The 133,132-nt window shown below is 43.4% G+C and overlaps 5 protein-coding genes across 8 annotated transcripts in view; 3 read left to right on the forward strand and 2 right to left on the reverse strand.

The window, feature by feature from the left end:
* The window catches only part of klf5l (Kruppel-like factor 5 like), a 23,427-nt gene extending 20,465 nt beyond the window's left edge, over positions 1-2,962 (forward strand). Inside the window, exon 4 of the mRNA XM_041952952.1 lies at positions 2-2,962. Within this exon, the coding sequence (XP_041808886.1) occupies positions 2-180 (179 nt within the window). The 3' untranslated portion in view covers positions 181-2,962. The remainder of the gene's footprint in view (position 1) is intronic.
* A 6,861-nt stretch (positions 2,963-9,823) lies between these two features.
* On the reverse strand, positions 9,824-74,791 carry klf8 (Kruppel-like factor 8). Of its 2 annotated transcripts, none has more exons than XM_041952401.1 (7): positions 74,487-74,791; positions 41,877-42,185; positions 24,704-24,973; positions 24,375-24,609; positions 19,920-20,031; positions 16,965-17,104; positions 9,824-16,220 (listed from the first exon to the last, which is right to left on the reverse strand). In XM_041952401.1, the coding sequence occupies exons 1-7, from the start codon at positions 74,511-74,513 to the stop codon at positions 16,039-16,041; spliced, it is 1,275 nt and encodes a 424-aa protein (XP_041808335.1). In that variant the 5' UTR covers positions 74,514-74,791; the 3' UTR covers positions 9,824-16,038. The 2 variants fall into 2 exon arrangements, with proteins under 2 accessions (XP_041808335.1, XP_041808334.1); XM_041952400.1 differs by having other exon boundaries at positions 24,704-24,976.
* An 888-nt stretch (positions 74,792-75,679) lies between these two features.
* Positions 75,680-81,440, forward strand: rbm41 (RNA binding motif protein 41). Its single transcript, XM_041952418.1, has 7 exons — positions 75,680-75,698; positions 77,053-77,169; positions 78,159-78,360; positions 79,043-79,247; positions 79,895-80,409; positions 80,850-80,997; positions 81,156-81,440. Exons 1-7 carry the CDS (start codon positions 75,691-75,693, stop codon positions 81,293-81,295), a joined length of 1,335 nt encoding a protein of 444 aa, XP_041808352.1. The 5' UTR covers positions 75,680-75,690; the 3' UTR covers positions 81,296-81,440.
* A 3,822-nt stretch (positions 81,441-85,262) lies between these two features.
* cldn2 (claudin 2) lies at positions 85,263-86,120 on the reverse strand. The gene has a single exon (XM_041952874.1). The coding sequence runs from the start codon at positions 86,082-86,084 to the stop codon at positions 85,263-85,265; it is 822 nt and encodes a 273-aa protein (XP_041808808.1). The 5' UTR covers positions 86,085-86,120.
* Positions 86,121-95,744: 9,624 nt separating this feature from the next.
* On the forward strand, positions 95,745-132,471 carry clip2 (CAP-GLY domain containing linker protein 2). 3 transcript variants are annotated; one of them, XM_041951964.1, is made up of 18 exons: positions 95,745-96,177; positions 97,920-98,144; positions 106,248-106,750; positions 110,222-110,346; positions 112,007-112,220; positions 114,521-114,718; positions 114,833-114,936; positions 115,982-116,042; positions 119,108-119,158; positions 121,233-121,592; positions 121,956-122,531; positions 122,635-122,692; positions 122,810-122,893; positions 124,889-125,045; positions 128,275-128,434; positions 128,812-129,000; positions 129,179-129,242; positions 129,333-132,471. In XM_041951964.1, exons 2-18 carry the CDS (start codon positions 98,030-98,032, stop codon positions 129,347-129,349), a joined length of 3,036 nt encoding a protein of 1,011 aa, XP_041807898.1. In that variant the 5' UTR covers positions 95,745-96,177; positions 97,920-98,029; the 3' UTR covers positions 129,350-132,471. The 3 variants fall into 3 exon arrangements, with proteins under 3 accessions (XP_041807898.1, XP_041807899.1, XP_041807900.1); XM_041951965.1 differs by having other exon boundaries at positions 129,179-129,238; XM_041951966.1 differs by lacking the exon at positions 119,108-119,158.
* Positions 132,472-133,132: the final 661 nt, after the last annotated feature.

Raw genomic sequence — 133,132 nt, forward strand, 5'->3', positions numbered from 1 at the left:
GGTGAGAAGCCGTACCGCTGCACATGGGAGAGCTGCGACTGGCGCTTCGCCCGGTCGGACGAGCTCACCAGACACTACCGGAAACACACCGGAGCCAAACCCTTCAAGTGCGTCGCCTGCAGCCGCTGCTTCTCGCGCTCCGACCACCTGGCCCTGCACATGAAGCGTCACCAGAACTAACGCACACGTATCTGTATATACTGTACAAACACACACGCAGTCGCACACAAACAGAGCGGTACGCATACCCGAACCATTAAAGGACTCACGAGCAGACTCAGAACCACCATCGTCCCTGTGCACCCCTGTTGATTCTGATGCTAATTCATGCTAATGTGTTGAGTGATAGCAGGCATGCACCATACAGACTCACAGGCACAGGTAGTGGTGTAAGCAGAAGGGAATCCAGTGAGGGATGGTCAGGGTTCCTGTTCAGCCCCCATTACACTGTCTGAAACACGCCTCTGGCAGGTGCAGAGAGGCTGGTGTGTCAGGGGAGTCACCTGGTGGGTCACACCTTCCACAGGCCAGCATGGGATGCAGACAGCAGTGGGAATTACGAGAAAATGAATGCAAGAAAAAGATATCTGTTGCAGATATTCAGGCTTTGTGTTAATTAGCTGCTCTGTCAGTTTCACTCTTAATGGAAACAGGGAAAGTAGTCCCTGTCATGAGGCCTGTCATGGCCTCTGTAACATGCAAAATGTGTCTCCGGTTAGCCGTAGAGCCGCTGCAGGTCCTCACGTCTCCTTTCTGAGATAATACTGGCCGTCTGCTATCAGTCAACGCAGTGTTTGCTGAGGTCAGAACACCAGAGCTAATGATCTACCAGGGACTCAGAGATGGTTTTGGTGTCTGTTCTCGTCACTGTTGTATGTTGATTTCGGTCCGACTCATGTACACACACATTCACACACACATGCATCACTTACTGCCAGTGTTGCAGTCATCAGAACTGTGGTGTCAGGCTCCTGCGAAACAATTGGGACTCCTTCTGATTGCATCCTGGAAACACTCCCTTCTCCTGCCAACTTCATCATCACCATCATCACTTTTATCATTCTGAGGTACAGACTTTCAACGAGAGGTGGAAGCGTATCTCCCTCCATCCTGCCTTTGTAAATACTTGTATATTTATGTGTGCGTATGTGTGTCTGAGAATACGACGAATGTATTGAGATTTATACTTGACTTTTTTTTTTTTCTTACATCAGATGTTTAAATGAGTAATACTCCATGTGGACACTTCCTTGAGATATAAAAAAGCAAGCAAACAATCAACAGACACAATCAAAGAACTCCATGGAAAAGTTAATGATCGCCCAGGTATGTTTCAGCACAGGTACTACCTGTCGAGCTCAGCGAGCGGAGCGATTTGCCAATGTTTGTATCCATGACATTGCCCGTTGCCGCGGTGACCAAGCTCCGCTGACGACTGTTTGCGGTTTGCTTGCAGTTTCTACTCAGAGTTTTTTTCCCCCACGTTTTTTCCTCTTGCGTTTGTTCGACACTTAAAGAATGACAGAGCTGGGCGGATAGACCTGTTATATAATCATTCCTGATTGTTTTAATGTACACTGCGGCTGATCGCAGAGTCAGCCATGTTAAGTGGATGAACGGCAGGTTTACGCTCGCTTGACTGCTTGGAAGTCATTTTACTGCCTGATTACCTTCTTTTAGAGAGAAAAACATTAAAAGTTCAAATTAAATCAAAACATCAGCCCAGACAGACTGGATCTAAACCCTCCAAGTTAATTCAGATTCAGCCTTTTGAATCAGCTAAACCGCCTAGAAGAAAAAAACAAACAGCAAAGCAATGCAAACATGACACTTTACAAGTTTGTCAGAATAACAACTGAAATTTAAATGTCTTCCAGTGGAGCTATTGATCAATAACCATGTAGTCTACAGAAATCCTGAACCTCAGAGGCTCAGATCCACACGAATCACGGTTTAATACTCGACTGTGAACCAATCAGCTGAGACAGTCCAGCGTTAACCACCAGCTCAGTAGAATCAGTGCAGGTAAAGCCGCAGCACTTTGTGCTGTGAGTAAAAATATTGAAATAGCACATGTTGTGTTGCCCCAGTGACACAAAACGATTAATAAAAATACAAGAAAACTGTGCGTTAGTCGTGTTGCAGGTCATTTTTACATTTTTGAGTAATTCTTAAAAAGCAAAAAAACTAGCCTGCAGCTCACTAATTCGCTCGTTAAAGTTAACTCCACAAGGGGGAGCTCTTTATTCATTGTCAGACCAGCTCCACCTGCGCCACCCACAGGAAGGGAATGTAACCGCGGCGGCACTTTGCTGCTCTGCAGCCAGGTTGTTTTTCCGTGTCTGTCTTTGCCCTTTTAAAACCACAAACTTTCCGAGCTTTCGAGTTGACATTCATTTATCTGTACCGGGCTGGAGACGACAGGACCTTCAGACAGACACAGGGACATTTTTCTGGTTGAGTTTATTGTCATTGCAACCTGACCCTGTCTGTATTGTGCTCGGGCGGTAGGCTGAGCCGATGCCGGTGCTCCATGGAAGCTAAAACAAGCGTGAAGCATTGATTGACCCAGGTCTGTCCCACGTGTGTTCATTCAGAGGAGACACATCCTGTTATTTCAACGCTACCATTTTTATTTTTTAAAAGTTTCTTCCCAAGGAAACAAGTTCTCCTGTCTCTCTCACGGAGGGAGCGCCGACCACCCACTGTGTACATAACCGTAGTTTTAACACTTTAACAGACTGTAAATATTTGCCTGGTTTTATTTCCTGTTATATTATTATTTTTGCCTTCTTTTTTTTTTAAACTAATGGGATTTTAGATCAGTTGTATATGAATGCTTGTTTAATTTTGTTTTGATACTTCGTGTGTAAGACAGTTTATGCGTTTATGTACAAATTGAGAAGAACAACAATATTTTTTGTTTGTGCAAGATTCTGCATTGAAATAAAAAAAGAATTCATAAAATAATCGTGGATTGTTCGCGTTTCTTTGGTCGTGCAGCACTGTCTGCACAGTCGAAGTGGGAAAGTAAACCGTGAGAGAAAATTCTGTAATTGTTCACTTAATGGTCGATGAGGTCAAATACAAGATAATTTTCTCACATAATTTAGTCTTTATTTCCATCACAAACTAGGAGGGACGTTCCAAAGTTTTGACCAATGACTGGGCTCGCTGTCCGCCCATGTGACTTCCGTTTGGAGGCCTGTTTGTGTTTAGAGGTTGTGAATTAAAACAAACACAAAAATGCATTAAAGGTTTGATTGATTGGTACATTTCAGACCAAAGAAGACAAACTGAACTACTGCTCAGTGTCAGCTGTTTGCTACAGTTTCGGCTTTTCTTGACATCGCAGTTCGGCTGTCAGTTGTGTGATGTGAATCATAAATGTCGACTTTAAAAAAACATTTGTCTTCCAAAGACTTGATTTTCTTGTGGACACGTGATGTTTGCACGATAACATCCCGTCTGCGAGGAGATAACAGATTGGGTCGAACATTAAAAAGAGGTTATTCACAGCTTTTGACAAAAACGGAGAAGGAGGGAAGTTAATAATTCCCCTGCATCGACTCCTCTGCGGTCGGAGATACCTGATTGTCTTTGCGTGACGTGTCAGGTGAAAGGTGACCCCTCCAGCAGGCAGCTCTGCGTGACACAAAAGAACCTGCTGGTCTGACGGCGGAAAAAGTCAACAGTTAAGCAAGAAGAATAAGTCAGAGTATAAAGGTATAAAGGCGGGGAGGGTGGGGTCCACCGCTCTATTCTGCTGGCAGGGAAAGTAATCATTATGTTTGTGCCAAGATGCTTTCAGCAGGGAGCCTCAGAGATTTGCCTCATCATCTGGGCCGACGCCCTTAATGCTAACACGTAATGTACTCTGCATGTGTACACAAGGGTGTTTAATGTGAATGCCTGTGAATCTACAGAACAGCCTGTGAAACTGAGCCCACTCTTCTCTACACTTTTCCACGTACAATACTTCATACGTAAGTGTGCATTCACAACATCCACCGCCTCATAGTGGCTGTTTGCGGTCCCATCGCTGTCTTTTGTCACTGTTTTACGTCTTTAACTTTATCTAAATTTAAATCCAGTGATTACTACAATATGTTTTAAGCTAATAAATTCCACTCAGCATTTCCCAAACAGGCAGAATACTGTTTGTCTGGCATGACTGTGAGGGAAACGTGCATAAAGAGATCCTCTAGATGTTATTGTGCTGCCATCAAAACATGCGCCTTTTTGTCGGTAAAAGCTAATATGACTTTGGTCCAGACCTAAATATCTTAAATATGTTTTTTTTTTGTTTGTTTGGTTCAGTCATTGATGGTTCCCAGAGGATGAATCCCACAAGGTGATCCTCTGACGTTTCATCTAGCGCCACCAGCAGGTCAAACTTCGCTCACGCTGTCAAATATCACAACATCTACAGGGAGGATTGGCACAAAAACTTAGTACAGACATTCATGCTTAGAATGATAGTAATTATTATGTATAATTATTTTATATAATTCGCTGACTTTTCCTGTAGTGCCACAGGGAGGCGCTACAGGAAGATTTGTGATTTTGGTTGGAATGTCCGAACACGCATCGGACTGCCGTGAAATTCTGCGCAGACAGTCGACATTCAGCGTTTCCCGTCCTGATGCTGCCGCATGTAAACAGACGCTGTGGCTGGCAACAGCAGCGCTGCAGCCTGTTCACTGCAGGTAACCAGATGACTCACCTGTTTATCTACAACCGCTTGCTTTTCCATTTGCTGTTCAGGTACATTTGCTTTGGCCTCGGCCTCCCGAACGCTCACCTGGGGCCTGGCGAAGCTGGCTGCTCTGCTCGCAGCTCATTCCACAGCCGCGGCAGTAAAACTCCTGTTAAAACTTGCCCCGCTGATACTGCGGCACTGCCTGCAAGCCGCTCTGAGGAGTTAAATATCCCTCTGGTGAACATAGAGACTCTGGACTGAGTGAATTGTTGACATGAAGGTCTGAATTCTGCAGTTTTGAGCATATTAATGACGTTTTGGCCAAATATAATGTGAATCAGTCCATCAACTCTCTTTTAAGTGATTATATTCTAGAGGCAAGAGTACAAACACCTGGAGTCCACACAGGTGTTTCCACTTATTCAGCCTGATTAGCCTCCTCTTTAACTTCCCTTGATTAACCTCTCCCTTATTGTCCTGTTAATTTAGCTGCACCTGTATGGAAAGACAACATCACCATCTTCATCAGCACATGGAGCACAGTGAGCTCCTGTAATTCCCACCACAGCTCCACCCAGGTATAATCTGAGCAGAGGTCCAATCAGTGAGTGAATGAGTAAAAACTGATGATTCCTCAGTTTTATCAGCTGTCTGGTGACATGCTGTGGAGCTGATGATGGGAGGAAAATTCAAAGATAACGTGGTCTTGCAGAGCCTTTGTGCAGAGTGAAGGAGATGTCAGATCACCCGGTCCGACGGCAGCGTCGCATACGAGCTTGTGTCAGCCTCCTCGTCTCTCCTCTGGCCTCCACCCGTTTGGTTTCAAGTTATATTTGGTTTGTTCGCCATATTTGTACACCTTAATCTTATTTTCGTTTTAGAATTTCAGTTAATCCTCTTTTAAATTCCAACTCATGTGTGGTCCCCGCCCCCCCTTCGCTCGCCATTGAGAGGGGTTGTGACATGACTGAACTTATTTTAACATGCGTGAATTATGTCAAACTCTGTCGGTTTGTTGTTTCTCACGCTGTTCTTTTCTCTGCTCTTTATGTGCTCTATTGGAAAGCTTGGGATTTTTGGTAACTCTTTATTTTCCACAAAGAACATCATTTGGTGCTAATTAAAGGGAAAGAGGGTTCAATTTAATTCATTTTGAGTGTAATGCAAAGAGTCTGTATCTCAGTGTACAGCAGCAGGTTGTTTGTCACAGTCAGCTGATATCAGAAAGATCTGTTGTGCATCGTCAAACTGGTACCAGTATCAGCCTTACATATTCAGGAAGTACAGTAATGAATGACTTGTTTGAGCTAAAGCCAGAGAACATCGCTTGACTTGTACAAGCTGAAATTCCTCGGATTGTTTCATCGGTTATCTGCACGAAAGGAAAGATTCTTGGAACACTTGTGTGACGATGTGTTGACAACTTTCAAAGTTGCGGAGGATCTGGAACTGGGACGAGGTTTCTCAGTTGTCTCAGTCAAAGTGCGTTCCAGGCGAGGATCCGTTCGATCACATGAACCACTTCCAGGTGTTTTGTCTGTTTTTTTTTTTGTTTGTTTTTTTTAGCCTGACTGGGCTGCTATTGCTGCGTTTAGGCGTTGTTTTAACCGCTTCCATTTTTACATTTATGCCACAGCGTTGCAGACAAAAGCGGCCTGCACATCGTGCCATGCCCAGGTGACATTTTATGAGACGAAACATGGAAACCGGCCAGCGTAGCTGTCAAAACAACCCACGGCTCCTGCAGATTGTGACTTGTCACTAAGACACGCAGGGATCAGCTGTATTGTTCAGCTGGCTTTACGGTTTGGCAAAGCGCTGCTTGGACAAGACTTACCAGACACACAAAGTATATATTGCGTTATGATGTCAAAACAACCCGTCTATAGCGGTTTGCATTGCACAATGCAGAGGCAGCATGAAAGCATCTGCTTACTTACTGCAGTCCTCTGTCTGTATGCTGGCTGTGCTTTATTCAGACATGTTCCTGCTCTAAGAAGGCCTGTCAGCCATGATCGCAGCTTTGTGCGAGTTAATTGGCCTGTGAGCAAATGCCGAATTAAAATGTGTCTTGGGGGAGATCAGCCAGAGATCCAGGTGGAAAGTGAGTCTCTACACAAACACGATGAGATCGTGTGTCCAGCCCGGTTAGAGGCAACCATGTGAGAAAATGAATTATTCTGGATAATCCTGGAAGAATGGGCTGACATGTCTGCTGGGCTGTTTGATGTGAGGCATGTGTTAAAGTTGTGGAATGCCTTTTTTTAAAGGGTCTTTAAACTGAGATTCTACTCGCATAAGTGGATCCTTAGTCTTGGATCCTCAGTCTGCATCCATGTGGGATCTGATCAGCCCCCATGCTGCTGTGTGCATCGACACCAAAAGTACCAATCCTGCAGTTTCTAAGTCTCCTGGAGTGGATTTCACCTGTCTCGTGGATCGTGGATCATGTTTTAGGTCTCTGAAACTCTTCTGAACATGCATGCAGCGATCTCCTCGTTAGTTCAGAGAATTCGCATGAGATAAATTACCTGATTACCGTTAGCAGCTCTCTTGTGTTTAGCATGCATGTGAAGAGGTAATTAACAGAACAGTCATGCAGAAGTAATGAAAATGTTTCCAGAAGCAGCCTATGGAGGCATCCTCCTCATTAGCCCTCTGTCTTCTCAGAGTCGTAACTCTCAATACGGACATAATACTAATATTTTCACACTCAGAGTGACCCACATTTTCCAGGAATGTTAATATTTACATGTATAACATGCATAAACAGCCATTAATTTGCTTCAATGTAGAAAAAAGACACTTGTCTGTACAGATCTTGCAACAATCATGATGCTTGGAAGTTTTTGAAGTGGCAAACCGATGCTGCTAATAGCTGATTCGACATATTTTTCATGGTCCAAATTCACCAAAATTGAAATAACTATAAGCTACAAAGAAGTCTGACATCTCTGAGGTGACTTTCAGTGACGGTCAAACCGCCGTGTCGTTCTCAAACTGCAGAACTCAGTTTGAATTTACTGACATGTGAACGTGTGGGAGGTTTGAAACTGGTCTGAACCACCGTGGGGCACTAATTTGTTATAAGGTTCATGAGTCACAGTCGGGGGGGTTTTCATTAGCGGCTGCACAAACACAGTTCTTGCCATAAACCTAGATTTGGCTGATAGACGACACAACACACACGTTAACTCTATCTGTCCAGCAAATCATATGAATCCAGCTAGAGATCAAATGAAGTCTCAGCTTTCTTGCCAACCAGTGATCCTCTGTGTGGGAGGCGAAAACTTTCTCCACTGAGCTTTCTGGACGTGTTTTAAAGGTCGAGCGGTTACTGTAGGAGGGCGGCAAACCGCTCTGATTCATTATAGAGGTCTGACGCTGCCGTGCAGGCCGCCAGATCACCAAGGAACAAAGTTTTGTCTTTTATTGCGTTTATATGGTGTGTGTGTGTCTCTGACTCCATCTGCATGAATCCAACGACTGACGCTGTGTGTGTTAATGATTGGCCCGATCATGACTGCATGAGGCCAATAAACCCATTTAGACTAAACGGCAAAGAGAGGTTCATTCAGAGCCAACACACACACACACACACACACACACACACACACACATTAAGAAGTTTTTATGAGGTTGTTCATGCACTTTATTCTGTAAGTTTTTCATTTATTAACCTCTTTTCATCTCAAGGATCCTGTGTAAACTTTGCTAGCTGTTACATAAGGTCAGCAGCTTTAAAAGGGAGTAATTCAGATTTTACGTGAGCTGGTTATGATGTTTAAGTTGTCCATTTTCGGCTCTTACAGTCCTCACTGATGAGATTCCTTTAGTTGTCCTCTCATAATTTGTTCCAGTGCGCCCTCTTCTGGAGGACACCTCAAATTGCAAGTGTATCTAAGTGTGGACATCGACAGCGACTTTACTGTCACAGTCTGAGCGAGTGCCCTCAGGTTTTATCGGCAATGTAATAAATAGTAAAATATTAACGTGTCAGCATATGACAGTCATCCTCATAATAAACACAAACATCAACTTGGCCTGTAGTGCTTTTACCATCTTTTAAAATTAATTTTTATAGTCACAGAGTTAAAGCTTTTTTTTTTTGTTTAATTGATAATATCAGATTTCTTTTCTGCTTCTTTAAATATATGATGCTCACATTCAGTTAGATATTCATTTTCACATGTTTAATGGCTGCACCATTAAATCAAAGAAAAAAAACAATAAGGGAGTTTATTGCATATAATTTCTTTACACAGCCAAACGTGTCTTACATTCTGTGAGACATTCTTACTTCCTTTCTATTTTTATTACTGTTGGAGCAACTGCAACCGACCCAATTTCCCCTCAGGGATCAATAAAGGATTCTGATAAGATTATCATTACATCATTGTTATCTACATGTTCGCATTTCTAATGTTATTGTGGCACAAACACGTCGTACATTTGTTACTTCTTGGGGGGGAAATCTTCTCTGTTTGGTCTCACTCTGAGGATCGTAGCGTTGGTTTGTCCACAACTTTAGTCCATTCCTAAATATATCACCAACATCTTGCCATTCAGTATATTCATGGTCCCTTGAGGATGAATTATTATAACCTTGGTGACCTCCTGACTTCTCATCTAGCGCCATCACCTTAATTTTTTTAAATTTGTCGCATAAATATGTTTTATGGCCAAATGTCTGCAAAACGGCCTACATGCTCATCAGCATTGCACTTTATGTTCAGTGTTAATTAGTAAATGTTAGCATGCTAACACACTGAACTATAATGGTGAACGTGGTAAATATTACAGATGCATGTTAGCATGCTGTTAGCATTTAGCTCAAAGCAATGCTGTGCTCAGTACAGCCTCAGAGAGCCGTTAGCATGGCCAAGGATTTTAATAAATCTGCAATAATTCACAGGTATAAAATTTTGCCATCCTGGTTTTTCTTTGTGTCCTACAGAAGTTAACATTAAAAACATATTTTAAAAATGTTTCTATTTAATTTCCTGGGACTTTATTTAATTATCATTTGGCTTTTTGACCTCTTCCGTAACACTGATGAACCACTGGATCTTGGACAGGAGCATCACCTCAATATAACAAACAACGCAGAGACACCACAAATTAAATTGCACCAAAAACATTTTTTATTCTATAAAAGAAGAAGGGAGGGAGGGGGAAATAATCACAACTGTACAGGGAGAAACTGACTTTTAAACACCATGAGTCACAGTATCAAAAAGCTCACGTTTTCCTCACTGATCTTTACACATTTGTTCTGTACAAATACAAAAAAGAAAAAATATTATTAATAATTGTATTATTATAATGATAACTGCATTGCACTGGGTAAATATAGTACTGGCCCATAAGTTACTGCATTCAATAGAAAATACCTAAAATTTCTGATTTGCGGAGGAAGTGATTCGTGGTGAGTCGAGGCACACAGACGGACACAGTCAGTGACGTCACCCTCAGACATGACCTCTATCCTGTCAAGGTCTCAGTGGGGATAAAACCCTTGTTGTCTCACTGCCTGTTCACAGATGAACATTCCTGCTTTATACACGAACAGAAGATTTAGAAGAATACCGAGGGGAAAACAAGCTTGCACAAACCGCGAAAAAACCAACAGGAAGCGGGAAAAACACGAACACATGCATCAGTCTCCCTGCAACTAGTCCAACACCAGCGATAAGACTTTGTCCGGGTCATCGTCAACAGGCTCATAAGCGACTGTCCTCAGCGTGACGCCGCAGGTTTTAGTGTGTGTTTGTCTCTGCAATCATGGTCACCAGAGCAGATCAGTGTGCTTGTAAAGCGATGGGCCAGTATCATTTCCATAATGACACACACATGTGCTACGTGGGGTTAAAGTTCCTTGAAATAAAGGGGACTTGGGTTCCATATAAATAATGCAACCAATCCGAGCCAAATTCAAAAGCAAAACATTTGCGGTGTCTCGCAACGCAGACAGATTTGGTTTTATTTTATGTCCTTCTCAGATTTCTGCCTCTATCACAACACAGTGGAGGTGAATGGAGTTTCCTTTGTGGTATTTTGAGGGCTGAAAAACTGCTTTAAATCCTCAGAGGACTGGTGTCATTGGCTCTCTGCTGAAGATATATCCCTGTGAAACCGAGCAGGAAAGTTCAGTCTTGGCCTTAGTAGCAGTAGTTTGACAAACTAATCTTTACTAACAGTCCATAATTTAGCTTCTGGGTCAGATTTCAAGCAAAACATCAGATCAAAACTGGAAAAACATCAAGGCGGCCAAAGAGGTTATAACCCACTTCTTCATAAAACCAGCTGTTATCACATGACAAGTGAGCAAACTCCATCCAGTGTAAACGCGAGTACCTGCACCTCGACTTTGACCAGTCATTTCTGTCATTGCTGTGAGCACGACAATATAAATCCCGTTCACCTTCATTGCACTGTGTCAGAGGCTGAAATCTCACATTTCACTAAAAAACACAAAACTACCGCCGCGGCTAGACGCCATCTTTTTTTGTATTTTCTTCATAATGATAGGAATACGGGACCTGAGCGTTTCCACAGTTTATCAGATCAACCCTGTGCCTTTGCTGAAAGGAATATGTGGAGTCTAAGGAGAGCTGAGGTCCTGCCTGCTGAGCCGGTTTCTGCTCTGTTAGCTTCTGGAGCACGAAGGGTTTCCTCAGAGAGGGATTCTTCAGTCGGTCTGGCAAAAACGCTCGACTGCTTTGGGCTAAACGGGCTAAATCTGCTACTGCACTGGATGGAAAAATCTCTCAGTTTCAACCAAGAGAAATTAACGTTATTCTGTCAGCATTCAACAACAACATATCCCATGAGCCTTTGCAGCTGCCATGCAACAAGTTCTTGTTGGAAGCTAACAAAAAATGTCGCTTACACTTGAATGATTTTGGTCTCGGTGTTAAAATTTTACTCCTTCGATGTCTGAACTTCAAATGGGAGAAAAAGCATTTTCGAATTGTTTTGCACATGTGAAGCTTTGCTGCAATAAAATGGCAAACTGATTTTCTGTTAGGGACTACAGCAACAGGACGAGGTGTTGGACAGGTTGGACATGTTTGTCTCCACCGCTGTGAGTCTGAAGACTGTAAAACCAGAAACCAAATTCATGCCTGTGCAGCCAAAATAACCAAAAACACTGATTTTTATTTTAGTTTCTGAACACACCTGGAGCTCGTGTGTAAAAATGACCCAAACCAGCCAAATCTCACTTTTCACAAAGTTTGATTTTAAATGAGGTCCAGTGCAGAAATATTAAGCTCAGTTCTAATAAATGTAGCCCTAATTAATCATTTTCTTTTTCCTCAGGTTATCAATGTTAAAGGAAACCCACCGTCTCACACACACACGCACACACACACACAGACACACGCATCCAAGCACACATACACACACTCACACGCACACACACGGACATGCTCACCAACGTCACTATAAGAAAACAAGAAGGCTACTCTCCATGCAACAAGTGTGCACAACACAAGTGGGACCATTTTTTAAGAAACTACGAAACAAACGTATTATTAGATTGAAAAAAAGAACACGTGATGAAACACATTTCATCAAACCAACAGAGGAAGAAGAAAAAAAAAGATTTTTTTCACATTATCTAGTCAGTGTTAAAAATAGAAATTCACCCGTTACATTTACTCTGCACTTTTTGATTATATACATTTATGTACATGGATTTATCTTAATTATTTGTCATTGTCCTTAATGTCTTTATCAACAGTTTACAAAAGAAAGAAAATTGCAATCAAATGCATATACTCTTCTAGAAAGATGTGCTTAGTTACTATGTTTTTTTTTTTTAGTTGAAGCAGAGGGGATGTTAAGAGGAATGGGAACATTGTATTGTTCTGCTCTGCACTGCAAAAACAACAAAATCCCTCCAAACAAGTGACTGAATTTAGTTCAGGTTCTTAAGAAGTGATCGTTTTTCCTTATTTTGCACTCGGTTAAACCTGTTTCCAGACTTTTCTTGATACCAATGATAGCATCTTCAAAATCCACAACCAGATTCAGTGACATGGCTCAGACAGGGTTTTGCTTTTTTTGTTTTTTTGCAGTGTGCAGACCAAACAACAATCTGCCCTGTTCATGGCATGCACTCAGCTCGCAGGAAGCCTGCACGTCCATCTCAGCTATCATACCACGAAAAGTCAGGTGCACAACGTTTCGCTCTCGTTTACTAGCTTTTGAAATGACAACAACAGTAACCCCGAATGGCAAACGAGAGCAGCGTCGCAAAAGCAAAGTGTGTCTCGCCTTTTTGTTTTGTGAAAGGGACACGTCAGGATTGTGGAGCGCGAGCTCCGCCGATCACGCCCTCGGCTCGCTGTTTATTCTGAGAGCAGGTTCAGAGCACAGCTGGGTTCAGTGATCAACAGCGCGGGCCTCCACGCGTCCTGACCTCCCTTTAAGGTTCTTGTTACAACCTATGTGAGCTGCATATCAGCAGTGCAACTACCGGCTAGTGCTCTACTACTCAGTTCAGAACAGCGCTTGGAGCGAGGTCTGCGTTATGTTGCATAATCAAGTTCAGTCCAGAATGGGAGCTGAAGAACAGCCCACTTAAGACATGGACACCGTGGGTTAGAGGGCAGGGTCAGGGGATCAGTTCTGTTTCAACTGCCTGAAGGTAGCATGAAGAAGGTGCTGATTTGAGTTCAGCGCGGGCTACAGATCAGGGGCGCTATGTCGAGAAACTAGGGAAAGAGCATAAATATGAGATTCTCTGTTAGAATTTATTGGAGTTAGTTTTTATTTAAGACATTAAGTTCTGTCACAATTAAAAAATCAGTTGAAAGAGAATTGACCCCCCCGCCCCCGAGAGAAATGCTAGTGAGGAGAGCGTTTAGTTTCCCCGTGGTTTAAACCGCAGGCACCCCGGACCCTGACAGCCCGACACAGTGCCTGGTTTCTCCCAGAACCACTGACAGACAGACGGCCTGGACACTGTGACGTCCGCTGGAGCCCTGATGGCTCCACAGGTGTCGTAACGTCAGTGCAAATGCCGTTTTCACTGTCGCTGCTGCAGCTTCTCAAAGCTAACACCACATTTTCAGCAATCGCTCAAATGTGATTCTTCTAAAAGGCTTAAACCTGCGCGCTCTGGAGCGGCCTCTTCATGTTTTGTGCAAAAATTTTAAAAAAAGCAATCCAGCAGCTGTAAAATACAAAAGCCTGCAAAGACTGACAGGCTTCCCTCAACAGTATGGCGTGTTTACGAGGAAATTTAGTCTCCAAATTAAAATGGGAATCTTAAAAAGTTGACAGCTTTAGCTTCTTGGTTTCTAAACACCAGAACAGAAGCTCAACTCTCGCTGCTGTACGAGCCGCGAAACAGGAAGCAATGCGAAAACAAGCCAAGGCTGCAAAGATCAGGCAGTCACGGACAAACCGTGTCTTAATAAGTGGAGGCTCACAGTTGATCTCCGGCCAAACGCCCTCTGTCAGTGGTTCTGGTTTCGCCCTTACAGATTGACTTCAGTTATTAAGGCTCAACGGGCAAGAGGTAAAAGAACAAGTGCCCGGAACACACACTCGTAAAAATCTTAAATTCTGATTATGTGTTTGTCTCAAAACATGCACACACTCGCCCACAGACACACACACACACACATGAACAACGCGCGCAAAAAACACGCACTCAGAAAAGCTCCCCTATTCCCTGCGCGAGAGTTTTACTTGTAATCTCAAACTATTTGTGTCTCCTCAGTCTTTTTCACAGCCTCAGAACACAACAAAAGGATCTGAAATCATTTTCTTTTTTTAAAAGAAAAAAAAAACGGATGCCATTCTGTTAAGAGCGCCAAACCTGGCAAAGAAGAAAGAAAAGCAACAGAACTGAAGGCCTTAATTGATAAAACGACAGCAACACGACGCATAAAAAGCAAATACTGTTATCGAAGAAGAAGAAGAAGGAGAAGAATCAGAAAGGTGTGTGCGGGGGGAGAACACACAAATGACAATAATGTGATTGATACAATGAAAACAAATGAATCTTTATAAAGTTCACAGTCTTGTAGCTCCCTGTACCAGGGGAGGGGGTGGGGTTGGGGCTGCAGATGGGGGGTCGGGATGAATAAACGACTTTTAGATCTAAACCTCAGATGGATGCTTGCCAAAGAGGAAATATACGTTTGACGTCACTGCGGCTGCTGCGAAAAGGCTCGTGCACATACACAAACACTGATATGCACACAGCTGGGAAGCCTTCGCCTTCAAGATCTGGTGAATAATTTATGCAAACGTTCTGGTCACAAATTGATCAAATCCAGCAGAGTTTTGGTTGTTTTGGACCCCTTTCCAAACAGAACCAGGAACTGAGAATCCCTTTCGCACGTTTCCACAACATCTGGAGGGCTGAGCACAGAAAATCATGTTTCTCTGACACAATTTTGCATGTGAAGAAACAGCAGAATCACTGTGTGGATCGTTGTTCAGTATTTAGTTCTGCAGTTCCTGGTCCGTTAGGAACCTTGGATCAGAGCTGGGAATTGAATTTGAACACTTTTTTAGCACCAACTAAAAATGTTTCCAAACTTCTGTTGTGTCATTGCTCCTCAAGTCAAAATGGAAAGGTTTTAAAAAGACAAATTAAAGTTCCTATAAAGGTTCCTGGAAAGTTCCTGTTGTGAAAGGGGGCTATTTGAGACATTTGGAACCGCTTCTTCCAAACATCCACGAAGTTGCAGTCACATGACTTCCCAACTCTGGACTCTAAACAGTTGATATTATTGGAAAGAAGAAAGCAGCTGAAGTGACATCTCGCTTAAGATTCCACTTCTGCTTCGAGTTCAAAGACAATACACACACACACACACACATCTCTCCTCCTCTTCCTCCTCTCCTTTGGATGGATGGATGGATGCATGTGATGGATGGATGAACGTCCCTGCTGATGGATGTCCTTCATCCTTGTCTTGACGTCTTGTGTGACGGGTGGGGCAGAGTTGGAGGATGAGAGGGGGGACTGTTTTGGGGCGGGAGGGTCATTGGGTGGACGGTGATGATGATGATGGTTATGTGTTGAAACACACACAGTAAAAACCTCCTAACCGCCACGGCGCACGCACACAAGCGCAGACACATTCCTGATATTCCCGTGATTTCAACATGAAGAGGAGGAGGAGGAGGAAGGAGGTCTTTTTATCTGCTGATGGGGCTTTAAATCCTGATGTGGGGGACACAGGAAGTAGCAGAGGTTCATGATGGGTGGGGGGCACTGGTACAAGATGTGCTGTGAGGGACTTTGAGATGTCGAGGGGTCGGTTTGTCGGGGAGGTTGATTGGGTGTTGGGGGGGGTGTTGAGAGTTCACATCATGACGTGGCGGCGGCGGTGCAGGGAGAGGTGGTCAGACCGGGAGAAGGAGCGGTCGCACTCGGTGCAGCGGAAAGGTTTGATCCCCGTGTGCTTGCGGAAGTGTCGAGTCAGCTCGTCGGAGCGGGCAAAGCGCCAGGTGCAGCCCTCCCAGGTACAGTGGTAGGGTTTCTCTCCTGGAGGAAGCAGGAGACAAGGAGAAGAGTTAGGGGAGAGGAAAGGATGGGAGGACGCACGAAGAGGAAGCGGAAGGAAGAAGAGGGTCAGGATATTGGTGGAAACAAAAATGCATGAATGATTGACGGGAAAAACTTCCCACGTCTCATGTTGGCTAGTTATTATCCTACATTTCCCAGAATTCCCAACTCAGCTCAATACAACTGGTCTCTGCCTAATTTTTCACAGTATGATTACAGAGTGTTAGTAGAAAATCAGGAATATATGGAGATATAATTTTAGACAAAAGCATTTAGTCAGTTTTTGCTCCACAAACAACAAGATGAGGTTAATTTTATGGCTTTAAAGGACCAAACTCTGGATTTCTTCACCTTTTCCAGATATTCAGCAAATTTCTCTCTAACACAGTGACAAAAAACGTAGCTTTTCACAGCCTTTCCTGCTTTTGTGTTGCAGTAAAATACGCCTCATTACCATGAAATGATGCCATCTTCTTATGGCTCATTTATTCTCAGTTGCTAAAGTGACCTTTTTTTGTGGATGTTTTCAGGAAAAGAAGCTACAGTTTTTGAATGAGAGGACTTGGAAGGCGTAAATTGATAGAAAGAAACCTGAAAAATAATCCACCTGCGACGATTCACACTCACACTGTTTGGTGGTGAGTGAGTCATGACGGAGTTTTTGGAGGTTAACCTGGACTGATTCAGTCGTGTTGTTGCCGTTTTGTTTTGCTCAGGTCTCACCTGTGTGTATCCTCCTGTGGGCTTTGAGGTGGGAGCTCTTGGTGTAAACTTTTTTACAGCCTTCATAGTCACACATGTGGATCCGCCTCCTCTTGATGTCCGGTGAATCTGGATCGACGGGCTCCAAGTCCATAACCGACCTGAGACAGGAGGAAGAGTGAGTGATGCTGATCACTAACACTAACTTTCCTTGAGATCAGCCCAAAAAACAACCCTGTCATTCATATACCAAAGTGATATAAGCCCCAATTTAATATTTATTGCATGGAAATAAATGACAGCATCTTTTGCATGAGAATTGCAAATTAAGATGGAAGATGAGGTTTGAATGTGAGCGTTAAAGCCTGAATATTGTCACTTTTAGCTCATCACAAATGTACTGTTATTGCCGTATATGTCAGCCTATAAGTGCCAAGAAATGGCGGCACAGAGGTAAGTTACTGGTGTTGTTATGACTTCACAAAATGCTCCAGTAAGAATATGTGTGTAGTGAAAAAACAGGAAATCATGTCTACAAGTTAATATTTAAACTGTCAATCTATGTTTAATTTTGCTTTAATGTACGTTGCACTTCCTTCCTGCTGTGGGTCGTCACTGTGCCACTGTCCTCCAGACTAAGTTAATGTGTCTTTACATTAACAAACTGAACCGGATTATCATTTTATGGCCTGTTGTACGACATTCATGTGATGCATCGTTGCACAACAGAGCAACACTTCTGTCATCAGGTTCAGGTTAATACGACAGTGATATTAGGGCCACCGGGGGGCGGCAGAGAGTCAGACTGTGTTAAACACAGCTGCACAACAGCTTCCACTTCAGCATTACTGAATGTCTCTCTCTTGTTCACTCCTTCATGTCCTTCCATTTTTTATTCCTCCAACATAAGAGAGAATGTGACTCAAGCCATCCACTCTTTTCCCTGCAGCTGCCTCTCTCCCTGCTCCCTTTATAATAAACGTATATCATTACACATCTATATTATGTTATTTATACTGCAATGTCAGCGATCGAGTGTCTGTACTGTGACAGTCTGATTCAACAACATTTGTTGAAATTGTTAATCATGATGTGAATGATGTTAATAAAGTTGATTTAAAAACAAAAAATAAAAACTCCCTCTGTCTCTCTCTAGCCATTTTACAGGGAGGTGTGACGGAAAACTGCATTACGAAACCGTGTTTACACCCCAGGTCTGGGACTGCCCTGCCCACCAGCAACACACACACACACATGCACACACACACACACACACACACACACACACACACACACACACACACACACACACACTTCCTCACAAAAAATAAACACCAATACCCACAACACACTTCACTTTGTTTCTATTAAACATTCTTTCTTTATGACTGCTCTTCTCTTTCTCACACACACATCCACACATAAACACACACGCACACACACAAACACAGAGAGAGAGAGAGCAGATTACAGCACTAAGCTAACCGTCAACGCCCACACCCTGAATTTCAGTTACAGTCAGGCGGCCTCGCCCACTGGGTGTGGCAGAAGCTCTGTCCTGATTTACTAATAAACACACTGGACATACACACAGTCACACAAATACACACCCACATATAAGTACGCACACAGTGTGTGTGTGTGTGTGTGTACTTGTAAGAACCTTCACTGGCACACTAACCTTCACTCTGCAGCAAGTAACAACCTGTCAAATGTCCACACCTTCCTTGAGAGGACCAAATGGCCTCAGTTATGAAGTGTGTACTAAACACACATACACACACATGCACACACATGCATAGACGGACACACACATTTGTCCCGCTGTGATGCAGCCAGGGCGTCTCCAGTGTGTTCTGCTGTACAGAGGGTTATATAAGGTTATATAAGTGTCCAGTCAAGGCAGAGCTGCAGTAATGTAATTAGTCAGGAGGCTGCAGGGGAGGGAGGTGATCCACACAAAGACCGCATTTCCCAGAAACCCTGCTGCGCATTAATGCCTCTCTCGCTGGCCCTGCTGACTCCTAACGTGAACTTTATGCTGAGATTACATCACACATAGTTTCTGCTATTTATATCCTGTCAACAGCTTTACAGAAGTCTGATTTATAATGGAGGCTACACACGAAATACTTGCCGGACCATCGCTGTGCCACGATTGGCCGCTGGGACAGCGAGGCCGAATGTCCACATCATACCAAGCTCTAACTCTGGAGTTTTCTTACAAACATGCACCACTGTTGGAATAGTTCAACATTTTTGGAAATACATGCTTATCCGCGTCCTTTCCGAGAGTGAAGATGAGAGAATTTAGCCACTCTCATATCTGGTTGTCATGTACTGAGCTAAAAACAGGCTGTGGTTAGCTTAGCATAAAAGGCTGGACACATGTGGAGGCAGCTAACCTAACAGCACCTCTAAAGCTCATTATGTAACATGTTGTTATACCTGTAGAGGAGCAGAAGTGCAACAATAGCAATGTATGGCTTTAAAGGAAGCTGTGTGGTGACTGATGGCAGCTAGCTGAACAGACGGATGAACCGTTCCACATGAAGAAATCAGTCCAACACGTAACTTAATCTAATTCTTGGAATGATTTAGAATTAAATTTAAGGTCTCACAGATAAGATGAATATCTCATAAAACATCAACAATGCTGCTTTAAACTGGCACTCTTCTTCTTCTGTTCTGTTCCTGATCTGCTGCTAATGTTTGCGTCACATTACTGCCACCCGATGCCCATGTGTGGAACTGCATAAATTGAGAGCTAGAGCTGTCGTCTGTTGTTTGGTAGATACAGACTTTGAGCTTAAAAAAAAATCCACTTAAAACGACTCACATCCAGGCCAACAACTGATGAAATGTTTCAAGCCAGGTTTTAAACACTTTCCAGTCTAATAATAAATTATACGTATTTGTAGAACGGATATAAAGTGGATTGAAGAACTGAGTGTTTTGAGATCAAATCATACTCACCCGGCGTCGAGGCTCTGGGCGCTGAGGGAGGCTGATCCAGACTCTGTCCCGCTCTCTGCATCGCTGTCACTCTGATACTCCACCGGAGACGTTGAACCTGGCTTAATACGAACTGCAGAGAGGACAGGATGGCGGCAGAAGGATGGAGGGAGATGGAGGGAGGGTGACGGACAGCATGAGCGGCCCAGAGAAAGAGATAAATCAGTGAATGAAATTAGGAAATGGAGGAAGCAGAACAGAGGGTGGGAGCAGACAGGAGGGGTGGGGACAGACAGAAGAGAACAGCAGGGGGTTAATAACTTCTTAATCGTGATGCCTGGATTCCAGCAACTTAGCAAGACAAAGGCTCGCTCAGAGTGTGTGTGCACAGTTAGGTGTGGTCTGCAAGGCTGCATTGACGGATGGATCAAATCTGAGGCCAAACCCCCTACGCTGGATTTCTCTGCACGTCTCCTCGTTTCCACTTCTGGAAAATTCGAAACATGTCTTAAGTGTTCTTGTCCGACGAGTCTGTTTCTCTCTTTCCCATTTCAACAACCTTTTCGCAATGTCACAGCAGGAGGAAGGAAATGTGAACAGATGTTAATGAAAAAATATTCTGCAGAACTCAAAGACAATGCTAATTAGCAATTAACTGAAAGACAAATCTCTGGGGGCTATCAGAAGCCCCTGCTGCTTGTCCTCAAGTTTCAGCAAGCTGTTAGAAGCACATTCTGGGGTTTTCACCGCGGAGGATACGGCCTTCAACTTCTTGTTTTTAAATTCTTGATATCTGTAATTGCCCGCGAGGTATTTCCTGTTGAATGCTGGGGACTTAGACATTTAAATTCATCTCACTTCAGCTAATGCACAGAGGGAAGATGACCTGTTGTTGATATTTAAAGCGGCTATAATCAACAGTTTTACCCAAACAGTTGCTCCGATGACTGAATGTATGTGAAAGATGTCACACTGGATCATTTTCTGTTCTCCTCAGTCAGATAATCTGTGTGCGGGTCAGACAGCAGCACTAATTTATTTAGTCTATCGGTACATTACCCCCTCGCTCTCTCCCCACCTCCCTCCCTCATCACTCCTTCTTTTCTTTTCCCCTAAATTCACAATTTGACAATTTCATAGGCCGCTGCTCACCAGAAACAATATCACCAAAGCGGAAAACACGACATGAGCAAACAAAGAACAACTTGTGCATCAAAATAAAAACATAATGAATGAAAACAGAAGTGCAAATTGCTGCCCGACCCCCCTCCTCCCCTCCCCTCCTGCAGGAATGTGGCAGCCATGCTGGTCAAAGTCCACCCAGCCTGCAGAGAGCATGGAGGGGAGGGGCGGATGGAAGGGTGACGCAAGGAATTTGGGTGGAGTATCTGCGTGTGAAGAGGGTCACACACCAAAAGAAGTGCTCTTTGTCTCTGGAGACAATTAAGCCACCCCCTCCATCCATCTCCTCTCGACCCTGCAGCACACTCGACCCCACCCCCACCCCCACCCCACCCAGACCTCCTCCATCTGCGCCTACCTATCCTCCCACACAACAACGGCACATGCACACGACCAGCGAGTGCCAGCTGCCTCCTGCTTGTTCGCTCTGCAGGTACATGAAGAAACGGAGGGTATCAAAGTTAGCATCTTCCTCTCCCCCCCTGCCTGGCTCACATCTTCGCTCTTTGTTTGTGCGCCTCCTCTCAGCACTCCTGGGCGATGAAATGCAGCATAAAAACAAAATTTCAATGTGGCCTATGAGAGCTGCCGGTTCAGGATCCACCTGGCCCCACTCACAAGATTAGATGATATTAGATTACAATAGTTGAGGGAACACTTGAATGATCCCTCTGAGGAAGCAGAGTAAAAGATAACTGTTCTAACTGTAAGCTACTGTATATGTGAGATCATGTTCTTGACCATCTGTTTGGCTTTCTTCGCTGTAAAGGATACAGACCGGCCAGGGTTGCAAATATGATACTGGGAATGTGGGAAAACATTACTTAAAAGAAGTCAGGCGGGGCAGGAAATACAATAAGACGGGTTTAAAACAGGCAGTTAGCTAACCAGAAACCCAAACTGTACTTTTTTTAACATTCATCACTGTTTACAGACCAACTTCTTTACCCTGTTCCCTCGAACTCCATCTGTAGCAATACGGTCATCATATCTGATAGAAAAATGATAATTAGATCTACAAAAATAAGGCCCAACGTGTAATCCAGCATCATCCTTTAAAGAGCAAGTTGAAAATCTTATTTTTGTTGACCTCAAGTGTTGACGTGGAAGTCCCGGGTGTGTCAGGACCGCGTGGCCTCACTGTTAGGTGTGGTTCCAGGTGTGAAACAAGCTGCTGTTCAGCCTGGTATTAAGTCGCTCTTCGGTTCAATGCTGCTGCCACCATTTACTGCTACCACTGGCTGACATTTACAGCCGCTCAAATGAGCAAAGTTGCCAAACAGAGTTATAAAAGCCCAGTGAAATGGTATTAATATACTTCATTGATGTGATATTGTCGTTTTTTTGTGAAACACTGTGATGTGTTAGACATTCTGTAGACTAGATTCTTGTATAAGTCCACACTGCATGGTGTGCATGATATTCCATCCTCCCATAGATCTAGAAAGGAATGTCCCAATGAAAAAAGTACATAGCACTCTTACGCCGTTGGAGATTTCTGAAATGCATGCTGGGAAATTAAGTTAAGTCAAAAGAGCAGTTTGAGAGAGTGAGCAAAAAATGCTAATTACAACACTCCGTGACACAAGAACTCCTGTCACATGAGGTCAGACAGTCTGAGCATCTTCAGGCAAGTTTGAGCGTTGGAGAGTTTCTAGCAGTCAGCGGCTCCCTCGTTCACATTCCTTTAACCACGGCGAACTGAACTGACTGCACTGACGGACTCCGCTGCAGTTTGTCAAATGGGTGGAGGCCTGTTTTGCCAGCTTGCCCGAGCAAATGTCGAGCTTCCCCTCGTGTTTACTCAGGGATGGATTACGGCTCCTTTAACCTCTCCGTTCGCCGTTGCTTAACGCGAATTGACCGGATCGCTCGGGGTGTTTAAGACGTTGCTGACTAATGGCTGCCATGACAACAGCAGGATGAACTCTGACATTAAGATGAATCAGAGGTAAGATATCTGTATCGAACCGCTCTCAAAAGTCAGAGAAGGTCAGGACATTTCAGCAGCCTGCTCAGGTACAAGTTAAAAAATGACGGATTATCAGGTACTCTGCAACCTCGTGTTACTCCACCTACTCGGAAGAAGAACACTATGAGCATTTGATTTACGAGACAGCCAGAGACTTTCCCTGACAAAACATTAGAGGCTGGAATCAGCTGTTGAAACGCTGACAGATGCATTTCAGTCAGGAACATTCTTCCACAACATATGTCACAGTTCTTTCCACCAGTTTCCTCATTTGAGCGGGAATATTAATCATCTGGAACATGGAGAGCTTCTACGATGACAAAGATAGAGAGGCAGGCAGGCGGCAAGCCTAACATACCGCTTAACCACGAACACACACCGTGTCCCTTGAGGGACGCGCCGTGCTCCTCTGAGGCCGAGAGCTCCTCATAAATGACGGCGTGGGCAAGAGTGACACGGAGGAACAACGGCAGGTGTGACAGTCACAAACACAAAGCTAGAAAGGGAAGAGAGGTCTGGCAATATAACAACTAACTAACCATGCCTTTCTTTTCTAACTGATATTGCTTTGCAAAACTTTAAACCCACTCTCTGTGCTAGGCTGGTGACCTGAAACCAGTCCTACCTTGTTGGTAGCTACACAGAACAGCGTCCAATCCATGCTGTGCTGGTTCTAAAGGCCTCAGCGGTACTGAATTAGCAGCACTGGTAGTAGTTCTAATAGCGTGGGAGCAGCACACCAAGGACAAAATTTATGAGACATAACATATAAAGTGAGGCTGAAGTTGTGTCCTGGATCAACTCTCTGCAGAGGAGGATGTGTCATCACTTGTCAGGAGGAGAAATAAAGGTAAAGTCGACAATTATGGGAGCAAATTTGAAAAAAGCAAGGAGGTCCACTCCTTCGCATTACGTGAGTCACTGCTGGTGTTTGGATTCATACAGAAAGTAAAGGAGAAGGTTGCTTGGACTTAGCAGCAGTAACAGGGGGGTAGCAATGTAAGCATGCAATGTTTAGCATGGTTGCATGCTAATGGGCAAATAAGCCAGCCTGGTTGAAGACCTCTGGGTTAACATCTCAGCTAATTCATCATTGGCTGTTTTCACAGTTGGCAAAAAAACGAGCCAATCAGAGCTTTTAAGGCGGGATTAAGAACTGGCTCATCTTCCTGCGCAAGATTGAGAAAAATGCCGACAAGCATGAATGAGATGGATGCTCATGTTTTGTTGTTAGCATATTAGCATGCAATGCTAACATTCACCTCAAGCTATGGCTGAAGCTGACGGGAATAATATTATTTGAAGCCATCGTCACCACTCACCGGATCCTTCTGAGCGCCCATCACTGCCTATGAGCGGCACTGTGATGGCTGCTGTGGCCACGCCGTCAGTGGGCATGGTGGTGTAGACGACAGGCAGCGACTGCACCACCACAGGGATGGTCTGGAGCTGGCCCACCTTGCTGGGCATGCTGACAGAGGGGATTGTGTGGATGACGTGGAGGATCTGCTGGCCCCCGGCACCCTGAGTGGCCAAGATGGAGCCTGGAGAGAGGACCTAGAGGGGCAAGAGGAGTGGAAAATGATCAGTCTAACCCTCCTGAGAAGACAGCTTCCATGTGACACTGGAGGAGGTAGGAGTTCGTAGTTACCATGGAGCCTATCGATTGTACCGCAGAGGGGACCGGTGTGGCAGACAGGCTGGGTTGGGTCACGGCACCGCTGGGCGCAGGGTTGACTGTGGTGCTCGTCGTCGAAGTGGGAAGCGAAGAGGAGCGGGGCTTGTTGAGCGACAGGTCAACGGGTTCGGTCTGGTCCTCGGCGGGGCATGGCTCGGGCGAGGACGGCTCTGTCTTGCACACTGGCGGCTCCGTCTTCACCTTCAGGTCTGTTGGCTGCGAGCAGTCGTCACCTACATCTGCCTGCTGCAGAGGAAGGAAATAAGAGACGAAAAGAAAAGAAGATTACGGATTCAGGATGCATCAGGATAGAAAAGCCCCTAAAAGAGCATTTACATCATGATACCCCTGCTGATGAAATCCTTCAGCTGGTTGGTGACATCAGGACATCCAGCTTTCATAAACTGACTCCTGAACTTCGCAGAGTCAACTCATGTCCTCCACTCAATCAAATATTCTATTCTTAAACGACAGCAAAAACCAAAATCTCACTGGCAGACCGATGTTTTAATTAGACTGATGTAATCACAGTGAAGTAGAGCATGCCAAAAAATACCAGCACATGCTGCGTTATTGTTTGAAAAGCCAGCAGGAGCCACACAATCCAGCAAAGGTGAAATAATTTCATCATTCTCCTCCTGTTGAGATTGATCTGAAGACACACCGCCACAGCAGCAAAGGCCTGTAAACAAATACTCATATGTGCTATGGCGGTGCAAAGGAGGAGGAAGTCCCACTCATTTTCTGCACAGACAGTGTCATGTGAAGTGAAACTCCACCGTCAGTCTTTAGGAAATGTGTAGTTCTTTAGATAAAAAAAAAAAAAAAGAAAGCCTGTGCACATGAAAAAGTTAACCACAACTTTTTGTACAAAACATTAGTTCATGGAGTTCAGTTCTGCTGCAGCTAACTGCCGGCGAAACATAAAGATGGCGCTTTGTCTGATGAAACATTCAGCGGTTCATATTCACATTCTGGGTCATGGTGGATGAATTCATCAACTGCAGCTCAGACTTTTTTAAGAAATGCAAAAACAAAGAACTCCAACTCTCAAAAGCTGGTTTTTGTCCATAACTGCTGCAAAGCCTCATGGGTATTGTAGTATTTAGGGAGCCTTGTACACTGATTGTTTTACACCCTGATTGTTGCAGGTTTTAGAGTCATCAGCTGCAACAAAGTGTTGAAAAATGTCTCAGAAACACAGGAGGAACAATTAAAACTGATGTATAAAACTGATCATAGTGTTAAATTATTTATCTCTGTTGAGGAATATTAAAGATATCTATTAAAATAAAGCTTCCAGTGGAGAAATCCACATCTGAAACCAGATCAACCCTGTGCAGACTGCATATCTGGCGTGAACACATTTTTCAAACCAGTAAGATTGACTATGTTTGCTGGCAAAGTTTCCTTTGAGGAACGGCTTCATCCAGCGTCCGTGCTTTCATATATCTTGCATCAGGCTTTTTCATGTTACGCCCTAGTTTTCTCAACCTCCTCAGGGGATCGGAGCACCCCGCTCGCCTCTACAGCCACCCAGGGCTCAGCTGCCATGTAGCTGGAAAGCACAGGGAACAATGGCTGCTGTGTGGGACACTGGGGGGAGGTGGAGGAGAATGTGAGGGACGGAGAGAGAGAAGGGCTGGACGGGTATAGAGCGAGGCTGGTACTGACTATGAGAGAGAGAGTAAAAAAAAAAAAAAAGCAGAAATGGACTGAGAAAGGGAGCAGCAGCGAGCTTCCAGTCTAGGACATGGCCTCCTTCCAGTTCAGCTGAGCGTAGCTTGGCTCTGGGTGAGGAGGAGAGGGTGGAGACTCCGCTACGCCCTTTTATCGGGTCACACAGTTCAGCTGGAGGTTGGGCTGTGTGACGGCGGACGAAGGCGCAGATATAAAGGTTGGAAAACATCCTCCCGCAGTCAGCTATCATTACATATGCAAATAACAACTTTTAGAGGAGTGTACTGGCGTATTTGCATATCTTAGCGCATTACAGGTCGCTACACGTCACATGTAGCGCACGTTGAGTGATTTCTGGCATTCCAGGCAGCCACTTCTTTTTCTTCACTCTAAGAAAATTTGCTTTTGCAAACATCTGACATCTTTTTTTAGTTCATTGTTCTGACATGTAATGCAGCTACGAGGAGGAATCACTTTCAAACCTGTCCTCGATGGTTTGTCCAAGAACACCCTGAACTGTGATTCCAGTGTGATGCTCATCCTCTCTGTTCTCACTGAACTCGTGACAAAAACAGATAGAACATGCACAGAAACTGGCTGAGGAAAGGAGGAATGAAAGGAGAGAAGAGGAGAGGAAAGGAAAGGAGAGAAGAGGAACAGAAAGGAAAGGAAAGGAAAGGAAAGGAAAGGAAAGGAAAGGAAAGGAAAGGAAAGGACAGGAAAGGAAAGGAAAGGAAAGGAAAGGAAAGCAGAGGCGAGGAAAGGAAAGGAAAGGAAAGCAAAGCAAAGCAAAGCAAAGCAAAGCAAAGGAAAGGAAAGGAAAGGAAAGAAAAGAAAAAGAGAGGAGAGGAGAGGAGAGGAGAGAAGAGGAGAGGAGAGGAGAGGAGAGGAAAGCCAGTGAGAGGAGATGAGAGAGGAAAGAGGAATGGGGAGATCAGCAAGCAAAAGGAAGCAGGGCCCTAACGTGATTATAGACAGACTCAAAAAAAAAAAGAAAACGAAAACCTGAAAAGAAAATGAAGTGTGGAAGAAGTGAGGGAGTGGATGAGGCAGAGGAGAGAGAAAGAGACAGAGAGAGAAACAGAGTGGGTGGGAAAGGCCTAGCGTTGCCATGGAAACTGGGAGCTATCAGCTGACTCCATGTTTTCCACTCGTTCCCCCACCCACCACCCGACTCCCTTTCCCTTCCCCTCCCGGTCCGTTCATCTTTCCATCACTTCACCCCCACCTCTTCCTCCCTTTATTTTCTTTCTCTCGCTCTCTCCGTCACGACCACACCCCCCTTTCACCTTTTCTCTCCCACACCCCCGCCTCTCCCTCCAACATCTCTCCCCCCTTCACATCAACCACACCCTTGTGTCTTCCCACCTCACCCTCTCATCCCTCGCTGGCTTCGTTTCCACCCACTCACTCTCGTATTTCTCCATTCTCTCCTGCTTTTTTTCCTCCCCCCCCTCCCCTCCCCTCCTCTTTTTCCCGGTTGCTCAGATTAAACCCACAACTCTTTACAAAATCCCCAAAAGAAGAGGCTGAGAACTCCGCCAGAAAAAAAGAAAAAGACAAACCTCGCCGGACTCCTGCGAGCTCTGTGATCTGAGATACGGAGTGAGGAGGAAAAAATGAGCCTGAAAGAGCAACTTTCTGATATGAAGACAGAGCGATTAGCTTAAAAATGAGGATGTAAGGCAGCTCGTTACCCAGCGGAAGGAAGCAAACTCATCTTGACACTATACTCAGATGATTATACTGTCATTTTACACTTTCTCGCAGATTGTGCTTCATATTTTGATTTGTTTGCCCACCAGAACACCTGAATTTGATACAGGTCATTTAGCCTGTCATGTAAAAGCCTGTGTTTTTATAGTATTCATAGCTCAAATTCCACCTTATCAAAAATGTACTGTTTGCTGCACAGAACACGCACATGACATGCTACTATTGCCTAATTTACCCGTCGGGGGTCTAATGAAGTTATATCTTATCTTATCTTGTGGTAATTGAAATGGCCAAACAATTAAAAAACACTTAAATCTTCTCTGCTAGACACAGATCACTTCAGCCAGCAGCCACATCCACAGCTGAAAACAGGCCTTCATCCACTCAGCATCCGGTTTTTACTGCGAATATTAGTTCATAAACAAAAAAGTAAAATTTGGCGAATAAGAAATAGGTTAAAACTGTGAGACAAGAAGAAATCTTCAGCATTTAAAGTGATGCAACCTCAGAAATGTGTTGTTTTTAGGAACTAAATGACTATTTACAGGCATTTCACCACGATACACAAACACCAATCCTGATCTGAATATGAACCCACAGACCCTCTGTGTTGTCTCGGCTTCCACACAAAAAAACTGAGCTCCGCTTGAAATCCTAAACTTTCACTCGGCCTGAAGTCAAATTTATTTGCATTGTTTGGAAGTCAGACAGCAGCCGTGAAATAACCGTCTCTGCCAGGGCTGGAACGCAAGTCGCCTTAAAACAATAAGCCCAACGTGTCTGAATGCTGCATGAAGAAGCCCTCGCTCAGCTCGACGTGTTGCAGTGGAGCTCGCCAGACCGCTCCGCTCTCTCCCCGTGCGCCTCTCAGTTCAACTGCTCCACCATAAAATGGGTCACCCAGTCTTCGCCTTGCAGTTAATTCATGTGATCTCTAACTTGAATGGAAGCGGGGAGCAGCTGTGACTGCGAGAAATTCGGGCAGAGAGAAAGACATAATCTGTCCACAGGACTTTAATCGCGTTGCTCACACCGGGTCTCATACAGATGCAGTAATGAGCGATAATACAGCTCTGCTATCAGTGCCCTTATGTGCCCACAGAAGGCTATTTACATGAAACAGTATGTATGATTATGGCACAATATCCAGAGCATGCCAGAGGAGCTGGAGCATTCATAATCTGATCAGAGAGAGGAGCTGCTTTTTTATTTTTTTTTTTTCATGGTCGTATGAGAAGCACCCACGTCTCTGTGTCACCAGGTGTGGTGGTTTATCTGTCATGTGACTGTGCCGGTTTAACAAAGGGTTAACAGGTAATACGGCAGAGCTGAAGGGCCAATCAACACACCTTCGTCAGCAGCCACATAACTTATTTATGACGGGTTACACAAGTGGGGTCAACGGCTCTTATACCAAACTCCCATTAAGAAATTACATTTTAATGATACAAGTTCTCCAGGCAGTGTTACAGTCTGCTCCCTGACAGACTGCTAGTGAGTGTCATAACCTCACTTTTTTTTCTATGGTGGCGTATATCCAACACATACAAGCCTCAGTAAGTGGAGCAAACGATTGACCAATCTTTACACAGAGTTGCACACAATTCAGTGCCCTCCCTGCAAATGAAACAGGTGGTAATAAATGTGTCAGGACTCTCAGAGACAGATAAGTCTCCATTTAACAAAGCAGGTCCTGCTTGTCACATATGTCTCTTATCGATCCCAGGAACTTTTCCACAAACTGTAACCGATAAAATAGATTACTTATTACTTCAGCTGTACAAACCACAGCAGCCAAGTTCAGTTTCTGCTAAAAGGCCGCTGTTCTGCCCACCAAAAGTCCCTCCTCCTGACGTAGCACTTTCTAATGGCCCAGGAACTATTAGTCAGTTATGGGTCAAACACAAACTTTGATTACTGCTACACGTCTACAGCATCTTAAGTATCAAGATTTTCTGACGAGTCAAGTGAGCAATTAAAATCTTTATTTGCTTAAAAAATCTGGTTATGCACAAAAGCTGTGATATAACTCGACACAAATCACTGAGCAGATTCACTCGACGACCAACATTCATTCAGACATCACAGAGTCAGGCTAATGTTCCTAATGGTCACAATTTTTCAGCTACCATGGAAATGCAAACAGCTACTTGCCAAAACTGGCTGCTAGTTGCTGGGTGTTTGGTGGAAAAGGGCCAAAAGTTACTGGCCAGATGGTTCCACAGCCTCTGTAACACTACACTGCTGCACCTACTGGCCTTTGGTGGAGAACACGATCTAGAGTGGTAAAAAGTAAAAAAAAAAAAAAATTAAAAAAAGCACACGCAGGAACAAGATGGCGCATATAGTAAAATATAAAATAGCTTTCAGGCTATGTCGCTATTACTGGAAGAGATCAATAGGTCCCAAGGTAGACAAGCAATACTGTGACTGTAAGTTAAAGGTGAAGGGAGCATGGACAGAGAGGGAGGGGCACAGTGGGAGGTAAAGAGAGGAGGAAGATGAGAGGATGGAAGTGAGGTGAAAGACATTGAGTGTTTGCATCAATATCTGTGATCAACTGTAATGTTTGGGGGGCATTTACAGTAAGTGTGCACGTACCGCATGCGAGAATACTGTGTGTGCCTGAGGAGGTGGAGCATGACAGCAGATCTGGACCATACCAGGAAAACACAAAAACAACAGCTGGGGGAGATATAAACCACACAGCCCCACCCTGCACACACACACACACACACACACACACAGAGAGAGAGAGAGCTCCACCCCTTACAGCCTGACCCACCCAGTGAAACACCAACTGCACCCACCCTGCAGTCTATCCCTCTCTATCTCTCTCTGCTTCACCCACCTGTTAGCAGGCTGATCCCAGCGCAGCCCACAGCGTCTGCTAGCCAGCGCCAACACTGACACAGACTCTCCGCCTAATGTTACCTAATAGGAGTTGCCAGTGTTGATTTCCTGGGTGCTTGGTAAGTTGCTGGTCCCAAACGCCCACACAGGACTTCACGACTCCAAGCTCAAAGCAAACTCTACTTGCGTTTTAATGACAGCCGTGCAGCTCATTGCACGTGAATCTACACTGCAGCTTCCAATTAAAAAGAAAAATCAAATACTTCTGGTGGAGCACTTGTGGTAAATACCAAAAAATGAGGCAACCTGAGCAGGAAATAAATGGAGAGGAACGGAGGATTCAGACTAAGTGCCCGGATGTCTAATTATGCATCTGTAGCAAACAACATTGTGTTATTCACCTTGGAATTAATGCAACTGCTCTACCCGATTTTAACATACTGTATGTAGGCGTAATTAGCAGACCTTCACCGAACAGCTGTTTTTAATAAAGATGCAATTAAGAGTGCCATTCGCATCTAACAAGCTTGTCAATGAATAGGTGTTTTATGCCGTCATATTGTAAGAAAATGTAAAATATTTTTCCTGTGGACTGTCAGAACACATGACAGAATTAGCGTGTTGTAGAGCACGTCAACTCAGAGCCACAGCTCATTAAGAGTAAAGTAAATGTCGCATAAATCACCTGTCCTCACTTACGTTTCCTCATTGTCATCTATGCACAGTGCAGTGTCCACCTTGCTTTGAGGACAAAAACATTTACTGGTGGGAAAAGCGAGTGAGGAGCAGGGAGCTCTGCAACAAACAAACGTGGATGCTAGCTCGTTTTCACTTCTAAATAAATAGTTTACATGACCGGGCTGAACTGGACTTGTTTCAAACCTGTCTGATTGTTTATGCTGCAACGCCCTTTCCACTCATACACTTGCAGAAGTCTGACTAGCAGCCTCTCCACTCCCCGGCATCGCTACTATAAAGATATTAAATAAAATGCCATTGTAGCTAGCAGGCAGACAATATACAGATCCAGGTTGTAAACAAGGTTTTTCTGTAAGCAAAGATGCAGAAACATAAAGCATTTTATATAATTACACAGTGTAGTTTTTGTAGAATAATGCTGTATTGAACTCTGCTTTATGGCTCAGTTATGGGTTTCCTACGTTACCCAGCATGCCTCTCTGTAACCTTATAAGAATGTGCATGGACTTGTTGCACCCAGATGAGGAAGATACAGCTGAGAGCGTGCAGCCAGGGAGCCTCACAGTAGTTCACAGGTAACAGTTTGACAAAGCTCCAGGCTCGTCATTCCGGTCCTCAGGTGACCTCAGAATCGCTCATGTATCAACAACATACGTGGAAATTCCTTCAGCGCGTCTCTTTAAAGTCAGTTCCCCAGGAGCTGAAGCGTGGCTTCTTTTCAATCAGTTCCCTTTGTTCAATCAGTTCCCTTTGCGTCCTTGTTCAAATGTTCAAATTAGAAGCTTTTCAGGGACGAAGCAAAGCCTCGACAGCCCGGCAGCTCAGCGGCGTTCTGACGGCAAAGCAGGAGTTTAACCACAATGCAAAGCAAAAAATTTAAACTGCAAAAAACCAGGGTGGAGAAACATTAGCTCCTCGAGTTCAATTTGAGTCTATAGACCCATGCACTATTTCAGAATCATCACCTCTATGAATGGAAAAACAGAAATCTTGGCTTCGTCATGGCGGCCGTGAAACTTTCAACACCGCTAACGCTCGTTGAAGACGACGTCGGCAACCGCGACACCGGGGCTTAACTCCGGGAAGCAGTCTGTTTGTGTTGGACGGAGGTGACTTTATCTCACCACACAGGGCAGGTCTTTTTCAATTGGGTTCAATAACATCCTATTTTTAGAGCTGACTAGACAGACTGACTTGTTAACATGGATGGATTTTTGCTGCTGAAGTCAGATGTCTTTGTTTAATGGTGGCGAGAAGGGAATGGAAGCAGTGATGAAAGTGAAACCTGTGCACAGCAGCAGGAGTCCAGGACAGTTTGATACTCTTTGTGGAGGAACGTCTGCTTTTTAAAGACACTGAGCGATGCACATTAAACACTATCTGCTGCAGGGGGAAATGAAAACGCGTGGCGTGGCAAACAAAGTTCAGCCCACTACACACGGGAGCATGACGTGTCAGCTGATCCACCAAATGAACTCCATGTTACTCAGATCAGCTCTGAATACAAAAACACACACACACGAAAGAGTGGCGTCTACATCCTGTCCCAATCACAGCTGCTGTTTTTACTTCCTGGAAGCTCCACTCTGGAGGAAGTGGGCTGCCAACAATGACATCATCATCTTGCACCAGCAGAGGGAGCTGCATCTGTCCTCTATCTGCAATGCATTTGCCCACCCAAACCCCCCCCAAACACACACACACACACACACACACACACACACACACATACACATCAGCTCTCTCTCTGCATCCCAAAATTGTGAATGTGCTGTCCTTTGAATGGACTGAATGCTCAACCACAGACACACAAAATTCCTCTCATACACACACACGCACACACACACACACACACTGAGTAACACTCATGCTAGCAAAGCCCTCCTGGCAAAAGCACAGCAAATAGGCCTCTAACCTCTCATGTCTCATGCTCTCTCTCTCTCGCTCTCGCACACAAACACACACACACAAACACAGGGGGGAGTAATAGAGTGTGTGTACATGTGTGTGACTGTGTGTGTGTGTGTGTGTTGTGGCCTGCCTTTGTGCATGAGTGCTCCTGTTTGCTGGAGGACAACTGACTTGTTTATGTGCATACATCAGTGACACACATGCACGCACACACACACACACACAGAGGGCCTCATTGTGCGTGTATTTGTGTGTATATGAGAGAGAGAGAGAGAGAGAGAGAGAGGGAGAGAGAGAGAGAGATTACAGGGCTATTCACTGTGCTGTGCTGGCAGGTATTCAGTATGTTTGTGTGTGTGTGTTCATATTTGGCTGAAGCAGTTAGAAAGGGAGAGACACAGGGGAGGGGGCAGAAAGAGAGAGGGTGAGGTAGAAACAGAGAGAGAGAGAAAGAGAGAGAGAGGGGCTGGTCTGGAAAGGTGGAGGAGGAAGAGGAGGAGGGGGAGGGGTCAGGCTACACAGTCTTTTCGGCAACTCCCGCCAGAGCCGCGGTTGCCATGGTGACGGGGCGAGCGGAAGCAGAGCCTCCCTCGACACATCCTATTAGGGTGAGAGAGAGGGAGAGAGAGCAAGAGTTTGAGAGAGAAAGTAGAAGAAGAATGACGGCCGGAGAAGAAGATGAGATAAAAAGGTGGCGTTCTGAAAAAAGAGAGGAAGTCGTCTGCATGACATGTGACCTTATCCGACACGCCTACATACAGTAGCCAACCAACCAGTGTGTTCACGCATCTCTGCCTTCCTTTTCATCTCCTCACTTCTTCTCAACTCACAGCAGCCAGACAGCCCTTGAACACATCAGACTGGTCAGCAGCCAAAAAACGCATCTTTAAAATAGTAATCAGGATACCAGACATACTCAAAACTGAGCTTCTCTGCTGCAGCGGGACACACCGGAAAGCAAACCGGAAGTTTAAGGACAGCCAGTTAATTTTCTGTGTGATAATAAACTGACCATCTTTAGATTTAAGAATGATGGTCAGACTGGTAATTTTAGGCTTTAAGAGATTATGATGGACACTTTACAAGCCCAATGATTAATTGACTACTTTATAAAATAATACACAAAATAATCAATAATGAAAATAACAACTAACTGTAAACCTCCTGAGTTCACTACACAGTTTTTGGAAAGTTTAGGACCTGTGTGACCACCAGTAGACCACAACTGTTGGCCACACAGACCAGGAGCCAATCATCAGCAAGGAATGGCGTGCAAGGTTTCAAATTAAGGGAGGCGTGCAGAGGAGCCATCATCTTCCTCTGATTAGTTATTCTATTGTTAATGTGGCAGTTGAGAAAACTAATCCAGCTTCTTGTGTTTCATATCTTTTCACTCTTGGATGTGTCACTGCACACAAAATCTTTGCCATTAATTTCTTAAACAATCATACTTAAGACAACTGAGACTGTTTTATTAGAAAAAATTACATAATAACGAATGTAAAGCCAGAACTGGCAAACGATCGTCTTGCCAGCGTTGTTGTTTGTTCACCACGACGATGCGAACGAGTCGGAATGAAGGCGATAACAGCGAATTTGAGTCAACACAAGTTGCATGTGAGGTGTTTAAGTGTTTGTAGGCTCCCGGAGGATCAAATGCCAGGAGGATCTGCTTCCTGGAGACTTTTATTAGACAGGAAACTCCACTCCCCTCTGTTCGAGAGAGCCACAGAGGTGTGGTCAACACACACACACACACACACACACACACACACACACACACACAGCTTAATGATCCCTTACGCAATACTACTCCACCCAGCCCCGACCCTTTACTAACCCAAACCATGCCACGACACAACACACACACAAACATATCCCAGACCCCTCCCCCACCTCCCAAACCCTCCCACTCATGTGAACACATGATGCTGCTTCTTCTATAAGATGTTTCTAAATCAGCCACTCAGGAGTTTATTTTCCATCAGTTCAGGTGGACAGTTGTTGAATTATCGATCGTCCTTCACACCCTCGCCACCCAACACCTCAGCTTGATGATACGCTTTCTGCACATTATCTGTTATTATCTTCAGCAAAATAAAAGATCAGCTGGGACAATCAATAAAAAACAACCCAGAAACATTGCAGCTAACCACCAAAGCAGCGTATAAATGCTTCTATCATTTCAGTTTTCTGGGAATTCAAGCACTACAGATTTAAAACAGATCTGAAACACAAAGTCATGCATATAAATAAGCCTATGTAAACATTTTTTAGAGTTTCATTCTAATAGTCGTTGTAGTGTCTCTTTGTTTGTGTTGTCTGTGTGAGTTTATGGGATTGTTGTCACTTGCTGACAGAGCAAGGCAAAAGTGTTCTCTGCACAACTATGATTTCATAATTTTGCATAATATATATGTCAATATATGTCAATGTAAATAAAAGAGGCCCAAGTATTGAGCCTTGGGGAACTCCACGCTCCATACTGGGATTGTAGTTGCACTGTAGCTGCAGAGTGAGACAGAGCAAACCATTGATTGCTTTTAATAACTACATGCAAACACAGAAGAAGCCTGTATTGTGTGATCAGTTGTTCCAAAGAAGAAATCTAACCACCACAGAGCCAGAGGCAATGTGTAATTGGTTTCTTCACTCATCAGAGCAGATTTATAACCTGCCAAGAAAAGCATGTTTGTGGAAAAGGTTTGTTGCAAATGAAGACCGAGGAGGTAACGCTCAGTGACCTTTGGCACAAGTCTGGGCAGGTGTGATGCAACTTTGTGCCTGCTTCCTTCATTGAGAGAAGCTATGCTGATCATTTTGTGGTGAGCACAAAATGAAAACAACAGTGGAACCTCAGCTGAACGGCCGATGCATCAACGGAAATGTGCATCAAAGGAAACCTGAAATTATCTGTAAATTCACTAAAATGTGCAATAAATGTGCATATGTTGGCTATTTCATTGTTTTTAAGCTCACAGACAACCAACCGCGGTGAGAGCAAATCAAATCGCAGCAAACTAGTTGCTGATTGGCTGACAAACAGCAGGGTCTAAATGTGTTGTTCATGGATCATTAACTGCGAGATGGAAGATAAGATAATGACAGATACGTGCCACCAAAAACGAAAAAAAAGACCAAATCCGAACCGCAAAGATGATCACGTGGAGTGAAAACTCTCAACCTGCTGCTGAATATGACAAAGTACAACTGACTATCATCTCTTTCCATCATTGGGTGAAGTATATTTAATTTATCAACCTCTGCAGAGGTTAATTTCACTGTCACAAACTATTAATTTATTATTCAGTTACTCAAACACACTGAAGCAAATTTCACCTCGGATAACTCTGCACATTCAGTATATTCATGCTTTGTAGGCTTAGAGGTGAGGCCTCAACCATAAGCAACACATGCCTAAACCCAAATCTGAAACCAGACTTTAACCTAAATGAAGACACGCTACTGACGACACATTCAGAAACACCAAAACCTCCACTGGTTTTGGTGCCTCTGAATGTGTCGCCTGCTCAGTAGCTTGTTTTCTGGCTTCCTGTCCTTCTCTCTGCGCAGCTCACTCTGTCGATCCTGTTCGTCAGACACATATCTAAACAGAGCTGACTTAAGCTGATCTGATGTGAACTGGAAGCACGATTTCGACATGAAAACCCCATTAAAAGTGGCACCTGTGTGCTGTTTCTACACATTGTTGGCTGCTTTAGTTTGAGAATGTCAGCTGAGGATGAAGAACAGCTGGTTTCCTGTCCTGCATGTGACTTTCCTCCTAACTTTACTTCCTATCTCCGCTCCCAGGCACACCACTCCCTGCTGATAGATTCAGTCCTGCCTATCCCACATTCCCGCAAACCATCACAAATGCAAATCTAAGTCTGCGGTCTGTGTTAGGAATAAACCAGAATGGGAGATTTCGAGGATTGTGGGTCCAGTGGTGCATATGGATACAGAACCTGTAGTTGAGGGATGAGATTGTATTATTGGAAAAGTTCTGGTTTCCATTTGTAGTCCAAAATAATCCAACAACATATTTTAAAATCACTTGCAAATTAAATATACAACATTTTGAATATAAAAAAGAAGAAATAATCTGCTGGTTTAGATTTTGAAGCTCCCAAAAGCCCGATCCATCGACCCTCTCCCCGGATTTTATGGCCCTATCTCTAAAAAAGGCTTGTTAGCATTGTTAGCTTTCATAATAAGAACCAAAGGGAACAGCTATCTTTGCTGTTCCTCTCCTCTTTGCTGGCTGTTCAGAGCCAACAAGGACAACAACATTATGAATTAGAGCATTGAAGGGAGCAGAGGAGGACAAAATGGATCGCAGTCATAATCCTGCAGTGCAGCCTTTCCTTATCTGAATCTCCACACCCTCTCCACCTCCACCTCCACCTCTCCCTCCTGTCTCCATCTGCACTCTTTCCTCATCTGTCTCCTCGATGCCAATTTGTTTCTTTTGCTCTCTCCATCTTCTCTCCACTCTCTCTTTTTTTTTACACTTCCTACAGCTACATACCTCACCCATCCTCCCCTGCAGCTGACAACACCCTTCCCTCCTTTCCCAGTACGCCGGGTTAATGGTTGCCGTAGCGTGCCTGTGACTTATCATTACTGCTCACGCCCTTTATTCTATACCCTCTTCTGTCTCTGATTATAACAGGGTACACGGACCTACTTATCAACTTAACACTTGAGTTAGAAATGTCAAAGGTGTCGCAACACGCCTGTGCTGCTAACCTGTAAGTTAAGCCATGGCAACATGCTAACGCTCCCTACATATTTTTTACTTATGATTGTATCTAATTAGCGTTCATAAAGTCTAGCCATACTGTGTCCCTGATCAGGATCAGGCTACAACCAGCCAGCAGACAAACATGAGAATGAGCTGCGACAAGCAGGCATCAGGAAGTACTTTCTGAAGAAAATCACGTGGCCTTTTGGAAGACAAAGAGGCAAAAGAAACAATCTTAATGACGGAGAATTTCTATTCCAAAAGGTATAATCAAGCATTAACACGTAAACAAAGGAGTCTGAAATCCACTGCAACCTCCCATCGTCGTCACGGCTAATTGACAGTTCTTTTAATTCAAGACAAACCCAAAACAACAACCACAGTTTGGTTATGAATGTTTTCTGCCGCTGCGTAATGTTTGCTTATGTCAGTAATTTCTGTAAATACAGCAGGTAAACAGGCCTAGATTTCAACTATGAGCAACACACAAATGCAGATCCGCCACAAACTTGTAAGCCTTTATACATGATGGTACAGTCTGGGAATAACAAGCTCCAAAACTTGGCAGATCATCAGATTTGAGCAGAGACGCACAGGTAGGAAATCCCTGATCACATCTGGAAAACGGTGGCATCTGCCAAATACAGACTGATTTGCAGAAACTAATCAATAAAGATATGACGGGTATATATATTTTAAAGGAGGTTGGCTCACACTCTTAACTGGCACAATATGATTATGCAGCAGTGGGAACTTAATACCTTCAAGTTAACTTCTACTTCTATGAAGCGCTCGTGTCATTTTATCTCCTTTAAACTGCTTTGTCTGGCCATGATTTAAACGCTTGAACTGCATATCTTCTCATTTTTATTTACACCACTAAAATCCTCTGAGACATGTATATCTGAGATCATGTAGAAAAAGAGGAGTCGGTCTAAAGATACGGGCACTCCCCTGCCTCAGAGGAACTCCCAGAGTCTGTGTAAATCACAAGGAAAAAGATGCAGCTCGCCGCTCCGAATTAGCTTAATTTATTAGCAGACGGCCTGACCAAAATAGTACAGTCCTGAGAAATAAAACCACCAGGGCATAAGGGCGACATGCAGGGTAACCCCGGCAGGAGTTTGGTTTCCAGAGGAGCTTTTCTCCTCGAACTGACTCACACAGTCTCTTGTCGGGGTGCTTTGGCGCCGCCGTGACCTCTGACCTCGTCACCATCCGCCTCATGGAGCTTGTTCTGCCGATGCTCTCCCTGAGAGTCACTCCGGATTAAAACAAACAAAAGGTCAACGCTGCTGCTTGAAATGCAAAACTGAAAATGCCAACACGCCGTGAGAGCAATTAAGCGTTTGTTCGTCGTTTTATGACTTCCTACGTCTTTTCATCCATCCATCAATTGTTCCTGGCGTCCATCAGGACAGCCTGCTACTCCCTCGCCCTCCTGACACCACGTCGACGAAGCACAACAGCTCATCTTCATCTTTATAATGCAGAAAAGCCTTTTTTTCAGCCTCGCTCCACATTCACACCGTTTCATTCACTCCACTGCTGCTGCTGCTGCTGCTGCTGCAGACCCTGAGCTACAGGAGGCTCCAGCAGCAGCATTCACTGTGGACGATGAGGGTGCATCTCTTTCATCCTTTATCAAGCTGAAGCTCCAAACAGTGTCTGATGTTTGCTTCTCAAGTCTGTTAAATTTGCCCCTTTACTCGCTTAGGAAATGTGGGATTGACTAGTTAATGGAAAAAAAATCACTGACTGATAAAGCAAAAGCTTTTTTTGTGATATGAAAACTCAATATGAAGTAGTTCTTTCCTTGGAAGAAGAAGAAGAAGTCAGCACAGGAAGTGATGGTGATGGTGAGGGTTTATGATTCTGGAGAAAGAAGAAGAAGACAGAACCTAAGAGCATCTGACACTCATGACCTTCATCACAACTACCTCCAAACTCCTCCTGTTCCTCACAAACACCCCATCCAATCAACCTCTGCTCGAGCCATCCCTCCTAACCTCCTGTACCCTCGCCCACCCCTCCATATATCTCTCTGTCTGCATCTACTCCTCCATCCATTTAGCTCTTGCACCTCCTTCACTCCATCTATCTACTGATCTCCATCTATCATCATCTCACTCTGAGCTCCACCCATCAATTCACGACCAGAATTTCCATTTCACTCAGTCCTTCTCTTTCGATTCCTCCTCTACATCCTCCGTCTTCACAGGAAACTTCCTCGATCTAATATAATTTTACAAAATGAAATTTCTGCTAATTCGTATTCAGTTTGTGGTGATAAAGTGGAACATGGATATCAGTCCGCTTTGTCAGTGGGATGTCTTTGAAGGCACCTTTTAAACAGAACATCCTCAGAATATGACAGCATGTCGCTCACATCTATCCACTTTCACAAAATGACAATTTAAGGCATCGTTTCAGCTAAAATTTCATGATATTTTGGAGAAAGCTGTCAAATCAAAATCTCTTCAAATTCAGAATCACTTCCATCTGTCGGCAGGATTTTTAATTCAGAAAACAGAAAACTGACCTGAATCTGAGGTTCGGCCAAACGTGATTTTTAAGCAGCGAGGGAAAATGTGACTTTCACAGAGAAACTCCACATACGAGGTTGCTAAACCGTTAAAGTACAGCAGATCTTGCACAAACATAAGCTCAGCAGATAAGTAGCAGCTGACATATTTACAACAAATCATGGTGCAGGTGAAGAGATGTAAATCTCTAGGATTTTGTTCCTGTTTGGTCTCCTAATTAAAAGTTAATACCACAATTCTACAATCATATTCCAGTGTCGCAGAAGAAAGAGCAGGATTTTGGTGGAGGGTAATCCTAAAATAACGTGCAGTAACGCTCTAAATCTGCAGTTGGTTTAGACACCTGAGTTCATGCTTTAAACGACATGATAATGGTCATATAGGGATGAAAATCTCACTGTTACACTACTACAGCAAGTACGGTAAGTCAAAGCCGACACAGGAAGTCAGAATATAAACTGTGGAAGTGAGAGGATTTTACTACTTTCAGCTCACCTGGAGGTTTGTTTACAACCTCTCCGATCAGCTGACCACTCCTGCTTCCTGCCTTTAGCCTTTAGCATTTGTGCTTTATGAGACCCAGGACGTACTGAACCAGCACTCTGAGTTAAACATGGCTGCCATGTTTAAAGTTCATTCCTGAAAAGGAAAACTACGAGATCAAATCTCGATTCTCTGAACTTGGAGCACGAGGAGAGTAGAGAGACGTAGAATTTGACAAATTAATACTCAGTAAATCGCCGTCTCACTTGTAAATCTTCTTGATGCCAACATAATTACGAGTGTTCAAATAAAATCCTCCTCCAGCTTCTGTCTGATTTTAATCCTGCATGTGTGAACTCGACCTGATCGAACACGTCTGATCAGAGCGGTGTGAGTCGGTGGCCACGCCTACCCCCACAAACCTGACTCTCATCCATCCACCAACCCTGCTGCTTGAGCCTCCACCCTCTTCTAATCAATCAACCAATCACATCCATCCACCCCTCCTCACCGTGCACTCCATCTCCTCTGGCTCTGGCTTGATCTGTACAGAGGGCATGTCTCTCCCGCCCTCCTCCTCCTCCTCTTCCTCCTTCTTCTTCACTTCCTCTCGCTCCTCCTCGCCCGCCTCCTCCTCGTCCTCCCCCTGCGGTGGCCGAGGCCTGGTCGCCGGCTCCTCCTCCTCTTCCTTGGACGCGGGCGGCGGCGGTGATGATGACGGCGGAGGCGGTTGTTGGGTCAGGGCGCTCTGCTTGGCCGGGCTCCTCTGCTTCTTCTGGGCGCCGGCGGCACTCTTCTTCTGCTTAGGAGTCGACTGGCACTGAGGAGGAGAAGAAGAGGCGGAAGGTGAGAAGAGGCCGGGGGGATCGTTGGGGAAACAGATGAAGAAGAGTAGAAGGAAGGGAAGGAGAGGAAAGAGGCTGAGGCAGGGAGCAAAAAAAGCCAAAACTTCCAGGTCAAAAGAGGGGATTTAAAGGATTTGAAGAAGGAATGAGGAGTAAATAGGGTGGGGGGAGAAAAAGAAGGAAGCAAGAAAAGAGGAAGGAAAATGTGAGAAAGGAAGGAGGAAGAGGGGGAGGAAGACAGGTAGGACAGGAAGCAAGACAGGAAGTGACAGGCTGGAGTTTGGAGGGAAAAAAACATGACAACAAGCATTACCTCTAGTCTAAAAGCAGGCCAAAGAAAACCCCCTCTCAAAAATCTGCCAGGAGGGGGTGTGGGGGGGTGAAAACACACACAGACACACACTCTGGCTGGAAAAAAAAGATAGAAAATTAAAAGCAAAGAGAGAGAGAAGGGGGAGGCAGAGAGACAAAGGCCTAATCCTGAGGCTGCCAGTGAGGGAATGAGAGTGAAAGAGAAATAACAGAGACTCAGAGAGGGAGCAGGGAGGAGTAGCCGTGAACTGACCCCTCCCTCCCTTTCAGCGCAGGCAGGCAGACACACCCTTTTCTGGAAGCCGAGCGAGAGACACACACACACACACTGAAAGAGAGAGAGAGAGCGAGGGCGGGGGGGGTGCAGGGAGTGCTGAGACTCAACACACACACTTCAAGTAGAACACACACCCCTTCTCTTCTTCTCTGTCTCCATTTTCTCTCCATGTCCACTTCCTCTCTCAGACATTTAAACGCACCCCCCCCTGAGCTCTCCTACAAATAAAACTTGCCAATAGTTCAGCAGACAGGGTTGAACATTTCTAGATGTGAATCATCTACTTGAAGATTTTCCCCTGAACGCAGCACAGTGTGATTCAAACACTCAGTGAGGTGCAGCGGCCGCCATGACGATATACGATACACACCGTTCTCAGTGCTTTCCTTTCACGTAAACAGACATTTTTTTCTACTGGCGCCTTTTTGTCCACCTAACGCAACAAGCTAAGCTCTCAACTGTTAAATGTCGTCGAAATCACGCAAGAACTTTGTCTAAAATTGCCAAAATTATGACTGATGTCAGAAAAGGGGAAGTGAAGATGAACGTGGATGTGAGCAGGTTTATCAAGTTATTAATACGCTGAACTACAGACACATTTCAGCCAGTGTGGAGGTGCAACGCTCTGCTCCTGTGATGCTAATTCAGAATAAATAAGATAAACTTGTTTGTGAAAGGGTCAGTTGACCTTCCAGGCCTCTTACATCGATCAGTGCTGCTCTTATAATCAATCAATATTCAATAACATATGAATACTGACCAAAATAAGGATATAAATAGCACTTTATTATAATAATGGAAGGGGGAATAAAGCTCGATGCGGCTGTGAGAATCGAGCAGATAATTGATTGTAGCGATGGCAACCGATGACTCAATTTGTTCATTAAATAGTGTCAAAGAATGGTGATGCCTTCAAGGTTCTGTTTTTTTGACTGAGAAACAGTCAAAGACTAAAATGTACTTCAACGTTCAACAGCAGGAAAACAATCAGTTTAAACTGCTAGATATGAGCTCTAATCTGTACTTTGATGTCCTCTATTTTTCTGACTGATTCAGCTTCCCAGCGCGACCCACCGCAGGGTCGCGACCCACAGTTTGAACGCTGCTGATCCAGACTAGTGGAAGTTGTAAAAAAAAAAAAAAGATGACTTCCCCTTCCACTTCTTTCTTTGTCGTCTTGCCCTCTGAGCTCAGCTGTTGCTGATGTGAATGCGGTTACAGCCCACGTTTCAGTGGAATCCTTTCGAGTTGTGGTTTTAAGAAGAAGTCTGTGACCAAAACCAATCACACCGATAGGGGGGCCCAGCGTGGATTCAGTATTGATTGTGTCATCGCGTGTGGGCGAGCTTTAAACAGGAAGTGACAGAAAGCGTGTGAAGTCGATGCTCAAATACACAAATGAGTTCTGTCCTTCTTGTCTGCAGCAGCGTCCCAGCTCGTCACGGGAAATGTAGTGCTGAGTGAAGAAGAAGATGAAGGGTGTTAGCAATCCATATCCCTCTTTTAATATTAATACTGACGCTATAGTAAAGCCCAGCGACACCCAACTTATTACTGAGTATTTAGATCATCTAAATGAACGGTGACTCTCGGTATTCATCGTAGCATTATTAGCATAAGAAGCATTTTAATGCTACAACCGGTCCAGGTGGGTCTAACTACTGCACACAGATTAGCTTCAAGCAATGCATCACTTTTAGAAGCTCAGCATTAGATTTGCTTGTGAAATCCTTCATCTGCAAAGTAACTACATCCATCCTGCAGCCGTTATTGTAGCGGAGAATACGTTTCTTTTGGAACATAAAAGCAAATCTATCAGACTCAGTAAAGCAGAGCAACACTGTGTTCAGCACAAATTCACTTCCTGGACTTTCCCATTTGTGAGTGCAGAAGTGGCAGCAGTACAAAAGCAGTACAGAAGGAGTAAAGTGCAGCACATGGCGGAGGAGTGTTGTGTCTTTGATGCATGTCAACTGATGCGTTACCAAACAATGGCGATGGATCAGTGCGAAACACTGCGCGCATCATACCCACAGAAGAAGTAGTCACGGTACAGTAGCCAGGATGTACCGAGTGTTGACATATCAAGACGCAGAGCAAACAAAATAATGAATGAGAGGATTTACTGCACATAATATGCTGCCGGTGTGCATTTCCCTTTTAGGGTGTTCAAAGGGAAACTATTGAAAGGTAGTACATAGTTAAAGAAGGAGTAGTACCATTGGGTCACAGTAATAAAATGTCTGCAGCGGTTTTGACCCACAGCGTCTTTCACTAATGTTTCGCTTGCACACAGCTGTTGATTTATGGGCAACGTCTGTGGATAATATACTGAAAATCTGAGGGTTTCACATTTTGTTCCACAGCGTGAAGTCAATACGTCAACCGTGAGCTTCTGGCACTTTTAAGAAACATTCGTCAACCGTGTCCACGCTTCAAAAATTGGATCTAAACGTTGCTGCAGAGCTCATTTTCTGTCCTCCTTCATGCAGTGGAGCCATGAAGAAAAAATCCAGGTCAGTTTGAAAATAATCAGCGGACTTTCACAAGCGATTTTATTTATTTTTTTGTTTGCTGTGGGTTCGCTCAGCCCGGGACTGCAGCCTGAGACTCGGAGCGGTGACAGGGTGTTACAGGCTGGCATGTGACCCGGCTCCAGTGGATTCCACAGCGAGGTGTGGCCTCAGTCAATCAGCCCGGGTGTGGCTGCAAGCAATACCCCTCCCACACACACACGCACACACGCACACACACAGGATTGCACTGGTCTCTCAGTCCCATTGTGATGGGACAGAGCCCCCTCTGTGTCTCTAAACAAAGGTAAAGGCAGCTTGATGTCACACCTACCCCCCAACCGGCAACCAGCACACAGCCAGACTCTGAAAAGACACCGAGCATCTCTTTATTTTCACGATTTCTAACACCACTACCTTTGAGTTTAGTTCAACAGTCACACAGGAAGAGATCCACGTGAGAAACAGAGTCGGATTTCTACAACAACAGGAGCAGGAAGTGGACCACAATGCACTGCAGCTACAAGATGGGTTACACTCCAAGTGAGGAGTGCAACTTTTAGTTCATTTTTTATACTCGTATGAGTTGATTTCCAGTTGTTAGGAAGTACTTTTACATCATATGTGTAGTTGTACATAGAGTTAAGAAGAGTGCATGCAAACCTCTCGTTACAGATTTACAGTTTGGGAATTAACCATCCTGAACTTGTTTCGGTAAATGTGTTCAAGCAAAGGTCAGTTCTTCATCTTTTACAACCTCTTTTGTCTGCTATCTTCTTCTTAGGTTTGTTCCAAAGTGGCGTTTTAAACTGTTCTTACTCGTCCTTTAAATTCAGTCTCACTCTGCGGTGGCAGCATGAATAAAAGCAGCTCCCCCTCAACAATCAAACCATCCTGAATGAACCCAGACAGCCTCATCGCCGTCTTCTACAGAGTCTCATCAGGTTGTAAATTTGCCCAAAGGAGAAAATGATTGGCTGTACCTTTATCTCACTTCACTGAGCTAAATCACATTCTGCTTTCCATGTTTTCTCACGTCGACGTTTTATTGGGTCATTTTCGCAAAGTAAGAAACAGAATTTCCTAACAAATCAAATCCGGCGCTGTCTGCCCGGCGCGATGCGAAGCCCTTCTTTCGGCTGTGAAAGCACCATTGTTGACATTTTTAGGTGAGCGTCAGACAGTCTTGTGGAAGGAGGATTTGTTTTTGTCTGCTGGAGAGAGCTGAAGGCTGCGGATGGAGCAGCTGAAGGGCAAAACTCCACCAGTGGCTTTAAGTCAAACACACTCCCTCAATTCCGACTCTTCCTAAAATTTCCACCAGAACCTGTTTTGATACCTTTTTTTTTTTTCTGACGTCAGAAACCTGTTGCTATAGGAATCTGCTGTAAATCACATGACCTTAAGCTGGCAGCTGCCGTTCATCCTTAAAGGCTGGTCACATCAGCTTTTAAAGATGCAGCTGCAAGAACAAGTCATTCAGCTGGAGTCCCTGCGATCAGCCGGTCTGTTCAGAGTCCAGCTTTAGTGAACTTTGACCCCTGAATTTGAGCCATTGCCTGATACAAAGCCACCTCGACTGTGCTGAGTCTAAATGGAGGAAGCTATCGTGTTAGCTTTGTGTCACCATCCAATTTGATCGAACCTCCTCTGCTGGAGAATAAACTGAACTGAATAAACTGTGATCTGCCCCTTTAGCCTGCAAACAGCTGGCTGTTAGCACGCTTGCTCGCTACCTCCCACACTTTATTAAATGACCTAAAGTTCAATCCTGTGAACAACGACACAGTTGAGTGAACGGGAAATTACAGAGAAAATAGAAAGAAGCTCTGAGAGACGTTGTGCCTGACTAGCATTAGCATGTTCCCAGCTGGCTAGCATGTTAGCAGCTAGCACTCCAAAGCTAATGTAGCTCAGCAACCATCCCTGCCAGAAGTCCGTACTCAGGAAGCTACACGGACCAAATATTTCGTGAACGTGTGCAGATTTATTTCAGGGTGCTAGAATTTAATAAGGAATCTACCAACTTTTTACAGCCTCATCCAAACCTGGACTGTTTGATATTTTTAGCTTTTTTTTAGCCCATGCAAACATTAATCCATGATTATAGTTATTAGCCTACATGTATTCTAACTTTGTGTTGTGTGCTTTTGGCAATGATGGACTCAGTAACCTCACAATTTTTGTTTTCTTATGCAGCAACAATTTCAGAATTAAAACATATAATATCCAATGTTTTGCTCAGTGCATGGCCTTAAATTCTGCTTACTTGTATAAGCACTTTTATGATTTGTGAGTATCTTGTGCACAGAGTCCAGAATAAATCCGCTCAAAATATTTTGGATTGGAGGAGTAAAATGCTGCAGCCAGAAGTGGATCGAACAGGATTTCCAAATAATTCCTCAGCGTTTGTTTTAACCTTATCTGGAGCTCCAGCTAGGTGGAGTTCAGACGGAGCCACGTAAGCAGTAAATCACAGAAAAAACACACTAAATTGAAATTTTAAGTCGTCTCAACTTTCTGGAGCTGTGCACACACCACACCCAATCTACCACCCTGGACAGAATGAAGCAAACACTGAGAATCTTTTGCAAATCCGACTTGATCCACATCTGCTGGTTGACAAGGCAGTCAAGGGGAAGGAGTAAAGTGAGGGGGCCAGGAGCTGTGTGTGTGTGCGTATGTGTGTGTGTGCGTGCGGAAAGAGCAGCGCTAACGAGCAGTGATAGTAAGAGACTGTGTGAGTGTATATGCGCATATTGTGTGTAAATGAGGAGTGACAAGAGTATGTGTGAGTGTGTGCCTCCCCCCAGAGGAGGGGTCCCACTGTGGAGTTCCAGGAATAAAAAAGGGTGTGACCCTGTCAGCCTCTGATCCCACCACAGGAAGTCAGTATGGGGGTAAAGAGGGACGAGAAGGGCTGAAAAAAGGGCAGACTGTTTCGCGGACACAGTGTCAGTACAGAGTCGAGGAAATGTTCAGAGTGTAAATAAATAATAATAAAGCTTGTCGACAACGAGCTAAGATCCAGTGTTCCTGACCGTTTTTGAGAGAAAATAGCTAAAGTCTGTTGTACAGGTCTTCAGACTGGCTGTGAAGCATATTTCAGAGCTGGTTCGAATGCATGTGAAGTCAAAGCAAAGGTGTGAGTCGCTACCAGCAGGTGCAAATATTGCTATAAGCGGCGCAGATTGAAGCAACCATGCAAAAGCTGCAGGAATCCACTTTATGAGCAAAGTGAGGAAACTAAGGGAAACTAACAGAAAGAGGTGGTTAGTTTGAATGTTCTGTGTGAACATTTGTAGCTTTAGCTACCATCTGTACAGTCGATACACTGGCTGTTTGTGGTGAACAAACACTGGCTGCTAACTGCACATAGTTCAAATTAAAGTGCACAATTTGCATGTGTGACATCACTGCAAGATGCTGCTTGCAAACCAAACAACAGTGCATGTAGTAATAAACTCAAACAAGGTGAACAAGTTTAATTTTACAACACTGAAAAGATTGTTTTCCCTTCAGCCGCTTTGTAATAAAACATACTGAAAGCTGAATATGGCGACACTGCGCGAGCCAGGAGATAGCCAGCATCACCAGGTAAAAAACTCCCCCTGGTGGACAACATAATCCATTCCATTCTTCTTTTGTGATTATTCCAGTTTTTATTTGTTATCCATTTCTAAACGTGCTTCTGTTTTCAGAGAATAGGAAACCACGTCGTGGCGCATTCCATTCAGGGTAGCGATCGGCATATTTTAAGACACGCCTCTTTGTTGGCATTCATCTTGCTTAAAACAACCACAAGCGCACAGTGACAACAAACACAAGAGAAGACAAACAGGAATGGATTTCTTAGGAAGAGAAGCAGCACGAGGAAGCACAGGAGCGCTGCTTTGAGAAAACAAAGGGAATGACGGAGCTCCATTCATATGAACACAAAGAGCGGCCGAGTGAGCTCAACATCGCCTCTGGTGGACAGCGTGGATATTACATGTTTGTGGCTGTTTTGGTATCTGTTTGCTGATGATGGCTCAGTTTGTGTATAAAACAAAACATTTAACAGTTCTGATAATGTGTTAATGTCATTTATCATTTTTTCTTTCTTATAAAATCATTAATCTGATGATTTTTTGGTTTTGAATTGTTGTGATGATGATTTAATACGCTAAATGATTAGTCGACAGATTCATCAGTGATGAAAAGAATCATTAGCTGCAGACCTAAAATAAGGAAACATCAGCTAATGAGGCCAGAACTCACTGACTGTACTTTAGAGAGTAGTTGGAGTTGCTCTGCAGTCGTCCACAACAGGATCTGTCTCCAGGCTTCAAACAGGCCAATCTCAACATTTTTAAAATCTATTTTTACCCGGCGAAGGCTGACTGAGCGTGAACTGAACGCTCATCTTCATCCTCATACGGTCCCACACATTCACACCCGCTCAGAACAACCGGTCTGTTGCTGCTGAGCTGGAGGCAGCTGAGGAGAGGAGTCATGTCGCAGGTGTCTGAGGACGCTTTCCATTCACGTCCACTCAAAGCGGTTTCACGGAAAACATGTAAATATATCTGTATGCTTCTGATGTGAGACAGTGAAAGCAGTAAGGCGACAGGTGTGATGGACACCTGACAGGAGGGGGGGGGGGGGGGGGGGGGGGGGCTGGATGAGCTCCTACTGCGTAATACTACTCCTACTACTCCTACACTCATAAAAATAAAGGTTAACAGCAGCGTCAGGTGTGTGATTCTTCTCACCTGTCTTTACTGACATTTTATTTTCATATTTTAACGTCTTTGGAGAGAGTTGTCCAGATGTTCTGTAAGTGAGATATTGCCTCAGTTTATTTGGACCAAAACAAATACATTAAAGCAACATTATGTAACAATTTAACCTTAAATCACAGCTTTAAAATCATTTTGATGGCACACTGACTTGTATTATGGTGACCGGCGCCTCTTTCATTCCAACTTCACGCCTGTAACGTTCGTTCTCGCACTGTGTAACTTTGCTCGAACGGATACGATCTCACCTGAGGAGTGCATAACGCTTTACGGCGCTACATCACAACACAGGACTTCAGCTTGATATAAGAAGAAGAGAACAGCGAGCAAGAAAATTACAATCTAGGAGCAAAAAATACTAATTCTTGCATAATGACGTGAGTGTGTTTAAGTCATTTTTCCAGACCATTTTTACATCCTACAGGAAGACAGACGTGGATGAACTCAACTTTCTGCTGCAACATAGACCGTGAACTGTTTCCAGGAAGGTCTCCACTCACAGTGAAACGGCTGAACAACAGAGAAACGGCCAAATCTCACTTTGCAAAGAACAAAACTGCACATCACAACCGACACCTGGAAATGAGTGGCTGCTGTCAGCCTGTTAAACCTGCGTTCTCTCTCCTCCTGCTCTCTGTGATCACCTATACTGCGTTGCAATGAAGCCAAAATCACTATTTACTTCTTCTAATTCATAGATTTTTCTGTTTCTGCTGCCAGACAACAAAGTGTCAAACAGAGATTTAATCGGGCTCAAAAAAAAAAAAGCTAAATACAGCAATGTGACAACTGCTGTGCTGTGTGATCGGCTGTCCTGACCTTTAAGTTAGAGGTGACTTTTGAGTGTTTCTCCATATGCACTAAAGCACCAAACAGGCATTTTAAGATTTATTAGGTTAGTTTTTTTGGTGAGGAAAACCCTGGGAACTTGCACTTTAATAGATAAACAAAATATGAAATGTTGGTAGCAGCCGTATTTAAAACCATTACTACGCTATGGAATAAAAGCACATGCTGAGTTTATTTTTTACAGTGTGTGTGAGAGAGAGAGGGTGGGACAGAGACACTATCTGGGTCAGCGCTCTCCTCCCTGTCACTGCTGCCTCCCTCCAAACCCCCTCGGCCCTGAGCGTGCGTGTGTGCCTGTGTATGTGTGTGTGTGTGTGTGTGTGTGCATGCGTGCGTGCGTGTGTTTTGGGTGGGGGTAGGGGGATTGCCCCAGTCAGCCACACTCTGTTCATGCCCCCACAGGGTCCTCACACACACACACACACACATATGCACACGTACACGGTTCACGTCTGGTTGTGCCCACACCCATGAACGCACATGCAGCAATTTTCAAGCAGCTCCAAAAACGCCTATCAAAGGAACACACACACACACACACACACACACACACACACACACACACACACACACACACAAGCACACACACACACTCACTGACATACACACAACATTCACTCTTTTTCATCAGAAGTGGAGATGAAGATAATTTGGCTCCGTCTGGCTCCAGTTTTCTGTTTCTGTCCCCTTTTAGACTCAGTTTCCTTTAATAGTGCTGTTATTTAACAATGCAGCAGCAGCAGCTTTGGGGTTTTCTGTCACTTGATGTAACTAAGATCACAATCAGCGTGAGAGGAAGAGGAGAAATAACTAAAATAAAAGGACAAGCAGAAGGTTTTTTCCCCCATAATGGCTGACTGCTCATTCCGCTGAGGGTTCAATCTCAGTTCATCCTCCCGACACGCTGTCGATAGCTCTCAGATATGAAACAGTGATTTGTCAGTGCGCTGAATGCAAAAGCTGTCAAAGCTCAGGTTCGCCCTTAATGGGAGGAGGCTGTGCATCTTTACAGATTTTATGGCATCTTCAGGATTTATTTATTTGGGCACATTTCAGTAGAGAGAGGGAGAAATGAAGGGACAAAGCCGAGGTGCTGCAGGAGACCCAGGCTGGTTACAGATTGACCAATAACGGGAGCGGTAGCATAAAGTCAAGCTCGCGGCTTCATGACGTTTCACTGTTGATCGCTATTAAAAGGCTTTGTTTTGGCGTTTAGCTCAGACTGCAGCAAGTTGAGCACATTCACGAGCTGTTTACAACAGCCACCGCTCGCCATCTGAAAGCAACGCTCGATGCACTGAAACGTTTCCTGCCGACAAATTCGACCGAAGCGGACATAAATATTTGGATGTGATACCACATTGTTGGTGTTTGGCCAGGTATCGATGGGAAAGAGAAAAATACACCTGAGGGTGGTCATCGATTTACAGACCAGTTCAAGTGCAGGTCAGGAAGGTTGGTCAAACTAGCCAATGAAGCTTCTGTACTGTACATCACCTGTACTCCCTGATAGTTTTACCTGTAACTGTTTTACATGTTTTAAGAAACTTTACTGGCAACAGAGAAGAGAAGAAGAGAAGAAGACTAGAGAAGAGAAGAGAAGGTGGAGCAGATACGTTAGGAGAGGGCAGTGAGGTCAGTTCCCACTGGGTTCCAGGGTCCAAACATTGCACAACTCATGTAACTGGAGTCCCTGACACACACACAAACACACATGCACAGAAACACACGCGCGCACACACACACACACACCCACACACACGCACGCACGCTCCTCCCCTTAAAGCCTAAGCCCTGAGAAGCAGGAGGACCCCCTTTAGAGAAGGAGGCTGCGAAGGAAAATGTAGGAAAACTCAATGTCAGTGTGTGTGTGTGTGTGTGTGTGTGTGTGTGTACATACTCATGGCGTGTGAGCTTTAAGGGTCAGAAGCTTTTGGCCTGCACTTCCTTTATATAGACACATTCACGCATGCACAAACACACACACACACACACACACACACCCTCTCTTTGCTCACTCTCCCCTCCCCTCCCTCATTTTTCTTCCTCCGTTACTTTCTGTTGCTCTGAGTATGTGTGTGTGTGTGTGTGTGTGTGTGTGTGTGTGGACATGTATTACTCACATTGTGGAGACATAAATCTGTTTATACAGTCACGTTGTGGGGACTCGCCTTCCTTATGGGGACAAAACGCAAGTCCACATAACATAAGTCGGAAAATTTTTAGGGTGAGGGTTACAGTGATGGTGTGTGTGTGTGTGTGTGTGTGTGTTAGGGGCTTGGTTAATAAGTGACAGCAATGGGACAGGCATTTGGGTGTTTGGTGGAGGCTGGTTGGGTGCTAAAGGGCCCTGCCACCAAAAACCTGCTTTATCTCAAGAAAAACAAAAGACAAATGTGAGCAATGACGGTTCTGGAAGTCTTGGCAGTTTTTTACCACTTGAGATACAAGATCAAAGAGATCAAGTCTTGACTTAACATGCATTCAGAGCAGAAGCTGTCCTGCATTAGAAATATATGAGGGGCGGCATTGGCGGGGGAGCGATGCTTCAGGTACCAGTGAGACAGTCTAGGTTGTATTTCCTTAAATCTGAGCAAATCTAAAGGGATCACTAAAGTTATTCCAATTCTTCAACAGTCGTCCAGACGTTTCCCTCAAAACCACACACGTGAACCTCACGGTGGCGCTAAAGGAGACGTCGGGATCACCAAAGTCAGCATGATCGATCCTCTGGGGAGCACGAACATACAGCATTTCATGTCTTTGTGCGGTGAGACGTTTCTGTCTGAGGGAAAATAGAGACGCATCAGTATTTAAGGATTGAGACTGAACCCTGATCACGCTACTTCTGACTTTGCCACAGAGTGGTTTCATTGAAATGAATGAGGAAGCTGCAAACCTTTAAACGCTGCTGAAGTCTGTCTGAACATCAGAACATGTCCTTGCTCAACAGATGTGTACATAGAGCGTAGCAATAAACCATTCCTCCCATAACACCGTGACTTTAATTCATTGATTCACTCTCAGCCATGACTGCTTCCCTCGTCATATGTGCACGCCGTACGCAACTGCTCGCCATGCTGCTGTGGCCTGACGGCACCAAGCGGCACCACGTCTGTGCCGTCCTGCGAGGAGGGAGCAAAACTCAGAGAGGAGAGGAGGAAAAAAGGAGCTAGGAGAGAGGAGAAGGCATCGGCGTAAAGTGAAAAACACAACTGTAGAGAGACAAGAGGAGTGAAACTTTTCTCACCCTCTCTCACACAGCTGCGACCTTACAAGCATAAGTCTTCCTCCTCCTCCTCCTCTAACTCAAACTACTCTCTCTCCTCTTCATGACCTTCTCACAACCCTTCACTGTCTCTTTCTCTTCATCACCTCAGCCTCAAGGTAATTATAGAAATCAATTAGATTAATCAATTAGAGTTAAGAGACAGACACAGAAATGAAAGGAGGTGATCACATGATGCTGTAATATTACATCATCGCGTGCACGCGGATGTACGTCTACGCTTCCTTTGCGCTGAGGCAGAGAAGACAAACTTATCTCCGTCCCCAGCCCCTCCCTGGCAGTTTCACCCCCTCCACCCCCTCCTGCAGCTGAGGAGAGACCACCGCCTCTTAAAGGGCCAGGGTCCTTTCGACAGTTCGAGGCCGGAGCCGCTCCGGCGCTCGCCGCAGAAACACGTGAACCCTTTGAATCCCACACATGTTGAGAGATAAGATGTGCTGAGCGTCCGTGAGCTCGGGTCACCGAGGACACACGGTGATCTTCAAAACTCAATGGACACGAGATGAGTGATTCTCATATATCACACTGTGCAAAATAAATCAGAGATACAACAATTAAACTTCAGTTCAGAGCAGTTAATCTTATTCTACCATTATGATTTCCATGAGCTCAAAAACAAAACTCCACAAGCTAATTTAACAGATCGTTTCCATCATCCAGCAGGTGTCCAGTGGCTATTTTCATCATTAATTAATCTGATGATTATTTTCTCAATTAATCCATTCATTGTTCGGATTTTATCGAATATCAGGAACTTTTCCACACATCCCTAAAGCCCATGATGACGCCTTTAAACGTCTGGTTTTGTCTGATCAGACCTGATCAGATCCAAAATCCTCACAAAGGAAAAAATTGAATTTTGGAATTTCAAAAAATTACAAAAAATTGACACCAAAATATTCAGCGATTAATTTTCTGCTTATCAACAAATAAAATGAACAAGAATTTTGTTTTAAAAAAAAAAGAGAGAACAGTGAACAGAAACTAACTTTTTACTTGCACTTTCTTCCCATATTAGAAGCAGCAACAGGTGAAAGTCATCATCGTTCAGGCGGCGGCCGCATTTCACAGAGCGTCCCATCACAAATATGGAGAATGTGCGTTTGAATGCGTCACAGCGGGAACACAGGAAGGACTTTGAAGTGCAGGAGAAGGTTTTGTGACAACTTCTGAGGAAGCGTTTGCTCAGTCAGATAAGGTCAAAAGGGCCAGAGTGGCGTCCTGAGACTGTAACTGTGTTAAAATGAATACAACCCAACCCAAAGCATAGCTTACATGGCCGTAATGTCTCTGTCAGAAAGCCTTCTGAAGGAAAACTGTTATAATAATATGAACATTATACATGAATAACAATAAACATTATTTAATGACTTTCATTAAATCTAAAAGGTAGATTAGACGTCAAAACAACAGCTGACGAGTGTCCGTCAGGCTCTGACAACAACAGGAGGAACGGGTCAACAATGTTAAAGAGATGTTTACTGGCCTCAGGGTCAAAGGTCACTGCTGTTGCACAACACTGGCTGTCCAGCTGAAGGAAAGTTAGCAGCGCTGGAGCAGCGAGATGGAGAGGAAGGAAGGTGTCCAAACGTTTCAGCTGCGAACACGTTTGATTTCACAGTCCATTTTAAGTTTTTAGCCGTCACAACAAATCATTTCTTTGGTTAATGTTGGCAAAAACACAAACCGAGGAACATTGTGCCGATTCATACGGCTCAAACACGACAACATTTTGTGTTAATTTGAATTTCCTTCTGCTTTATTTTCCCCTTTGAATACAAATGCTTTCCTGTTTTTGCTCTATTTGTCGTTTAATAACAGCAGACTGTTCTCATCGCCCGGTTGAGTGGTTTTCCTCGCTGCACATGCTGCATTTAGGGGTCATCCTGGTTAATTGTTGCCAATTTTCCCTTAAAAAAGGTCCAAACTGACAGTCATATAGATGCAAACAAACATAGAAATGCCAGTTTTCATTTCTCTTGTCATTTTTCTACCTTTTTTTCATTAAAAAAATGCTCAAAACGCTCAAATGCATCAACCTTTAATGTCATCTTACCAGAAACAATTAAACAAAGAATTAAGCCAAAATGAGCTTAAATGTAAAATAAACAAATTTAACATCTAAATCAAGAAATATTGAGAAAAATATAAAGAATATGATGCACTAAATCTAGTCAGTCAAGAGGTCCGAAACTTAAACGTACAAGATGCACAAAGAATTCATTATGCGTTTCATTAAAATCCACCTTATTACCTCAAGCACCTGCATTTGTAGTGAAACTCTCAATGCTGGCCACTATCAGATGATACTAAATGATCACTGGCTTCCTCTCTCCTTATATTAAAGACTCACTTAACACTTTCAACCGCCTTTCAATCAGCTGAGACGCTGTTCGACACTCCTGCACCAAAGGCTTCGTGTCATTTCTTTGACGTCTATGAGGAAAACGCTGCAGGGAGTTTTCTGGGCTGTGGGCGATCTGACCGAGGCGAGGTGGGAATCGCTGAGGAATCCTGTAACGCTGGTTCACCGTCAGACTAGTATTTGATGCTACAGTAACAGCACTGCTGCAGACGTCGATCCACACATCGGTCAGTTAAGGTTGCCTTGCGGCTAGCTGTATTAATTATCCCTAACAGTCCTTATTGTATTGTATACTTGGCAGCAGAATAACCGAAAAAAAACCCACTTTGTACATTTTTAAAAGCTGTCATTTAGAGTCCTGTTTGTGTATTCACTCTCCTTTTTGCTCAGGTTTGGGCTCCACCAACTCCTTCAGCTGCAGGATGTTCCACTATGTTCTGGATAAGACTTTATTGATCCCCAGCCCGGGAAATTCGGGTCACCTGGGCCTTTAATCAAAGTTCATACGTGTTTGTTATTCGTCCCTGTTGTTTAGTTTCAGCCGCTGGTCACTGCCGCTCTTTGTTCGTCTGCGTTTGCCAGATGTTACCGTGATTTTCCAGACTGTTCCCGTGTCGACACGCTGGATTTTTTGCTCTTGCTGTTCGGGCTCAGATCGTTTGGCCTCTTCTGGAGCTCTGTCGGTTGACTCACGCCGCTGCTGATTGGCTCCTTTATGGCCGACAGATGCTGCTCGCTGGCACCCGGCCAAATATGACCCACTCTGTAGGAGTGTTTGTAAGTGCGACGCAGTGACTTCAGACCTCGTCTATGGTGCGTTTACATTATTTTGTCTACCTAGATGCAAGGCCAAACGCTGTGATGTTGCTATTGTCTTGTGAGTCCTTAAAATGCTGGTCAAAACACACACACACACACTGTATACATGCAGAGAAGAACTGGGTGTGTCTCCATCTGGCTGGCAGAGAGAGAGAGAGAGAGAGAGAGAGAGAGAGAGAGAGAGAGAGAGAGAGAGAGAGAGAGAGAGCTGTTATCACACCACACCCTGTTGACGCAAAGCCGGCCACCACTTCCCTACACACCCTCTTATCCACACAAACACACATACACACTAGACAAAGTTAGTGTACTCTGCACTGAGTTTAAACACATTTTCACCCAGCCTACACACACACACATGCACACACACACTCACACACACATGCCCAAACCACAAAACCGTGGTCAGAGCACTTCTCTTAAGCTCGCACTGAACTCAAAGCACTTATAGGTCAGAATTAACCTCAAACATGAGTGTGTGCGGACAACATTCACATGATTTACTCTGCGGGACGAACCGGCAAAAAAAAAACACAAAACAAGAATCCCAGGTTTGGTCTCAGATACAAGAAGCCCAGTAAAGACCTTTACCGTGGGCCCCGTTGTCCACCGTTCTGGACCTGGAACCGCAATGTTTTTTTTTAAACTTAAATGTTAAATGCATCTTCAAAAGAAGGTAAAACCCAGTAATCATAACACCTCACTCTGAAGGGGTCACGCCGGCGTTCGATGGAGGCGGAGCAGCTCTTGGTTTGATAATGTCTGCTCAGACCGCCTGACAGACAGGAGGCGTGAGTCAGGCTGGGTCTAAATTAAACCGGGTTTATTCTGTCTAACAGAGCCAAGTAGGGCCTCAGAGTGCTTCGGACGAACTGATCCGTATCATCTAAAGTGCTTCCTGTTCTGTGGCGAAACATTTAGGTTTCGCCATCAGACAGCAGCTTTCAGACGTTGTTAGCTGATCCCACAGACACCTTAACGCACACTGAGGCCTTTAAGGTCAGCTGCAGGTCTGTGTGTTAATAAGTCGTATACCTGTGCAGGTCTGAGTCGCCTCACCGTCACATTGTGTGTATCACTGGAGAAAAACATTGTCTGTTAAAAGATGTTTCAGGTGTAGCGCAGGTCAAAATGTCATGTACCGCTGCTGCTGTTTGGCGGAGCATTGTGCTGCAGCCAGCGTTGGTGTTCTCCCTCTACTTGTGCCTATTCAGGTCAAACACATTTTGGATCTGGTATAAATATCCTCAGGTCTATTTCGAACTTTTCCTCAGTGCCCTTTGGGCTTTTTGAAAATTAGGCACAAATTATGTCGTGTTGTGTAGATTTTCCATGTGTCTGGTTTGGATCGGGTCAGACGTTTTAGGGCCAAAATGAGCATTTTATGTCTTTAGATTGATGTTTTTTTGTGTGTTGTTATTATTCACTGAATCAAATCACAGCCTTTAGATTTGCAGCCCTGAAAAAGGAAGCCGGGATTCGTAACTTCTTGCCTGTCAGAGTGTCAACATTTGAGAAGTCACTTTCACACATGACACATATGAACTCGTTTCAGACCAGGTCAGCAGGTGCATATTCAACCCTTAATGCATAAAGAGACTTCGCACTTTAGTTCAAACGGCTTTGAACTCAGTGTCTCAGTATGTGCATTAAAATGACTGCAGACATGATGATTAGACTTGACTTGATTCATTATAACAGTTTTTATTTTATTTTTGCCCGAAGCTGCACGTTGGATTATTCCTCAGCTCCATCAGGGATGTGGACTGTACTGGTCCGGATGTTTGTTTACATGGTCAACGACACATGAAACACTTTGAGCCACAAATAAAGGATCCACAACAGTAAATGAGAAGTGAGGTTGTGGAAGATCATTCGGTTACAACAACATAACGAAGCAGATCATGCAGAATCCTCCTGCACAAAATGAGGAGGACTAACGTCTTCTTAGTAAGAAGAGCTGATCCAGGTGTCGTTTCACCTGTCACTTCTGCAGCTCCTTCTGCCTCCAGACCTCAGCAGCGAGCGCAGAATGCTGCAGACTCTGGTGCTACAGGGCAGTGACGGGAACGTCTACCTCCAAGCCTTGGTCAAACCATGGTGAGCGCCGCGCTCCTCTGCCACCCCGTCACTCTATCGACTCTGCAGTGGACCGTCTCGGTCAAGGCTCTTTTCCGTTTGGACCCTGCAGTGGTGGAATGAACCCCCCACTGTAGTTAATCACCTTCCACCGCAGAGCGAAACCTCACCTTTTCAGACCGCACCGCAACACCCCGTGCTATCACTTCCTCCAACTAACTTACAAAGATAAAGAAAAAAGCACTTGTACTGTAAATTGTGTGACAGAGAGATGCATTCAAGGCACTGCACTACAAAAAAACCACATCAGTACCACCTGAGAGTTCATGTGCCTGTAATGTCTGACTGTATGTGTGCAGAGTCCTGAAACTGATGCACTTATGGGCCAAAATCGACAAACTTCCTTTATCACTTTACAAAAGCAGCAAATGGGGAAGTAGCTGCTATGAAAACGCAGAGTAATGTCGAGCTCTCACTTAACAAATGTAACGTCTTCACTTTTCTCACTCTAAACAAATGTTGTCATGAGTGACTCACAGAATGAGACCCCGAGCTTCTTGTTGGCCTGTGTGCTGGGAATCTTTTGTTTACAGCAGCGCTGCAGAGGAAGATTCCTTGGATTTTGGTGGGGCAAAAAAAATTAGATCACCACTCCCAGTATATGGACTGTGACTCCAGTCTGCACAGTATGAACAGACAGATATTTGTCTTTGAAGTAACGTATATGAACGAAGGCAAAAGCTTAACACAAACAAAGAAGAGGCTTTTTGTTTGTGCCTTCATCGCCTGCATCATGTGGCCAGACGCCCGATGTTTGATTTAATCTCTGTTCAATCAGACAGTCTCATTTAGATTAAGATCTCCTTTCCAAGGGAGACCTGAGAGCAAATGGTCATGTGATAACGATTAGCTGACCTCGACCACCTTTAACACTGTTTTCACTTCCAGTTCGATCTCTCGATCTCTGCTGCACTGGTGTAAAAATAAACACAAATACTTGCAAAACATGGAGATATAAGATCTGTGTGTGTGTGTGTGTGTGTGTGTGTGTGTGTGTGTGTGTGCGTGTGTCAGACACACCCTCTCCACCTCAACCTCCACCCAACCCCCCTTCACCACCTTCCTCCTCCTCCTCCTCCTCCTCCTCCTCCTCCTTCACTCCCTCCCTCCTCCCCCTCTCTCCCCTCCCACGTCCCCCTTTCTTTTCATTGTGGCCGTTTTGGCAGCGCGGCCGCGGTTGCCATGGCGACGGGATTCTTTCCCCCGTTAATGACTGTGGCGTGGTTGGTAGGGGGTCACTCTCCACCACCACCACCGCATCATGGCCTAATCTGAGGTGACACGGCCAATATCCTCGCACAAACACACACACGCACAGGAGAAAAACACACACACACACAGGAGAAACACACACACATGCATGCATGCACAAACACACACAAGTCAACACGACCATGCAGCAAACATTCACAGGAGAATGTGTGTGTACAAGTGCGCACACACACACACACACGAACGCACACACAAACACACACATTTGACAGGGCCCACCCCTCACCACCTCACACACACTCATTCACATAATTCACAGTCACACATTCCCACCAGAAGCACACATTCAGCCACACTCAACCATCCAATAATGAACCCTCAATTACACACACACACACACACACACACACACACACATACTTCCTCTCCCTTGAACATCCAGTACCAAAGCTTCTTCTTCTTCTTCTCTCCCTTTCCCTTCGCTAACACAGTGCAGACCTCTAAACTCTGGCTGTTATAGTTTCTTTCATACTGACTTTCATACTGGAAAACGTTAGTGAGGAGGTGTTGTTTGAAAGGTAAAGGTGAGGTGATTACATTTAATACAGGAAGGCCGGTTCACAATAGATCCATGAATTACAAACACTCATCTGACTCCAAAACCCTGCACGGTGGTTTCTAATACTATCAATCTGTCTGACTTCAATGATCTATTCTCTGATTTTAAAATATTCTCAGTAATTTCTCATAAGTTGTCGTTAATTCTTGGTTCTATATTCAGTTAGAAGTGAAAATTCGTAACCGTGAAACACACTTAGAACCACACACGCCTCTGCAGGGCGATGCTTCTCCAAACTCCCAGCAGCTTTCCGACCTTCGGATAAACTCTGTTCCTTCTATTAGAGCTGCGATCGACTGGATGTCAACTCTGCAAACCGTCGCCACTCTGGGCTCCATTAACAGCCCTGAGACAAGCCAGCACCCTACAAACTGGCTAGCCCATTAGCCTGTTAGCTAGCTTGGGAAAGGAGCAACAAAAAGACTGGGAAAGATGTGGAAAAACACCTGTTTGGACCATCCCACAGGTAGACTGGTAACAGGTGATAGTGTCATGATTGGGTATGAAAGGGGCATCCTGGAAAGGCTCAGTGGTTCACAGCGAGGATGAAGCGAGGTTCACCACTTTGTGAACACATGATTGGATAAAGCAGATTAACTCAGAAACCTGTTGTCAGCAAACAATGTTAGTTTGTAAATGACTGAATCTGTTTTTATTTACCTTTTAGTCTGCGTCCCAGCTTTTCTGGAACCAGGATTGTATGTTCACCATCTTAGCTCAGCATGTTAGCATTTTAAAATACTTTCTACTGTAAAAATAGTCCCCTCGAGAGCGGCTGACTGTGCTCTGTGGACTATCCACAGAAAACTGAAGACTAATGGTAACACTGCTGAATTTTTTGTGTAACGTGAGCAGCTCCAAAGAGATCTCTGGATCTTTAGGGTAACGACGGCTGTAGGTCGAGGGTCTCATGTTGACTCAGAGGTAAATACTGTGACCAACACTCTGGTATGCACGGTGAATTTCACACACCGTCGGCCAGTAAACTAGTTATTCAGTCACTGTAGTAAAAAACAAGACAAGGAGCTAACTGATTACACTTAACAAGTCGACTAAACAAACAGCTGAACGTGACAGTCAGTAAACAACAGCTAGCAAGTCAATAAAATGGCCAAAGAGCAAGTGAGTGAATGAACCAGCAGGTCAGACAGCCAACTTAATCCAATCTCTCCCTCCACGAAGAGCCAGCCAGTGTTCACAGTAATGACGCTGATGCTGGACCCGAGACTGGGAGACCATGACCCAACGGAGACGAGGAGGAGGAGGAGGAGGAGGAGGAGGGAGAACAAGAGTGAAGAAAGACTTTCCAAAACCCGAACGAAACCTTTTAAGTTTTATTAGACAGTCAGAAAAACACTGAGTCACTGCCAGCTTAATCACACAGACCAATGCATAAATAAGTCCGCCCTGTCCCTTCAGAAGTGTGAGTGAGCTCACCGACTGAACCATGCACTTCTCTGTCCGCACCATCGGGCCAATGACGGAAAATTTGTCATATTTTCAAATTAATAAACTGTTAATGTGTTCACAGCTTAAGTTTATGTAGTTTTGGGGCGACATGTGGGGAAAAAATCAGTTCGGCTGCTTAGCTGACCTCCTAAAATACAAAACAAGGAGTGAAAAGTGTTTCAAATGTAGCTGTTAATGTAAAACTTGCACTTCCTGTATCATTTTCAAAATAAAAGCTTTCAATCAAAGATAACGCATGAAAGCTTTTACAGTGACAATTGGTTAGAAACATCCTTTTTTATTTTGTCAAATGTTTATGTTGATTTATTTTTTAGTGCTCTTAACCTCAAACGCAAACTTTAAATGATTTTGACATTTTATATTTATATATGCATATATATAGTATACTGAATACAATAAATTCTGCCTTGCCTCCTGGCTGGTAGAGACCTCATCCAGGAAATGATGCGTTTCAGATTTCCAGTTTGTTTGGAATAAACAGACAGAAAGCTGGAGAGCTGAGATGTTTCCACAATCACGAAACGTACACGGATGACAGATTAGCACATTAAGACAGGCAGAGTTAAACTGTCACTTCAATGTATAGTCAACACAGATGGCTACTGGGCCGGCCAAGCTGTTTCAAGGAGCTCAGTATGTGTGTAAACAAGCTCACAGAAGGATTTTCCAACTCTAGCACCACCTTTCACGCTCTCTTCTCCATCTCTGTGTTTCCACCTTTTCTGCTCTTCTTGTCACGTTGGGGATTGACAGATGGAAGGAAAAGGAGACACAGCCAGTTTGGGTGTGTTATTGTTCACGAACAGTCGCCAGTTTGATGCTTGTTTACATCTTAATTCCAGCTAAACCAGCCACTGAGTCAGATTAAATTGGCAGTAAACTTCAAACCAAATCAAATTTAGCGTGTTTTCATGGGCCAAATGGTAAAACCACAAACTTTGACTGCTGCAGTGTTCACGGGCTGGCTGTTTGAACTTTGCCACACCTTCACTGCAATGTGCCTCCAGCACTCCCACTTTGATCTGGAGTCCTGATGTTGGACTCGGATATCTGGATTTCCATACATAGTATCTGAATTATTACACGCATGTCATTTGGACTTATCGTTGCAGCTTTCATTTGATCTTTGTGATTGTTATGGCTACAAAAACTGTGTAGATTTTGTTTGGAGTTTATGTCTGTAAGAGCAACCTTTATTCACATTTGACAGTGTTTGTGTCAAAAACACCAACTTAGTGTAAGAATGCATGGCTGAATGCATGAACACCGATTTTCAAGAGGCAGAACTTGTATTAGTTCCAGTGTCACCTCCAGATGTGTAAATGGAGACTGAAAACGCAGGGGCTGAAGTCTGCTTCTTGTCCTGCATCCTGCAGCTCCTTGTAACAGAGTCAAACAGTCCATCACGACTTGAACTGGATCCCAGCTCCACCAAAGCTGGTTGACAAAGGAGTGCCAGGAGTCGAGCAGGGGGACTACTTTGTTTACAAATCTGACAAATACCAAACGCGTTTGTAACGACACTGCGGTCCGGACTATTTATCCCCGACTAAAACAAATCCAGCAGATCTGAGAAGCTTCCATTAATATTTCTTATTGTACTGATGGAATCCCGCCATCGACATCTCATTGATGCTTCTTGTGATTTGCTGGTGGTTCTCCATCACATCCACTGCTTTCACTGCACACACTGGTGACCAGATGGCACGATGGTATTTTTCCATTCCAGCTACACTTCAGTCCAAGTCTGAATCCACTTCAAGATGGTGAAGAAGACGAGAAACCAGATCAAGGTCAGATCAGCAGCTCAGTATAAATGCTCTGGACGACGATGACACTAAGTGTACACACTTTGCTTGCTTACTCTTATTCAATCTGATATTTGTAGTAGGCAGGCTTCAAATGTTTGGATACTGAACTTAGTAATGGTGTCTAAGGTTGAATTTTGGTACCGTGACAAGAGAATCAGCCAGCTCTGCTCTGCTCTGCCTTCACCATATAAACGGTGCTGTGTCTCTATAAATAGCCCTGAAGCCCTGGGGCTGGCCAGCCTGAGCAAGACCGCCCAGCAAACACAGAAAAAAACTCAAATTAACGCCTCATGGTTGTTTGCCTCCGCCAGCCAGTCAAGCTGCAGTTTCCATCCATGTTTGCCCAGACTCATATATGTACTGCTGGACTTTGAAGGAACTTAATTAAAAGGTATGAAGTGTCTTTTTTGGAGAAATGGAAGTTCTCACTATCTTGACATGTATGATTCCTATGAATAGTTTCCAGTGAGAAACATGCCGTCTTCACTTAGAGGCTTTTTTCCCAGAGGAGGACAGAGGACTGATAGAGAGCTTCATCACATGGTGCAACGACAATCACCTGAGGCTCAATATCACAGGAGATCTATACAGCCAGCACAGTTTCAAGATTAGTGTCATCGGTTCAGTATCTGACCAAATATGAAACATGTTCCTGAGTTTTGGTGTTGAAAATGGCCAGAAAAGTGTTTGTGCAGAACACTCTGATGTCACACTGAAGGTGACCACTGGCCTGTTGGATATGAAAGGTGATCACTTCTCAGACACAGTTTTAGGAGGTCACAGCGACCTTGACCTTTGACCTCCAAATTCTAATCAGTTCATCCTTGAGTCCAAGTGAACGCTTGTACCAAACTTGCAGAAATTCCCTCAAGACGTCCTTGAGATGTCGCGTTCACGAGAACGACACGGAGGGACAACCTGAAGCATAACGTCTCCATCCGCTGCTGTCGCCGGCATGGGGGAATAAAAAAAAGACACCGTGACACCACCAACAACTCTGCTTCCCCCCGTGCTGCTTCGCTGAATCCAGGGCAACAACGTCCGTAAACCCTCCTGCAGACTCTGCAAGCTGTAGTGCAGCAAATTGGAGACGAGTTAACACGTAATGCAGAGGCTGAGTGGACCGGTCAGTATCAAGATGCATCCTTAATGCAACAGATTTTCTGTTCAAAAAGGAAGTTCATTCTTCCTCTGTACACAAACTAATGGTACTACCTTTAATGAGGCAGTATTACATGTTAGACTTTATTTTATTGTATCATGTTTTACTATATTTATTCTATTCCTATGGTTGTAACATTGTCTTATGTCCTGGATTTTCCTGCTAACTTGATTTTCTTTTTCATTCATACTGTCTGAGCATTGTTGGGAACAAAGACCTTTGCTGCTTCACTGTAATTGTGCATATGACAATAAAAAACTTTAAACTTAAACATATGTTGACACCCAAACACTCCACTCATCCACTCACACTGTATGTGGCTAACCGAACATCTCGTTCCAGAGCCGTGGGCATTAATCTGCGGCCGAAACAGCCTGCACTTCTGTGGTTTCAGTCCTCCCGTCAGATTTCGGGACATATCTGCTGGGATTTGCACCCATTCAGCCACAAGAGCGTCAGCGAGGTCCAGCACTGATGTCAGGTGATGAGGTCTGGCTCACAGACAGTTCCAGTTCATCCTAAAGGTGCTGGATGGGGTTGAGGTCAGAGCTTAAGTTCTTCCACACCAAACTAGGAAAACCATTTCTTTACGGAGCAGCTTTGTGCACGGGGGCACTGTGAGGTTGAAACAGCAGACGGCCTTCCCAAAACTGTTGGAAACACATTGTGGTCTATAACATCATTGTTTCCTGTGGTCTTAAGATTGGCCTTCATTGAAACTAAGGAGCCCTTGCCATGAAACCATCGACCATCAACCATGAAAACACAGGGTTAGAGACATTCTAGCACAATTTTTCACAAAATATGATCTGCCAGCTGTTACTATGCATTTTAGCAAACATTTAGCCCTGCTGCTTGTTAAAACCACAGCAACGTCCTGGTTTCGTGGTGTGTCATGTGTAAGGACGAGCATAAAGTACATTCAGGATTAGATTTTCTTTTTTATTTCCAGCTAGTTGTATATTATGACTTGGCACATCAGGTTAACAATGTGAAAATGTCAGTCTTATTTCATTGTGTCTTTAAAATGAATGGAGTCCCTGAGAGGATATGACAAACTGCATCTCTGGGCAGCTGTTTGGCTCTTCAGTGGACTGCAGACTAATGAAAAGCACAGGTCTGACATTTACCTCCCTTCTGCTCTCCAGACTACCTGCTTCCCATTAATTGTCAGTGATTCAGCCGACTGAATGACCCGACCACAGCGCCACCCGCCACCGTATGACCCCTGTGATGGCCCTAACTCACCCGGCCCATTCCTCACACTGTGTCCCCATGCCCCGCTCTCATTTATCTCTACTGTCGACACACAATCAGACACACACAGACAGTCAGGCAGCCGGCTGGCCAACTAACCAGTCACCCACTCAGCTGGTTTGGTTCACCACCTGATACACGAACACATATACTCACTCACGGTTGATAAAAGCGAGGGAACACGTCTGCGTCTCGGCAGGAGGATGCAAGAAACACACTCGTCCCTGCCGCTCGCCCTCAACGCTGGTGATCGAGGAACTGAAGCTTATTGTATTGCTGCACAAGCCGTAAATTACTCTGAATAAGAGCGTCACATAAAATGGAAAATGGAAAAGTGCAGCGAGCCGGTTAGCTCCAACACCTCCTCACCACCTGGAAAACACTTAGTACGCTTATTAGAGTGCCCTTAGCTCAGCCGGTGAAGCATGAGCCTCCCGATCTCCAGGTCACATGTGCCTTTAAATTACTACTATCCTTCTGTATCATTACAAAGAATCGATTTTATGGCGTCCAACACATGCCACGGTCTTCTCTGTGATCGGGTGCTGGTAATGTATTTTTTGGTGCATGTACTCTCTCACACACTTCCTCACCTACTTCTGCTTCAGTTAGGGTCCTTCTACAACCCCAATTCCAAAAAAGAGCACAACATAAACAAAAAGAGATCATTTGCTAATTCCTCTTCACACATATTCAACTGAAAACAGCACAAAGACAATATATTTAATGTCTGACCTTCATTGCTTTTTGTAAATATCTGCTTATTCTGAATCTGACGCAGCAACACGTTTCAAAAACGTTGTGACAGGAGCAACTAAAGACTGGGAAAGATGTGGAACGCTCCAAAAACATTTGTTTGGAACAGTTCACAGGTAAGCAGGTTGATTGGCAACAGGTGATAGTATCATGATTGGGCATGAAAGGAGCATCCTGGAAAGGCTCGGTTCACAAGCGAAGATGGAGGGAGGTTCATGACTGGATAAAGGAGATTAATACATGGACTCAGGAAGACTTTGGAAAACCATTATAAGTCAGTTTGTTTTTCTGTTTTATGCAGCGTCCCAACTTTTTTGGAATCGGGGTTGTGCGTTCACCATAATGTACCACAGGGTCACAATCACCACTGCCAAACCAAGTGTTTGCTGTTAACTGAAACAATGGTGGATCAAACATTTTGGGGCAAACCACTGGTGGTCGGCACTCCAGCAAAAAAGTAATTTTCCAGCAAGTAACTCCCTGAACGTTCACAGTGATGGTTACCATGTTAGATGGTGCAGAATTTACTCTGTGCTGCAATATTGGCAGATTAAAACACTGTATCGCTGCTCAGCTTGGTTCTGACCACAAGCGCTTTATTTTTAATCCACAATCCTGCTAAGTCCTAAAAAAAAGAAGTAATTCAGCAAGAGACACGTTGCAAACCAGTGCGTGAGTTTTCACAATGAACAGAGCAGCGCTGTGAACTAGTTTCATTCAGAAGTGGAATATAATATATGTGTGTGGGTGGACTGAACAAAAGCAATACTGGAATCAATTTTTCCAGTGAAGAAATAGTGACAGTTGCACGGCGGAAAACCCAACCTGTTTGGCAGATGCATTGTTTTCTGGACTACATTTGACGACTGTGGGTTTGGAAATCTGTTTGTGTCTTTTCTAAGATAGATTTCTCTTTTCCTTTAAGACTTAAGTTTGAAAAAGACGGCCCTGATTCAATTAGACTGACACTGAAACATTACATGATATTCTAAAACTTCTACTTGGCTTCATACTATTTTTCATTCTCTCATTTCACAGTCTTGATATTCATAACCTGGTTGAACGATTATTCTGAAATCACCTGAATGAAGGTGAAGCAGTCGCTCTTGAGTGTGAGACTGAAACATGAACTACAGATCAAAATCACCTACAACCAAACATCACATGGAAAGTCACAGTTGTGATGACTAACTCACTTGAATTCTGACATTAACAACCACATGACGTTGACCAAAGGTAGGGAGTGACTAATTACTGTGAAATAATAACAACACAATTAATCACTTCTATCACATGAAGTCATTTCTAAATTACAGTGACACAACTGGACAACTTCTGTATCGAAATGTACTTGTTTTTCTAGCTCTGACATCCAGCTGCCTAATATTTAGACATAGTCTGTAGACATATAAAGACATTGGTGGTCCTGGATGTTTTGGTTCCCTATGGGTGAATTCAAGGCAAATCCATTCCAGTGAATTTGCTGCTTTGAACATGGATGTTGTGTTGAGGCCAATTGGAACATGTCTTGTTGGTTTCTGTTCAGCAACAAAATCTTAAATTTCAAGTTAGTGTCCTGAAACAGCGGCAGCCAACAAAAACAACACTAGACAAAACACACAGTTGAGTAATGGTTCACTGTGATGGATTATATATGCAAAGCAGCTTCTACTAAGTCTCTTCAAGTTGTTTTGGGGTTTTTTTTATAATGTACAGAATTGAAACCAATGGCTGCACAGACGCTACCTATCCTGCAGTCAGTAATGATGTTAAATATGCACGTATGAGTAAATAATGAGCTGAAATATGCTAAGTCACATGCACCTGTGTAAGGTATCGTTCAGTTTAGAAAGCTCTCCACTGTTGAAAAGGTTCCAGATGTTGATAAGATGGCAAAATAAGAGTCAGTCTGACCGGAGCTCTGCTGCTCGGTTACCTTTGGTGCCACACTGGCAACGACTGGCTGGTTCTGACCCTTCCACCCATCCATGTCATGCTGACACAAGATGTGCAGGTGTGTGTGTCCGTGTGTGTGTGTGTGTGTGTGCAGTGTAGTGTGGGGATACACATATACACAGCAACAGCAGCTATCTCAGTGGTTTGATCAAACTTTGTTCAGCATAGTTAATCATTGCCTACTGGGTAGCATCAGCTCTCTCTCACTCTCTCTCACTCACACACACACATGCACATACATACACACTCCATCTCTCTCTCACACACACACTCCATCTCTCTCACACACACAGGCAGACTTTGTATTCAAAGGGCCTTTGCTGCTGATGCCCTGCCCAGGAATGTACAGCTGACCATGCTCTCACGTCTACAGCCCAGCTGATCCACACACACGCACACACACATGCGCGCACACACACACAGACCATGGAGCGTGCTCAGTGGTGCCTCCGTGGTGCAGAATCAGTGCACTGCTATCAGTTAACTACACTTCCAATAATGCACAGCCTTAACTGTGACGGGAGGAGATTGATTTCGGCGCGCACAGTGTCAAAAGCAGTTATCAGGGTCAAGGGTCAAAGTAAAGACAGAAAGAAAGAAGCAGCAGAAAGAAAGAAAAGAAGAAAAGAAAGAAGCGTTTTCACATATTCAACTTAGAAAACAAAGAAAAACTGCTATCCTCTCACGTTTTACACACCACTGCTGTTACCATGACGTCCGCCACGTTCATCCTACCTTCTGTTATTTGTACAAAATTGGACTGATTTTATTATGTCTAAACAAGTGATGGTGCACCACATAATTTAAAGCAATACTCCACATTTTGTAAATAAATGTGTGGTTTGCACTGCTATGACTGACTGATGTAGCATCAAAGTGTTCTCACTGTTCTCATTATAGTTCATGAAGGCTTTTAGAGTCACTGCTGCAGACAGCACCTGTTTTGAAATAAAGGAAACATTCTCCACCGCACAGGAAGTGATGTGCTTTATGGGTTGCATGAGCTGTAAAAGACAGTGTGCCACCTGCAGAAACTCTTTCAATTTAAACGAAGAGGTCGCAGCAGAAGTGTGAGGACAGATCTGAGAACAAAAAGACCCAATCCAAAATGTTAAAAGACCCAAATAGAGAGAGAAGACCAACACAATTAACAAGCAGCCACATTCGAAAAGAGCAACAATAGATTTTTCCTGCAATTCACAGTTCACACTCGCCATCTGCTTCAAAAAATGAACTAATTTTTCTGCTTCAATAATTATCCCGCACCACATGATAAGAGCTGATAGCAAGTCAGCTCGGATCCTCTCGGGGGATATGATCCACAGCCTGAGCACCAGAAAGGGACACGACTCGCCCCAATCAGACAAAAAATTACCTGGACCTGGCGCAACTTAGGTTCTGTATCGGATCTCAGAAAACAGGAACTGACAGTACCGGTGAAGACCTCTACCTTAAATCCTGCCTCATGAAAGTGTAGTGCAGGAACACCATAGAAATGACATGTGTACATGAATGTACTACAAAGTCAAGGCTTAAACTGACTTTTATTTGAATTGTGACGCAAAACTAAACTAAGTTGCGCCACTGCCTGCAGCTGTGAAACAACTACACCTTCTTTCAGTGTTTGCCTTGATTAAAGCAGCATTTTGTTTCCAATCCTGCAGCTTTGATTTTTGGCGTTAAATGTTTTTCAGGCGCCTCAATTGTCATAGCATTAGCAATAAAGATAGAAAAACTTTAGCATGCAGCAATTGCATTTATGCCATAGCTGTGCTTACACCCTTTTCACTGTGTCTGAAACCTACTGAGGGTTTAGTGTTGCTGTTCCAGTGCGATGCTTGCTGCAAATTCCTGCAGATTTACCGTATTTGGCAAATAAAGTGCAGCTCAGATGCTGGGGTTCATGTGCACTGCCTGGGTTACTGACATGCGGCACAAGTCATAAATGCCCCTGTTGTTTCTAATGGATTCATTGAGGCTAATTATAATTGTACTGGGGTAGTCATGACAACACCTCCCTAAATTTATTGCAGGCTGAAAGCTGCTTACTGTGGTTACTACTTTTAAAAAGGCAGGGTTATGTGTGTGTAGGGGTAAAAGCTGTCTTCTTCAGCCACACGGCTACCAACGAATCACGAATCACGATCAGTTTTCACTTTCACTTAAAAGCCCTTCATTGAGCAAACTAGTCACATGTTTGCCCCGAAGCACTTTGACAGTTCATACAGATTTATGATAAAGTGACACTGAAATAGGGTACAGCTAACACGCTAGTTTTGCTAATCCACCTTTACCTGAAGGCGGAACTGCCCGAGTAAAGTGGAGAAAAAAAGGTGAAAAGGTTAGGTGAGGAGGAAATGTGACGTTATAAAGAATAGCATTCTTTGTTATTAGCTGAAGAAATTATTCTTTGAGGTATCTTTGTTAGCATAGAGAAGCTAACTCTCTAAGTTCACAACCAGCAGTGCTAGCCTGTAATGTTAGCTACCAGGATAAAAAAGATAAGTTGCCTGCTAACTTTCTGGACTGATGAAGCATCTTTTCCAGCTCTGCTTTTTTTTCTGGCTTTTACTTTTATTGGTCATGTTTACCAGCTAGCTAGCTTAAACTGGAACGCTAGCTCTTTTTGGTTTCACATGCTAATGAGATCATTTCAACGTCCACAGCAGCGCTAACGCTACATTTCTCTCTAGCTGTCTTAGTCCCAGTTAGCCTGAAATGTTAGTGATTTTTTCCATTTTACAGTCTGCTGAACGTCCCAGATACATTTCTAACAGTCATAATACAGCAGTTAACTCTATACGTGTACATTTGAGGTAAAGATGGCGATTGGGCAGGAAGAAGTGGTTACAGGGTTGGTACAAGGTAGTTCAATGGATCTGTTGAGTAGCTGTGAGGTATCAGAATGATCTGATTATATATTTTAGGAACCCGTCCGAGTATATTATATCCAAAGTCAATGAAGTTGGCGTGTCCACACAGTTTTACAGCAGGATGAAACTGAGGGGCACAACTGGCATCCATGCCTCGACAAGACAATAGCTTCGTATGCTTTTCGCCTTCTTAATAAACCATCAGTTGCAACTGCTGAACAATGTCAGATAACTGGTTGCAGGCTGCAGACTTTTGAGTCTACTTTTATTCAGTGTAAGGCTGAAATATTTGCCATTTAGTCAATTTTAGTCAATTTTAATAATCGAGTAACTATTAAAAACAGTTTTTGTAAAGCATGCATGCTAAATATCTCAGGTTCCATCTTCTAAAATGTAATTTAGTAATATTTGTTAGTTGTAGCCCTAGTCAAGTGAAGATTAGGTGAAACCTGTCAACAGTTCAAAAAGATTGCCCCTTACTCCACACTGAAACAGGAAGTGATGTCAACAATGCTCCAATGCTGGTGATGACAAAATACGAGCGACAATGAAGTAAAAAATTAAAAGAGCAGGAGTGATACTGCAGTTTGCGGTCTGGTAGTACTGTAAACAGCTAAAACCCATCAAACAAACAATAAATGTTCAAACACAAGGCGCATCAATTGTCACTACTGGTCGGCCACTCAAATTTGCAGGTCACTTCCTGCAACAATTAGGCTAATAAATGAGTTGTCAACTACTGAATTAATCGCCAACTATTTTGATGATGAATTCATCGGTTTGAGTCATTTTTTGAAGAAAAATAAGTCAAAAGTCTCTGATTCCAGCTTGTTAAATGGGGATATTTTCTTTTTTTGTTTACTCCTCTGTGAGAGTTAAATGAATATCTTTGGGTTGTGGACAAAACAAGACACACAAGGACGTCATCTTGGGATTTGGGTAACACTGATTGACATTTTTCACCATTTTATAGACCAAAACTACCAATCGATTAATCGAGAAAATAATCGACAGCTTAATTGAGAATGAAAATGAACGTTAGTCGCAGCCCTACTTCCTCAAGGAGGAAGGTGGAAGTTTGTGTACCAAACTGTAACTTGTCTCCATCATGTGCCATGAAAACCATCAAACAAGCAGATCTGGAGCCGCAGAGAGGACAGTGGTGCTTGTTCTCAGCTCTGTGTTCCATAGCAGCCTGATCACCAGCCAGATTTAATTTACTTTAGAGTATACTGCCAGCCAAACTGACACATAAACACACTCTGGTGAAGCAAGACTCCGTTAAAGGCACAAGTCGACGGCGGGGCCCGTGCAGAGCGGAGCTGGAGGCGGTGCACCTGGCCGCTTCCCAGGGTTGTGTGTTTGTGTCACGGGAGGCTGCTGGCCCTTTAAAAGCTAAGATGGTGTCCTACAAGCTGCAGTTTGTGCCTTCCGTTTCCTTCCTGCCTCTCAAAGATCACAGAGCATTTAAAATTGAACCTGAACTAACCTCGCGCAGAGAGAGGGACACAGCCAGAGACCGAGGACACGGGCAGGTTTCCGTGTTAGCCGTGGACATGACAGCCTCTCAGCATGATGGTGCTTTGCAATGCAGTGAGGTCGTTGTTACAAAACTCTTCCACTAATTTGCAAAATAAAACTGGCTGCCTGCAAGGATACACTTGCAACTGGCTGTTATAGACACACACACACTCAGTGACATTCACGTACGGTACGTGGAAATGTCAACTGTGCTTGTGTGCAGGCAGATCATCCTCGCGCACAGATGCTTCGTTTCTGTTCATTGACCAGGGCAAAGTCAATAACGTGCACTTACTTTCTTGTTACGGGTCTCCGTGTGCATCTCGGTTGCCGGAGCGGTGCAGCGGCGGAGGGGTGGAGCAGCAGGAACAGGAGGGGGTCGGTCGGGGCTTTGGGTGTAGCTCTCTCTGAATAAGAACTGTTAGGGAGAGAGGAGGGTTTGGGGGGCTGGTTTTCCACCTTTACAGTAAATGTTCGGGATATAGGAACACGATCCCTGCCTCTTCCAGTGTTTCTTTTCAGTTCATATCCGCAGCGTCGAAGGCTCCCTTTGCTCCCCCCAAAAAACAGCCAGTCTCTCTGTGTCTCTCCCTCTCTCTGACGGCGTGTTGTTGCCGTGTATTCAAGGGCTGGGCTCTCTCTCTCTGCCTTTTCCTCCTCCGCCTCTCCCTGCTTGTGACCCCACCCTGCGTCCCCACCCCTCATCTCTGTCAGTCAGGAGCTGCGCAGCCCTGCAGAGGAGCCGAGCTGCCGGCGACCCGACACCGACTGGAGGAGAGGAGCTGCAGCAGAACCGCGCACTTGTGCATAGGGGAGATTTTCAATTGCATGCAACTAGCGCGGCTCTGCTTGCATTCATACCCCCATCTGTTAATGCCATGCTGCAGCGGCGGGCTGCTTATTGCTCAGAGATGGTGAAGACAAGCACCCATGTCACCTTACTGACGTCAGCCAGCAGGCTAATTGAGGACACTTCAGCTGGGCGGGGAAGGGAGGGTGGGAGGGAGCGGTTTACAGTATATTCAGTAAGGCTTTGCAGCATTACGTTTGATAAAATAGCCCCGATAGATGAAGTGAAGGCAGCCAAGTATGATGATAGATGGCTTTGTAACCACACCCAGTCTAATAAAGCAGGGTGTGGTACACAAAAGGATTTGTGTGCTTTTTTTTCTTTATAAGACATTTCATAACAGAGGTTATACATGCAACATGTTACGTCTTATATGCTTTTCAATAGACGTAACAACATACAGCCAAACAGCTGAAAAACATTACAAATCTGTTAATCATATAGCCTTTTCTACGCTTCTCATTCCTTCACAAAAAACAATACAGATTGCTCTCTTTTCATCCCATAATGCACCATATCTAAGCTGTGGTATTATTTTCCTTGCGTGTAACCAGGGTTAGGGCATTTAGTTTATTATTTTTCATGTGGGGGTATTCTACTACATTTCCCATGATTCTGTACGCCGGAACTGAAAGCAGAAGGCGGAAGAATGCGAAGGTAAACACAACTTTCTGTTATCAGTGTCGCATACCAACAATTTTACTATAATTATGGCATTTTAATCAAACAGGTTTGGTTTAGACCTGGTTTGATGCCAGTGTTACCAGAAAAAATCACTTTAATGTTAGAGGTAGCTACGTCGATCATTCGCTCTACTTCAGGCGCTGCTGTTGTCATGGAGATAGCTACAGACGGCTAAGCTAACGTTAGCTGCTGTGTTGCTGCTGTGTATGTTTTGTCTTTCACGATTCCATTTAAAAAACGTTCAGAGATTTACGTTTTTATCAACCTGCTCTGTTAACATGGCATAGCATAAACCGTGTGTCTTACAGGCAGCTACCCTCGTCCAGGCTGAGGTCTGAATTTATAACATTACACATGGTAGAAATACGTTAGCTAGCCTTCTTTCCTCTCTCTCAAAACTCATTTAAGGTAATGTTAGTTTGTGAACTTCCACTGAAACTGTACTGTATATCGAAGTTCGTGGAAAACACGTGCACAGTGGTTGAATGTATTTCCACTGCTAAACTGTAATTTTACACCTTTTCTTACTTCACATCTAATAGCAGTAACAAGGAATCTTCCATAACGAGACATGTAGTTTGGTTACCCATCAGTCAGAACAGAATAAAAATGGTAACGTACGTAATTAAGTACTTAAGTAAAATGATGCAAAAAAAAAAACAAAAAAAAACGTAAATCTAATGTTGCTATAATTAGCAAACCTGCATATTGATTTGAAACATTTCCTGTATTGGTCTAAAACAGCCAATGATATTAATGGGATCTTTATCTCAGTTTAAACAGTGTATGAAAATCTTCAACTTTCACACATTTCTATCCTGTCACGTTATATATTGGTATATAAAGAGTTATTTTCTTAAAATCAACAGAAAATCAATCATCCACTATTTTTATTATTGATCGTGGAAGTCATTTTTAATTTCCTGTTATTCCTAGGTCCAGCTTCTCAGATGTGAGGATTTGCTGTTTTGCTTTGTTTAATGTGGTTGTACACTGAATATTTTATGATTTTGGACTGTTTGTCTGATAATACAAGCAATCTGAAGACAGCGCCTCGAGCTTCGTGAAATTGGGATGGCCATTTTTCACCATTTTCTAATTCTCATTTTCTAAACCTTTGGTGGCTTTGGCTCTATTGTCCAACCCTTGAGAAAAGTTATGTATTTATTGAAGCCCCTTTCAGAAAAGTGCCTAGCAAATGGCAAAATACTGTCAGACTGTCGCCCTAAAGAAACATTTTGTTGCTGATGGCGGGTGTGTCCTTTTTCCTGCTGTAGTGTAAGCATCCACCGAGTGTCTGTCCTGATGTCTGTGCTGTGTTGATCAGAGTGAGCCGGCGATCCTGTGAGGATGGCCCGCTGCTGGAGGAGCAGGAGACGGAGGGCCAGCGGCAGCTGCACAGCCTCCTGCTGCAGCAGCTCCACACTGACGTTGACATCGACCGGTCAGAAACTGTTTGTTTCTCCAAAAGTTGGATTTACAGTAAAAATATTACATTGGAATGTGTTGACAAAGTAACATCCAAACCTCCAGAGAAACATTTTTTCCATACAAATTTATAGTCCACCACAATTGAGCACTGTATTATGTCATATGGCCACATTCTTTGTACTTTCAGCCAACTAGATGTTTCTCACAGTCCTGCAGACACCCACTGGGTTTGAGGCAATTTGTAGACACAAGAATGTACCACAATGCAATCTCTTGCTCAACATTATCAGGGCAGTGACTTCAGTATCACGATAAATTAACCATAAAAATCCCCTACTACTAGCAAGCAAAATATTCTGTATTGAAAGGTGCAGCTTTCAAGCATAAATCTGGCTCTTGATAGCAGATCTTGACATTCTAGCTGTGATAAGACACTCTCTAACCTTACAAATAATGACTCAAATTACATAATTTGTCTTTAAATTCAGCTCAGTTAAGGAGATAATATCTGACAAGTTTTATAGTCCTTGCAGGATAGTTAAAGCCGTTCTGTTGCTCTGTTGCTTCCAAAAATATTTGCCCAGAGCGTCATTCAAATGCAAATTACGGTTAACCTCTTCCATGACAAATTCACTGTCAGACAGTGACAATTCAAAAATGATAGGCAGTGTTAATAAAACCTTCCTGTGTGTTCAGGAGCAGCTCAGTGGAAAAAGAGAACTGTCTGCAGTTTTATTCCCACCGGAGCTTCCTGCAGTATAAAAATGCTCTGTTATGTTGCCTTCACAGCCTCTCACAGAGCAGCCGGGAGGATGTTTTATGCACAACCCGCAGGGCTACATATTCTTACTCAGCCATCTTTTTGTCAGTCAACTCTGTAAAGCATCAGAAGCAACATTTAGCCCATGTGACTCTGCAGCTGCTTTTGGTAGAGCTATGAGTGAATCCTGCATGTAGACAAAAAGTCTTCAGTCTCATTTTGAAAAAAATTCTGTCCCACAGATGTGTCGCCAAGAGGCAGTGCTTCGCCCCGGCGGCGCTCTATCGGCCATTTGGGGAACAGGCAGCTGGAGTGAGAAGCCTTTCCCAGTTCCAGGCCCTGCAGGACGGAGAGAAGGAGCTGGCCAGCTTGCGGGAGCTGGGCCTCACCGACACTGAGATCCAGCTGTGGCAGAGCAGAGACGCACCAGAGGCAGCAGAGAAGGTAAAACCTGCTGGAGACCGAGAGGAGCTGTGTTTGGCTCCACTGCATGAGTCGAGTTTGCATGTTCCCTTCATGTTTTCTTTGGTTTTCTTGATAAACGTACATTCAAGTCAAGACATGGATAGGAAACACTACATTTGCTTGTAGGTCATCATCTGCTGCATTGCATGTTTCTGGGTTAGGACAACAACAGTATGACATTTTCAGTACAAAAACAATTTCACTGTATTACACAGTTATTATTATTATGAACTACACTGACCCTTAAAGGAATGAAAGCAAAAAGGTTTTTTTATATAACACTTTATTATAATTTCACAATGCATTTTGTCCTGACTGACAGGAACCGTGATACAGTATAAACTTCTTTTATTTTTGTAAATAACATTAATATGGTAGAATTCAAAGCTGTAGGTAAACCAGTGTACAAATATATTTTTTCCAAATTACCTTCCATTTGGGGAAACCTGAAAGATGATTTTTGTGCTCAATATTGAAACATTGAATGAACAAAATATTAAAAGATTAACAAAAGATGGATTAAGTGCTGAATATAGCTTATAATCATGCACACAAGTGGGCCAAATCTAATTTCTTAATCTCTGAGGAAACACTGATATACAAACTACGCATAAACCTCGTCCAACAAACTAATGTCTGACCCTCCTTTGTGCCCACACAGTCCCACGGTGTGTGTGTAGCTCCAGGTGTGAAGCAGCATCGCCTGCAGGTGATCAGAGACAAGATTGAAGCCAGAGCGGAGCTGCTGTCCCGCCCACAGCGATTCGCCGCCAGCCGGCCGCTGTCGCGGCGAGAGATGGAGATCGAACGAGCGCTTTTCCAGGGAAATGACCGCCTGGGTTTCCTCACTGCACTTTACCACAGAGGTGAAGAGTGCTGTCAACTAAACAGTGTTTACAGAGAGGTGAAATGATAAAAGAGATGTCAGACAGAAAGAAGAAAATCATCATAAATCAAGAAAATCATCTCACCTCCAAACATAAAAGAAGCAAAAGACAGACACATTTCAGTCGCTGAACAGATTTTCTAACCCAGAGCAATTTAGAAACTCTTAACAGCTGAGTAGACTTCAGTTTCTTAATCACCAAGTAAAATTATGTTCTCAACAGGCCTTAAATTCCAGCCTTCCATATAATCTTCAGTTTACTTTTAAAAGTCTTTAATGTGCTGTATGTTTCTTCATCATCCGTCAGTGAGGAATTTAGCAAGTTGCTGTAGGCCTTTATTTTCATTGGCCACATTTCTTTCATTGTCTGGCTTTTAAGATTATGTTATTGTGCAGATTTCCCAAAATTGGATTTTGTAATGTCTTCGATCCAAATTAATGAAAGGAGAAATCAATCCTGTGATGATGGAATGATCGCAGAAGAGAGAAGTCCGAGAACATGGAATGGATTTCCATATATATTTATCGTCCATACAGGAGGATAATATCCATTATCCATACAGGCGTTGCTCAAGTTCATGTCAGAAGATCTCACCTGTGTTGTTGTTGCTGTATTTTCCCTCACAGATGAAGAGAACCAGGAGGGCCAGCAGGGGGAGTCGTCCTCTGATCCAATGAACTCTCTCTACAGAGACATTCTCATCAGGGAGAGACAACAAGCTACAATACAGGACTCTCAGAGAGCATCACACCTGCCTGCACACAGAAGTGTACCTGAGCAATTACAAGGCTCACAGAGAGACAACAACCAATCAGAAGAAGCTTCTGACCATCAGTCTGAACTGCAGGGTGAAAAAAGAAGCTCGTCAGTACAGTCAGAGTCGAGTTCAGGCACCTCAGAGCAGCAGCTCGCTCAGGACAGACCGGGGAAACCAGCACCGGCTGCTCCGACACAGATCAATATAAGTCAGTCAATCGGCAGCCTGCGTGGAGCAGTGACGGCGAGGTCAGGGGGACCGTTGACCGTCAGAGGGGAGATTGAGACAATCTCAGATGAAGAAATCCTAAAGAACCGTGAATCTGATGAAGGAATCCGGAGCATCCAGAGGTTCCGAAACTACCAACCGGGAAAACCCTCCAAGGTACCGACAGCTGCGTGTACCAGCCGCAACGTGGTCGTGACTGTAAACCTGATGATGCTGATGGTTAGCTCGTCAGATGTTTGTATGAGTGCCCCTAAGACGAAGCATTAGAACTAAATAAATCATTTAAAACCTTCAGGATCTGCAGGTTAAGAGCCACTGACACTCATACACTGAGCTTGTTTCAGTCTGTCAGAAGAAAATAATGATGATTGTTTTATACTGTAATTATATTTTCCTGCAGCACATCTGCGCCACACCCTGGTAATATAGTAGCAGTGGCATGAGGCTAAAAGAATAATTATGTTAGATATAAATTTCATGTCTATGGTGCCACAGGGGGAAGAGGTTCAGAAGTGCTGTGGATCAGCTGTCACATGACCCTGACCAACTCCACTGAGACTTATTGAGGATCTTTGTTTTTGTGCGTCTCACTGCAGGTGCTGTGCGTGAAGAACCTGAGCGCACAGGCATCGGTGGCCCAGCTGGTGGCGCTGTTCTCCAGGTTTGAGCAGGAGAGCGGGCCGCCGGTGCTTTACCGCCTGCTGACTGGAAGGATGAAGGGTCAGGCCTTCATCACTCTGCCAGGTGAGAAACAGTTTCTTGTGAAAGTGGTGCCTCAGTATGCAGGAAGTGGAACAGATGTGACGGCGGTCCATTTCACAGCAGCTGTAATAAGCTGTGTACTCTCTATCACACATTGTGCAGTAGAGCTGTCATTAGGTGTTTTTGTTTACTTTTGGCAGATGCTGAAACAGCCCAGAAAGCTTTGCAGTTGGTCCATGGATACCGGTTGCTAGGGAAACCATTGGTGGTTGAATTTGGCCGTGAGCGACAGGAAGAGGAGAAGCAGAAGGGGAAGGAAGTGCAGGAAGACAACACATAAAAAACAAAAATGTTTATTCCTGACGACAACATGGATCCTCCAAAGCTGTGAATAACAGGCTGAGATGGATGTGATTGTATATTATTTATTTTTTCTGGATAAAAAGTCACCATCTTTGCCATTTTCATGTGAATAAATCTTTTTTACCAAACCGGTTGTCCTGAGGTTTCTGGTGTTGGGACTTGTTCTTTTTAATTAACATTTTTACTTTCATCTTGATAAAACAGTATTTCTGACAATCTAAGCAAGCAGGCCTAAAAATGACAGGTAATAAAAAGAACAAATTACAATAAGAAACTGACAAATTCAGACAAAACTAAAGAGGATGAACAAGACTCAAGGAGCAGCAACACAAATACACTCCAATAAACAAGTTCAGGTTTATATTTTGATTGACATAATGAGACTACTCCCTCCGTGTTCTTCCATGTTATTAAAGTATTTACAGTTTTAAAAGGACATAATTTAATCATTTATTTAGGATATTTCTCATTTTGGAATGAGATTCTGTAAAATAAAAAAAAAAGGCTCTGAGATAATTTTGCTTATTCTCCCCAAAATATTATTCTAATATATAATTAGGCAAAACAAATATATATTATTCTGAACTTGACTCAGTTCAGACAGACTCTGAATCTGCTGAGCTCACTGTGATCATATTAATTATGTAATCAATAAATGCAGCCATGTTCAGACAGAGGGATGTACTGACAGCATGTAATATCCTGAGTGAATGTGTTCAGATTTGTTTGGTTGCATGAAGAACATTACAAAAGAGACACAGTGTGACAGTTTTCATTTGAGCTGATGAACAATGACTTACAGTCAAGCTACATGCTAACCAATGCTAACCAATGTAGCATGAAGGTCAGTGGATTCAAACCCGTTTAAATTCAGTGTTATTCTTATTTTAGTCACTAGATGGAGCCATTCAGTCATCACAACATCCATCTGAAGCCTGTTTACAAAGACATTGCATGCATAAAATCGCTGTAACATCACTTCCTTTCTCATTGTGTGTCCTCACACTGATACTGTTGATGTGCTGCAGCACTGACTGGTGCTTTATTAACTGAACAGCGAGAAATCTAAGCTTGTTTCTCACCTACAGGCATCACTGAAACATCTATCGAACGCATACATAACCACGTAATGGTTCATGCCCAGTACAGCGGTTCATTCCTCAGTGCAGCAGTACACACTGGTGGAATGTAACTGAGTGCATTTACTCAAGTACTGTACCAAGGTACTGGTACATTACTTTAGTATTTCCATTTTATGCTACAATTTGCTTCAACCTCACTGCATTCTGGAAGGCAACATTACTTATTAGTTAGTTTGATTCCAATAATTGAAACAAAATATAAATCAACTAATAAGTTCTGATGTATTATTATGGATTAAGACACTCAGCAATACATAAAGTGGTTCAAATTAGATAATCCAAAGAATAATTGCTTTTACTTGTGATACTTTGTATATACGGATATGCAGAACTTTTACTTGTAACAGAGTATTTTTACACTGTGGTATTACTGAGTACTTTTTCCACCACTGTCAGATCATTGCTCTTAAATTATACCATTGCTCATGTTATCAGTCCGTGTTTTGACTTCTTTCTCTTTGTGAATATTCATTGTGGTTATGCAGTTTTGTAACAGTGATGGCTCGTATTTCTTCAGAAAGTCATATATCAAAGAAAAACTAAAACTAAAACTGCAGCAGATGACACATGCTGAAGACTGGTGTTCAGCCTGATATTATATCAGTTCACTGTTAAAGTCTTGTTTCATTTGGTGTTTGTTGACCTCATTTCATCTAAACTCTGAGGTCTCGGAAACGTCCACGTGGCTCTGCTGGTTGCACAGACTGTGCCTGTGACAAAAGGTGCTCAGGATCATCTACTGTATGTTTTTGACATGGTGTTTGTCTTGCAATCTCAAACTCTGTATGTGTGTGTGTGTGTGTGTGTGTGTGTGTGTGTGTATCCTTAGTCCACTTATCTCCAGTGTTCTCTCAGTTGAATGCGTGTAGGTTGGACCAGTTCATTTCCTGACCGAGTTGCAGTTTCCCTCTGGGCTTGACAACCAGGGATCGTGGTCTGCAGTGTTTCAGATTTGAATTTCCAAACAGGACAAAAACTGCACCGTTATCTAGGCTTGATTTTACTCTGCGACAGCAATGAGGATAAAGGTATGAAAGATAAAGGCCTGTATGGAGGCCTGCAATGACCTTAAGCATGCTAAAAACCTCTGGACCTTAGACCCTTATCCTCTCTGACCTGGTAAAAAGTTTGCACAGATCACTAATTCAAGAGGAACCTGCACCACAGATTGCTGCTGAAAGAGGGTCCAGATCCAATCATCACCTATTGCTGCTAACTGGTACTTTTCTGCTCTGAGAACAGCCTTTCAAACCACAAACTTCATGAGTGTTATCACAGTTTTGTGACTGTAAACTGACCCAGTAAGCATGGACGTCAAACTGAAACATATTGATCGGACTAAAGTGGTCTGGCTTTGTTTGTTTAGGTCTGTTTGTGCTGTGTTATGTTTGCCTTCAGTTCAGGGCTGTGATCTTTTTCTCCTTCTACGCTGTAAAAAACAGCAGCAGAAACTCATTCCGATCTTTTTTTTATTAACAACTGCTCTCTGAAAGAGTAACTGCTGTGTGCCAGTTACTCTGTTTAAACTTAAAAGTTGTGTTTTCAATATCATTTTGCACAATACAGACCTAAATGTCTTTAAGTCTTCTGATATCAATGTAGCTTTTGCTTTTGTAAATATCTGCTTATTCTGAAATTGATGCAGCAACACGTTGAGACAGGAGCAACAAAAGATGAAACACACCTGTTTGCAACATTACGCAGGTAAACAGGTTGCTTGGTAACAGGTGATAGTATCATGACTGGATATGAAAGGAGCATCTTGGAAAGGCTCAGTTGCTCACAGCGAGGATGGAGCGAGTTCACCACTTTGTGAACGCACGATGAAAGGATGTTACTGCATGGACTGAACACTGCACAAAACTGTAAATGACTGAATTCTGTTTCTGTCACTTTTCCAGTGTGAGTGTGTTACAAGGTCATAGCCTGCATAGAGTGTGTGGCACCCAGCAAACAGTTTTCTCTAACTGATAATGAGGCAGATCAGAAATGTCAGGGTTGGGTTAATGTTTATGTTGACAATGGGGGCAAGTAAATCAACACTGGACCGTTCAAATAATGAGGAGATACCAAAAATCTGCTGCTGAAAGTGAAAAAAACAGCCCAAGAATCCAAGAGACCAAATCAGTTTCATTGAGTTTAACATACAAAGTCATGAAATATCACTTTTATTTTGTATTTTCTTAAAATCGTTCACGTCTGCATTGATTGGCTTTAGGTATAGAAAGAACACATCAGCTGAGGTTAAGATGATAACACATTCCTGTACTGTAATCTGGAACTTTGGAAATGAACTTGTTAACTGTGTGAAGAAGGCCCCATGTGGCACCAAACCTTTAGACATGACTCCTTTATTTAAAAAAAAAAAAAACTTTTAAAACAGGTCATCCTCAACACATCTGTGTTGCCTTCAGTAGGCACATTCATGTGGCGTTTCTACATGAGTCGCTATCAAGGTGATGGAGATGTATGTAAATGTGCACAAAGATCAAAAGAAAAGATCAAACTTTTACAGAGAAAAGAAACTGTAAAATAGTTTGTTGCAGGCTAATTGTGTTCTTTTTTTTGCTCGCACACTTTAAACCATCCTCCACTCAAATGCTTCACTTTATTCAATGAACTCCCCAAAACTCTTAAAACTCATCCCTCGTTTGTTTTATGTATGTCGCGTATTTCATTTGTCTTGTTGCTCTGTCAAGCATGTAGTGACAACACTTGACTACATCCTCTATATAAATACATTTGATCAAAAGTGAGTTGTCAGGGAACGAGATTTAAAGGTGTGATGGAGTGACAGTGACCTCAGACGTATCCTGTGATGTCATATCCTGCTGCAGTAGGCTTCTTGGTTCCTTGCCCTCCATGTGTACTCAACTGAGAGCTGCCACTGGTACTGCGGACCAGCGTCTGCCCCCTGCTGGCTGTGTTGATGCCTCCCACTTGCAAGGTGGGGTTGCGGTAGGTCTGTGAGGTTGTCCGTACACCTATGCCCGGCATGCCGCCTCCTACTGGATATGGATAGCCCCCGCCGTGCCGTCTCCCACGGCCGCCGTCCTGCTCCTCGCAGCATGAGACACACAGCATCCCCCCTCCCAGAATGGAGACGAGGGCAGACGCCAGACCAACGTACAAACACTCCCCCAACTCAAACTTCATGCTGGCAGGTAAGTTGGGTCGGTAGAAGGTCTGGACCACCTCATGCGTGGTCCACGCCACCGGTATGAGTGCCAGGAAGCCCGCAGCAAGGAATAAGCCCCCGCCGGCGCCTGCCACACGACTCTTAACCGCACCAGAACCCTCCAAGCAGAGAGTGCACTGCATCCCCAGGACCGCCACGGCAATGGCGAGGATAGACAGCACAAGGGAGATGACCATGAGGGCACGAGAGGCCTGTAGATCGGAGGGCAGGGCCAGCATGGAGTTGTAGGTCTCGCACTGGAAGGCCCCTGTGCTCTGGTAGACGCACTCCATCCAGAGGCCCCTCATGTTGGCCACGGCCGTGACAATGTTGGAGCCAATGTGGGCGGAGATCTGCCAGTACGGTAGCACTGTGGCGACCAGGGTGCCCAGCATCCCCAGCAGGCCCAGGAAGAAGCCCATCAGCTCCAGAGCTGCTGATGCCATGGCAACAACTGTGATGGAGGAGACCTTAAAGCAAACACAGAGATGAACAACTGAACCAGAGGGATTAGTTCCTGTTGAACCCATAAATAATTATTTTTCTGTTAGTCGGTGGAATGTATGCTAGGGTTTCTGTGCAAACAGCAGTCAGTCTTTCAAGGTAATCAAACCCAAATTCAAGCGGCTATATCGTCAATTCACAGTATTTTTAACCATCATAAGTCCAGTTCTGCAATCATAATGTACTGAGATGCATGGATGTTGAAAAAATGTGCACGTTTGATAATGTAAGATGAGATAGCCAAGGGATACGACAATGACTTTCTAATAAAGGCTTTTCAAATGTGTTGACCAGTTCCTTGACTGGTTCCATCATGGCAAAGTGATGATGTGAAACGATGGCTAACTTTTTAGCAACCACAGCTGAAAAACAGATTTACATGAAGGGTGTGTGTTCTATTTAAGATATTGTACGTTCGAAATAGTGGGATAAATTAGCCTTTCTCTGTAAATGTGAGTTACTTATAAAACTGTGCCAAGATGTAGCTTCAGGCCAGCTAACCTGAACGAGCAACTTTTTCTGAGCCTCCTCATTGCTAACTGTCACGCAGGCTAATTTTGTAAAACAACCACTGTTGTAAACAAGCACCCCAAACACTAACTCCAGCGCTAACCTGCTTTGTTAGCTTGTTTTCTGTCAAGGAGGCAAATTTATTGAAACAGCTGTTGCTATAACAAGCATCCCAAACGCTAACTTCAATGCTAACCTAACTGGTTTTAGCTTTGTTAGCTCGTTAACAGTCAAGCAGGCCAATTATTGAAACAGCTGTTGAGATAACGAGCATCCCCAAATACTAATGACTAATGCTAACAATAAAAAATAGCTAGCTAGCTAGCAAACATTTATCAATACATAGTAAAATTAATTTTGGCACATTTCAATCCAGATATGCTTGACCCATAAGATTTCACCATGGTACAAGTAACATAGCAGTACCATAGTAGCCTACCATTTTTGACTGCACTAGGTACATATACCATGATATTTTTGACAGTACCATGTACACACAATGGTATGCACCAAGTACGTACATTGCATAGGTACTTAGTACCACAGTTGACAGGATGGTATGTATCACTATAATATCTGAGGTAGTACAGTATGTACCATGGTAATATTTGAGGTATCGTGGTATTACGATGGTATACCATGTCCTATATTTTACCATGGTAACATTTCTTAGGATTGTTGATGCTTGCCCACTATCCTATTTAGTGAGCAAGCGTCAATCATCCTTGATCAACTACTATAGTATAGGTATGTACTATATATGTGAATAACTAGATCACCATTGCAGTGCTGGCTCAGTGAGAGGTCACACAGGTTGCATGGCAGTGAACATCACAGTATAGATACTGTATTTGTTGACCAGTGTTGGTTAGCTTTAGTTTGTGACCCTTAGTCTTACTGTATTTGGTGCACCTTCGTGTTTTTTGTTCCCCATTGTTCCCCAAATCTTGCATTTCTTTTACTAGCGCAGCTGCATATGATGATTTAGCTCATTTGTAACTCTGTTAGTAGGCTACAGCCATATGTCCCACACACCCCCCCCCCCCCACACACACACACACAAGCACCCCACTTTCATGCATTACCTGAGAGTGCCGCAGGTAATAGAAGAGCCAGACGCCGGACTGGTTGAGGATTGGATTATGTTCGTTTGCTGCAGGAGCTGAAGTTGCAGCTGGAGCAGAGGATGAGGAGGTAGAGGATGAAGACACAGTAGTGCCTGCAGCCTGTACAGATTGTGTTCACCACTGGTATTTCTGTTGAACCTGCTCCTGCTTCTCCGGTAGAAAAAACATGTATTTTTTTTGCTGCTGTATCAGACTCTGACTGCTTCCTCAGACCTTGACATAGTCGCAGTTGTTGTGCTGCTGTTGGACTTGTAAATGCCACTTAAACTCAGCTGGCTGCATTGGACCGAGCGAGCCAAAAAGCACTTCTAGAACCACTGCTTCAGAAGAACAAATACAATCCTTTGAGTTTGATTTACTGCCTGCTGGAGGAGAAAATCAACATAAAATACCAACAAGGCAGGACAGACACGATTACAGTCTGTGTCCCTGCATATTGTCTCTCATCTCTGTCTGCCGTCTTCATTCAAGAGTGTGATCTCTGTCCTTCATCCAGACTTTCACCTCCTGTCATGTGCACACACTCTGACAGTGATACCTCTGACGGCGACACACACATACGTCCTCATTGCCAGCCAGGTTAATCATTGTCTCATCGGTCATTTCTCCAAAACAGATGGTACACCATCGGAAGCAGCTCCTACAAAACCAAATGTTCAGCAGACCCCTGTGAGAGTGCGAGAGTGAAAAAGGTTTAATTCAGCAAGAGTCATGGTGCTTTAATGACAAGAAAAGAGCTCAAAAAACAGTTTTCCTTTCATGTTACGGGGTCTCTGTTCAGTCTGCAGAAATCCCAAAAATTGCTTTTGAGCATTTTTTTGTATTTTTAATTAAAATCAGCAATGGAATAAAGCAGCCTGGAGCAAGGGAACTGAGGAAGGAGGAAGAGATCACTGCTTTTAATGCTTTTGTTTTTATCTTATTTAATTTTTCTGTTTTATATCTTTTATGTTGTATTTCTCATCAGAGACCTTTTTCCCCTGTGTGGCACGTGATGATGAAAACTAAACAATGTGTTCGTCTGAGCCTTTAATTTAATTGTCATTTACTGTTTCCTCATTATTTCCCGTCTTTCTCTTCTCTCTTATTCTTTATTCACTCACTCAGTGAATTCGGTCAGTCTTATTTTTACACCGGCTCACCCATTCAGGCCGAACATGAGACACCAACATCATCCAATTTAAACTTTTACCTTCATGCTTCTCACTTTAGCAAACAAACTGTTCAATGTTAGGATATTAGCACTATTTAAAAAATGATGCATAGATATTTGTCTTCCCAAAATAACATGGACTGAAAAGCTATAATTAAGTTGCCAAAGATGTCAGCGCTTCCCCGCCACACAGGGCCTCAGACAGGAATTCACTAATGCTGATGTCCGGCATCAAAAATCCCTTCAGTACAACCCACACCCAATGTCTAACAACGACATTTTTGACAAGCCACCACAAAAATCTGAAAATTCCAGATAATTTCACTTTTATTTTAATTGACCTGGTATCTTCTATATAATTCAATGCTATTGCAAAGCTTTCTCCACACTGACAGGATATAATTCTGATGGAAAAATACAAATAAATTTATTATTATGACTCTAGATTAATAAAAACATCCAACTTTTGAGAGATTTAGAATAAAAAACAACATACATTAGCCTTCAAAGCCCACCATGTGTGGACTTATTGAATGTAAATTCCTCCTCGAGTTGCTAAAATACCTCAAATTCCCAGAAACAATGAGAATGCCTTCAGTGCAGCAGGTCTGCCTCTATACTAACTTTATTCTTACAGCATATAAACACATTTCCAGGAAACATGATGCTGCACAGATGAAAAGAAAAACAGAAAATCCTCCATTTAATTCACATAATAATATTAATTAACTGACTAAAATGACCATCACAACTCTTGCTGCAACTCTGCAGGTTGGACTTCAACATATTTAGCAAGTTTAGACACTTTTAGATGAAAGTGAGCTTTATTTAAATTCAATAGCAAAATGTAAACTGTGATTATTAAAGCGAGAAACAAAGTTAAAGAGAGCTGAGAGTGAGATGGAATAGAGCAGAAATGTAAATGGAGTAAAATAATAATAACTTTTAAAACCATTCTTAAAATTATTTGTGATTATATTTTAATGTTTAATTATTAATTTATCATTTGAAAACAACAGAAAGATGTAAAATGGGCAAACTGAAGGACTTTATTATTTATTTTTAATCAGTTTGTAATAGACATTATGCAAGACTATAATTATTTTGATGGCACATTTAGGACTCCATACAAAAACAGTTGTCCCTCTTCCATAACATACTGTGAATTTACAGCTCTTTTCAGCTGACACCAAACTTGGCTGCCTCCTCTACGTCACCATCCATCAACTGTTTCCTGGCTGCTGATGCTGAGAGCCACACAAACACCGAATCATGAAAACGAATATATGCCATACATACCATGTCAGCGTGTCTCCAGATGACAGATAAAGACACACGCTCCCCCATGTCGGCCCCTGGCTGTGTCATCTATACTGTTTACATGTGCCATTAGTGTCTGTATCAGTGTCAGTAGTTACAGGCAGCCAGTCTGCTGCTGATCCTGTCCTGAAGCTCGAGCCTTTAGTTTCTAATCCCACTGACCGGCCCTCACATAGCAGCAGCATCATAATGGGATTAGCGTGTAATCCAGTCACTTCCCCTACATGAAGTGGACTGAGAGGGCAACGTCCACACGCTCAGAAACACTGAGCCATTATTATGAACCACAGAGGGGCATTATCTGGACACACTGCATATTAATGAGGCAGCTCAGGTCGGCCAGAGACCCTTTGTTTTACTGTTGTGACTGGCTGGTGGTCAGTTACGATGAATGAATGAGAGGAACATAAGAATCAAAATCAGACTAAATCATGGTGGTGTGACTCTTGAAAGTGCCCCAAAACAGGCCAAAAATATGCGGACATCTGAACATTCCACCTCTGGCATTTCAAAAGCTTGGGCACTGATCCGCTGCTGCAACAGCCCCCCCACGCTTCTGGGAAGGCTTACAGAATTGTGGAACCTGGCTGCAGGGATTGGCTCCCATTCAGCCACATGGGCATTAGTGAAATCGAGCACCGCGGTTGGGCGACAGGGCATGGCTTCCATCCCAAAGGTGTTGGATGAGGCTGAGGTCAGAACTCTGTGCCGGCCAGTCGAGTTCTTCCACACCATACACTCACTGCAGTACAAAAAACCTCTAATTTGTCCGAAATACAGCTGCCGGTTCTTACAGGAACAAATAAACTACACGCTGCTGCCGGTGCAGGTGCAGGGTTGGTGGAGTGAGGTGCTGACGACTTGATGGGAGGCAGGTGTGCTGATTCCTGATGATGAGCAGGTGTGCAGAAGGAGAGGCAGAGGGCAAGAAGAACGAGCAGCTAGACAGAGAAAACCGGCACAGAGCAGCCAGACAGGAGGTCACAGAGGAGGAGTCCTGGAGGAAGCATCCAGAAATTTTACTTCAGTAAAAGTACTGTGAAAATACGCCATTACAGGTAAATGTCCTGCATTGTAATTGTTACATAAATAAAAAATATGTGAGTATAATCTAGAAAATAAAGTATTAAAATGCAGAAAAATGTCCCCCATGTCTGTTATACTATTAGATGTTATTATTATATTATTACATGTGTATCTGTCCACAGCTAATGTCACACTACTGGATACAGCAGCCAAATATTTCTGTGCACACTCTGACTGTGTGCTCGAGGGCCTCCTGTGGCTGCAGCGATTCACAGTTTTGTTTTTTTATCGGCTGCTCTGCTTTATAACACCGTTCACTGCTGGCTCCTCCTAAGTGGCCAGAAGCAGCCATTACCTGCTTCACCCACAGGCCCCCAGAGACACACCTGCAGACCTGCACACCACTGAGTGCACTCTGCTAATTACTACTTAGTTTTGTCCATTTGGTTTGTAAAATTTCTGAAAATAGTGAGAAATGTCAACACAATGACCCAGAGCCTAGTGTGACACCTTCACAATGTTTCTTTTGTCCAACCAACCAAATATCATTTAAAATGATTACATAATGCAAAGAAACGGCAGTAAATCCTCCCATTTGTTCTTAAATTGAAAAGTAATTAGTAACTAAACCTGTCAAGTAATTGTTATGAAATAAAAGTGCAATATTTCCCTCTGACATGTTGTGGAGCAGAAGAAGAAAGTAGCATGAAAAGAAGATACTCCAGTACAGAACAAGTACCTCAAATTTGTACTTAGAGTACATGTAATAAGAGTAAATGTACTAAGTTTACATTCTGCCTACCTGTAAAACTCTTTATGGTCTTGCACCGTCCTCCCTTCACTACAATTAAAGGTCTGGGCCCAAACTATGAAAAACAACCTCGAACAGTCTATTACAATTTTTAATCAGGGGCGTCCCCATACTTTTGGCCACATAGTGCACAAACAGCCGGCCACCAGGGGTGAATACCTTCGAAATCCTATTACTACTGTTGTTAGCCAGAAGCATTTGAGAGGGGTTACAGAAATCCCTCCACCCACAGAGAAGCATGTAATACTTGTAAGTCTCTCAAAACTGCAGATACAAGGTTTCCACATCAGACACCAACACAAAGGATAAGTCTTGTGTTTATTATTCTTATTCAACAAATACTACATGTCTTTATTTACAACTTGTTGTTTATTGGGTGAAAATTTTTTCAGTATACAGTCCATGCTGTACACCCCATTCTTCTCTAAAACATACAGGACAGAAAGAACATTTTAATCTTATTTTTAAAGAATGCAGCTCACGAACACGCCCGAACAGGTACCAATGTGCACCTGTTCATCAGGTAAGCCACTCTAGAGCCACTCTTCTCCTGTTGCCTTCCACCACATTGACCACCTCTCTGTAAACTGGACGTTTTGTAGTTTCAGAATAGAGGTAATCTTTTCCATTGATTGCTTTCATTGATTGCCACCTGTCATGGGATGGAGCTTCCTTCTCGAGCCAGTTCTGTGTTAATAACATTTATTTTTATTATCTCTTATCTCTTCTGGAAATACCCCAAATATGACTATCAATGGGTCTATAGGGAGCTCCAAACCAAATAATTCAAATATTCTAGGCTAAAACATACTTAGGACAGGACAGAATATATATGTATGGTTTACAATTGTGTCACCACAATTCCTCCCGTGCACACCTGGGGCTCATTCTGGATAAAATACTATAATCCTGTTTCTGTATAGCACTGTATAAATGCAATACAAAGTACCTGGTCACTATTGTCTCGCAGGAAAACAGGCAAACCACTGACTCCAACCATGTTTCAGGACTGATGTCTGTGAGGAGGACGTAGTTCGTCTCTCATGTCACTGGATATTGACAGCTGGATGATCTCTGAACTGTTTTATTTTAACCAGCTGTCAGTCAAACAGCAGCTGTTAGAAGAGTGAAGCAGGGTGCTTGGTGGTGCATTCAGGGACTGTCTTTAGTCAAATTTCTTAAGGTTAACCTTGTAATACTGGCGTAAATGTGTCAGTTTCTTCACTCTGCTGCCATATCTAATCATCCTCGTTTACTTCAGGTGTTCTCCAAGCTATTTCACCTCATTACTCACATTAGCTTCAGGTGTAATCCAAATCAAGTTTACAGCACACCGGGGAATGATTTTTACTGACACTCCTTTGTAACAGCTAGATACAAGGCTCACATTAATAACAAATTGTATTTGACTCTTCTACGGAGCATTAGCGCCCTCTGGTGGTCAACAGAGAGCTCTGCACCCTTGAATACTTACAAAACTGTTCAGTGTTCTCAATTTAGCCAATGATCAAATATGTTAAATGACCGACACAATTAACCATGTAACTTGTGCTAAGTTAAGTGCTCCATGTAGCCCCAACATTCCTGCTCATTCTTATTAAATATTATACTAAATGATAAACAATCTGCTCCAATTTACCATCACCTTCTCTTCCAATGTCTGTTAATAAAATTACACTACTGCTGTCCTACAAATCTGCTCCTTTATTTGTCCTCAGGTCCAAGCACCAAGATTGCACCTCTGTCATCCCTCGTACATTTGATAGCGGAGTATAAAGTATGTTGTCACCACCTGCGAGGATGTAGGAGGTTGTGGGTTATTCTTAGAAGGCCTCTGTGTTCCCTCCTCTGGCAGTTAAATGGACTGTATGGGCATGACCAGCCTGCTAAGTGCCAGCTTTTGTTGTGTGGTTGATAGCTACGACAGAATGCAGTGTGCCAGCTGTAAAATGTGCTTCACTCTATACTATAAAAGAAGTTTAGTACGAGACACAATATCTGCTGCGCTAATGCTCGGCTGGTTTTGATAACCACCAGAATGCAATAACACATCTGACATGAAGCAACATTAGCAGTCACGCTAGCATGCCTCTGTTCACCTGATGAGCAGCAATACTGCATTACAGGAATACACTCTTATATATAATGTATGTATAATGTTACTTTACAGGTAGGTATTAGGTTGTGAATTTCTCCCTGGAGATCAGTAAAGTCTCATTTTATCTTAACCTGTAATAATGCATCATATGTATTAACATGTATTTGTTGCTTAGATTTTGTATAATTTATCTGAATCTGCAAAGTAAGGTGTAACTAAAGTTATCAAAATACAGTATTTGATTGAATTGTCGTGGAGTTGAAGTTTAAAGCAGTAGAAAGTATAAATACTACAAGTAAAGTACACGAACCCTAAAATCGTACTTAACTACAGTAGTGGAATAAATTGGGTTATCAGAGGTTTTTCACTGAAAACAGCAACCTCATGTGGATGGAAACGAGGTTGATAAGAGCAGACAGACTGAACCGAGCTGCAGGCCATGAATCTTTGTAACATGGTTAAGAAAATGCTATATAAAACTATTATGATTATTATTATGATTATTATTATGATTATTATTAGGGCAAAGAGAAAAAAATCTGGAAAGTCAGTTGTGAGTGAATCCGCAGGGAGGCGCTGTTACACACTGACGGCAGACATACAGCGCAGCAGTCGAGGTCTCTATTTCGCGCTACAGCTGTCAAACTGGGACACGCCCAGTAGCAGAAAATCTGACCAATCACAGTGTTCCCCAGTGCCGACTTGTGGCTCCACTGACCAATCCGAACGTTGTAAAACCAGCCGGAAGAACCGATCAGCTCCTTATGAACGGGTTCGGCCCCACCCACAGTATGAGAGAAATATGAGAATGAATCGCCCACGCGTGTAAACGAGTTCACGTGTTGACCGTGGCCATGGAGAGTACACTGCGTGTACAGTGACCCCATTACTCTGCCATACATACAGTATGCTTCTGTTCAGATAGCTTAAATCTGCCTGTAAACTGTCTGCAGCTTGCCTGTGTTCGGTCTCAGAGAACCCTCCACCAAACTCCAATCACAATTTTCACTATTTAACGTTTCCCTACTTGTTGGCAAAGATATACGAGTACTTTTAAGCGAATTATGATCTTGGTACGAAACATTAGAAACCACTTTTCAGTCCGGCGTTCGTATAGTGCTTTAAACAGCACTCTATTATTACATTATTCTATAATTAGTACACCAAGATGTTTACTAGGTGATGCTACAGTGTCGAAGACGGATAAAGAACACTATGGCACGTTATTGCAAAAAAATGTTGTTTTGTCAATTGTACTGATGCCGAATTAAAGTCGTAGTACCAATGATGGGAAATGCTATCGAGTCATGCTTTGTGAGTCATGTATTTTGACCGATAAGCACGAGCCAGTTTAAATCCCCATACTTTCAAACGGAGAACGTCACGGAGATGAGCTAGACTATAGTTTACTCTCATCATACCCCCAGGAGGGGCTCTGCTTCCCAGCCCCTTTGTTCAGTCTAGCCGGTGGGTTGAGTCAGAGGGAGGCTGTGCTAACCCAACATAACCATACCACTGTGGGGGCACCGACCAGAGCGAGAAGAGGCCGAAAAAATAGCTAAGGTCTTCCGGGAGCCCAGACCGAGCCCGCTGGCGTGTTTAATCGGAGCCAGACAACAAAAAAGTTGGTTTTGAGTGCTGCTGATGCTGCGTTTCGCTTCGGAAACCGTCGGGACGTGTGTGTCAGTGTTCGGCTGCTAAAGCCGCCACACATGTCAATTATCTTCGCTGTCTGGTAGCTTCTTCGGCTATCATCCTGAGAAATGAGCCGGCAGGCTAACTGCTAAGCCATCGGCGGTCCGTTGCTGACACTGTGCAGTTGTTGCCATCATCCACGGATCCACGCTGACTCTCCCTTTCAGTTTCTGCTCAGCATCCATATTTGCATCCCAGGGAGTGGCAACCACTAATCCCCCTTTTCCTGGTAAGAAAATTGAAAGTTGGCCGGTTGTCGGACACCCCCTCGGACGCCCTCATTTCGCACAGAAAGGTGAGTCTTTTCTTCCATTTCTAAGCTTTTATGTGCTTTTTGCTGGGAGGGACTCGGGCTTTCAGTGAAGGGCAGTCTGGACCACGTTGCCGCAGTAGCTACAACAATGGATCAAACTGGCGTTGTGTTAGATTTTGGTGAGGTGCGCATTATCATCCCAACGCTTTTCATCCTGTGTTCACCCAAATCAGCTGTCGATTGGAAAATGAACCCAGGCCTGTGTGAAGAATAGCTCAGAGCATATGGAAAACACAGCATCGGCACTCAAAGGCCTAATTTTTTACTTCAGGTATGGGAAAACCATCATCCTCGACAGGTTTAATAGGCTTGATTGCTCTTAAATGAAAATTCTCCATTATGTGGATGAGGTTGAATGTTATGGAAAATGATTAACTAGCTATGCCTAAAATCTGCTTCTTTCCTAATACACACTGCCTGGTTTAAAAGCCTCAGCCAGATGTGTGTTGTTTATTGTAGGCTATAACAGCATTATATCTTCTTAATGGGCTTTGGGCCATGATTTGTAGGCCATGCTCCACTTGGGCACCGGCCTACATTTGCTCTGTCATATTATTACTCTGCTGAAATTGATAAGTTGAATGAGCCGTGAAAGAATATATGAAGCGATGGGGCGCTATTAATAATAATGCATTAACTGTGACAAATGTAATGACAGTCATAGGCTGATTGTAATGACGTGCTTTGAAGGGTTACAGTTCCAGGTGTTCTCACAGGTAACTACAGCTCGAACAAAGACTTAAAACATGTCTGCTTTGATCTGTAGGAGTTCCTCTGTGCTTCCACACTGTCTGGTTGTTCGTTATAGAGATGCTCCTTGCCTTGCTCAGGGGCGCTGGTGTAGTAGTGGTATTGCAATTTTGGAATAGAGCCCACATGTCATTAATTTCTGTTACTACCTCAAGGTTTGCTGTAATGAGCAGCCAACAGCACAAATGTGATCATATTCATAGCCAGAAAGTGGTTAAGTATTACCAGTGGAGCCTCCTACATTATAGGGGCCCATTGGGAATGTGATGGGGAAGTATTTCAGATTCCTGAACATAAACAAATCCCAATACGATTCTCTGCTTTGTGTTATTATAGATGAGAGTACAGCAGGATTGAAGGAATAGTGGCAATCACATTAGAGGCCCGAGGTTCCCAACATTTTTCTTGTACTCTTGACCTCTTGGCACAGTTTTTGGCCTAACGTGAGTCGGAAGTAGTTCAGCAAACAAAAGGTGGTCTTTCCTTCTCTGATTGTTTGAATTGAAGGATTTCAGAAGCTTGAAAGGAGAAGTACCAAACATATCACAAGGAAAAAGGAAAGCAAACATGCACTTTTCTCTTTCTGATCCGATATGACCCCCCAAATTTATCAAGTTGCGAGTCCTAAGCTGATATTGTGATGAACTATGAGTCCTGGCGCAGTTCTGATCTGTTTTCCAAGTCATGATAAGATTGGAAATTGCACAAATGTTTGCAAAAAAAAACTTTGCATTGTTCAGCTGTAGACTGAACAAACAGCTGCAGATATTACGCACCCTGTCATCTCATATATTCCTGTAAGAACAGTCTCAGTTGTTCTACTCCAACAGTCTGGTCCATTCATACAGGTCTGGAGGCGAGGTGACACATAAGCATGCACTTAGATCACCCCTCATTCTGCTCATTTACCTGTGATTTCTGTTAATTGGTCCCATATTTGTGACCGCCTTGCCCCTCCTTTCTCATTCCAACAGCTAAACATGGAGAGCGACAGCCACCACTCCCACATCTAGTGCCTGATCCACAAGCCTTCATCACCCAGGGAGGAGCGCTCAGGTCCTGGCTGTCTCCCCGCTACTCTAGAATGAATATGCTCAAGTCCAGTGGCCTGAAAATCCCTGGCCGGGGGCCCAAGCATTCCAGCCCAGTGGGAAGGACCTCAGCGGGAGGAACTTCCAGCCCTGTCGTCCCTAAAGACAGTAAGTTACTTCCTCCTTCTGACCCCGTGGAAAATAAGTCTATTTCTTCCAGTCATCCCGTCTCATCACCGGAAGTGGCTCAGAACATTTATTTGCGTTAATGACTCAGTGGAGCACAGCTGCATTAGCTTCCATGCACAGGGGGATGGGAGGTGATTTCTTTAACTTGATCTAACACTCTCATTTAAAATAATGTACATTTATAGAGAAAATCATGTTAAAGCCACAAAGACTTTCACTTTGTGCTAAATATGGCAGCTGTTCATGTGATACTTTGTGGTTTTAAGCAGTTTTTTCCCTGGTGTCGTGACTTTTTTAAAGCTGCACTAATCATTTTTTTATATTAAGATTGAATTAATGTGGAAAAGGGGGTCACTCATTGTGACAAACCCACACTGAAGTACCACCTGTCTCTCTATAAAGAGCTTTAGTGTTTCTCACCTTACTGTTTCGGTTTTTACGGCTGTTTTGGCCGAAAAAGCTGAGAAACGTAGTGAAGCGTTTTTCTGCTGAACAGTCAGATGTTTCCATCAGGAGCTGGTGGAGACCAAACCAGAGGTAAAAGCAGTGTGATTAATGACCTTATGTTTGTCAGATGGGCAAAATCCTGATTCCAGGTGAGTGCTAATGTTGCTTTATGTCTGCTGGGTGTGTAGATGTTTGGCGTATCATCTTCATAAGGTGATAATATATCCCTGTTGTGTTTGAACAAACTCAGATTTTATGTTGTGAAAAGCAGGTTAATTATATTCAGATAGCACTTTTAGTGTGAAAGGGAGGAGGCTCATTCATAGAAAGCAGGAAGCAGCACTAAAACACGGCTCTTGAAAGCATTATCATCCATCTGCAGGGAAAACAAAAGTTTGAAAAGACTCTTAAATTTCTTTTATTGTCGACAAATTGAATGACCGAAACCACTAATAAATTGATCCTGCAGACAGGTATCGTCTGTGTATGCGAGGTATCTGTGGTCAATGTGGCCCTAAAATAATATCACAACATTTCAGGCCTTTTCTGTGATAATATTCTTGACGATATGAGAAAACACTGAAACACATTTTTGTTTCCCAGCTCACAGTAGCTGTTGAGCTCTCCTTGCAGGATTGTTGGCTCTCCTCATACTCAGCTGGGTGCTTCTGTATGAGGAGGTGAAATAAGTTTGTTGTTCTCTTCTTGCCATTCTTGTATTGTCGTGGTTGTTTGTTCATCTTTTCTTTTGTAGCCAAACTTCTTCCAGCTGACTGTAGTCGCTCCCCTGTTTGGAACAGCACCATGGAGCCGGTAGCAATGTTACTTTCACTGTCAGCCATGCGTGATGTGACTGTGCATAACGGTATGATGCCAGCGTGTCAACAAGTCGCAATATTGCCTTTTATTTGTCATATTAAGAATTATACTGGTGTGATTGTGAATGATATGATATGGCACACCCCTAATCCAAGACCTGATATATAATATATCTTATTCCTCTGTGACATAAAGCTCCATTGTTGTGTAAAAACTATTAAAGAAACATGAGTGAGCGACGCTGCTGCACTGATTGACGTGTTCCTTCATTAGGAGAGTCGTAAACTATTGTTGGTTTTGATCCCTTGATGGGATTTGTTGAAAATTATAGAATATCAGCAGACACGTGACCTCACAGCTGCTGAAAAACTGACTGCTAACCAAAATTAGACATGTCTAAAAAACACCCAGAATCAAAATTACAACCCCTGCCTGCAAAAAGTAATCACAGCTGTCCTCACCCTTAAACGCGGCCGCTTTGTTTATCCTCCCCGGTTTTAGCTCACATGACAGCTCCATCCCACCGGCTTCGCACGCACATATTAGTTCTGTTTCTGCTGGATTACGTCTCCGTCCACTCCCAGAACAGGAGAATAGCCGGCCTTCTGCCGCTGATAGTACGCTTGTTTCTCGTTAGCATCAGTGTGGATGGGAGGCCTTCTATCAGAGGCGGCTACAAGTGTGTCATGGTTCTTGTTGACTGAGGAATTTCATGAGAGCGAGGGCAGAAAAACAGAGCTGGGGCTATTTAAGTTCTTCCAGCACAGGAAGTGTTTCCTTTACTGGATCTCACTCTGTTTCTAATTACTTTTTCTGCACTTCCAGCAGTGTTGTTTCACTTTGCGTTAATGATTTCTTAGTTTTAAGTGGCAATCCCAAGCTGTAAAGAATCATATTCAGACTGCTTGCAGATGACTTCAATCCTGTTCCAGTTCATATTTTTTCATGTGTGAACAGGAAAATTGCTATAAGCTGTAAATGTGAAATTAAAGATAGCTCTGAAGGACTTTTGAAACTGTTCCTGCCTCCCAGAAATGACAAAAAGTACGACATATTAAAAGCCGTATCATTACTTTGACTGCTGAAATGATAGCTTGAGTAGCATATGTGTTTTACAAAACTGGTGATGTCTGTTTATCTGCGAGCGAGCCGTTGAGAGACTTAACCGAAAAGCTGTTTGAATGTTCTGAAACGCGTCTCTAAGCATAATGAGCACGTTCTTTTCCCTGGTTTATAAGCATTTCTTAAGAGAGTGAACAAGAATAGCTTTTATTCTTTTGAAGTTTGTGGTGTTTGGCCCGGGGGTCGCTGCTGTTTCTCTCTGTGTTGAAGACACAACAGCCGAGTTTGTGTCTGAAATCATCCCGAACTCGGCCATCACCGGCTCAAACAGCTAATCCCTTAATGTTGCATGAAGCTTGTTGCTCAGGGCTCGTCAGCTGTTAGGTAGCTGTCCGTATGTGACTAGCGCTCGTGTAAATACTGGCCTGTGGTTTAAACAGTTTGTTTCTGCCGTATATGAGCCCATTAGTTCACTCACATCCTGTTTACCCCCCCCCCCCCCCCCCCCCCAAACAAAACACAGCCAAGATGCATGTAGCACTGCTGTCTCCAATACTGCACTGACTGCTCATCATGCTATTTTATCATTTACTGTATAAGATGAATGACATTTACATTACAGACATCAATAACTCATTTATGACAATGTATTTGGAGACTCTTTTTATTGGTCGTGTTGTTATTATGACCAGTCAAAATATATTTGCAGGTATATAAGATGCAATTAAGGATAATCACTCAAACCTTTTTATGTTGAATTTGCTTCCCGAAATAACCTTTTTAAAGATACCCACAAAGTCTTCAAAGATATGTCAGAGGTGGATTTGAAGTCTTCACTCCTCTTGAAATTTGACCAGACTTTTAGAAATCCAGACAGATCATGAAGATCTCTTTGTTGTGAATGAACGATATCTCGGCTTATATAGTCTGAACTACATTGAAGATATCTTAAATTTAAGTGACTATATCTGGAAATCACATCAGAGCTGAAACTGAATTGTAGGTTCATTGTTTCTAGTCAGAATATAATGAGAGATATTTTACAGGAATAGGGTAAAATAATCTTTTTCACCCTCTTGATGAGTGTTAGCGTAAAGACTGGAAACAGTCCAGAGGTAAAATAATCCTCCTTCCATCCAACAGTACCTCTAAAGTACCATACTGTTGAACCCATGTGAGATCAGGTCGGTCTAATACTCAAGAAGCAACTAGATCACATAGGAGCTTTTTTTTAACCCACCAGTCCCTTTCGTAGGTATTACTTATTTCTGGTGGGTCAGTCAGCTGGTAAGGGTTTGGGTCTGTCAACCATGTTTTAATAGGTGGATGCCGTGAACCCAAAATTGCCACGATTTATTATTTTCAATGATATCCCTCTTACTAACCTAAGCTGGCTATAAAACACTAATATGACAATGCAGATGTGTCCGTGAGTCGATGGAGGGATTAGTTTCCTGCCCCAGATAGTCTTAACACTGACCTGGCCTCGTCCTCCAAATCTCAGCCCCCTGTTTGTTGGTTTTAGCTGGGAAGATTGTGAGAAGGGGCCACTGTGTCGGAAGTTGGCAGAGTTCGCTGAATTTAAAGAACTGTTTGGCCCTCTGGGGAAAGCTGCAGCCCTTCTTGCTGCTTTTGATATGAAAATAACAGAGCGCAGCCGCCTCTCGTGATGCCATGTCTCCCGTGACCTTGGAAGCTAGTTTCTCTGCAAAAATATCTCAGACACAGTCGTAGGCTGCTGCCTTTTTTGGAGGCGTTCAGCTTCCACCATTTGTTTGACTCTCTGGGGTTCGCGGTCCTCGTACAGTACACACCTGCACTTTTACTGCACCTCAAGTACCCATTTCTGTTATTGCACTAGTTGTTTATATTTGTGCTTTAAACCTGCATTAATTTATTCCTTTGTTTATGGCAGAGCAACAACAGTAACACATCACTGTCATATTATCACCTTATATGGATGTAATGGTGAATGTGTGAGCAAAGAGACAGACAACAGGCATGGAGCAGCGTTAGCATTAGGAGCTCTGTTTGTCTGAGTGAAATTCATCAATTTAATTCCCCCTAAAATTCACTATATCACTATAGAAATCTTGATGAAGCCACTGCACACAACAAACAAAGTCAGCTAACTGTTCCTAGCGAAGCATAGCTGAGTATACAGCAGCTGAAGAGCAGATATTTTTCGCAGTTAGTGGAGAGCCAAACAGAGCGAAGGAAAATACTGCATGTGCTTTGGACTAATCCAGTAAATTCAACCTGACAAATCAAGACCCTCCATCACGTTGATGCAACAGTCCTGGAAATCCAATATTGACACACAGTAAATCAGACCTGCTCATGTATCTGCAGCGTTGCCCACAATGGCCGGACACACCCAGCGATATTAAAGGGAGATCCACCTCATTAGAAACACCCAAAACCACAACTGGGTCCTCTGATGTTTTCAGCTAATAGTTAATAGTTAAATGGTGGATTAACCTGGCAAGGCTACATACTGTATCTGTGGATTCTATAATGCACTCGTAGAATAGTGGAGATATTTATCCTATTTATCATTTTCCTGTCCTGTTTCAAGACAGCCAGGTGATGCTGACCTGTTAACTGACTGTCAAAGAGGCACAGAGATCACTCATGTGTATTCATCAGTGCCAAAATCTGAAGTTTCTTCAACTCTGTCCTCTGCATGGAGCTGAATTAACCAAATACAAACATGGGACATAATAATGAATTCTGCTGCTGTTTAAAGCAAAGAATGAAATGCAGGGTTGATTACTCCCTTGTGTCCATGTAGCAGTGATCTGCTGTGCCGCATGTCATTATGGGTTTACTGAATTTAGACCTCAAGATGATAAATTGGTGATTTGAAGAGATAAAAACTCCACTAAAAACCTGTTTGAGCTCATAGAAAAGATTTAAATGTGTGGATTTGACACTTTGGCACTTCGGTTGTGGATTCGCTCAATGCGCCAAGTGAAACACACGACATTTAAAAGCAAGAAATTGATGAAAAGTGAACAACATTCAAGCTCAGCCCCCGCCATCTGTTAGTGCCTGTGCTGCTCGGCCTTACACAGCTGCCACAACCGCTGCTGAGCACAACGGCGTCGGCCTCGACTAATCGATGAGCCCAATTTAAAACAAAAACAACAAGTTAGAGGGAGATCATAGCCATTGTGGAAGGTGATCATAAATAAGCAGAGTTAAAGAGGCCAGAGAAAGAGGAGTGTGTGTGAAGCCAAAGTGGGGAGAGACGGGGGATAATTGGGGGAGGAGGGGGGTGGCGGGAGGAAGCTGTGGAGGTTTCATTGTGCAGAGCTGATGAATAGTGGGATTCAGATGGTGGTGGGAGGCGGCCAAGCACAATGGTGAAAGTAAGGGCTGTGTTTCCAGTCTTCCTTCTGCCGAGGATCCTTTTACCCTCACTCTCTTGTTGCCGCAGCAACCCAAATCATGGGTTAGCTCAGGTTTTAATCGCCACCCTGGGTCTGCTGGCCAGGATCACATGTTGCCGTTGGTTGATCCGATGTATTCATTACACAAAAAAAAGATATTTGCACATCTCCAGCTCTCTGTGCATGTAGGTGCACGGTGATGCAGCGAACTGAACACACTTCAAATAAGTGTTTAAGGCAACTTTTGAGCTTTTTACAGGAAGCAGGTGTGAAACTGTGAAAACAGTATCAGACCTCAAATTGATGAAAAATGAGAAAACAATGAGATTCTGAGCTTGTTTAGTGGCTTTGTGAGCAGTAAGCTAAACTCTACAAATATTAAAAATCAACAGTCACAAAACAGCTGTGATGAAATGTATATATACACTCACCAGCCACTTTATTAGGTACACCTTGCTCGTACCGGGTTGGACCCCCTTTTGCCTTCAGAACTGCCTTATTCCTTCGTGGCATAGATTCAACAAGGTACTGGAAACATTCCTCAGAGAGTTTGGTCCATATTGACTTGATAGCATCACACAGTTGCACATCCATGATGCGAATCTCCCGTTCCACCACATCCCAAAGGTGCTCTATTGGATTGATATCTGCTGACTGTGGGGGCCATTTGAGTACAGTGAACTCACTGTCATGTTCAAGAAACCAATCTGAGATGATTCGAGCTTTATGACATGGTGCCTTATCCTGCTGGAAGCAGCCATCAGAAGATGGGTACACTGTGGTCATAAAGGGAGGACATGGTCAGCAACAGTACTCAGGTAGGCTGTGGCATTGAAACGATGCTCAATTGGTACTAAGGGGTCCAAAGTGTACCAAGAAAATCCCCCACACCATTACACCACCACCACCAGCCTGAACCGTTGATACAAGGCAGGATGGATCCATGCTGTGATGTTGTTGATGCCAAATTCTGACCCTACCGTCTGAAAGTCGCAGCAGAAATCGAGACTCATCAGACCAGGCAACATTTTTCTAATCTTCTGTTGTCCAATTTTGGTGATCCTGTGCGAATTGTAGCCTCAGTTTCCTGTTCTCAGCTGACATGAGGGGCACGCGGTGTGGTCTTCTGCTGCTGTAGCCCATTAGCCTCAAGGTTCGACGTAACAGTTACTGTGGGTGAGGACAGCAGTAGCTACAGAGCCGTGTTAGCAGAAGTGTTTCTCAGGTACAGTTCCATCTCTGGTGCTTTGGATGGAGTTCGCAATCCAGCTGTGCTTCCAGCTGTGGCGAGCACTCCAATATGGGTCAAACACAGAGTGAGTTATGGCTGATGTTGATGTGATGTGACAGTTTGCCCTGGGCCACATTCATTTTGACACATTACTGATTAGTGATGGACCTGAGTACTCCTGTGTCATGGTTGTCAATATCTCTTGGTCAGCTGATTTATATCATGTTTCACAGCACAAAACAAATTCCTGGCCTGATTTGGACAGAAGTAAACGCCGTGCACCTTGTGAAATGCTTCAAACGTTGCTCCTAAAAGCCTGCAGCGTGTTGCAGTTGTGCGGCTCGTCTTTAACATAATCACAAGCGAAATTGGCCCAAATTGGCCCAAGCTCTTTCCTAAAAACTTTCAAACCATCATCAAGTTAAAACCCCTTTGAAGTTCTACCCATTTGCATTTGTTCCAAATGTGTCTCGCATCACAACATATGGCAGCAATCGAGGCATAAAGTGCAACCATTGGGGCCCACAGAGCCCCAGGCCCTCTCTCAGGGTGTCGGGGGAGACAGCGCTGGCACCGACCGGTCCTCCCCACCCACACATACACAGATAAACACAGGCTGTTACTGGCGGTGCGGTGCAGCAGACCGCGTGCTAATGGTGCCCTGCTCAGTTTACAGGCTGCTGTGGAAAAACGCAGAGATTCAGCTCATCTGTGTGTCAAACAGGCGATATCACACGGCCGCATGGCGGGGTTAATCACCGGCACATCACAGATACCGTCCCTCTGACCCACTTTTCAGGAGGAATTAGAGTAGCGCCTAATCTTGCACAAACTGCGCTGTTGTGCTGCGTGCTGTTTTTTTTTTTTTTTGCCTAATGGGATGAATAGTGTGAAGGCGATTCTGCCGGACTGTGAATGAGGATGTCCTCACAATGTATGCACTGTTTACAAATTGACCGTCCAATGAGCAGCTCAGAGAACCTCATTATAATAAGTATTGATTTAATGTCAGTGTTATTTCAGTAATGTTCATGTTTGCTCCTGTTACCTGCTTTTGTTTGGTTATATGAACACTTGTCCCGCTCTACAACATTTTAAATAATACATAATGTTTTTCTTTTTCTCCAGACTGTCCCCTCAAGCCCACCACACCAACTAAAATCTCTGAAGAGGGTGACGATGTTTTGGGGGATTACACAGTGGGTGAACAGGTCTGGGTCAACGGCGTCAAACCAGGAGTTATCGCCTACCTGGGGGAGACCCAGTTTGCTCCGGGACAGTGGGCAGGCGTGATACTGAATGACCTAGTTGGCAAAAATGACGGTTCAGTGGGTGGAGTGCGCTACTTTGAGTGCCAGCCCCTCCAGGGCATCTTCACGCGACCCTCGAAGCTCACCCGACAGCCGGTCGGAGAGGGAAGCGACAGCCACTCCACCGACTCCATCTCTGCCCAGAATCAGACTCAGCAGGGCAGCGGCGCCCCCCCCGGCCAGCGGGTGGTGGTGCCGCTCAGAGAGGGCCTGCTCAACAGCGCCGTGAAAACGGGCAACGAGTCGGGGTCCAACATGTCTGACAGCGGTTCGGTTAAGAAAGGTGGCGATAAGGATCTTCGAGTTGGAGATCGAGTTTTGGTGAGTAATTCAAATGACAAATGAAAAGAAAGAAGGGAAGGAAAAGTCTGTGAAGTTTAAAACACCTTTGGCGGGACATGATGGGAACCTAGTTACTACTTTTTTCATGAGTTCATCATTGTCTATATTGTCCTGTACACGTTTGCAAGGGTGGGGGCCGGGCTAGCTGTTTCCCCCTGTTTCCAGTCTTTATGCTAAGCTAACCGGCCTTATATTCAACCGACAGGCATGAGAGTGGTCTTGGTATTTTCAACACAATTTAAAATGTTTAACATGATTTTCTGTGAATAATATTCAGACCAACATTATCTCCAGAAGCTGAAAGTGATCTTTTAAGGTCCCGGTGGATCGCTAATTACAGTTTAATGAAGCTCTCAGTAAAGATGGATTCATGCAGTGTAATGCGATTTTTATTCAGTTTATTACTTAATCCATCCTCTGTTGTACCTGCATCCTTTAGTCTAAAGTTGCCCAACAAACATGGCGATCACGTAGCACGTCGTCGTAAACCGCTTTGAACACTTTAATTTCCTTTTTGCGTACTTTCTCATTGACCCATACTAGTGTATACAGTGTTCACAGCGTACAATTATTAGCCCTGGGTCACATTGCTTTCCATTAACCGATGGGCACAGGGGATAGTTACATCAGATCCTGCGCAGTTGGAAAGCTCGGGAAGCCTTTCTCCTGGTCAATATTATAAATCACTCCGGATTACTTTCAGCACTTAAGAGAGGGTAGACCACTGCTGACACATTGATCAGTGAATCCATCTATTTCCTAAGCCTCTCCCATGTAATCTATCTGCCTTGCTGCATGGGCTTGGACATGCTGCCATCCAGTTGTCTCGCGCCCCTCCTCTGCTGATGGAAACACAACACTGCCTCAGAAATTTGGTGAAATGAGCTTAATGTGAAACTCAGATTACGCAAAGCAAAGGCTATTTTCCTCCGCTAGGTATTGAATTACGTGATAGTAGCAGGAGTAGGACGCACTGTTTTCACATGCACCCTGTTGAACTGGAGGCATCTTTGGCTCTTTAGCGGTGCCCCGCGTAATCTTTCACAAAGGTTAAACTTTGCCGATGTTTGGGTGCATCTATAGCCATCTTGAGACCGCCGCGGAGGATGTTACTCTGAAGATTTTTAAAAATGAACTTCAGAAATGTTTCCCAGCAGAGAGGCAACTTCAGAGGCTAAACACATGGTCACTGTCTTATATTGTTCTACATGACATGCTAACAGCTCTGTGAGGATGTACGCAGACACAGCTGTGCTTTGAGCTACGTGCTAACGTCAGGATGCACTGACAGGGCTAATGTGCTGATGCTAAGCAGGTATGATGTTTGCCATATTCACCATATTAGTTTAGCATGGTAGTTTGCTCATTAGTATCCAACTAAAGCTGATGGGTCATTAGTTCTGCAGGTGTTTGATCAGAAACCAGATGATGGCGCTAGAACAAAAAGTCAATCAAATTCATCCCGAGGGGAGCGTGAATGTTAGAACCAAATTTCATGGCGATCGATCAAATAGCTGTTGAGACATTTCACTCAAAGCAAGAAGTGTTAACCACATGATGGCGCTAGAGGAGAAGTCAGGAGATCATTAGGATATTTCATGTTAGTACCAGGATTCATGGTCCTGTTGAGATATTCCTCAGGACCATGAATCCATATTTAAGTCTGGACCACTTTGTTAGACCAACTGAAACCTTGAGCTATGCTGCTAACATGGCTGAACACTATCAGAATATTTAGCATGAATTCAAAGTTTCCATATGTGGTCACGAGGAATTACCCAAAGATGATGGTTTGGATCTTAACGGTTTATATTCAGGGTTTTAACTCTTGTGGAACAGTTCTGTCTTGACCACCTTTTGAGTGCAGCTCTTAGATGAGACTGGCAAGAGCGAGAGCCAGAGACGGGGCTTGTGCTGACTGGCTGTCTTAGCACTGCTGGCACTTTGACACTGAGTCACTGAGACATCACACAGTCCGGCTGACAGCAGACCATCTCGGTTTAATATCTTGTGACACCACAGTGTTTCCTGCCACATCTTCTTCTTTGGCCTCGGTGGTTTGGGAGAAGGACAGGCCAGAGGACTGGAATATTACTTTGACAATAGAAAGCTTTATGTGGCTCACACCACACCCTTTTTTTTTGTTTGTCCTTGTATTTAGTTGCATCAGCTACCAAATCCAGTAGTCAGTATTTATATATGGAGCCTGGTTGCTCTCCAGAAAGAAGTATTTCTTTTCTGGAAGGTCATGGGTCTGTGTTAGAGGAATGAGTAGTATTATTAAATGTTTGACTGTAAAAAAAGAGCTGATGTGGTGCAGAAACACAGTCTGCACATACTGCATTTTAATCCGAGGACTGCCTGGAAATGGGATTAAAGTAACTCTAATTGTTCCAGGTAGAGGTGCTCGTGAAAAGTGGCTCCAGCTCAAATGTTTCTTCTTCTTTTGTCTTTGTAAATTTAATATTTTTGGATGTTGGGCTGTTGTTTGGATGAAACAGAGCATTTTAAGGCATTGTAATCCACTCTGGGAAACTGTGGTGGACACTGATTAATTAAGGAAATAATAGTAAGATTAATCAACAATGGAAAATATTTGTTGGGAGCAACCCCCCAAAAAACAATGTGATTGGTTGATTTATAATGAATGAAGGAAGAGAACTACGTTCTTTGGAGTAAAACGTCCCGATCCTAATTTTAGCAAATTGAATTAGTTGTTCCTCCAAGAAAAGTAATTTTCTAAATGACGATTTCAGAGTCATTTAAGAAAATTGTGACCACTGGGATGTTTGTACACACTGATGAGTTATTGTGTCTCACACATGTGGTCACCATATGTGTGAAAGACATTCAGTGGCTGCGCGAGTCAGTTTCGCGTGTTGGCTGACCCAAGTGGCGCCGTGTGTGGATTTTAGACCGCCTTCCTCACCGGAAACCAGCGTTCCCGACTGTGCACTAAGACGTGACTATGTGGCAAACTAAATATGTCACCAGAGGCACAAGAGTTTCCCTTTGAATTCACATTTCTTGATGCAATTTCGTTGAAATACTTGCAGGTTGCACCGTTCCTCTATAGTCTTAAGACGTGTGTTTTGTTTGCTTTGCTTCCTTGGTGCTGTAGTTAATTGAGTCATCACTAAGTTTACATTGTGAACAGTCTGTAAAGCTTCATAAATTAATGAAGGAGAGAAAACTCTTTGTGCTTCGTCTTTGTGCTAAGCTAAGCTAACAAGCTGCTGACTATAGCCTCATTTCTTACTGCACATCAGAGTGGTGTTGATCTTCTCATCTAACGCTTCTCCAGAAAGCGAATAGTTTTCCAAAATGTGAACACGTTTATTTCGATGTTGGTACGTTGAGATCTGTACCGACAGCTAATTTGTTGAAACCCACCGTGTTTACTCTCCCACCACCACTCACTGAAATGCATTTAACTGGTCTCTGCTGTAGGTTGGAGGCTCTAAGATGGGAGTCATACGCTACATGGGAGAGACAGACTTCGCTAAGGGTGAATGGTGTGGGGTTGAGCTGGATGAGCCCCTGGGGAAGAATGATGGTGCAGTGGCTGGTACAAGGTATACACACACACACACACACACACACAGACATTATGCATGCTTCAAACTCCTCACATTCCTCTGCTTTTTTCCCCTAAAATGGAATTGAGGGGAAGACTGCGCATCCATCTGTTCTCTTGCTTGTTATTTGTCCTTTTACTCTGTCTGGCCATGAAACTACACTGACTGACCCCCCAGCCCACCCACAGCTGCTCTGCACCATAAGCTGGGCGTGTTTTTATGTTTCATATTTATCTCACTTATCACATTAATGATTTCATTTTCTCGCCTCTCAGAATCCACAGACATTGTTGTGTTGCACAGCACACATCCTTCTCCCTCCATTAATAGAAAACACCTTAACCCCTTGCCGCCTGAATTTATTCAGAATTATATTAAAAAATTCTTTGTGTTTTTGCTTTCAAATTGATCCTAAATTAAGAGGAGTTTGTTAATTTTTCTGTAGCACATACAATAGATATAAATTTAGGTAGGTTCACCAACTAGAACAGGGTTCAAACAAACAGTATATGTCCACTTTTTCAATGCTTAAATGCAGTAAAAACATCTTTTTTGTGGATTCAAAATTTATTTATTTCATCAAAACAGCCACAAAATTTGCTTACAGCCATTACATTGTAACAACAATTACAACAGGGGATCTTTTACTTTGACCGGTCCGACTAGAAACCAGTGCTTGCAAAAGGTTCCTAGGTGTTTGTTGTATATGCACAAACCGGCATTAGAGGAATGCATGCGCCGTTCGGCTGCAATGTGGATTAATGCAAATTCACGACAATCAGTGTTAAGGGGTTAACATGGGTGAAAAATGGTTCCAGACATTGTGGAGTATTGCTTGAACTTTAAAGTCATTTGCCAAAAGGGAACAAAAAGACGTCCAGATCGAGAAGCAGACTATATTTGATTGTAAACATTTGTTTTGGAATTTGGTTGTGGGTTGTGTGACCCAATATAATCCCAAACAGTTTAGGAATTAAAGTTTATTTGTACAAGTTTTTTTTATTAAAAAACATTGGAATAACGAAAAATACAGTGTGCAGAGAGGTAAAAGCCCAGAGGAGCTTATTCATAGCAAGCTGTGTTCACAATCAAGCAACTTTTACATGGAGCGAAAACACAACGCAGCCACTAATCAAATGAAAATCCTCCACAGATGATTTGTTTAGCAAGAAGAGGTCGACAAAAGATGTGTAGTTCTGCAACTAACTCTTATTTTCATTCAAGATTAATCTGCTGATTATGTTCTCGAGTGTCCAGCAGTCTAAAACGCCAAGATATTCACTTTATTCTCACATATTTACAAAGAAAAGCAATAAATCTTTATGTTTTACGTTTAAATGTTTGCTTTTTTTTTCTTGGAAAATGACTCAAAAGCTTAATCAATTATCAAAATATTGACTTGTGACTAATTGAGAGTGACTAATTGATAATCAAGCATCATTTCAGCTCTAAGTTTTAGCAGCAAATGTTAAAGCTAACTGTAATCTATTGCTATTCATTGTCATTATTAGTGTCTTGCACAGTATTATCAATCATTTAAAGGAATAATATTTAACCTTTGAGCATTAAACTGTCAAAAAACAACGTGACCTGTGTGATGTATTTTGGACTCTCTGTGCTAAACGACATCCCGAACATCTTCCTCCTCTTCCTGCAGATACTTTCAGTGTCTTCCCAAGTTTGGCCTCTTTGCTCCGATCCACAAGGTGATCCGCATCGGCTTCCCCTCCACCAGCCCGGCCAAGGCCAAGAAGAGCAAGCGGGTGGCCATGGGGGTGTCCTCTCTGGCCCACAGCCCCAGCAGCTCCTCCATCAGTTCAGTCAGCTCGGTGGCCTCCTCCGTGGGTGGACGACCGAGCCGAGCTGGACTGGTAAGACGACTGCGGCGTCCTTTGACTACGCGCCGTTCGTGCGGACTGTGGGGGTGCTGGTTAGAGGAATAGTTTGACATGTAGGGAAATTCGCTTATTTGCTCTGTTGCCAAGAGTTAGATGAGAAGATCGACACCGCTGTCATGACTATTTGGTCAACATGAACATACTGGAGGTCATATCGCCACCATGAGGTTGTCAGGAAACCAGTGGAGACTCCAGGAAGCTACTGCCCCCCACCAAGAAATAGTCCAACACATAATCCCCCACATAATGCTCTTTCTGTGGTTTAAACAAACAACATAGAATCATCTTATTAATTAACTTTTTCAACTGATTTTGTGACATTCGGAGAGATCCAGAATAGCCTTTCCTCCAGTTTCCCGTCCTTATGCTAAGCTAAGCTAACCGGCTGCTGTGTGGTTAATATTTACCGTAAAGACATGAGGGGGTGTCGAGCTTCTCACTTAACCTTTGAACAGAATAAGCCAATTTCCCAAAGTTATTCCTTTGAATTAATGAGTAAGTAACGGTACAAAGTGTCTCACAGGAATGCAAAAAATAAATTATCATAAAATACAACAAGAATTAAAGAAAACAAAATATAAAAGCGATTTAAAATGGCAAATATGGGACATGATGACAGACATAAAGTCCTTCTCAGCTTGAAAATACCTAAAGATATTTTTCTTGAACATAATTTTCAGATACCTTTCAATTTATCCTAATTTTCCTTTTTTGTGAAGTAAAAAGACAATTTCCACACCTTTAGATACCAAGAATGCTCATTAGGCTCCTTTTATTGTTATTATTATTACTTATTACATCTGCATTTTGTCATTTATGAAATATAGAAAATGTCTGTGACAGTTTCTGATCACAGTTAAATGTTTAAAATGTGCGTTTTTGATTTCGTGTCGTGAAACACTTCACTAAACGCTCTACAGATGCAAACAGCGGGATGATGAATGGCTTCATTGTGTTGAAATACTCGCGTATCTGCTGAGGAGTCAATCATTTGCATTTTGTGGCTGAGCAGCGCGAGGCTCTGATTCACTGACTTTGCATTTTGTCCCTCTGTGACAAATCTGCAGACCCGCAGCTGAACGGGAACTGAAGCAGCTCGTTCCAGCCCCTGTGTCTTTAAGACCGACGTCCTCAGGAATGGTCGGCAACAAACTGAAATGAATGGGACATCAGGGTATCTCGCATTGATTTTAGCGTCTGGTTGGAGTCCAGATCTAGGATGCAGGACACTCCCCTTTACTTTCCTTAATTGGTGGCAGCGGTGTCAGACAGCGCTGAGAGCAGCCAGTCTGAATTATCAAGCCGATCACGCTGCGCAAAATATTCTGACGTGCTGTTATTTCTGATTGAATCTCATGTCACACATTTGACACAGTGTTAAAACCTCAGTCAGCCGGTTACTGCGTGCATGTGCACACTGAAAATAAAGCCAGTGAAATATTAACGTCCATCACAGTATAGATTACATGCCTGCAGTCCTTGTTCGAATACATAATAATACACAAACCCTTTGCAACGTCCAGTAATCGTGTATTTGATATGACGCTGAAGCTGAACTGAGCTTTTCAGCTGCTCTTTCAAACTTAGCATACATTGATGCCACGTTCATATCACCAAGAACTGTTTAATACCAGCATGTCCATGTTGAAAAAAAACTCAATTGGACTGCTCTTACAGGTCAGGCAGGAATGCTTTCAAAGAGTACCCTCTAGTGGTCAAAGCAAGAATTGCATTTTTTTAGGACTGCAAAATTTAGACCTTCAGTTTTAATGGCTAAGTAATGCTACAACTTACGTCTTTCAGTGTAAGAAAAAAACTTTGTCTTCTTGGAGATAACAAGCTCTTCCTTTTCATGATGATGAAATAACACAACTGTGATTGCATGAAAGCAGTCGTTCTGTCAGGTTCACAAAATATTTATTCTATGATCATGTTTTTGATCATGACGCCGGTCCTGCCTGAATGTTTTCTCATAAATGGTGAAATGTTACTTAGAGATCAAAGCCAAGCCTGTTACATGGGGATCACAGAGAAGCTGTTTTCCCTGTAAACGTTAAATAATTATATTATGATGTCAGACAAAGTAAAGGATGTCAGAGATATTTTGAGGAAGCTGACGTCCAATCTTTCCCCTCTATCTCCACGTCCTTTTTTACCCTTTTCTTTAACCTTTCTACCCACTTCCTCTTTGATCCCTTGACCTCTTTTCTCCCGCTCACACCTTGTCACGTTCCCATCTTCTCCTCATCACTTATGTCCTTTTCCCTCTTCAGCTGACGGAGACGTCGTCACGCTACGCCCGTAAGATCTCCGGCACCACCGCGCTCCAGGAGGCCCTGAAGGAGAAGCAGCAGCACATCGAGCAGCTGCTGGTCGAGAGGGACCTGGAGCGGGCCGAGATGGCCAAGGCCACCAGCCACATCTGCGAGGTGGAGAAGGAGCTGAGCATCCTCAAGACGCAGCACGTGCAGGTAGGAAACAGGCCAGGTGATCTGTCGTCAGGGAGGGACAGCTGAGTAGAAGCCATAAATCTGGTGTTAGGACTACTGTATGGCTCATAAAGGCTGTTCTTCTTCCATCCACAGTATGTAACAGAGAATGAGAGCGCCCTCCAACAGGTCAAAGCCCTGCTGGCCAGCACACAGAAGGATAAACTGGAACTGGCCAATCAGCTTGAAGAGGAGAAAAGGTAAGTCTCTCTCTCTCATATATCAGCGCTGGTAAATCTGAATGCGAATCATCAGAGTTTTACATTATCGTTACTTGAAAACAAAACTTTTCGTCTTCACACGAGGCCTAACGAGAAAAGCAAAGCTTAAATGTTGATAGTGGTCTCTCGTCAGATATTTTGGGAAATTGGAAGGGTTAGCCTAGCTTAGCATTAAGACTGGAGGCAGGGGAGAACAGCTAGCCTGGCTCTGTCCAAAGTGAAGAAAAGCCCAGCAGCACCTCTGAAGTGCACACAGTCACACATCTTGTTAGTTTAATCTGTACATAAACACAGAAACAATCATTTGTGGTTTTCAGAGGAGTTCTGCGTTGGAACTATTTTTTGACTGAGCCTGGCGCAGTGATCGTACGCCGCCTCCCTCAAGTCTTATTGTCACAGTGAGGTTGCCAGTTTTGGTACCATTGTGTCCTTACAGACTCACAGAAAGAATTTGGCAACCCGTGTTGTAGCTGGAGATGCCCCACAGAGACAATGGGCAGATGGATAAACTGTTGTTCTGTCAAGAAATAGTGTGAGCACACATCTCTCCCTAAAATCAGAAATTATGTTTTTTGCATCTCTGTTTGTGTAGGGATTGAATAAATGACACAGCTTGTGCAAACGAGCTGTTGGCAGCTTTATTTCTTCACTTTTGACAGAACCAAGAACAGATCCGGTCTTTATGGCAAGCTAAAACTGTCCTTCCTCGCTGCTTAATGCACAGACATGAAATTGATATCGATCCTCTCTCTCTCTCTTTAGAAAGCAAATGAGCCTATTTCCCAAAATGTCGAGCTATTCCTGTAATGTACTGCCGACCGTTACCTCGTCTCTCACGACTGTGTGAATACAGAACAGACAGTGTGTGGCTGAGAAAAAATCATGTATGTGTGTAACCACGTTTGCACGCAGAGCAGCTAAACACATGATGCTCTGTAGAAAAAGCCAGGCCTTCGTTAGTGCTGCACAGTTACAGGCAGTCGGTGTTTCATCCTCTGAGCCACATCTCACCACGTTTCTACAGGAAAGTGGAGGACCTCCAGTTCAGAGTGGAGGAGGAATCCATCACCAAAGGAGACCTGGAGGTATTTCTCATTATTAATACCTATGAACTGTGTCATACTACTACTGATGTCCAGTGGATCCTTTGTTATGATGCACTCTGAGATGGTAGAAGGTTTGCAGAACAGGTGCACTCGAGCTCCTCTCAGCAGCTGATTGACCGATTGTTGCCTGCTTACCTCAGCAATACAGATATTTCATGAGAAGAAAGCTTTCAGACATTTCGGGGCGAAAGTCGAGCAAAATGCGAGGATTTAAAAACCGTGAATAAATGGTTTACTTCGATGAATGTACGACTTGTACCTCATTTTTAAGCTATGCGGAAAAGTCTGAAGTCCATTAGATAAGGTGCAGTGTCTGTCCTCTCTCCTGTGGGGAAGGTAAATGTTTGAATATGCTCTCGGCCCCACTTTTAGCCTTCAAGAGGGTACACAAAGGAACACATTTGTGATTGCGCAGTCCATCATAAACAGTCTCAGGACTATTACTTGAGAATACAGATTAGTTTAATACAACGTTGCTTCCTTTGTAATCTAACATAATGTTGCGACACTGCGTGGAGGCCATCTTTACACGCAGACGTGGATAAAACCCTGTAGTCTGGACTGATGACGGACGAGGCTGCTGACATTTAGTTTCTTTTTGTCAACAAATCACACGAAAAGACCAAAGCATCTGGGTACTGCAGGATTTTAGAAAGCGTTACTCAAACGGGAGTAAACTGCATTGATTGGGGACCATTTTCAGTTGATCCACATTTGGTGGTGTGGTGAGTATTTACAGCAGCAGTTCAGTGTTTGTGGAACTGACCTGAAATAAACTACAGTGTGCGTGTTCACAGGAATGAAGGAACATAACAATGACGCTCTGAGCTGTGTCAGACAATACTTGTTAATAGGAGCAATTCATTGCTAGTTTTGGTCTTTTAGTGAGGTTTGTTGGCAATAAGAAAACAACAAACTGGATATGCGGAACATGAATCAACAGAGGCACAAACGGCCAATCACATAACTGAGAAATCACATTAGAAACTACTCATAATGTTTCAATTTAATAAGATGTAAAGTGTGAGAATCATTAAACCAGTCGGTTCTTTTTACCATAACACCTTGCATACGAGTGCACACTGTATTTCATTCACGAGGCTCTGCCAACCTACACAATACAGACTGAAAAGCTTCTATGTGATTGTTACAGAGTTGTCTTCAGAGCCTGAATTTGAAATGACCTAAATCTCCAGCCTCTTCTCAAGTCTCCTCATCATATGATCTGCTCATTTCAGAGTCTACAAAGCTTCCCTCCCATCACATGTGTGCACTGTTATTCTGATATCTGTCACTCCCCTTCAGTCTTTATGGGTCTCTTCCCCTTTGAGCCCTTCTTTTCTACCATTCTTTTGTTCCTCTCTGTCCTTCTCTTTGTGTCTTTCTGTAGACTCAGACGAAATTGGAACATGCCCACATTCGACAGCTTGAGCAGAGTCTGCTCCTCGAAAAGTCGAGAGCAGAGACGCTTCAGAAAGACTTAGAGAGGAGGAGGGTAAAAGAGCACGAGCCCCCTGCCTGTAGCCAGTGTCCTGTGTGGTTCTGTTTGCTGCTTTGTTGGTTAAGGTCGCACTACACCTGGTGTCTGCATCAACTAGAGATGTAGGAATAATAATCTTTTAAAACCAGTACAGGTACAAAGGTCAGTCTGAACTGCAATCTCAGTTTGCATATGGGTCCTCTGACTGCACTGAGGTATACAAAACATGCAGAAAAACACAGCAAAGCAAGCAAGTGCCATTTAGCCTGCATAGCCTGCCCTCCTGTCCATGCTAATAACTGCATAAAACATTTTACAGACAACATTTTAACAACTTTTCATCCATTTTCTTGTGCGAGAAAAGTTCTTTGGTTTAATGCTGCAGTGTCCATATTAAAGAAATAGAGCAAAAAAGTCTGGATCCATGTCTGTTCTGATGCAACAGATCATTTTTCTATCTGAATATCAACACACCTGTTGTGAATATTAAAATCCAACAGATTAAAGAATAAGGCTGTTGTTATTCTATGGTTTTCGTATTCAGTCAAATCCCATTAAAAGCCAATTTCCTGCCCTGCCTGTGGCACTTGCCCACTGTTCCTAATGAAGACATAGGTATCAGTAACGCACTTTAGCTTTTAAAAAGTCTCCACAAACAGCCGGCTATTGAAAATGTTGCTCAAACAGGAGTAAATGGTACATTTGTCAGGGACTATTTTCAGTAGCGGATTAATACACATTCAGTGTGCTAGTGAGTCAAAATAAACATGTCAGTGCAACAGTGATGTGATTTTAACAGCGTTTGGTCAACAGTGGAGCTCTGACACACAGGAATACGATAAAAGAGGCTTGAAATACACAGGCAGTACTTGTTAATAGGATCAATTCATTGTTTGTCTCGAACTTGTGGTGACGGTAGCGGCCCCTGATATCCAACGTGTCATTGATTCCTTCATCATATCATGTATCGCAGTATTAATGCTCCTCGCTGTTGACCCACAGCTTCCCCTGAGGCATTCACCTCTTATAGGAAACACTTTATCAGCTGCTTCAGCTCATGTCTTCTGTTGCAATAACTGGTGTTTTTTTTTTTTTTTATACTGTGATTGATCTTTTTATTTAAAGGTTGACTTTTGGATCAGTTGCCAGCTGCACTATGAGATGTCAGGGAATGACATCTGAAATAACACCCCTCCATCTTAGCTCTGTAGAGCGCAGTGGACCAATCTCTCCAAGTTTTTTGAGCAGTAATGTAATTAGTAACACACGAGAAATTGCTAAATTGTTAACGGGATTCATCGCAGATTCTACGATTAATGTTTCAAGACAAATCATTGTGGTAATGTCCATTTGCCATCAGCAGTTGAGTGTAGCGAAGGACGTCCTTTACACCACTTTGACATGCAGTGCTGCACTTCAGAGAGAAAGCCTCCTCAATAATAGACCACAGTATCACAAATCAAACCGTACGAGCTTGTGCTTTCAATTTTCAGGCATCAAAAGATAACAAAACGCTTTGAAACACTGGATTCCTATATGCAGTAAGGTCTGCTTCTGCCAACAGGGAAGATGCACTCATGATGCAGCATCCTTGAGGTTGGGTAAGAGAACCAAGGTGAAAAAAACGATTTGATCTTGTTTTGGCTTTGATCCGCCGCTGAGCTATCTCAATTCTCGACTTCAAATCGACTTCAGATGCTGTCAAGGACATTAACCTTGCGTAGACTCTTCTTACTCCTTCACTCCTGTGTGTTGTGCTGTAATCTGAATGCATTTCAGGCATCGTCTTTGATATGAATCAACCAGTAACTCTGAGGTCTGCTCGATTGTTTTCCCAGATGGTTGAAATTAACATCTGTGCACTGTGCAGCGGATCCTCTTTTCTCAATCTCCTTTTTGTTTTAATTGGATACAAGTGTGTGGAGGATGTTTGCAGTAGTGTGTATGCAGTGTCACTGTGTGGAGGTTTGCTGTCGGCTTTATTATATTTGCTTGGCTGCTTCTAGATGATCAGAGAATGGCTGTGCTCTCCTCTCATCTTCCACTTCTTTGCACATACAGTGAGCTGCACAAATATTTGGACAGTGACACATTGATCCTTTGGCTCCTTTAGTCCGATTTCTTTGGATGGAAATGACACAATGACTTTTAAGTGCCGACTGTCAACTTTAATAAAACGACGGCAATATCGTGAAATGAGTATAATGGTTTGTTTGGACTTTATGATCTTCTGTGAAATACAAACCCCTCGTGGTGGCAGCAGTTTGATGGTACTCCTCAAAAATAATGAGCAACTATTGTTTGGGCTGCTGGAAAAAAAGGATCCTGGAATTCAGCCACAGCACGCAAGGAGGAGTTCAGAACAAATAGGGCTGCGCTAACTCACATTTTTATATTAACAGATTAAATGACTGTGTGGTGTAGAAGTGGTAGCTCATAATGACAAGCACAGAGAATGATCACTGGACTCTTGTTTCTCTCAGCTCTACAGAGGCTTTTAGCACCTTTCAAATCGTTGCTTGAAAACTCCTCATTAACCTCGTTTGCAGCAGAAACACGCAGCTACTCTGAGAGAAGAAGCCCTGATGAAAGCTACCCGCCCCAGCACCAAACAGCAGACAAAGTTAGCAACCAGCTAGTGAACTATGTGGAGATCTCCTACAGGAGTTGGTGGAGACCAAAACGGAGCTAAAAGGAGAATGAACGTTCGACTTACGATCCTCATAATGTGGAAACAAACTCCTGGTGAATGCTAATGTGTCTGCTGCATGTGTCGGTAATTAACTGTTTGCTAATACATGATAACTTTATATAGATTTCTAAAGTTTGTTCTGATTCCCCCAAGTGGCCAAAAAAATCTATTAATGCAGCTTAAAAATCAAAGTGTCCACAAGTATTTTACATGTTTGAATTTTATTTCCACGTCCTTTGATATCTAATGCAGTGTCAGATCTTTGCCATTAATGCAACACGGTGAATAAACCGTCGCAAAAATAAGAGCGTAGATGATCTTGTATTCCTGTGGGTGTAGCTTCGGTTGCATTCATGTTGCAAGAGTGAAAAATCCTCTTAGTCATCCTGTGTATTACACACCTGTCAGCTCCAGTGCTCAGGTCAGGACAGCGAGTTCTTATTTTGTTCCTGTCTATCACACCAAAAGCAGTCCTGGTCCAAAAAGTCTGTTTTCTTAGCCACCTGCCAGCACCTGTGAGGGTCACAACACATTTAGCTTATTTATTTAATACATTACAAGACAGAAAGGTGAAAAGCTTTAGGAGGAGTAAAGTGTGTCCCGTGAATACTTGATACCAAGTAAGATCTACATAAAAGTGCACTCTAAGGAAAAAATGGCTGTTAATCATTTGTGTCGTCTTGTATCTAAGGAGTACACTCGGGAGCCTGATGTGTCACTGTCCACATACATAATGTGTTTTATTAGTACAGTATATTAACTGGAATGCACTTGACCCTCTCCGATCCTTAAAGGACCCTCCGATTTCCTTTTTCCTGAGGCCTGATTTCTGCTCTTAAAGTCAATGTCTTTTCTTTGGAATGACATCATTCTGTTGCAGGCGCTCCCACCTGTTACGGTAATAAGGTCATTCTTCTGAAAGGCTGACGTCTTTTTGCTCTGGTAATCATCAGAAATAGTCCAGCGGCAGTGAGGAATGTTGTTCCTTTTTCACCAGCAAACCACAGTTGAGGAGAAGAGTCGCATCATGCAGCTAGAGGAGGAGCTCAGCCTCCGGAGAGCCGATATCGAGAACCTCCAGGCTAAGCTCAGAGGATCTGACACGAGCTCGCAGCAAGCCGACGTCGGCGAGGCTGCTCCGGGGTCCAGCGCCCAGCCGGAGACCCTCCCCCTGCGCGAGCACTACAAGGAGAGCAGCGAGCAGAAAGAGAGGTACGAGACGGCGTTAGCAGCGAGCCAGCAGGAGGTAGACTCGCTGAAGGTGGTGGTGGATAATAAGAACCAGGAGATCAGTGAGATGAAGCAGAAGCTCCAACAGGCCACCAAGGAAAACATGGAAATGATGGACAGCTGGAAGGTATTCTGATATATTCTTTTTAACCCAATACAGAAACTTTAGCAGCTCCGTGAAACAGTAAATCATGAAAGTGTGCTGGAAAGAGGTTTTAAAGGCCGAGAGCAAGATGTTTTGATTAATCTTCACAGATTTGACAGTTTCCATGTTGAAATATTCTGTGAGGATTATGAGGTTTCAGTGATTCCCACTAAATGTTGCTCCTGGCAGAGTGGAAAAGCAAAAGCAAAGAAAAGCTGAATTTTGATCAGGAAAACAAAGCAAGGATAACAAGAATAAGACTGAGCTGAATCCAAATTTCACATTCAAATTCATGTTTTCGCAAATATGATACCAGTCGATTCATTCTTCTCACTTCCTCCGCAGGCTAAATTTGACACTTTAGTGAGTGACCACCAGCGTTCCCTGGAGGAGCTGAAGGCCACATTGAGCAGTGCTCATGCAGCTCCAGCCGGCCAGGAGCAGGACGCCCAGGAGCTGAGAGCCTCTCTGGAGGGCCTGAAGATGGAGCACCAGCTGGAGATGGAGAATCTCAAGGCCAAACATAAGATCGAAGCCGCCATTCTAACCAAGGAACGTGAAGACCTGTGCTCTCGTCTTCAGGAGGCCAAAGACCAGCTGGCTGATGGCAACCAGGCCTGGAGGACTGAGGTAGAGGCTAAGAGCAGCAAGCAGGCCCTGGAGGAGGCCGCTGATAAGCTACAGAAGGCGGAGCAGAGGCTGGTAGAGATGGAGAAGCGTCAGATGGAGCAGGACAAAAGCACAGGGGAGCTGCGAGAGAGACTGGAGCTGTCAGAGAAGAAGATGACCGACTACCAGGCCCTGCAGAAGGCCCAGGCGGAGAGCCAAGAGGAGATCCAGAAACTGGAAGAGAAGCTGAGGGTGACAGCGAACCAGCTCCAGGCCATCCAGGCAGACCGCTACACGTCCCACGATGCAAATGTGAGTGGCAAAAAGGAACAAATCGGACGTCGGCTGGCTAATTTGATATGCTGTCATTGCTTTGATTTATGTTCAACTCTCCAAACACCTGATCCTTTTCCAGGTGATAGAGGATAATGAAATTTCAGAAGAGAAGATGAAGCTAAAGCAGAATATTGAAGGTATTAGCATCCATTTATTTGCATTTGCCCAAGAGCCTGCATCAGTGCACTCAATGTGGTTTCATGAACATCACGTTCTGCATGCAAGACATTCACTGCTGCTTTGTTTTTCTTCAGAAACAATGGAGAAGTTGTTGAAAAGGGAAAAGGAGGTCTCGACTCTCACGTCCCAGGTCGAAGCCCTCAAATCCCAGATGGGAGGTAAATGTCGTTTTCCAGAACAAGTGGACGATCGTTACCAAACTCTTTTCCTTGAAGGGTTTTTATCTCTGAATCTTTGGTATCTGTGGAGAGACCATGCCTGTTCACACACAGTCACGGTGTTCATAAGAGCTAGTACTTTTATGTAGCCTGGAGGGGGATTGTAGCTCTGCAGCAGGTCATGTTTGCTATTGGCTAAAGCATTTCCCAGCCATCAGCCAATTTAAGCTTTGGTCAGGAAAAAATATGACATATTTCTCAATCGATAAGCTCGTTATCAGTGTCGTATTTAGATAATGACCTTCGTTAGTGTCACTCTCTCTCGGTGCTGCTGTACGTGTCGTGACTGCAGGCTTCACTTTGTTTTCCACAGTCGTGCTGAGTTCACTGTGCGGTGGATTGTGTTCATCTTCGCCGTTACATGCTTTGATCATCGCTGCGAAATCTGTCGACTGGCTGTCTTTTGAAAACTTAAAGTTCCATCACATCAAAAGGACCCAAAACACACTTCATGTAGTTCAGATAATCAAAATGACACACTTTGAAGAATAGATTGTGAATAATTTAAAAAGAGAAAAGAACAATATGAGACACAAAGTGGAGAATAGTTACTGTTCTCTACTCCATGATTTTACATTTGATCGTTCTGATAATTGATTTTTACAATCTGTAGACCTCATCAGCACGGTTCAAGTCGGGGATCCCTTCCTGACATGCCTCTAATGTAAACGACGGGAGAAAAAAACACTTACAGTGTGTGAGGCTTCAGGACTGTGGAGACAAATCAAGTGGATATTTTTATAGAGATAAGTTAGTCTTTTTAGCATGAAGTTCCCTGTTTGGGTTTCCCTTCATGTTGATTGCTTGCAGAGCTCCAGTGGAGGAGTGGTGACACAAATTTAGAATTTCATACTAACAAGACTGTAGGAAAATATCCCCTTGATTTAGCAAAGGCACACTGCTTCAGGTAAACTGTAGGATACTTGTTGGCACAGTAGGTGGGCTGTACATTGGAAGGCCATGATGACATGGTCCTTTAATGGCCAGTATGAACAGCAGGAATGATTACAGCAAGCTAGCTAAAACCTTCACCCGGGGAATCCACCGGACACGGCAGCGTCACGTTCCTGTTGCAACGTGTTTTTGTTCCGTCCTCCGTCCTGCTTCAAACATAACCGGGAGCATTTCAGAAGCAGAGTGTTTTTACCCCCCTGATTTGGACAGTTTTCCTTTATATTTATGCTTCTGGCATGTTTAAGTTGGCTGCATAGTTACATGGTTTCTTTTTTGCCTGTTTTGTTGTGTTTATTGTTGATATAAGATCTGGAGTCTGCACATTATTTTGAAAATTTACTGGATTCTCTACACTGTTCCTGTGTCTGACTTCCTGCCTGCGTATTCCCATGGTTGGAACGCCGGCGTAGGAATTTAGGAGTCAGTGTTCACCTGGACAGTTGAATATTGTTTTAAGACATACTTGAACGTTTCCACATTGAAATGTCTAAAAACAACTAGACCTACATGATGTATTTTCCTGCCGTGTGTACTTACATTATCCCAAATGTTTCCAACAATGTTCAAACTCAGAGAAATCTGTAATTTTATTAAGGTAAAGTTGGGTTTCATGTTGTTGTCTGTCGCTGTGACTTCCGGGGAAACACAGGAAACACCAAATGTTGCAAGATTTAGGAAGAAAGCCAGCAAACTTGACTTAATGAAACTATGTCTTTGTTATTGTTTTGATTGAGAGACCCCTAGTGGCAGCAATTACATACTGTGTCTTTAAAGAAGTCTGTGCTCAATGTATTATATTTAAAATATTTGTCAATGATTACAGCTGTTTTGTATGATTCATCAGCTGTTTATACACACAAGTTATTAATGCTTCATTGGAGGAGTTGTAGTTGTTGACAGGCACACACATTTTGTTATATTTACATATTAACATTATAAATGCTAAATACAGAGAAAAACGCATGCTTATTGTTTCACCAGCACTGGAGGGCAAAGTTCGCTCAGGGGAAAAGAAAGCCGAGGCCCTGGCCAAGGAGAAGATGCGTGTGGAGGCAGAGCTGGAGTCCATGACCAAGAAGTCCCACGATGCCTCTGGGCAGCTGGTCCACATCAGCCAGGAGCTGCTGAAGAAAGAGAGGTATGAAGACGATTGATTGCATTGATTTTACAACCTTCCATGCGTGTGCCTGCAGCCATGCAAACATGATGCACATAAAATACCTCATATTATCAATTCAGGAATGGACAGATAGTTGGAGCATGCAGGCAATGTGATGATTTGATTGCATGTGCTGTCAACTTGAACAGTTTTATTTGAATCATGCTTTTGTAATGTTCCATCTGGATAAAACCTATACTGGTCATTAGCTACACCAGGAATCACGTTACCATCAACAGCATCTACACCAAGAGGTTTTATTCTGCACTGCTGCCACTGCTGCAGTAAATAACAGTCCTCTGCAGTGCAGTCGGGACACATTTTGTCCTGCTGGTCTTCAGAGAATTGGACTCTTAATTATACAAGTTTCAGCTTTTGTTGCATTTAAGCTCATGAGCGAGTTTAAATACAATTTCACTGTCCTGCACAGGAGGCGGCAGGACCTATCAAGTCCTGGCTCGCTTCACTTTAATACTTTGCTATCCTGCAAGGAAAGTATGTTCTGTACATATACAGGCTTTACAGTAAAAACACATGATAAAACAGAGTTTAAAAAAGTAATGCAACACAATTAACTGCGCATATTCAGCAAGATAAAGGGAGCTCAGCCACTGCAGTGGAGAAGACTTCCAGTTTCACAGCAGTAGAGCAGCAGTAACAGCCAGAACTTCATTATGAATATTCCACTTAACGCTGTTAATGTGTGATTACTTATTAATCCCGTCCCCCCTCCCACCTTGTCTTAGCAGTAGAGGTGCCGACTGTGGGACTCAGAGAAATATCAGAAATACACTGTGGGGTATAATTATAGACCTTAATTATGTGATCAATTAAAACTAAGGTGCTATTGGATGAAAGTCAAGAAATACAATACAGATAAATGAGAGGGGAATGCTTAGGAGTATTTTAAACACATACATCAATCACACTGTCTCTTCATTCCAGGTGATGGCTCGCTGCTATCAGTGTGTGTGTGTGTGTGGCTATTATTTTCTGTGCAGTCCTTCTGAATGATATAACACATCTCCTTTCACACATTTCATCATAACTTAAAGCAGTATTAATATTGTTTGTTTGTTTTTTTTGAGCTGGAAGATGCTAAAATGCACCGTAGAGTTGAGGGGAACTGCAGAGTTGGATGATAATTCTCTAGGAGTTCGTCACTATAAGTGATTCATTTCACATCACACGTACCTCCAATTCCAGTTCTGTTCCACTCTCAGTACGAAGGTGCAGCTTTGAAATGAGTGTTTTTCCTCAGCTTTGTGTCAGCAGCTGCAGGTAATTATTTTTGTGCTCGTAGAGCATAGATCATAGATCACAGTGGTGCAGCTGAAATGGAAGGTTCGGGGACAACCAGAAGCTCATTATTTTAAGTTAGCCCCACCTTTTCAGTCTCGTTACTGTCAGCTTTGCACACACTGCCTCTGGTCTTTCGGCCAGCACTTAACGTTTTCACCACACTGACTTGAAGCTCGGGCCCGAGTCTCTGCATCTTTTCCTGTTGAGTTTCTGGAGCAGCCAGCAGAGGGAAACAACAAAGACCTGCCAGACGTTCACCTTTCACAGATTGCATTTTTAGTTGTTTCTGGCACACTTTTCACCAACCTCCCAAGTCTGTTTTTGTTGCTTAAGATCAAGCTGCCAAATCTGGCTACGGTCAGTAAAAGTCTGATCGTTGAGGTCGTTATTTAACCACCAAGCTCAAAGAGAAATTTGTCAGAGTACCATTGCAGGCGTGCGGAGCTTTATTAAACAGGGCCTTGCTGTGTTTCACCACACATTCACATTCAGACGATGCATTTTTCTGTCGTGTTGTAGGAACTCTACAACTCGGTCTAATTGTATTACATTATTGGCTATCTTACATTACGCAACTCTTACATTATTGGTAGTTACAAGGCACTAAAAATAAGTGCCTCTGGCTATGGCAGAATATGTGTCTGTGCATCATCGCGGCAGCAATTATGTTGCATGCAATAAAAGTATATACCATCCACTGAAAAACAGCAGTGGGTGTCCCCTTGAGGTAGTGTTATTGGACGGTAGCATCATTAGCTTCTTAATGTTCCCGCAGCTCTTTCAGCGTGTGACATGCTTTAAGAAAAGCAAACTAATACATTTGCTCAAGAAGGTCAGCTGTGAACATTGTTACACATGTTTATCTTTGATGCTTACAAGACAATTCAAGAAAGCCAATTACTAGCAAGTCACGTGGCAGAAGAAATGACGATTTTCAGAAACAAACAACGATTCGGCCCGAAAATCCATCTCACTGAGCGCAGCCCTGCCGTCGCATGAGCGAGTCTGCTCTCTCATTTCAACAAGGGCAGCATGTCTGAGGCACTGTAGCAAGCAGTGAAGGAAGAGGAAGAATATATCATCAGTAAGGTGGAGGACATCGCTTCGATAATGAAAACTCAAACAGCCTTTCCACTTTCCTCGAGCCTGCATTAACTGGAGCAGCAGAAACAAGCTGTGAACACTTTGTAAACTTGACACAGCCTAACAGTTGGTTATTAACACATCCTCCATCCCTTTCGCATAACACATTATCATTTTTATGCACTGTTAAAAATAGAAATTATTGATTAGGGCTGCTTAAAAAGATGCACTAAGAGGAAGGTCTGGGCCAGATGGACTTCTCATAAAGAAGGAAGTGATGCTCTCATGTGTGCACAAATGAACATACAGCGTTTCAAATGAGGGCAGATGCTAAACTTTGCTTAACATGTGGTGTACTGTTTACAGAAACCCTGTTGCCCAGTGAACATACGTGGTTCATTGATATTAGTAAGTGGGCAAAAAGCCAAATACCAGTTCCTGCCAAAATGCACAGACAGTTTGACTATTGGAATGGGGCATCCATGCACCAGCCACTTTGATATGTATAGAGATGAGGCCGCCTCCACAATCCCCACTGGCCAGACTGGCTAACATTATTCACATAATGGACGGTAAGCTTTTAAATGATAATGACCTTTGTGCATTCTCCGAGCAGATGTACGGCTCATATAATCCTTGACAGCAGAACTGCGCTGCCTTTCTCTCAGTATCGCACTTTGGAGCAGCTGAGCTCATAGCGAGTCACCGCAGAACTGCAGGCCAGCAGAGCATGTTTGGAAAACTGGTTCTGTTTTTTTTCAGGATTACTAAACACTTGAGGTTTCTTTGTTTGTTTTTCTGATTTTTTTTTTTATTATTCCAGGAGTCTGAATGAGCTGAGGGTGTTGCTCCTGGAGTCACATCGCCATTCACGGGACATGGAGAAAGACCTGAACCGGGAAGTGCACAAGGCCGAGTGGAAGGTGAAGGAGCAGAAACTTCAGGATGACATCAAGACCCTGCGCGAAAAACTGCTTCTACTGGTGAGAAGGAAGGACTTTGATTATAAGCTAACGCTGCTCCTGGTGTGAGTCACCCCTGCAGTTATCAATCGCTCTAATCCTCTGAGACATTTATTCTTGGTCTTTCCCCATTCTAGGCATTTTGTTGTCGCTAGTTCCCAGCAAATACTGTATAATATACAAAAGGTTTGCAGTGTCTCCCCCACAAATCTAGTTTAATGACTTAATTTTACTTGAGTCTTACTGGACAATGAGCTGTGGTCATGATTTCTCTCTTAACGCTCTTTGGCTGCTCTGCTCAGGAGGAAATCAGAAAAATTCTGGTGGCTTTTTGATGATGTTGTGAACATTTAACAGCCGGCATTGGTTATTATCCTCCTGCCTTGTGTGCGTATTAGGGTCGGGAACGGTCCTCACCTGACCACCGGCGGTACTCCATGCTGGACCCCTCCGCCCTGGACTCAGAGGTGAGCCGCCTCCGCCAGCGGCTGCTCAGCACTGAGGACGCCCTGAGGAACGCCTTGGAACACAACCAGCAGGTCGACCAGCTGGTCCAGGCCATGCGCAGGCGTCCAGATAAAAGCCCGGTAAAATTAATAAAAAAAATAATTTTACAGATCCAAGTTAGAAAAGCATGAAAATGATTCTGGTGTCAGGGAGCTTATGAACAAGTGCCCATAGATTAGCATTTTTAACGTCAGTTAAAAAGGTGTATTTACCAAAAACGTCAAAATATTCATTTAATGTTAATTAAATGTTTTTCAGGCGCATGGTGCAAATTCAGCCAATGGAATTCATCATCAGGAGTCAGACAGTCCTCAAGATGTTGGTACTCTTTCATTGTTTTTTAACCCATCATGGATGTGGTGATGTGTTTAACGCCTCTCAGTGCTAAGACATCTTATTTTTGGCTTTTCAGGAACAACACTGATATGAGCAGAAGAGATAAGACTGAACTGGCGACGTGCAGAGGTACTTCTTAAAGAAAAGCTCGTCCGACATTTCTCCTGATCCTGCGACGGACGCCTGAAGAACATTTCAGTTTACAGTTAATACCAAAACAGCGAATCTCTATCTTGAGTGAATTTATGTGTTTGTTGCAGAAAGCACCTATTAGCCAATCATGAAGACCGCTTAAAGTACTATAAAATATAAGCAGGAAACGGGACACGGACACGAAGAGATATTATCGGTACAGCTCCTGAGAACATACAGTACGGCAACTTTTTGATGCTTTACATTAGTTAGAAAGCTTGAACCTGCAAGTTGCCGGGAACTCTGTGACAATTCTGAATTTTGATCCGGAAGGCAAAAGGGCTGATGGACAATATGCGAAGAAGTGAAGAACTGGGTCTCAGTTGCTTTCTTTGTTTTATTTATTACTTTCACTTTGCTCCTCAGCTTTGTAATAATCCTCTATGGATGAGCTGTCTTGGCCAGTGATACTCAGAGCAACTCTTCAAGGATGACACTGACTATTTTTTTTAGGGATTTGGCTCATTTGTCACCTTAATTGCTACCTGATGAGAGAATTGGAGTACACTCACTCACTCTACAGTTAGCTCTGAGCAGTGCTCACGCCCCTGCTTCGGTGTACAATATGATGAGTAATTGCGGGTGACTGGCGTTATTGGAAGTATTAAAAAGGATCTTTAACGTAATACTCACAAATCTGTCTTTTTAATATAAAACACTAACACAGGCTTGCAAAGTAGCTGTAAAAAGGTTTTTGCTTCATTCTTCTTGGTTGTGATTGTGTTGAATCCATTTGTGTTATAATTAATTCCAATGGTGGCCAGTTTTTAGGTTGGAAAATTTTTAAACCGTCCACAAAACTTTCTAAACCACCTCCCACAACGTAATTATTTCTCTTCTCTCCATCCATGTGCTGAGTCTGTTCAAACACTAAAATACAGCAACATACACTGCTTCTGTTTCAAACCTCTGTTGATACTGAAAAAGACAGAGTTAAGCAGGCCAAATTTCTTTGTTTGGTCTTTATCATTTGTGAAATCAGTTGCGAAACCCTGCGCTTTCTGACTGTCATCATGATCAAGTTACAGTACTCCTGAAGTATCCTAAATACACATTTTTTACTCATTTCAAGGTTGGATTTGAGTCGTTATATCCATAATCTCTAAAATTTGCATTCAAATGTACGTTAAGTCACTGTCTATCACCACATGAGGTAACACAATGATGACTGAGCCTGTGGCCCACTAATTAAAGTATTGCAGTATTTATGTATTTGCAGTATTGCAAACTGGGTGTCTGTGGCGACATTCCCAGAAAAAAAAGCTGTGTTAAGTTTCTGCTAATGCAAACCGAACATTTCCTGTTGCTGCAGCTTCACATTAAAAGCATTTGACTGGTGAAATACGAGTTGATTATTATTATGAAGCAGTCACAGGAAATGCAAATCAGCTCGGACTCACATCTTCACGATTGCCACTTTAAGTTATACACTGTAGAGTCGTTCTGAGGCTCAGTGTTAGTGGCACCGGCCATCAGCATCTTGGCAGTGCCTGACTCCACCAAACTCACGGCTAATCCAAAAATGGGAGGTGGAGCGTGGGTGGAGCTGAGGCTAGTGGCTAGCTGTCACTTAACGTGGCCATGCCCATAATTATGCATAACGTTAAGCCTTAATATAACTTCGATGACCACACAGTCGTCATGAATGGGGCAATTGGCTACAGAGACCAAAAGCGTTTTTTGTACCGGGCTCTAAACATGTTTATTTCTGCTGTACAGTTGGGCACTTTAATATGGCGGTCTATGGGGATTGACTTGCTTTTGCAGCCAGCCTCAAGTGGCCATTGGAGGAACTGCAGTTTTGGGCACTTCCATGTTGGCGTCATTTTTCAGCCCCTGTTGACGCTCGCTTTAAGTAAACAATCTACAAAGTGTTAATGTAAGAAAAAAAGATGGAGAAGGTGGAGGCACAACACAGAGTAGTCTGTTATTCCCTCTGGATAATTTCCATTTATCAAAGAAAACATTCCAGGAATCGTGCGTTTTGTTTCCTTTGTGTATATGTTCTACATATTTAACCCTTAGTAAACTTAACTGTTAACACAATCTAAATCATCAGCACTGTTTCCATGGTCCCCTTCAGTCTAATCAGGCTAAACCATCATGAGAAGCATTGTAGAATAGCCATTAATCTGTTGGATTACAACAAATCAGACAGTTATTTCTGCACCAGTGACAAAGCAACTGCTTAGCATATTGTTTTCTAAATCATCCACTAGGAGATCTGTTACAAGAGTGACACGGATGATTTCAACCACCAATCCTCTCTTCAGGTGTTGGGTAAGGGGGCTATTGGGCCAGTCTCCTAAACGGTAGTCCCTTTTAACCATTGCACATCAGTGGACTCCCTTCTTGGACTCAAGGTTAATGTTAACCTGGCAGGCCTGCTGAATTCTGCTCTGAGCTATGTTACGTTTATGGGATGAATATAGTGAATTATTGACTGACCTAGCACCAACACACCTCTTACTCTGTCAGTACTCGTCATTTATTTACTGTGGACTATGTATCAGTGCAGACTCCATCCATACAGTAGTATTAATTAATTACATAAGGTACAACATAGCAGCCCGATTTGATGCCCATTTGGATGCTGTATCGAGATGTCCTCGATTGCTTTACTGACCTTTGTTCAGTACTGAAGGGCTGTCACAGGAGCTAAAACCCAAACATTGGATGTAAGATGTTACACTTGCCCAAGATGAAAACATCTGGATTTAATTTGCAAAGTGTTATCAACACGTATAGAATTTATAATGTAAGTCTTCCAAATATTGTTTAATCCATTTGTCAACTAAACTCGGAGATCCTCTTTGCAGTTGGTTATAAGTTGCTTTTGCTTTAGAGGAGAAATTTCTCAGAGGTGAGTGGTGTGGAAATGTTGGGGTCGTGTCTCCTGAGCAAAACATGGAAGACATGCACTGGTCATCTTAGATAAACCGAAATTTTCCAGTGGTTATTGTACATGGATTTTTCAGCTGGAGGGCTCGTACCCTTTGGATTATTGCTGCAATGGTTTCGGAGATTGAGTCATTAAATATTAACAATGTGGGCAAGGGCTGGTGGTGTTTTATTTCACACTCTTTCATTCTTATGCCACTTCTGTATGTTTGTTTTTGAGGGCAAAGCACAGAAGATAGATGTGTTTCTACAGTGTTGATTCAAAGTGGTGTCAGATTTCAGGCCACTAAGAAGTTGGTGGTTTGAGAAAGTCTGCCAGCAACCATAACTGTTTAGCCATTACTCAGTCACACACTCACACGCAAGATAAAATAAACCCTGTTGTAAATCATAAACCGGTCTAAGGCAAATATTTGGTAGACGCCAACCAGGACAGGAGGCAAAAATTCCTTTATGTGGAAAAAGCGGCCAAACTCCTTGATGGCGCAGACGAAACATCCAGACATTGCATGTTTATTTACAATCTGTGAATCTCTAACCTTCAGATATTTCACTTTTACTTGCTGGCCTTGGCAAATGTCAGGTCTTCTCCTCACGTCTCAGGTATTTCCTAGAGGGCGGATCGGTTATGCTGGTGGCATTTGAATAAATAACTAAAATAAGTGGTTACTTTTTGGCAGAAGCTCACAAAAAATACAGCGTATGTGAAGCACAGGACCATTTATTTTTTTTGCTCTTGAAACATAGTTTAATATTTCATAGTGATTTTGGGGGGTAATCTAC

Source organism: Chelmon rostratus, chromosome 14 (genome assembly GCF_017976325.1).
Source record: "Chelmon rostratus isolate fCheRos1 chromosome 14, fCheRos1.pri, whole genome shotgun sequence".
NCBI classification, from domain to species: domain Eukaryota; kingdom Metazoa; phylum Chordata; class Actinopteri; order Chaetodontiformes; family Chaetodontidae; genus Chelmon; species Chelmon rostratus.

Excerpts from the sequence above, each read along its gene's own strand:
- klf8 (XM_041952400.1), bottom strand. The coding sequence starts at position 74,513 with ATGCACACGGAGACCCGTAACAAGAAA. Across the intron at positions 17,105-19,919 it reads GCCCAGAGCCTCGACGCCGG|GTCGGTTATGGACTTGGAGC; the intron begins GTGAGTATGATT and ends CTCCTGTCTCAG. Across the intron at positions 16,221-16,964 it reads CCACAGGAGGATACACACAG|GAGAGAAACCCTACCACTGT; the intron begins GTGAGACCTGAG and ends TGCTTCCTCCAG.
- rbm41 (XM_041952418.1), top strand. Across the intron at positions 78,361-79,042 it reads CACCAGAGGCAGCAGAGAAG|TCCCACGGTGTGTGTGTAGC; the intron begins GTAAAACCTGCT and ends GTGCCCACACAG. Across the intron at positions 80,410-80,849 it reads AACCGGGAAAACCCTCCAAG|GTGCTGTGCGTGAAGAACCT; the intron begins GTACCGACAGCT and ends GTCTCACTGCAG.
- cldn2 (XM_041952874.1), bottom strand. The coding sequence starts at position 86,084 with ATGGCATCAGCAGCTCTGGAGCTGATGGGCTTCTTCCTGGGCCTGCTG.
- clip2 (XM_041951964.1), top strand. The coding sequence starts at position 98,030 with ATGAATATGCTCAAGTCCAGTGGCCTGAAAATCCCTGGCCGGGGGCCC. Across the intron at positions 98,145-106,247 it reads CCCTGTCGTCCCTAAAGACA|ACTGTCCCCTCAAGCCCACC; the intron begins GTAAGTTACTTC and ends CTTTTTCTCCAG. Across the intron at positions 122,532-122,634 it reads ACACGTCCCACGATGCAAAT|GTGATAGAGGATAATGAAAT; the intron begins GTGAGTGGCAAA and ends ATCCTTTTCCAG.